The following is a 144,179-nucleotide window of genomic DNA, read 5'->3' on the forward strand; positions in this document are numbered from 1 at the left end:
ACCGGAAAAGAAGGCCTCTGGGAGAATTATGGACATGGATGTTTTTTAATGAAGTTTGCAAGTGAAAGACAAACAAGTTCTTCTTTGTTGTAAAAAAAAAAAAAAAAAAAAGCCAATAGTGACGCCACAGTGAAACAGTTTTTCGAGGATTTCGGTTTGATTTCCCTCCGACGGCTCATTTTCACGGTTTCCCTCCCAGTTCCTCCGACCAGACAACGTTAACTCACTAAAACAGAATGTACTGGAACCCGAAGGACTCCATAACAATCCTTCAGCCAGCAGATTAAAGCCTGTTTTCTTCAAAGTGGGAATGCTACCCCGTTACTGGCCCTCGCCACTCTGCCAGAGTGTTAAAGACACAAACTTTGTTTGCTGTTCGGCTGCAGTGGAGGGAGGAACAGGATGGACCGAGTTCGTAGATTTTCTTCTGCGCAAACACTACAATTGGGTGACACACTGCAGAGCCGACAGTAAACACACACACGTCGTTTGACGGATAGCACCTGACAGTGTTTTCACTAATGTTCAATATACACACAGTGAAATAAGCAGCTCAGGTGTTCTCTTGCTTCTGGAAACATCTAAAGTAGCACACAGCAGCCACTGTGTTTGCATTGACTTTAAAGTCAACTGAATGATTGACTCTTTTTATCATTTCAAGCTAATCCTATTTCTTTGTCGTGCTCTTCTGATGTGGTAACGCAACCAATCGGTCTCAAAAGAGAAAGTAACCCGGGAGGCCAGTCAGAAACCGTCTTTGGAACGCTTGTGAACATTATTTACCAGGAAAATCCCAATCCAACAGCCACGCCAGTGATCTGATTAGTCTTTAGCGACACCCGCGCTGGAATTGTCCCTTCGCCCGGCCAAATTATGTGATTTACAACACTGATAAGCTCGATTTGGCAGAAATGTTCTCACAGCAGATTAAAACTTCCTGTCAAAACAGTTGACAGAAATGTTAGTCGCTGAGGTGGAAGAACTGGAACAATGTACTATGTATACAAATATTCACATAGAATTATACATTTCTGGCCAAAAAAAATGCAATATATTTGAATGGTAGGAATATTCTCAAGAGCAAGAGCCACTAATTATTGGAGATTTGATTGGTCGATTGTTTTACACACCATTTATTGGTTCAGTTTTTATAGTTTATTTTCTAAAGCAGGGGTCCATCCTTCCCTTCCCCCCTGTGTTAGCAGCAGAATGAATCATTAAACTGCTGGACAATTAACCAATAAAAACATTAAAATGTCACTGTTGAGCTGACAGAGTTAATTGGACTAACTAAAGCTATAAATCAGGCGAAAAACTGCCAATAACTCCAACACAAAGGGAATATGTCTTAAATGTACTGGGAGTATTTGACTTTTAGATGACATAATACTTGGAAATGTAAGTTTGGAAGAATAAAGTCAATGTTTATCTTCCTGTCATGTCAGGAAAAAGGCCAAAAAACAATAGCGTATTATTCTGTCTGGGGCTCTCCGTCTGTAAACCCATTGTTCTGGCAAAATGCTGCAAAGTGACTCATGAATGTATTTGCTTCTCCAGAAATAAAAACAAAAAAAACAAAAAAAACCCCAACTCTGCGACTCCCATCAGAATACTGTAGTTCTTAACAAACGTGAGCCTAGCGGGAGTAAACAAGGCATTAGCGCAGGACTGTTTTTCGGCGGTGGATTAAAACACGTTTGGTCTGGCGGCTGTTTGCAGGAGGGATGGAGTCAAAGTGAAGTAGTACTTTTTGTTTGTTCCTGGTAATGAAAGCACAAAGTCCTCCGGTTCAACAGCGTCGCTCTCTGATGTTTTTTTCCCCCCGACGGAAGCACAAAGGCTCGAGCCAAAAGACAGCTGGTGCTCGCCGGATTAATTCAGTGCCACGTTTTGTTCCTCTAATTGAATTTTACAGTCGGACAAAATGGCGTCAACAGTCGTGTCCTTCAAGGGGGAACATCAGCGATGACACACGGATGTTTGTTGGATACATCTGATCTTTGGCTGAACTGCTAAACCTCTTTTTTTTAGGGGGTGGGGGGTTTAAAGGAACTTTGATTAAATTCCATCACAGCGAGGATTTGGACACGATTCAGTGGATTAATTCACTGGCAGACAGTGCAGAATATTAAAAGTATCTATAATTCAGAAATCCTCCAGATCAGCGTTCATGGCAGAATTTAAGTGGATTATCTTTTTAAATTGTGTTTTCTGTAAAACAAAGCGCAACCTTTTCTTTGTCTCCTGTGAAATGACAGGCGAACAACACGAGGATCAACACGTTTTTTTTTTTATCAAGCGGCTTCCTTTCTGGTAACGTGACGGCGACATGCCGGAGCCGGCAGGCCTCTTTGTGCCGTCGGTTATCAGCTGAGCGCTTATTTTGTCTGTGCGTTAATCCCTCATATCGTCATCTATGGGGGAGGATGAAAGACTCCAACCCTGACCCAAATTCACAGAGAGGCCTTGAGACAAAACAATAGCGGCTCTTATCGAGAAGCCCCTAATTATGGTTTTGGTAGGTGTGCAGGTAAGGCCGGTAACCGGGGGAGACGGAGCTCTGAAAACAGTCATTTCACCGGCTTCATCAAAACCAGGACAACACGGATCGTCACGGACTAGAAGATCGACACCGTCACGCCGAGTCGTGAGGAAAAACGATATGAACATTCTTTGCAACTCAAACATGACTGATGTGATGGGTTTTGCAAAAAAAAGTGTGCACCATTTTGAAAACGACGTCCGCTTACAGGAAAACAACAGAAACGCTGAAAACCATGTAGTTAGCATGCCAGGCCACACGTTGGAGCTGTTGTTTGCTTTTGGAATGAAACCACACACACATGCACCAGAGAACAAATCGCTTATAAACACAGACAGCAAGAACACAGACATTGTCGTTGACAGACGGTCAAGTTGGACTGACAAATAATTTTTATACTTAGAAAAGATCAAGTTCACAAGATGGAACCAGCGCTTTATACAAATGTTGTAGCCTTTCACCACACATACTGGTAATGAGTCTCCTCTCACCGACAGTAATCAAGAATCGACAGCAGACTCATAAAAAAGACACGGGGAGATTGGAAGCGTCATTCACAGAATGTGATTTGAGGAAATTAAAAGGGGGAATTTACTCCTTTATGAGTAACATATAAATGATGAAATCTGTTGGAGATAATTAACCTGACCAAAATCAAAAATACCAGTATTTCACAATCATTTCAAAGTTCTCTAAATTGGACAAAGAGATGATTGATTGAACTTATAACACTTTATAATGTGTCATCTGACCCAGACATGGCTTGTCATGGGCATAAAGTGCATCAGTTAAACGAGAAATATGGTCGAAAGGGTTGAAGTACGTGTATTTATGTAGACAATCAACATCAAGCGGATGGAATACTTTTATTTTCACTTCATTATGAACGTTTTTCCACTTGTTTCTCTTTCGTTTCCTTTCAAACAGTTTACTGGGGAGTTCTTTGAACTGGTGAGCTGTAATCTGAATAAATTATATTTTAATTTCTCTGCATGATTCACCGATAACAAAAACGTTAGCCCGTGACACAGGTTACAAGAACAACATCTCCGAAGTGAGAATCGCTGCGTAGCAGCAAACTGGACTGACGCTCAGGTTACATTTATTCTAACAAAGTAACAAGAGGGATTGACTGTAATCATCTCTGCCCAACTTCTTCCACCGAAACAACTGGGGGGGATGAAATCTAGTCTGCGCTCGATTCGCACTCCTCTAAGGTTACATTTGTCCTCTCGCTGGAACTCGCCGTCCTCGACCTTTTTAAATGTTGCAGCGAAGCCGCGAGTGGCGTGTGCAGCGCTGGGGGGGTTGAAGGTGAGTGATCGGCAGGTTTGAAAATGAAAGAACTTTTTTGGCGGAGCTCTGTAATCTTCCCATCATCGCTGCTCGAGGCTATAGCGACGACACACACACACACACACACACACACACACACACACACACACACACACACACACACACACACACACACACACACACACACACACACACACACACACACACACACACACACACACACACACACACACCCTGAACTGGACGTGAACCAAGTCGACATTTCGATTTAACAAAACGAGGGATGCATGGAATCGTAAACAAGCTCTGCAAGAAAAGTCAAACAGCTGACTGTAAAATAAAATGTCAAGAAACTTGCAAATACAGTAAAACAGGACTGTTGTTCTGTAAAAAAAAACAAAACAAAACAAAAAAACCTTCATCCATCTTCACTATCAATCCTCTAATCTGTGAATCCGTCCATCCATCCATCCTCTGCAAATTTAGTGCTGTGGCGATATCAACATGCACTATACACACAAAATAAAAGACGGGTCTGAATTGAAATTAACTGCATTTCTACGCTTGTAGAGTATCAAATAGTAAACACAAAGCTCAACAGAGGTCACACACTCGACAACCAGGAAATAAAAACAAAACTAGCTGCACGAGAGCGTGAGAATCCTTCAATGCCTGCATGTGGCCGTGATGAGGTTCAGGTTAAAATGAGGTTAACATCACGTTAAGGTTTGAACGCACTTTGTCCTGCTGAAGCACGTAATAAAGTGGAGGTGAAGAAGATATTCAAAATGTTAGGACATCGGTCAGAGCTTGGAAAATTGATTTATATTGGGTTTTGGCTTTGAATTAATGGACCTATCATTCCAAATGGTATAAAGATATTTTCAAGGTACATCTAAAGTGCTTTTAAGGTTCATATTTGGATCCACGTACCAATAAAACAACTTCCCCAACATCAGTTTTATATGGTAATTCTCTGGAACTGAACACGTTTCTGAAAGCAGAACTGGACAAAATTGTCATTAAATAAGATGTAATGGTTAAAATCATGGTTCTAAACAAAAAGTACATTTGTTTATTCTTCACACCAACAACATTTTGGTTCACTTACTCCCAGTCACATGGTTTATTAGTATGTGGTCTTAAAATGACAAATTTGACATCAAATGTATTGTGTACATTAAAAACTCCTGCAAGCCATTTTAGACTTTGCTGCAGTCACACGGGATACATGCATGACTTTTTCTCTAGTTTAATATACCTGTGTTGCCTATTTTTGTATATTTTTGAGTTTCTCTGGTGTAAGGAAATCCCAGAAAGTGACCAGTGGCAAACCAACACAACTTAGACTGATGATTTATGTGATGGTCAATGGCAGAGTGGAGCTAAATGAACATAACAGTAAAACAAATAGAGAACATATTCTAGAATTTGTAGATTAACTAAAAGTTTGTGGCAAAAAAAAAAAAAAACCTGACGAGGACCGAGATATTGGGGAAAGAAACGTAAAAATGTGATTTTTATGACAGATATTGCAACTTCACTTGCGATTCTAGTTTTTTTTGTTTCCGAAAAGTTAACTTTTAAAATGTTGTCCAACTTTTCCAGGAAGTTGTAAGTTTGCAGCTGTTAACATCATCTCACATCTCCCAATGCAAAATAAAATGTGACGTGAAATGTTTTTCATTTCTTTTCGATGATTGAGTGTCTGCAGTGGTGGCCCAGATCAAACCTTTGACCTTTGACCTCTATCTTCTCTCTAGGTGTTGCACTGTTCTGAGCTTGTTTAGTTTACAGTTAACAATGGATAGGAGGGGGTAAACGTGGAGAAATGATTTTCCTCAATGAAGTATTCTTTAAAAAAATCAATGCAAATAACAGTGAAAAAACACCAATTCAATCAGTTTAATGGCACCAGAGTTTAACGTCTAACATGTAAATAACACTCAGGATGCTTGAATAAATTCTCACCACAATGTTTTCAAGTGAAAACGGAAAACTTCGGTGACATTTGGGTGTCCGTTTCCATGACAACAGCGCTCGGGGCCACTGAAAACACAACTTTCTGAATACATTTCTGTGACGAAAACGCAAAACCACCTGAGTTAACACCGAGGGGACTGGTCACTAGTTTGTGAAACCATTCGACTAAGAGAGGGTTTGAATTATTTTTCGTGGCCTTTTCCCGTCAGCGAGTCTCCAAACGGCGACGTCGCACGTCACAGTCTGACTTCATATCTGATGAATCGACCAGAACTCGTTCCCACCAGGTCACTGAAGGCCAGGCAAACACATGTGGTAATGTTGCTTAGTAATGGGGCTGGAATGCGTGCTTGCACACACACGTCTTCTCACCTGGCCTCTTCGCAGACGATGGCATGTTATAAAGTGGTAAAAGATGAGTCGGGCCTGTTGCGTGGGTCCTGTCGGTTCGTTAACCTCCACCGTGACATGATCACAGTCTGACTCATCCTGTTTGTTCGCTCGGGAAGCAGTGATACACTTCATGCCCACCTGAAATTTGCGGTTGGTTTTTTTTTTACCCTTCTGATCCCTCGGTGCGCCGCGATTCATTACCGAGGGTTCAGAGTGCTTTTCATTTTATTTTTTTCTGCTGACCGGGTGCTGATCACAGCCTGAGAGAGGAGAACACAGGGCATGTTATTATCCTGCTGACAGTGAGGTCATCCCTTGAACTCCTCTCCCACTCACCCGCTTCAAGCTGAATTTCAACACACTCGGCCCTTCGGCGAACGCCAGTGCGAGGAGCATGTGATCCCATGAGCATGACTGCACATTCGCCGTGGCGAAATTTTAAACGGTCATATGAATGTTGGGGAGCCATATGCAGAACTTCCCCAAATGACTTTACAAAAGGGTGACCATCAGCTGCACTGTTGTGTGTGTGTGTTTTTTCCTGTTTTGTTTTTTTTTTTTTAACACAAAGACGCCCATTCATTTGGTCTCTTTGACTTTTGAAACCTCTGTTGCGTTGGAAGTGATTCTCCATCCAAACAAAAGGTGAGGAATGGCGGCAGGTGGGAGGGGGGGGGGCTGTAACTGACACTGACCATTTGACCCACCTGAGAGTTTCTCCAGACAAAACAACATCACACCTTGGAGCACTCAGGTCAGACAAGTCCGGGCCTGCAGCAGCTTGACCCTGAAAATGCCACGAGTCAACGTAAAGAGACGCCACGCAGTAAAAGTCACGGAGTTACTGCAAACACGGCGCAGGGGGGGGGGGGGGGGGGGTGACCTACTTCTCAGATGTTTGCCACCTAGTTCCATGCTTCCCTGACATCTGTGTCATCAACACAATAAAACGCAATTTTTTTTTTTTTAAATATACGCCCTGTGATGCATGTTTTGAAGCTAAACACATTGGTGGGAATCGAAACCAAACCAATAGGAAATTGGATGTAGCGGTTGGGGTTCACTCTGTGGCTGATGAGTGTCGCAATGCAGCTGATTTGGAGATCACGTTCTGATCAAATCACGTTTTTGTGTGAATCATAAGCACAACAAGCTTGGTGCGACAAAACACCAGTTTCCAGTTTCAATCAGGACGGTAAAACCCACAACCAGAAGCTTAATTCTGTTCATTTTGTCATTCTTAAAACATATATTATAGATTCTTTTGTATCGACAGAGTCTTTGACACTGGAGGCGATGTGACATCCTATCGGTATTCTGTGACAAAAAAAAATAAAGATCCGACTGTTCGAGAAGAAAACATTCAAACTCCCCGAAAGTCTAAGACCATTTTTACATTTCAAGTGAAAATGCATCGTTTTTGTGTTTTCATCTTGGAAAAATTTCACGTTTAATGGCAACGTTTTGAAAAATGATGCCCACTTACATTGAAATGGCAGAAATGCTGAAAACAATGTAGTTTTCATGTTTGGCCACTGGTGGGTGCTGTTGTGTGTTTTTATGATGAAACCACTCACAACGCAAACATTAACAGTGGGAGAACACGGACATTCCAGTGGACAGACGACCAAATTGGATTATCATTATGGTGACTGTCAAAATAAAACTACCAAGTCCAGGGAGAATCAACCCCACTGGCCCCGAAAAACATCTACAAGGAATCATTCATCCCCGCTGCATTAACTGATCCAAACAACACTAAATAGGCTGCACCGTTTTTATCTGTTGTGTATGAATGTGTTTGTGTGTTTCTTTCATTGTTTAATCTGTGATAAACCGTGTCAACGACAACATTTCAGTTTTTACCAAATAAAGGCTAATAGATAAATAATAAATAATAAGTACAGCTCATTTGTGGTTCCCAGACACAGAAACAGGTAAATCCCCCATTTGCATATACAGGTCTCCTGTTGAGAACACCAATAAAAAATGGGGTTACTGTTTACTTAAATGTGTATTTGTACACAGAGTTGGAAGACAAGTGCTCACCAAGCCTAAAGGTGTACTTTTAGTGCTGTGCACATGTTCTCAAACACAAATATAATCTAATTTCCTCAGGAGATGAATGTTTTGTCCCCTTTAAAGTCACAGAAAAGAAGAAATCTTAGAAATCTGAAGAGGTTTTAATGGAGTAATAACAACGTCTCGAGTGAGGAGGGGCACGATGCTCCGACGGGAGCGTTTATTCTTAGACTTGACGTCCGGTAAACTTCCTTCCTGTTGCAAACAAGCCGGGAATTCCTCTCCCTGAGAACATCCCGTCCTGTCCTCGCAGAGAATGACCGCTTTGTTGCTAAAATGCTCCCTCCGCTGTCAATAAAACAAAACGTGGAAAGCCTGCAGTGACCTAATACGGGGTCGGCGACTTGCCGCAGTCTGGGAACACGGTGTACCGAGACGGAGCGCCTGCCGCAGCCAACAACTCAGCCGTCGCACGGCAACCTGATTGCCCTGATAGGAGCAGCGCTGGAACATCCTGATATATATATTTAATATTTCACAGCTGACATCACGCCGGGAGGAGGAAAAACACAGACGCACGCTGAATTTTCAGTGCAGCAGATGTCTTTCGCCCTATTTTTAGAAGTGTGAAAATTGGATTTCTTTGAATAAAAAGCACCTGTTTCCTTAGAAATAAAGAAGAAATGTGGCATCAAATGCTGTTGTTTGTACATTTACTGGGACAAGGTGCCAGGGCTGTTACAAAGTACACCTCAATAACTGCATCAACAAGATATTTATTGACGTTTTTAAGCAACAACCTTCATGCTGATTTCAATGTTTCAACTTTGTTTGAAACTCCGATGGAAACATTTCACTCTTCAAAGGCTAAAAAACATCTTTTCAACGGCCATGTTTCATTTTACTTGCTTTGTCAAAAGATATACAAAATACTGATGCATACAAAAAGAAACAGATCTATTCCTGCGAATCCAATATATTAAAAGAAATAGTTATATATAGTGATGAAGACGAAATAATCTAATATATATATTATATAGTTTTACATTCACACCCTCATTGTTTTAGTTCTTGACTGAGTTTATTCCACACCCAATTAAAGTCTCTCACACACGCACACGCACACACACACACACACACACACACACACACACACACACACACACACACACACACACACACACACACACACACACACACACACACACACACACACACACACACACAGTTACGCAGCACAAAGTTTCCAGATCAAATATACAAACACACATAATATTTGTTATCTAAACTGGGACAGAAACATGAGCGGCACAGGAACATCTTGAACGTGAACTTGTATAAACAGTATTATCCTATTATTTGCATGTGTTTATATGCTGGAACTTGACTGAATTAATTCATTACACCAATAATAGAGGGTGATATTTGCATATGGAGGAAACAAAAGATTCAAAGGAAATTAATATGGTACATTTTATACCAGTAGAATAAGCAGGTGGTGTTTGAACAAACATTTGTACTCACATGCAAAACTTAATGTTAAAACTATATTGAACATTAGGCAAATCTGCAGGAGTGCTTTGTGCGTCTTGCCAAAAGGGAGTTAGCACATTAAAATAGCTTCAAATAGGTTTTTGAAACAGGAAGAAAATCTCCTCTTATAGTTTGCGGTTTTGCTTTTTTGATTTAAAATCAGCAATCCATGAAATTGGACTCATTTTAAGACATGAATGTGTCTTTTAGTATACGAATACTGAGGTGAATGACTTATACTGAGACGGCAAATCGCTGTTTTATTGAGTTTGGTGTTAATTTACAGTCGAGGATACAGTAAGATATCAAAGATATCAAATTGTGAAAACTTTCATTGTGCTTTGTCCACTGGTTCACATGAAAACGGTGCTCGCAGTCACTGCAACTGCAACTTTTTGAAAACTGCTCAGAAGGTACAACGTTTAAAAAAAATGCTATGACAGTCTCCGTGGAAACGGAGGAAAGTTACTGAACAACTCCCGAGGTGTAATTTTTTTGTAAAAACGATCTGACTCCATGAGAACAAAAGAAAACCCAAATTCTGAAAATGTCCCATCTCCATGGAAATTGGGGGGCTAGAAACGCAGCATTTGTTAACGTTTCATTACAAAAACTACTAGTGGCCCGGTACGCTAACTACCATGTTTGCAGCGTTTCTTCCATCGGACGTCGTTTTCAAAATGTTGCTGCATGAACTCAAAGATTCTTTTGAAACAAAAATGCTAAAACTACACGTTTTTACTTGAACCGTCGTAGAAACAGGGTCGAAGTGAGAAACCCAAAAGAAGGCATCACGAAAATGGTTTGTTTTTTTTTAAGACAAAAGTGTTACGCAGAACAGAAAAGCACCCGTTTACATTGTATATCGCCAACTAGAGGCCTGGCATGCAAACTGCAGTACTGTGGAAATGCTGCTAAAACAGAGAACTGATGCCGCTTCCAGCTGATTGTTCTGGAGTAAACAGCCTCTCAGCAAGACATAAGCTGTGATGACAACACTGTTCCCGGCAGTGAGGGACGGTCACAGCCTGTCAGATCATCACAACTCCCCCACAAGGATAAGCAGCCTATTAATACTCCGCTATGGTCATCGGTCAGAGAATAAAGTTTCAAAAGACGGGATGACTCCGCTCAAAAAAGAACACAACATGCCACATCACCCAGAGGATCGGATTTGACCCGCGATGAGTATCGACTCTGAAGAAAAAGGAAAAAAAAAAAAAAAAAACAGAGTTCAGACGAAGTCCCTCATGAATGGCAGCCATTTAACCTCCGATCTCGTGTTCAAAAGGTGTTTTTGTGCTCAGAGTTCAGTAACAATACCAGACATTGTTCACCAACTGTGAGCTCATGAAAGTTGGAGAGAATGCACGACGCTGTGGTACGCCATTGTGTTAACAGTCTCCAACAAAGGAGGCACAGAATCCCCCAGAGTCGGCGCGAAATAATTGCCGGGGTTTAAGTGGTACTGAGAAATGGCGATATTTTATTACCATCTGTCAAGGGTTTTGGAAAGAAAAACCCAACAACATTTGATTAGCTTTCAACCAACCGCCAAGCGAGCTAATCCAGCCGCCGCTTGTGTGAATGTTTGATTTTGTCATGACCTCGAGACGCGGAGGTTTGTACCAAGTACTCCGTGTGACGCCTGTCGCCAGGTGCTCATTTCACGTGAGTGCATGTGATCGACTCGTCTCTGTGTGTTTGCCTTAGTTGTTATTTTGTCGTAATGTATATTAACACTGCTACGCTTTTGTTTAGTTTTTGTGTTGCGAGTCCTCAACTGGTTTGGTGCAAATATGCATAAGAGTTCTCTGTACCCAAGGACGAGCAACGGGTCCACGTCGACAAGAGCGCCGAGGAAGAGGCGCCGAGACGTCCGTCCAGTCCGCGAGACGTTTTTTGTTTTGTTTTTTTAAATCCAACTTTCCACTCAATTACATTTTACAGCTATAAAAGTGAAGAAAACGCAGCTCATAGACTTTTAAATATATTTTTATACACAAACAAAAACAATGATAACGTTTCAGAACTAACTACTCATATTTAGGAGAATGCTACCTTACCTATTTTAGCAATCTCAGCTGGGTTTATTGTTTTTGTTTGGGAATTTTTAGTCCTTTTTTTTTAAATCAAATTATGTGTAGTTTTCCGAGATTCTATAGCCGTCATCGGCCTCGTTTACACGTTTACAGGTGAAAACGGAAAACTTTTGTTGTCCGTGTACGTGTCAGTGTTGGTCGGAGCCAATGAAATGGCAACTTTTTGACGACGGCTCTGAAGGTGGAACTTTCTGAAAAAAACTCTGGCATAGTCTCCATGGTAACGGGAACAATACAACTTACTGAAAATGACTCTGCACCTGCCAATGGCCCTGAATGAAAACATCATTTTCAGTGTCTCTGCAGTTTCCGTGTAAACAGACATGGCTTTTCAAAACGTTATCGTGAAAACGTGACGCATTTCTGAAAATGTTTTCACTTGAAACGTTGCATAAACTGGGCCTCAGTTGGTTTTCTTTAACCTTTTCTTATGATTTCTGGCTATTATAGCCATTTTGCTTTCTGTTTTGCCAGCAGATCAGGGTGTTTCTTAAACGATAGTCTGGTGTTCAAATTAAACATAACTGATAATGACAATGTTTACTTGCGTCAAGTTTTCTGAAAGCTTCAGGAAGCTGCTATGGAGGAGATAAAGTCCTGCAAGTTGCAAGAAGATCCAACCGTTTCCATAACAGGTCACAAATTTGTAGTTTCGCGTGATTTCTTGTGAGAAATAAAACGAGTTACAATGAAAAAGTTATTTGAAGCAGTTTAATGCTGAATCGTCATCGTGATGACCGTGGGGGGAAAATGCTGGAATTGTGAAGGACGACACCAATCTGACAGTATTTTGAAGCCCTTGTGGAACTTTGTGGAATAATTGCAATTACAACATTGTAATTTTGTGATCACGTGTATGAAAGGTCAGAATAGCTACGAGCATTAAAACATTTTAAGATGACCTTGTTTTAATATGTAATTTGTCTTTTTTTTTTTGGACACAGGCTTGGTCCAGGCCTGGATGTTTTTCACTATAATCAACGATTTTTGTTCACTTGTGTGCCATTTAATGTTATGTAGCAGATGCATTACTCCACCTTCCTATTCTATCATCAAATACATTTCCCTTTTAGGGATAAAGTACATTTAATGGAATCTTTGTACCAATCATTGTTTCTTTGATTGCATTACTGCGACAGGTTTTGCTGATTATTGCCATTTTGCAGGAGTCTTTTGGATAAAAGCTTGATGAGTTAACGTACATCCTTGTGCCGTCATCAGTTGACATGTGCAAACATCAATGTTTAATCTGGCAGTGCGTTTGTAAATGTTAAATATACCTCATTTGCATTTAATGCATCATTTGGATGTGTGCGACCAGAACAGTCTGCTTCGCTTTCCAGAGAAGAAGGAAAGAGTATCTAAATAAAGTGGCCATAACAAGGAACGAGACGTTTTCTTTTTTTAATCAATGTTGAAGTATTTTCTGCTTTTTGGATGAATCATTGAAGCCGTCTGGCTTCCAACAGGTACTTCCAGGGGGAAAAACACTGCAGACGGTCCTCAGCTGCTCAGACTAAATAATAAAAGGAGGAAAAAAACCAACAGTTTAGGCTACGAAGTGACAGTTATTATAGTTTTACTCACACTCTGGAGGGTAAAAGCTTAATTACACCAAAGATATTGGCTTCTTTGGCTCCTCCTGACTGATGAGTGACTTGCGAAGACACCCTCAGGGCCACGCAGCTTTTTAAATAAAAAGCAGCATGTTTGCATACTTGTGCAGACCAAAAGGCTTCTCGTGTAATTAAAGACTTCCTCTGCAGCTCAGAGTGGCACAGCAGGCCTGTAATTCTGCACCAGGCACAAACTTCTGCTCCCTGCATCAAACGCGCACACACACACTTTCAGCACTTGTGCAAACTTCGGGGCTTCTTCTCGGCAAGGTGATGCTGCAAAATGCGCGAGCTCTCACTATCTCTGCACCTCAGCGTCTCAATTCCGAGTATCTGCCGCTTCTAGCGAGGAACTGCGACAAGAGTATTACCCCTGTTACAGATTAACCTTTGCGTCAGCTGACTTCCCAGAAACTGTTGCTTTTTTTAAAACAAGGGGGCGGGCTGTTGCTACGGGGAAGTGGAGAGGCTCGCGGCCAATAACCCGCACTGTGGCTGTTCCTCAAAGCTCAAGTTACCGAACTGCAAAGGGCCAGTTTAGGTGACTGACACACACACAGTTTATTTAGTCCTGAAACCTTTTTTTTTTTCTCCCCTTAATCGTTTGTTACAGCTGACTTTTTTTTTTTTTTTTTTTTTACAGGAGCCATCAGAGAACAACTACTATTTGGAAAGTTGAGTTTCATTTATTCCCCTCCCCTTTGTATATAAAATCTTCCCGTGTGTGAAACTGCAAAAGTACTTGAGTCATCAAAAATTCCAGTTTTTTTCCAGGTTGGGCAGTTCCCTGGGTGGTTATCTATTCTTGACATAATCAATGGCAACTCATAAGTGACTGAATGTTCAGTATGCTTTCGTCGAGCCACTCCTTAGAACTAACCCACGAAAGGTATTCAGGTGAGCTGCTGCAGTGGAGGAGTCACACTGCAAGAATCACTTTATTCACAACAGGTAAATTTACACTTTGGAAATCAAATCGCAGCAGCTAGAAAAACAAAATACAAATGAGAAGTAGTTTAAGATATAAACTACTGTTGTCATACTCTTGAAAGAGTTGGTGGTTCAGATGGTGTCGAAGCTGCAAAAACAACTTTTGAGGAAGCAAGATCTAATCTGCCAGGCCCAGTCCGGTCCCCAAATATACATTTTAATCAACCTCAATTTGTTTTAATGGCCTTTTGTCTATTTTATCAGGATACATGAGAGATTTCTGCATACGTTCAGCTATTACACCACGTTTACACACTGGCTGTTTGCAGGAGACATGAAAACAATGTTGACTGGTGAAGAAATGAACATCTTCCTCCAGACCCCCCCCCCCCGCAACACGCACATAAATTATGTATCCCTCTAATAACCTGCTTATCAATGTCGGGGTTGTTCAAAGACTGTGCTCTCTGCAGATTCAGCCCCGAGACACGGTGCAGCTGCGTGGTTGCTGCTCCACCAATCCACTTGTGGATGGTGCAAACGGCTGTGTGAGATTGCCTCAGCCTCAATTCCCTGTTGTCTTAAGTCTGTTCTTCACAATGAACCGTACGGCTGGGGGGGGGGGGGGGGGGGGGGTAACCAGGCTGGAGGCTAGCATCGTTAGCCGTGGGAGAGCATGGCTGTGGGGAGGTCTGCTGTGGACCGTCGCCATGGAGAGGCACGACTCCATTTCCTCCTAAGACCTGGATGAGTGTTGTTTGTTCTGTAACCCGAGACGACAGGAGGGATCCTAACAAACAAGGGCGCAGCATCACCAAGGATTCCCCTGTTCTGGGTTTGATATTGTCAACATGGAGATCTGGGGTTTTTAGACGACACAATGGACTGGGTGTTAATTAGAAACCTCAAAAGTGAAATCCATATGGACAGGACACAGAATGATTCAAAGTTTGCATGACTGAAGAGCAAACGTGAAACACAGATGACCGCTTTCAAAAACATGAGACCACCAGCCGCTTCAAAGCAGCTAATAGTTGTAAAAACCAGGAAGTTAGCATCATTATGCAATGTGAAAACTGTTTTTGCCCTACTTTCAGTCTGGTTGCATTCAGCTGCTGTGCACCGCGTTTCTGCACATATCAGCTCTTGCAATTTGCAAAACTGCGGAAGCAGCTGAGGGCTCGGCGAGAGAGGAGCGCTTTAATTTAACTTCTAGGAAACTGCAGCGATAACTCGGTCTTTGGGTTGTGGTGAGAATAAACATCAAAGGGCAACGAGTGCAGAGGCGTCAGAGCGCCGCTGCAGCTCAACACAACTGTATGGGTGGAGATAGATGGTATCTCCGGCTTCTGCAAAGCTCCACAAGCAGAAAACAAAAAGTATCAGAAGGCCAGACGCTGTAAATCAATTCTCACTTTGTTTATTCTTCTATACAGATGAGTTTAGCTTACAACTGGATCTGTACTAACGATCATTGTCCGTTTTTTCTTCCACTCTTGTGAGGCCTACTTTCCATTCCCAGTGACTGTGAGCCTTGGTGGAGTCATTTAGTCCAGCCAGCTTTTGTTTTTCAACTCAGTCCTCGTGACTTTTTGTCCCCCCCAAACAGACTCTGAGCCATCCAGGATCTTGTGCAGTCAACAGTCCAGCGTGTGGTCGGCCTCGTTTCCTAACGCAGATCCAACTCTCTTTGCAAACAAGGAAGTACAGCTACGCTCATGCAAATCCACCCCCTCTGCTCCTCGCTTGAAGGAGAAGTCCAGAAAGAGGATCTGAGGGCGATTAAAGGGCTTCATGGCTGCACAACAAGGATGAATGCAGCTCGCTCTTCCTGCTTTGGCCTGGGACTCACTTACAAACCTTTACCACTACAACTGTGATAGAAATTTCAATGTAAAGTCAATATAATTAAGCAAAAAATATAGCAAAGATCAGATCAACTGACTCCCAATAACCATTTCAATTCGTATAGAACACAATTTACACTTCTTACAAAAATAAATTTATTTGTAAATTAAATAAAGCCTAATTAAGGGGTTGAATGGTGGAAGCAACATCTGTTTTTCTCCATCTTTGACCAAAAAAACTGGACAGTTGATGCAGGTGTGGCTGTGGAGTTGGGGGCCAGAAGAAAACGAAAGGAGCTACTAAGCATCACATTAGTAGCCAATGCTTTCATTTCCATCTTCTTAAGTCCAACATGAAGCAGTGGAGCTGCTCGAATGAAGAGTCCAAAACAAAAAGTTCTGAGTGTCCAAATTCACCTGATCAGCAAGGCCAGAGTTGCCCCGATGCCTGCAAATCCTGCAAAAGCCATGAGCGTGTTCCTGACTGTAGACTCGGGGTCTGCTACTCGGAAGAACTCTACGAAGCCATCCTGGAGACAATAAAAAACAAAAACACATCAGATTGCAATCTGGGGGTGAAACGGGTGCAAAGGCTGGACATGTTGCACAATGGAGGCAGTTATGCAACCACCTCCATCCTGTCCTTCAACCATCGCTCACAACTTACCCAGGAGTTGTTCTTGATCAGCCAGTCCCTCTGTTCACTCAGCAGATATGTGGAAATCTCATGTCCCACCAGCTCCACACAGTTCGTCCTGCCTTGCTCCTTCATGTGCTGACACACAACCGCCCCGAAGGCCACCAGGCTGGCAATGCGACCCCAGTTGGTTGTCCCGTCTGCAAAGAGGTTCTGGGCTACAGAGTGGATGAAGCTCACATCTCCCCCCATCTCCTCCATGGAGAGTCTGTTGATCATACCTGTTGGTAAAACAAATGTGTAAGAACAGGCTTGCAGCTTCATGTTACAGCTTACTTCCTCAAACTGGAGCCATAAGCTGCTGAGATAACTTTGGCATCAGTATTGTTTCCTTGTTGAGAGAGGAAACGCTCATAATGTGTAAAAACCCGCACATCCAGAGGCTGATGGAGGATTTAGCCTCGAGAAGGCCGTTGCTAACCCTGCGTTTCGGATTAAGTGGTAACCCACTAACTTTAACGTCTCCTATTGCTACGAGTAACAGCAAATCTTAAAAACAAAATAAAACCCCAGAAAGCTGAATCTGTCCCGTTTAACCGCATTCAAAATAACGTTCATAAATGCCATATTTTGCGAGTAACGTCTGCTTTTACCAGCAAACGAAAGCTAAAGGAAGTCGGTCACCAGTTAACAGGGAAACCAGATAATCCGAAACACCGGGCAGCCTTTGTGTGAAGTCCCCACACTACGGAGGCTACGTACCATTGTATGCGTATCTGTGCTTCGCCAGGATGTCCTCCACGACCCTCCTCATTGTGGATAAGGGTTTACTTTCGCCCCTCTGAGTCTTTGAAAGTCCAGTAAATTCCGACAAGAAGCGGCCGAGGAGCTGCCTCGTGTCGCTCTCCAGCACTTCGCTCCCCGCCGCGCAGTACGACACGTCGGCTTCACTGTCCGACTGCAGCTCCGGGGTGCACGGCAGAGAGCCGCCGTCCACGTCCTGGCTGTCGTCCCGGAGGCTTTTCGACGCGTACCCGTTCACCGCAGCCACGCCGAGGTTCTTCGGCCGCTTCGGGGTCTCGACGTGGCCGTGAAGAGAGTCTAAACTGGCGCCCATGGCGAGCTGGTGGGTGGGATCCTCTGATCCGTAGTGCCCGACTCCATTTTGAGGAAAAATGAGGCAGCTCATTAACCCGGCCCTCTTCGTGTTCTTCGAAATAATATTCATTTTGGATTAGTTAGCTTAGAAAGTTACGTTTTTGTTTTAGAAGAAAAGCAGTTGCGTAAAAGACTGAATTAACTAAAAGAAAAAATCTAGGATTGGCCCTGACATCTGCTCTTCTACATGGTAGAGACGCAGAGGAACGGAAGTCCCGCGACGTGCCTTGCTGCTTATATGAACTCCTGACGCGAGCGGACGTGGCGTGCGTCAATGTGACGTCACCGCGTCGTTCGCTCGCTTTTGTTTGTTTCCAGTGGAAGTTTTTACAAAAATGTATTATTAAAATAAACACACGGGAACTCGGATATATTGATGATTCTGAATCTAAATATATATATGAAAAAAAATACAAGTGTGGATTTAATTTCTTGTAATTTTCCACTGGACATGAATCACAAAAAACATGAATGGGATGAATTTATAGACAATGACACACGTAAATGGTATCCGAAAACAATAATAACAATAACAATAGATTTTATGTTTTTATTCCCACAATATACTTCACTATACTCAATTTGTTCATAAAGTTTTGATAAAAGAATACAATCAGGTCACTCCTGTGACTGCCTGAGTGGAAACGCACAAAGATTGAGACTACTATCCAAGGTGGCCGTTTAATTGTATCATTATTATTATCATTATAGAGTATTAGAGTAACTCGTCCCGCACTGTTGGGGGCACTGGACACAAAAAGCACATCAAAACGTGCGAAGGGTTCATGAATACGTTGCTACAACCTTTGTTCAGGATTCGGTTTCCCATGTCCAACAATACAAAGCGGATAGGAGAGGCACCTTGTGGCGGAGATGAAAAGGGATCAAATGAGACCCTGAAATGGCAGGAATTTTTCGGGAGAATTGTCTAGTTATACCTGCTGCTGTTAATCTGTTCACAAGCAGAACGTGAACATGTGTAAACACCGACGTCCTGGCACTGCTGAACGCTGAATAAAGTAAATATTGTGACTATCACTGCGACTGTGTCTATTTTCCCCCCATCTGGGTCTCCTGTACTTTCATGTGTGCATATGTATACATATATTTATCTTATTTACTGATGTATACATAAGTCTATTCTCTTGTGTCCGACTATTCTATCTTTAATTGTGCAATGTGGAGCTGCTGTGATGAAGTAATTCCCCCATGTGGGAGTAATAGTCTGATCTAATCTAATCAAATCTTATAAGTGGAATAAAGTGTGTAACACGGCTGTAAATCCTCACAAAAGCAACCGTTTCCACCAAATAAGCAAGCAAATATCTGTAGGATGGCTAAGAAAGGAAAAGCAGTCTTTTTACTCCATCTCTTTTTAACTTTATTAAATATGTATAAAAATAATTAGCGTTTTCTGTAACATGAACGTCCTCGTTGCTATGTATGACAATAATACATGACGAGGCTGCCCCCTGGTGGTGAAATGGAGTTTGTGCTCCCCTCAAAGCAAATTCCAGCTTTTACCTGAGGTTTCTGGGTTTTTCCATGGTCTATAAAAACCACCAAACTATTCTAATTGGTGTTTTCATATAAACGGAAAGTTTTCAGGCATTTCCCACATTTTCATTGTGGTGACCTACTCAACACATCTCATAATATATTTACCAACCACAGTAGACCTGGAAGTCTTTCAAAAAAAAAAAAAAAAAAAGACATGAGTCTTATTAATGTAAAAGTTTATTTCAAATACTGACAAAAATCTTCTCACCTACACCCACACAACTGAAACATTCCAAGTACCCTTGTACTTTCTGAAGTCTTAAAATCATTCCTGTGTTTTCCAGTCATTCTTTTATCATATGTAAACCCTTTTTAATTCATTTATTTATTTTGGAAGCAAGGGTGCCTCTGATTTCCCTGCAGTTATCTCGGGCCAGGATGACGATAGTAATTATACAACAAGAGAACACAAGAAAAAAAAAAAAAGAAAAAGAAGAAGAAATATTTACTTGCAAAACAAGAAAACAGGTCAGATAAAAGCAGCACAAGAAGTACTCGAGAGCACACAGCCTGTCGTTTGTTTTATACATTCTGGCACGTGTTTAGAAGAGCCGAGCGAGAGACACCCTGTGCGTCGGGGCCGACACGTTGACCCCCCCCCCCCCCCCCCCCCCCCCCCCCCGACACTTCCTCTCGTCCAAATTCCCCGTGCAAAAGCCAAAGTAGCATCCGAGAACTCCTGTTCCATCGTTTCGCCAGACATCAAGCATATTCACACGTTTCTTTTTGCAGGAAAACGATGGCTTGTACACACAATACAATGCTGAATCGACATTTTTTTTTTAATGGTTTTTTTGCTTTTTTTTTCCTCAACCGAGTCGACGTAAAGCTCGCGATTTTCGTCGGACTGGACGCCGGGCGCGAACTTGTGGAATCTCCAGCAAAGCACTTTGAGATCTGCAGTCAAAAACCGAGCTGCAAAAAGAAGCCAGAGGACTCGGGAGATGGGAAAACAGGTTGTTGTTTCTTTACAGGGCATCATCTCTTTTAAGATTTGTCTTGGAATCAGCAGCATTTACGCATATTTTCATATGATACAGATTCACATAGCCTCTGCGAGAAGATGCGGCAGAAGTAGTGTTGAAACTGAAAGGAGAGAGAGGAACCGTGAAATCAGAAAAGAGGGGGGAAAAAATAATTTCCTGTCGAGGTCTATTTACAAAAGTTGGAACGGACAGAAAGCGGCGCATTCATCCGACACCATCACAGGCACGTACGTCCACATCGAGGTCTTTCGCTCACTTGAAATTTGACACATTTTTAAAGTCTCAACGAGAGAGAGAGAGACAGAGAGAGAGACAGAGAGAGAGAGAGAGAGAGAGAGAGAGAGAGAGAGAGAGAGAGAGAGAGAGAGACAGAGAGACAGAGAGACAGAGAGACAGAGAGACAGAGAGAGAAAGGAAAAGACCGGTGAGGTTAAGGATGTGATGGTGCATGCACCCTGTCGGTGAGCCTACGAGGCGGGGAGTGTGTGTGTGTGTGTGTGTGTGTGTGTGTGTGTGTGTGTGTGTGTGTGTGTGTGTGTGTGTGTGTGTGTGTGTGTGTGTGTGTGTGTGTGTTGGTGAAGGTTCCCTGAAGCTGCTTCTCAGTTCAGAGTCTGGAGACGAGGCGACCTGCTCCAGAGAGTGGGATACGAGTGCAGAGCTTGTCGTGGAGTTCTCACATCTCTCCGGCGTCCCACTTATCGGGTTGCCTGCCGTTTAACCTTCGACAAACCCCGAAGATCAAAGATCGGTGCGCGTTGCGTGTCGGTTTACAAAAACAAACTACTTGTCTCTCTATGCTGGTAGCAGACGGAGGATTTAGTAGAATTAGTGTTTTATGATGCAAACTGTCATGGAGGTAAAAGGGCCCCGGCGCTCTGACTGAAAACCATCTTGGTTATGAACTCGCGAACTCTGAAGGCTCAATAGCACTTCTATGGTTCCACGTCGGGATGTTAGAGCCCCGTGTGGATCCGGGGGGGGGGGGGGGGGGGTGTCAGATATGTGGACGGTCACATCACTCCTCCATTCTGCGTCATGACATGGCGATGCAGGGCCGGCGATTACACGGCAACCGTCACACCGAAAGGCCGAGCGGATCCACACACTCCGACTGAGGAGTTTGGCTCCGACGTAAAAGTGGAGAAATCCCGGAATGTAATCCCGAAGAGAGGAGGCGTGGCCAGGCAAGGCCGTCGGTACGGTCTGACGTGTGACGAGCGTCATGGGTTATTATTTACAGGAGCAGTTTGGACACGGGGCGCTTCCATTTAACCACACATCTTGAGATTGAGCTCGCACACCGACAAAGCTCTGAGCTTAACCAAAATACAACTGCAGACTCTGCTGAGCGTGTGTGTGTGTGTGTGTGTGTGTGTGTGTGTGTGTGTGTTTGTCTGTGTGGATTGTCAGGACAGCAATAAGCAAAAGCAAGGAGGGGGGGCGGGGAAGCATTTCGGGGCTTCTTATGGACGAGCAAATGTTTTTAAAGTTTGATTTCTCCGTAGTGTCACGTTGGTGTTCTCGCCATGCGGCACGTCGAGAGCAAGCGGGAGCAAGTGGGAGCTCGAAAGCCGACGGAGGAGAAAGCTCGCTTCACGTCGCCGGCGGGCTGCTGATGCTCAAGTTATATTTAATGAGGAGTGACCGGAGCGCGACGCGAAAACCCTCCGTTGGTTTGCTCGAAGCGGGGGTGTCGAATGCACGCTAAACTAAGCAAGCGGCCCTCACAGATTTGGTATGCAAGCAACTATTCACACAACTTCGTCCAACTTCACTGAAGCCAGCCACTAACACGGGAGGGGGAAGGACAGAAAGATCAGATCAGATGTTACGGTTCCCGACTCCCTCGCACACATCATTTGGTGTCATTCAGGATGCAAAAAAAAAAGAAAAAAAAAAAAAGATGAAAACATACTATACAGAATACAAAGTGCAATTTCTCACCATCCAACCCGCTGCCCAGTGACGCACAACCTACTGTGATGCATCTTGGAACACTGAAAACCCAAGATATAAGGGAGGCGGCAGAGCGGCGTGCGCAGGGGAGGCAGAGCTGTGCGCGGTGGGAAGGACGGCAGAACCGGAAGGCAGCGAGATGCCTGGACCGCCACCCCGCCACCCCCTCCCCCGCCCAACAAGCAAAATGGGAGTTTAAACCTTACAACTCTGCCCGATATGTTAAAGCCAGCGGTGCCTGGGGATGAAGAGGGACGAGCGGGAGGGGGGGGGGGGGGGGGAGTAGACGTACTGGGGACACGGGCGAGGTGTTGACGGGGGGGACGAGTCCCGGTGTTGCCGTGGTGACGGAGGCTAGCCCACTAGCTTGCTGGTCACCAAGGAGGACTTCCTCTGGGGCAGGTCCTGCGGCGTGGGGATGTGGTCTCCCGTCACCAGGTTCTTGTCGGGTCCCGCCGTGGGAAGCTGCTTGTTCTTCATCTTGGCCTTGGCCATGTTGTAGTCGCCTGAGTCGAAGTACTTTTGCTGCAGAGACAAGGAGGCGTTTTAGATTTGACTCATTCCGACGTGGCCGTGTCTTTATGATGGTTCTGAGGTTGTCCATGTAGACTTTCTACCCACTCATATGACAATCAATCGATTATAAAGAGATTTTTATGTGCCAGAATTGAAGAAAAATAATAGCCCACACACACAAACGTAATGCAAACTATAGTAAGTACCATGATCAACAAAAATGGGTCATAAGCTGAGAAAGATTAAAAAAAATGGAAACAAAATCAATAAATAGCAAAAAAAAGTTCCCCAAAGTTCTACTAAAATAAAATAATCAATCATAAAATTACTAAAAGTCAAAGCAAACGTATATAATTCAATTCAGTCAAAACAAGATATTCTACAAAAATAAAAACCCACTGAAAACATGAAACACGAACAAAAAAAACCCCCATTAAATACTATTAACATTAATAAATGTAATAAAAGTCAGAAACAAGAAAATGTACTTCATAAAAACCCCACAAAGAGTTAAAAAATATTAAAGGTGTACAGGAGGATGTTATACTTCCGGGTGGATCATCAAGACTATTGGTCCTCCCAATTGTCAATCATTCTGGTGATATATTACGTAAGGCCGTCGTACGTGCTCGTCCCCAGGTAGCGTGGATCTATTAGTTTTCACTTTCTGCGCATGCGCGCTTTCAGGTGTCTATGGTGAGCTACGCCTTCAGCTAGCTCGCAGTTCTCCCCGGGTACTTTGAGAATGGCAGAGGGTCGCAAGAGACAAAGTGTCTTGGAAGTGTATGAGAAGAAGAGAAAGGCTTGGGAAGAGAGAAACAAGACCAGAGTGCTTTTGGGAGATTGTTTCACACGATGGCGCTGAAAGCCCAGGTTGGGCTTCCCACTGACGCTTCAGTCGCAAAGTTTCTACTCCACAGGTAAAGTTTGGCTTCTATTTGGAGAAATCCATTTCAAATCACTTCCAGTAAAAGTTATCTACGTCTATATTGTAACTTTCCAGGGTTGATTAGTTTGTTTTGTAGTTTGCATCGTCAGTAGTTATTACGGCTTGTGTGAGCGATGCCGACTTGTGACTTGTAACCAGAGCGTGCACGAGGAGAACTGGGCTCGTGCATGTCTCTCGCACACGTTTTAGTCGGCGTTCCGTCTCGGGAGCAGGTACAGCGTTGCGCATGCGCATTTTTTCAAAAGGTGGAGAGGGCGGTTCTTTCCTCAAATTCTGGAAAATCCTCCTGTACACCTTTAAATTAAAATCTAAGAAAACATCAAATCCGATTCAGTAAAAAAATGAACCACCAAACACACAAAATAGAAAAGACTCAATTAAAAATACATTAAAAAAATACATTATAGAAAATTTAACACAAACTGACAAAATAAATCCATAAAATTCCATTAAAATCCAAATACATAATACCAAAATGTTGAAAGAAATTCCGCTGTAAAAAAATTTAAATTCCAAAAATAAAAGAAAAAAATGTTACATCTGAGAAAACCTACAAAAAACAAACCAGAAAAAAATGTGTAAAATAACGTATGTATAAAGAAAAATGTAAAAAAAAATGTAAAATAACAATAATAAAGAAATAATAAAACGCGAATTTCTACAAAAACGGATGCCAAAACTTAAAATGATTAAAAGCAAAAACAAGAAAAGCCTTTTTAAAGCATTAAAAGTATAAACACAGTTCAGCTCGCGGGTTTCGATACGGACGTCGGCTAACTGTTGGTTTTCTTTGGCCTTTTGGTGAAATTAAAAGTCCATTATTCAAAGACATGAAGGTTCAAACTGCGATCGATCTGATGACTAGAGGAAAGACATGAAAACAAATGTGAAATGAACAAACTCAAGATCATTATTGCAGGTTTGAGTTGAGTTCAGTCTCACTTTTAGCACTTCTTGACAGACCTGGTGATTATGTGGGGACATGGAGTGAACCTGAGAAGATCCTGCTGCTCTCAGCTGTTTTCTTTGCCCACTTCGGTTTCAACATGGAGAAGAAAAAAAGAAAAGACTCGCTGCTCCAACCTTCAGCTCGCCTCCTACAAATACGTAATAATTAGCGTGGCCCCAGCTGGAACATCAGTGGAGGAGAAGGTGAGTGGGAAGAGAGCGGGACCGGAGCGGCTCCGCTATTTATCTTTAGCTCTTTACCGTAAGAACAGCAAAAAAAAAAAAACGAGCAGAAAGAACAATTGTACTGTTTCGTATAAAGATATATTGGAAGGGAACCTGAGGAAATCAATGGTTCAGCGCTTTTTAACCTGTTAATGAAATATTTACTGATTCACTCAAAATCAGAGGCGTAAACTGCTCTCTGCAGACCCTCCAGCCGTCCCCGCATCATAAGTCTCTGACGATCATGTTCATTAACTTAAGATGAAGTGCTGCAATTTCCTTTTTTTTTGGCTTCCCCGCCCTCGGTCTGCCTCGGCAGAGATTTCCCACGATGACTTTAAACAACCTCCAGAGGTGGAAATCCTCCATCGCACGAGTAGGTGGGGAGGGCGGCTGCTTTCGTTTCGCCTTTAGGTCTCTGCCGTGCTGCTCACAACACAATGAAGCTCAGGGGATATTTCGTACTGACAGCTTGTTTACGTGGCAACGATTACAAGTGAAAATGGAGAACTTTCATTGCATTTTGTGTGTCTATTTACAAGACAATTACAACGATCGGGAGAGGGGGGGGGGGGGGGTACAGAACACTCCTGGATTTCTCTGTACACTAAACAGAGATTAACTGGCTCGTCTAAAAAAAGGAAGTGCTCATAATTTTTAGCAGCAGTGATTCGTTGCCACCTGGGCTTCAAGGTTTGGTTGAACTCTCACACGGCCTCAGGGAGTGGCACTGCTGTCTAAATACCGACAGTTAACTAACTGACTGTCAGTTAACTAACCAGCCGGGGCACACGTCCAGAGAACACAAACTTTGAGAGCCTGACATGCCGGCTGCAGCTGCTTCGTGGTGTTTTTCAGTCGCACTGATGCTCACATTCTCTGTAGGCATCAAATCAGTGAAGAGACAAACAATTCCGACGGCGTGGGGTCACCTACCCCTCTCGTTAATCTCTTCATCAGGAGGTCGGAGCCTCCGGGCTTCTGGCCCAGGCCGGGGTACTTGGCCTTCAGCTTGGCCTCCTCTGCTTTCACCGGGTTTGCATTCTTCTCCTGAGAGTCCTGTGCACACAAGAAGGAAATCAATTCAACACTTTTGTTTGGAAGAAAACGTCGAGCCCTCAAAGTGTCGGCTGACACAGTTTCGGTAGCGGCGGTCCCACGTTTCCCAAACCTTGACTGCTTCTACAAAAATACCAATAATGGTGCAGCAGAGGAGCCACTTCAACCAAATGTGTGACACTAAGTTTATTTGAACTCTCCTCACAGTGGAAAGTGAGAAGGCTAAAGGACACTGGTTGTATGACAAAGGCCACGCGTGCTTCCTGAAAACCCAAGACCAATGATACCTAAAAGCATATACTTAAAGCTTTGATTGGAAATGAACACAAACATCATGCATGAATCATGGAACTCGTCTTTCGAGAAATATCTGACAAGCCCCAACGTGTTGTTTCAGCAAATGTCAAGTTAAGACATGAAGGATACCACTTTAGAGAACTTCAAGCATTTTGAAACTTTCCTGTTTTCTACTTCGGCGAATACACTATGTGCCGCTTTTAGTAAAATCTGGGAAACACGTTTCAACACTAAACTGACTGACAGCGCTTGCCAAACACTTACAACAGTCGGCGCCCATGACAAAAGATTGAGGTGGTAGTTACTGTAGACAATACAAATATTTGTGCCGTTGCCTCTGAAACCTGGCCGAACTGGTCCGACACCTGTCATAAAGCTGTCCTGTCAGTTAGCGATTGAGGAAACTTAATTGGGTCACCGCCTTGTGTACATAGTGTGAACGAGGTGCTTTTACAGCACGTTCAATCCATCTGGCTTCACAAGTGTTGTGAAACACACCTGAGAGCGGAAAGGGCAAACTCCAAAGCCCATGGCTACACCCCCTGCACACACACCTGGATGGAGCTTCCTCTATTCTGACATGTAAGGGCTCTCGCTGTGTGTGGGGACAAAATGTGACTGTGGACACGGATTCCCTCAGGAGGGGGAACGAGCGGCACACAGTGTGCCGATTCACTTGTGGCCACGAGGAGAAATTTATGAGCGACTATATTTGCCCCAATGCAGGGAAACTGCGGAGTCTCAACAACACAATCCGAGTGCCGCTTGGATAAAACTTGCAAACCGAATGTTTGCAACTGCAGATGTGAAGCAATGATTTCAGAAAGCTCCAACTATTTCTGACTGAAGCAAGAGTTTGTACAGAGTTAGAGCAATACTGAAACATCTAATGTTTGTTAAGCTAAAATGTGAACCATTACGTGCATCATTTTACTAAGCCTTGAACGTTCTGCTTGACGGTTTGGTAGAAACGTCACACTTTTTGCTAAATCAACTCAAGTTGATCGTACCCATCCTATTTCTAAGATGTGGAGGGTTTCAACATTAAAGCGTTTTGAGGAGCTGACAGCGTCAAAGGCCTTGCTTAGTGACCTGTTCGCTGAGGACCTGCAAACTCCTGATTCCAAGTCTGCTTCTCCAGCCTTCCCATACAACTAACACCCAGTGGAGTTTTGAATTTCAAGAATCAGAAATTCCCTCAAAAACATGTAACGCATTTTGTTTTACTGGAATAATATGACTGAATGAGGTACCTTTTAAGGGGTACCTTTTAAGGTGTCCAATTCCATATGTAACATACACAATATTAGCTTTTATTAGTTTGGTTATGAATGTGACATAAGATCCATATGAATGTACCATAAACCTGATCTTTGTCTGACCAATGGACACAATTTCTAGTCAGTTTTTCCTAATTTGTGACGAAAAGGTGCATGCAGATGGAATTTATGGTTTCAAGTTAGTTTGTTACTGCTTGTAAACAACTGTATGTCTAGTTTATGTACCATGATCTCCAAAGCATGACATATTACGATATCTATAACACCAAGGATCCATTTATTTATATAAATAATATCTCAAACCTTCCTTATTTGCTTTCATCTCACGCCCTGTTGACATGTAAACAAACTGGGTACATGCATGCTGCCAACGGTCAAATCTGACATTAATGTGTTAATCTGAGATCAGATCTGTGTTAATATGAAAAAGTGGTTTAATCCAAGTGTTTAACTTTCACATGATTGAGGCATATTAGGAAAAAAACATGAAGCATACTGCAGTTACATGTTATTGTCGGGACAACACGTGAATCACACAGTATTAACGGTAAAGTGCATTTGTCTCTTGATGGTTTAAGAGCAGGTTAAAGGTAAAATTGCAGGTTTTATCGGAGGCTGCAGGCCCTCCGTGACACGCTTTAAGACACTCCGTGCAAACCAATGAGGCCCGAGCTGCGGTGGAGCAGACAGCCAATGACACACGACAGGGGACAAAAGAAAGTGGAGGTCTGGATGCAGTGACAGCTGCAGGGGGAAAACTGATATATTTCTTTTTACCGCACAGGGCAGCTTGTTGTCGCACTGTCCGTCCTCCTCCTTCAGCCTCATTACAAACACTTCACCTGAGCTAGCTGCTGTTAGCCACCTCGCGCTAACAGCGTTCCAGACCCACCTGCTTTTCGTCCTCGTAGTCCACCTGAGTGTCGGAGTCCAGGTTTTCTGTCGACATGGTGTCCCGTTAAGCCAGACAACTCAAAGAGTTGAATGTACCGTGTAGTGTTGTGAACCTGGTCCCGCTTTTCCCAACACGACTGCTGCCCAACAAAAATGGCGTAACGAGATGTGACATCACCATTGGGAGGAGGGAGGGACCGACATGCGATTGACATATACAGTAGCCAATAGAGGCACGATTCCGCTCTTATGTGAGCCAATAGGATGCTGCATACTGCTCAGATCGATTTGATTGACAAGGCAACTTGCCAATAGAATCACAGAATGAAAAGTGGGGGCGATGCGGGGGTCGCAGTGCATCAACACAGATCTCCGGGTTATTAGAAGAGATACTCGATGGTTATTCATTTAATATTATACATTTTAGAAACAATCACACGAAGACGAGATTATCTGGAGTCGTTAAACTAATGATTTGACGCCTTTCAGTACACTTTGGAGGGGTCTATTCTGATCTGAGTCTATTGGTTGGACCACCTGTCAATCAAACAAATAGCGCGCTTTTCGGCTAACTGGAGAGAAAGGTTAGCGTTTAAATATTTATTTGTTTAAAAAAAAAAACACACCGAAATCTGTCATCTAATATACATCTGTAGCTATTCTGTAAGTATAGATGATCGTCGACATTGAAGCCTGGACACAGCTTAGTCTTACTGTTGGGGAAAAAACTCATAATTAAGCTTGCAGGTAGCATTTTAAAGCTAACCTCTTAAAGTAGCCTATGTAAACAACATGAAGGCTTAAATTTGACAAAAACGTAATTTTATGGTGTCCATTATCTTTTTGGATTTATATCTGGTGTTTTTTTCTCTCCACAGAAATGACGACTGCACAACAAAAGAGGACCTCACAGGTAAAATTAGGTTGGATTGTACAATAGATGCAATAAATGCTATTTTATTAACAAACATTTTTATTGCATTTTTAGTTCAATAAAAAAATCTGAGAGACATTAAAGGTATCCAGTATGGTTATATATAGATGGATGGATTGATTTCTCAGGCATGTTGGTATCTAGAAGCAGGGTAGTTTCAACAAATGCAGTATAGTTCTGCTTAAGTTTAACACATATTCTCGAGTAACAAACCTAAATATCGCCACATTCATGATAGCATATCCGTACTAATAAAATATGTTGAGGTGCACCTTGGGGGGCAGTTGATTAGTTAACCTTAGAATAAACATATGCTGCTTTAAAGCACTCATTGGGGTCCCAAAAAAACATCCGGAAAAGTATAGTAAACCCATAATTAAGCATATTTTTACTGTGTCTCTGCATTGAGATTTAAGCTCTTGCTGTCTGTGGGCCTGTGCAGGACACTCAGCTGGCTCCGGCCCAGGTGGTCACAGAGCAGCAGTCCTTGGTCGTCATCAAGAAGCTTCTGGCCATCGCCGTGTCCGGCATCACATACCTGCGAGGTATTTTCCCAGGAAAGGCTTACGGGAAGAAATATGTCGAAGGTTAGATTACCTCTCACTCTGCTCATGACATCGACTGTCAGGTTAGCGGTGTTTACAGCGATGGATTCCTACCTCGCTTTCATTTTCTTCCACCAGATCAAAAAGTGATGATCCTCCGAGAGGAGCACAGCTGCCCCGGTGCCATTCAGATCCTTCAGTGGTGAGGGGGAGTGACTGGTGCCCATTTGTGGGTGAAACGTGGGAGAAGTTGATTCTCGTTTGCACGTTTTATTCCTGTGAAAACGCTAAACTTACTTTGGGTTTTGGTTTTCTGACAGCGGTGCTCCAAGCCACCTGTAAAGTTCCACTTTAAAAAACCAAAACTACACCATTTTCACAATTTCTGCCATTTGTTTGCAAAGGGACATTATTTTCAAGATGTTTCTTTGTAAACACAAAACTTTTCTGGAAAGAAAACTATGCGTTTTCACTTGAAACATCCTGTCAATGGGGCCTATCAGTCATACATGTTCATCTGATTTTGATTCCAGGCTGACCAAAACTGTGCAATCAGGGTGGAAACATATATGATATTTTGTGTATTACATTTTTAATAAGCTTTTATTCCTCTTCCCAGGATGCAGGGCTGCTTCGAGGCCATCCAGAAGAAATATGTGAGCGTTCAATCTTTTTTATTCTCCAAAACATTTGTAATATCTACATATTCTGATATTTAAAAACAAGGACATTTGGAATCTACTACAAGCAGTATAACACAATGCACTTTTATGTCATTTTGTGACATCACACGTACAATTAAACAGGTAAATCTCAGCTATAAGAATAGGGTAGCATTTTTTTATTACACCAACTCAAATCCTCGAGCCACATTTCAGACAAAAGCTTACAGAATCAGCTCAGTTTTAAAAGATTAAGGGTGTTGTGAACAAATAATGTACATCTTTAGTTACATTTTCTTTTTTGTCTTCATGTGTGACTATTTCCTTCTTTAAAGCTGCGGAAAGTCGTCATGTCTGTGAGTATTTACTTATGTTTTATGGCCTTTCATTTCAAATATTCAACACAAATGCAGATATTTTACAAAATGTATGTTTCTCTCTGCTGTTCTCAGTATTTCACAAACATTCATCATGCTAATATTTGTCATTGTGGAAATTCTTTTCAGATTTCTACTGACCCCGATAATCCCCAGGTAATCCTCACTTTGTCTTTGTCAGCGCTGAGATGTTGAACAAACACACACAGGCATTCTGCTTACACCTCTTGTCTTTGCTTCTATTTCAGAAAGTGACTGAGATTTACCAATTCAAGATCCAATATTTAGCTGGAGTGGCACTCATGGACTTTGAAAGGTGGCTAATTGTTATTATTATTATTATTATTGTTATTATTATTATTATTATTATTATATATTTGTCAGTCAAAGCTTGAGCTAACTTGACAAAATAGTTTGATTTCTTTATTTTTCAAATTGCAAATGTTTCAAATGTACCATATTTTGATATTTTAAACCTCTGGCATCTTTAAATAATCTCAACATAATGCATGCTGTTGATAACAGTTTGTCAAATAATGCACACCTCAACATGAACAATCTGCATTTTCTTGCTGTATTTCTTCTTCTTCTTCTTCTTCTTCTTCTTCTTCTTCTTCTTCTTCTTCTTCTTCTTCTTCTTCTTCTTCTTCTTCTTCTTCTTCTTCTTCTTCTTCGTTAATACCAGTAACAGCAACAGCAAAGTGTCGATGTCCAGCGGAAACACAAAGAAAGCCAGCATCCTGCTGGTCAGAAAACTCTACACACTGATGCAGAATCTGGGTCCGCTGCCAGACAGTGTCTGTCTCAACATGAAGCTGGCTTACTACGATGATGGTGAGGAACACACACACACACACACACACACACACACACGTTTTTTTTCTCCTCCTTTAGCTTCTTGTCAACTCTCTGTTTTTAATTTCTCCCCCATCCCAAACTACCTGATAAAAATCAATTATTATTACGAGACCTGGCGTCACAGGGATCGCAATGTGAATAATCAATAGCTGCATTCGTTTGGCCACATTAGAGGTGAGCGGAGAAAAAAAGAAAAGAGGAACCTAGAAATGATGAGAATATTGGTAGAAATTAACACTGGTGTGAACTCTCCATATTGACGCGCACAGCGTGAGGGAGGGAGGTGTTATCCTGCGCGTAACTGGGTAAATATGGATGATCTGTCTCATCTGGTCTGTTATGCAACATTAAAAAAATAACGATTTGAAATGATGCAAAATGAGCTTTTATGGTCTTTTTTTTGTTGTTTTTCCCCGACTTCAAAATGCTTTAAATGAACACAAATCAGCACGTATGTGCATGAATAAACACGTTGTCCATCTGCAGTCGTCATAAAGCAGGAAGGGAGAGCAGTGACCTGGCTTCAGGTCACTGCTTTATCCACCTAAGGATTGTTTTTAGTTCATCTACCTTGACGAATACTGTTCAAAATGTCAAGCTTTCAAAACAAGCCACTTTGTGTTATTGAGGTCTGTTTACCGACACGTTCACAATGAGCTTCAGTGTTTCCATCCACTGCTGTACGCAGAGATACCAGCCACAAAAACAAACTCTTATACACACTTTTTTTTTTTTTTTTTTTTTGTAAGACGTGAAATTGATGGGAGGGAGATTAACTGGCTCGTCTATGCTCGTTGCTCGCAAACACCCATAATGCAACAGCTAAAGAAGTTATTGATACATATTGTATTTTCCACCAGAAAGTTTCATTGTAATTCGCTTTGTTTTTTTTAAAGATTGTACAAATTTTCAGTCGTAATTGTTTGGTTTTGTGAAAATATAGACATTTTCATCACATATACTCTGCAGCACAACCAAGAAACACTTTAGTTTAGCTCTAAAGGTTGTTATGACACTATTCCACCAGTCCAGGTCACTCAAGAGGTGAAATTAGGCTGAATGTGTCCCCTGGATTAAAAGTCTGGTCCATTTCGGCCTTTTTTTTTTGTGTGTGTCTATTTTCAGTGACTCCTTGGGACTACCAGCCGCCGGGCTTTAAGGAAGCTGATAGTGGGACTATGGCGTTTGAGGTGGAGCCCCTCAGAATGGCCATGGGCGAGGTGTTGACTCCGTTCCACTCCCTGAAGCTGGACATGACCACCGAGAGACACAGACTGGACCAGGTGAACGTGGCGGCGGCTCCATTCTCCCGCACTCTGTAATCCTCCACGAGCCAGAAAGCTTGACTCTCTCGATGTTTGCAGGTGAACAACAGCGCCAGTCCGACGGGCCAGTGGGTGATGGAGGTGGGCGAGGAAGAAGAGGAAGACTCCACGCAGGTCGCTGCACAAACAGCTCACACAGAAAACAGCTTTTTTCTTCTCCTCGGCAGCGTGATCATGAGGTCACTCATGCAGCACGCACTCCCCGCTCGCGGAACATCGCAATTTCACACGAGGAATTTCTCGAAACTTGATGAAACGCTGTCAGACGGGGATTTTCTTTCTATTTACAATCAAAACACGTCAAAATAGCAAAGGCCCACGGAGAGATACATATACAATCCTATTGATTACATATGGAATTTGACACCAGCTTTACAGGATAAAAGAAGAGTGTGGTGGGAAAAATACATAAATAAAGAACAAAAATGACAAAGACCAGAAGATAAATGAACAGCAGGAGAATAGATTTAAGTTCAAATAGGCTTGAAATGGACTGAATAGTTTCTGAACGTGAGGATTGGGTTCAGGCTCCAGTCCTGTGTCATGTTCACTTCATCAGCAGCGTCCAATGAAACGTCCTGCGAATGCCGACGCGGCTGCAGGTCACGTGTCCCGAGTCATTGTGTGTTATCAGCGGCAGTTTGCTGTTGTGTGTCGACATCTTCCAATCCTGTTGTCCAGATAAGATGTTTGAACCTTTTTTTAGAGTCATGCGCCTGAAGCTGTGGAGGAGGCCGATAACGCCAAGGCTGACCTCGATAACACCGGCAAGTATTCCCTTGTAACTTCTTCAAAGTCCACTCCGGCTTCAGCGTTTGCGTCGCAGTGTTTGTGGTTCGGGGGGGGGGGGGTCTCCAGGTCGCCGGTCCATCGCAGTGCAAACACACAGAGACACTTATGTTTACTCTGATTACCCTGCAGCCACCTCTGAGCTTCTTCTTCTTCTTCTTTTTTTTTAACTTTCCCACCCACATTTACCAAGTCACAATTGAAAACGCCTGCATGCACGGGGAGAAGATGTGAACTGCACGCCGACAGGTTTGAGCGCTGACTGAATTCAATGTGTGTTTTCCTTTTCTTAGAAATTCAAGAAGTCCAGATGAAAAGCAAAACACAGATGAAATACGCAGAGGTAAGTGCGACTCGGGCCCCGTTTCCATGACGATGTCTCAAGTGAAAAACACGCCGTTGTTGCATTTTCATTTTGGAAAAGTTTCACGTTTACGCGGCAACGCTTTGAAGACAATGTCTGTTTCCGTGGAAACAAAGAGAAATGCTTTTTAATTGAAGCCAAACACATGCAGCTGACAATAATCTGCGATAAACATTAACTAGAGCTACGCTCGGTAGAGCGAGATCTTCGCCAACGCCACATTTGTCTGCAGAACCCAGTTAGCATCGCCAGCACGATGGCCGTTAGCCATGAAGAGCCTCTCCCATCCGATTTGTATGGCACATTGGTTCGCAGTTTTTGGGGATTTCTTCGGAAGACGGAAGGACAAGAGACTTAAATTTCGTTATTATTGCATTGATGGTTTGCCTGGTTTTGAATGACTAGTTTCTAGTTTGTAGTCTACCGTCGACTTTGTGTCCACATGACGCTCAAACCACTTCGAGAGTGTTTTAGTGATTCCCGGCGTTACCGACCATCTGTCCCCCCTCAGATGAAGGCGGCGGTGACGACGACCTCCGACGTGGAGCGGGACGTGAAGAGGACCAGGAGTGGACGCATCATCAAGTCCACGGTGGTCAGTCACACACCTCACAACCCAGAGCGCTCATCTTTTTATCACTCCTGCTTCTGAGAGCCGACGGGATGTTAAACACCGAGAGTTCATAACCATGCTGTTTGTGTGTGTGTGTGTGTGTGCGTGCGTGCATGCGTGTGTGTGCGTGTACATAACAACATGTGGCCTGTCCATCCGAATGTCTGTGTATTATTTATTTATTTATTGAACAAGATAACCCCTCGCTATGTCGCATCTCGTTTGCAAGGGTGTCCTAATTGAAGCATCTCAAAACAAAATAACAATTAAAAAAATAAGCAAAATGGCAAAACATTGATTGAAGGACGTAATACATCATGTTGAGCATTGTTGATGTTTACAGTAGGGATGTACGATAAACATCGGTGTCACACTGTTTAGTCTGATAATATAATTTTTTTAATATAACCCTAACATGATCCAATAATAAATTTCCATCATTGCCTTGATTTTGCTCATTTCCAGTTTGTTTGCTTGCTCAGTGACGGGGGGTGGGGGGGGGGGATTATCGTGCATCTATAGTTTATAGTGTATCTTACTCCAGACACTTCTGTGTGGCTTCATTATTAATGAAACAAAGCAACAGCACTAACTAGTGGCCAGGCAGGCTCACTACATCTTTTCTCAAGTCAAGTAAACAGCTTTTCTGTTAAAAAAAAAAACCTCTGCATTTTCACTTACAACTATAATGTCAAAATAGTGTTTGTGTGACTAAATTATGTAGCAGCTTTAAATTCAGCCTGAAAAAAAAAAGACAGCTGATGAAGAGACAGATGTTTGTGTTGCTGACAGATTGAGCAGATTTCTGAGATTAACATGCGTAGGAGCAGATGAGTCAGCGCTGATCGTTGCGGTTTGCCAGAGTGGGACGAGGCTCTTAAAAATATCATGCCTCGCTCTCATTTCCATCCTTCCATCCCTTCAGGTTTCTGGATTTAACGTTCCCAACAGCCAGGAGACGAACAACACCGCGTCCAAGAAACGCAAACTGAGCGAGCCCAAAAAACGTCACGTGTAGCGGGCAAACGCGACGTCACATCAGATATCTCTGCTCACGATTTACGTTCCTCACTGAGTTTTAAGCTGCTTTTTGTTTCCGACATGCGGTTGTATAAGAGTGTCGTTACGGTTCAGTGTTTTTTTTTTTTACTGTGGTATATGAAGAAAACTGTGTTTTGTTTTTGAGTCTGAGTTCATTTTAAGATTGACTTGATTAAACGTGATTTCAAACGTGAATAAAACATGAAGGTTCGTCCAACGAGTGTGTGTGTGTGTCATCTGTTAAAGTCACGATCGGAGCAGCGGGTGGAGGATAAAGATCGTCAACAGTAGAGTGGAGGCGTTGTTGAGGCAAACACCGAGGACGATATGCTGCTGCTAAAATAAAATTGTTGCACTTGCATTATTTGAAATATTTAGTGTTAAAGTCAATTTACCTCGGTGCAGTTTGATCCCAAGTGTTAAATAATAGCATTATAATATTAAAAACACACCTGGCAAGCTAAACGCATGTCTCTGTGTTCGTAATAACAATCCAATTTGATCGTCTGTCCGTTGCCCGTCCGTGTTCTCCTGCTGTTAGTTTGTAGTGTGATTTAATTCCAAAAAAAACCCCAGTGACAACCGGACATTTTTGGTGTTTCTTTTCTTCTTCTAAACATATTTAATGGGGGTTTTTGTTTGTAATTTGCAGCAAAGCAAACACTAAGATATTGTTGCATGCAGGAAAACGGCCACCCAGCCCCCCTTTACTTTCCCCATTTAAACATTTTTTTAGAACAATATAAATGAGATCAACAAAACAAGTAAAATCACAATTGTTTTTTTGTTTTTTTTAAACTACATATGTCTTCAAACGCATAAAACATTTGGCCTCATATAGCTGGAACTCAAAAATACAGTCATATCACGATCTGGTCATCTGAATTGATTCAAATACTGACTAAAATGCGCCCCCCAGTGGTCAAATATGTTGCACTTACTGTCATAATTTCACACACATTTCGGGCCGGGTTGGTCTCCGGCAGGTCGGCTCCTTTCTTTTCGCTCGACACCCCAGAAGTAAAGCAATGCTCCATTTCTACAAGCTGAATCCTCGTCTGCTTGATTTTCAATATTAAACTATTCCGCTTCCAATCCGTAGCGATGGTTTCAGGACGAAGATAGAAAAAAAAAAACAAACAACCTTCTCCGTCGTCTTTGAATAGACCCCGAAATGCCACTATTTGCATGCGAGGTGCCTTAAATGAAGCTGTTAAGTGAAAGTGGATTATATCTGTACACAGTGACCTTTGGGCCCAGATAAAGGCCCATCAGCAGCCTCCCGCCCGGCAAGCTGTGTGTTTTTAATCTCCCATTGTTTTTCCCAGAGAGAGGGACATTTGCTGATAGACTGCCTTAACCCACTGCCGATCAATACTGCAGGAAGCCTTTGTGATGCATATCCAAGCAGCCCCCCCCCCCCCCCTGCCTCCCCGCGTCTGCAGCAGGCCAGAGGGAGGCAGAGACAGAGAGACTCCATCAAATCAGACGCCCGCTTCCTTAACGCCGCCATTGTCTTGTCTCGGTCGTCACGTTTATTTCATAGTCTCTTGTGTTTTTATGGACATTTCTGAAAACGGAGACGCGTAAAAGCGGAGTGGACGGGGGAAAATCCATGGCGGACAATACCCACTCACCGATGTGCTGCCGCTCTTTATGAGCTGTGAAATGAATCAGGGTTTACCTAACCCTCGGCGCCTGGCTCCACCGGCATTTTACAACACTTTCCTTTTTTTTTCTTCTTCATTTTAGTAGCAGGGGGTTCTCTAGATATTGATGTGATCAAATTTAGTGACGGCAAAGACTCCTTCGCAGGTGTATTCATGCTGTGGAGAGAACCAGACGCTATATGGACGCTACAGCTGTGCCTTATCGCAACAGTGAAATGATAAAGTGTGCCCAAAGGACAAAAAAAATGTGCCCATTGGTTTGGAAAATAAAAATAAGTGTACATTGAAAAACGCACGCATTGAGGCATTGTCTTGTGTGGCACCTGGAGGAGTTAATCTCTGGAGATTAAGATGAGACTGTAGAGCGTTGTAGTAGAAAATGAAAAGGGAAAAAGCAGTTTGAAGTGTACTGGTGTGGTATGATCCCAAAAATCTAAAGATATAGGGGGAGAGAGAGCGAGATAGAGGGAGAGAGAGAGAGGGGGAAAAAAAAGAAAATCTAAATCGCAATTATACTTGGCCTCGGTCGTCAATCCTTCACTCGGATCCCGGGACTCTACATCATTTCTGTACACACACGTCTCCCCAGAAATGAATTCTGAAATTAAATTCAGGGACACACGTCCAGCGGCCGGTGTTAACAGATCAATCAGCTGGTCAAACAGCGGGAGGGGCCCACCGGACGCCTCTGCAGGCCAATCACAGACCCCGGGTCCGGTCTCCCCGAGTCGATAGCCGAGGTCCGAGACCGCCGGCGTGCACGGTCAAGGCAAGACACACCGACAGGCTGATGGACGGACAGCCGCAGTCCATCCCAGCGCCCGGCGTAGATTAAAGAGAGCTTCTGTGAGCCTGTAGTCGCGCTGCGGTGATTGTGCCTGCAGGGCCTGTAGGCCCCAGAGGGGGGCTGGGCTTTGCAGCGGGGGGAGGGGGCGAGGGATGGACTGGACATACAGCCCAGGGACCGTGACCCCGCTGACCTTGCCAGAAGGGCAGCAAATGCTTCCGAGCTGATTAGCGCTTCCCCAGCAGTGGAGCCCGCTCAGCGTTAGCCCTCTAGGAATCTATAAAACGCCCCGTCTGAAAATGTTTTGGGGTCAGAAACAATGAAAAAAAAAAAAAAGAGAGAATACAATCAAGGTGAAACGAGCATAAAATCAATCAGAGAACATTTTCATGCTGTTTAACAGATAAAACGTCAACGCCGTGTTGTGCCGCGAGGTCAAACGCAGCATGTACACTCATTTTATTTCATCCTCACACACGTTTAATGTACTTTTTCATTGTTTAATTTGTTGTTAAGTCTGTTTCCATGTGGTTTGTGAACCACCCTCAGTAACGAAATTCTTCATTCCATCAAATATTTAGCACATATGACACAGCATTTGAAAAAATATAATACTTTCTAACTGTAATTTGCACTTGCAAAGTAGATTTTCCGAAGGTCAAGCAGCATTTTACACTTTTTCTTAATATGATTTTGTAACATATAAAAATTCAAGAGCATTTCATAATAAATGAATGAAGGTCAGGGCTTGTGCGCTACTCGTGCATTACCATGTCTACATACATTTTATTAAAAAAATTTTCGCAGTATGGAGTAACTTAGCAGGGACCGAATATACTAAATGGCCACAAGAGGGCGATAAGCAGCCGTGCTTTTGTCTGCCGGTGCGAGGCCTCCATAAATAACTCCCGGCACCTCGTGTCATGACAGGAAGGCATCTTCCTTCTCATGCACGCCTTAATCAGCTCGTACAGTTGGCCTCCGCTCGGCGCACAATTTAAAAAGCATGCGATCCTCCTGAACAGCCAACACAAGGCTATTCAACTTGTCTTTTGAGAGATACCGCAGTGGAGTCAACGGTATTGATCCGAACGGGGGGGAGTGATAAAAGGAGGGGAGGCCGAGAGCAGGTGGTGGTGGGATTTAGTCGCACACCGTGCGTGTATGGTCAGCGCTGGCGAGCGGCGAGGGGACCAACACCTACTTCCAAGCAGATGCTCAAAGCAATGGGATGTACCCCCATTGTGATCAGAGTGGACAGCTGAATTGTTTACCACCAAAGGGCCCTTTTCTTCGGTGGCAGGCCCGCGCACAATGGGGCCCCCGCCGCACTGACACACTGAGGGTTTCTGCAAGGGGTGGGGGTGTGTGGAGGAAGGGGGGGGGGGGGGGGGGGGGGTCAGTGCGTGTGCGGCGTGTACTAGGGGGTTTGTAGTGTGAGTCTTGTGTCCGGACTCGGGTTTTTTTTTCTTCTCTTTTTTCTTTTTCTGTGCTCATATGGACCTTACTGCACCCCTCCTCCTCCCCCCTCTCCACAAAGCCCCCCTAAAGCTACCGCAGGGCAGGGGTTTAAATGTCACGCTTGGCCATCAGAGCGCCCAGCCCCCGGCTCGTGTCTCCAGGGGGAAAGCACGCCAAGAGACAGGGTGAGGGAGAGAGGAGAGCTGAGGGGAGGGAGACACTTGCCCTTGCCCCATTGTCCATTACGATAGGCATGAGCTGCTAACTGACTCCAAATCAAGTGTATCCTCTCACCACGCGCCCGAGCCTTGTCCTGCTCCTGCTCAAACACAAAGGCCCCTCTGTGTTTTTAGCTTCTTCTTTTTTTTTCCAGCCATCCGTAGGTGAATAGCGGCTTTGGTCATGGTATGTTTGACAGAGCGGCTTAAATTCAGCTGGCCACCGGGCCCAATGATAAACACGGTTTGTCATCCCGAGACGCCCGGGACCCGTCCGCATCGCACTCCGGCGAGCTCTTACGTGACCAAAATCAATGCTAACTTTTTTTTTTGCGTGGGGTCACATAGGAGGGACTGTTTAGCCCTGAGAGCGAGCGGAGGGGGAAGACGCAGGGTGACAGGGCGTCGGGCTTGAAATACAAGTACAGGACGGAATATACGAGCGGCCGGCCAACTTTATCCCAGCCCAAGGTCTCCGCCCATACTTTACACACACACACACACACACAAAGATTGAGTGTTTTATGTATCTATTTGTTCAAAATAGTGGCACACTTGACCTTGAGGCAAGATGTGTGTGCTTTGCCGCTCGGCCCGGGAATCATCCCTCCTGTCAGGGACGGGAGGGAGTGACCTTGAACCGCCGAGGCGCAGGCGTAGCTGAGTGCACAAACTCATTTAACTCTGGGGTTTGTTATCGACATGCTGTAATCGTTAACATTATGGATGATGAATAACTACTGACGGCCTTATACCTGTGCAATACGTCGCCGTGCCAGCGTCCGGCTCGGGGTCCGGCGGTGGCAGAGCTGACGGTCAGGTGACTGGAAGGCCACATTACTTAAGACTTGTTTTTCCACCCAGTCACAGCGACAACTCATCAAGAGCGCCGGCAAAGCACAGCGAGGTGCTTAAGGACATAGATCACTTCTGTGCTTTATGCCTTTCTTTCCTTTCCACCTCCCCCCCCCCCCCCCTTTTTTTTTAAGCACTCATACCTCTATGTGTACTCAGGAACACTTAACCTCTAGCATCAGCTGTTCAGGCATCTACACTGGTTTTTTTGTTGTTGTTGGTTTTTTTTTTTTAACTCTTGACTTTGTATTGATTGTTCTTAAATGGTTGAGTTTACTGTAGTTTCTGAAAAACACAGAAAATAGACAAAGCAAAGCCGATGGACAAACGCTGCCTGAGCTGGAGGCGTGAATTTAGGATTTGGGCTTTTCAAGGAGGAAACAAGAGAATTAGGCGACCAGAATGAAGTGATATTCTTGTAACCTGACAGTGAATTGAAAGTTTTCTTACATTTATCTTCATGGTGATATCATTTCCAGTTGCTAAATTAAAAAACACAAAACAAAACACATTCATTTTATATATGTCTGATTGTAGCCCAGATGAATAGTATTTTAATCTGATTGAAATGTTGTATACTTTCATAATATCATTAAATCTCAAACTTTGTGGGCTGATAGCACCTAAAGACTCGTATTTCTATAAATAAAAATATATCTGTTGTTTCTATTTTCCACAAATCGATTATTCATTTTTTGTCTATTTCAGTCAGCTGGAACTTTTTTAATGTCTGAATTTATTATTCACATAAATGCAAGTACGAGTCAAATTGTTTCCAAATGGAACTTACTATATTTATTTATAGAGCGTTTCACACAGCCATGGCTGAAAACAAAGTGTTGTACACAAGGAGAGAGAATTAAAACATATAGGATTAAAAAAATAAAATAAAATAGGAGATAAAACTATAAAATGCAGCTGAAACAGGAATAAAAAGACTAAAAGAGAATTCCAAAAACCATATAAGCAATAAAACAATTAAAATTACATCACTTTCTGGGTAGAAATTCGGTGAGTAAAAGTATGTTTTAAAAGTGGACAGAATAAGAGGAACTAACTATTAATTGTTCACAAGTAAATACAATTTACTTCCAAATAGTTTCAATCGATCAAAATCCTGCATCAACTTTTTAAAAGGTTTTTACAGAAAATCTAATTACCTTCATGCTTCTGTAACTTTTTTAGAGGGTAAATGTTGAAGACACATTCAATATAAAGCAGTTGATGGGTGTAGTTTTATTAGAACTCTTATATTATCTGGTGTCTTTTGCAGCTTTGGAAATTTGCTTGAAAACTTAAGTTTTATAAATAAAAAAAAAATTACTTTATTAAAAGTATTAGTGCAGGTTAACAGTGTGGATTTATTTTATATTTTATGGTTGGAGAGAGAGAGAGAGACAGAGAGAGAGAGAGAGAGAGAGAGAGAGAGCTTCAATATAACAGTTTTTTTTTTTTTTTAATAGTTATAATATTAAAAGTACTATAAAGCTCCGATAACAAACGCGTGACACGCTGGTTCATAACATGTGCAAAGCAGAAAGCTCTAATTCACTGCTTTCATGTAGTGTTTTATTTATTTATTTATTTATTTACTTTCTAGATATCATAAATGGTTATGAGGAGTATACATGCCAGATCCTGTCAGTTCTGTCAGGATGGGAATATACGGCCCGGGTTAATGAGGCTGTGTCTTACATTACTCATGTCGCTTTATATAAGTACACATTATTATTTATTAAGTCTCACTTGACTAAACAGTGAAGGTGAAAAGCTTTTTTTTTTTTTTTAAACACGCTGCAATCCATTAGGAGGATGTTAGATTGCTGCATTTGCTAATGATTGTCTTGTGATTCCACCTCTGAAAGCTTGTTTTTGGAACTGATGCTGAATTAACAAAGTACTTCATGGTGCAACGCTGCAGGCAGATAAACAAAACTATGGAGAAAATTCTCAGGCAATGTATCCGTCAAACTTGAAGTACAGTAAAAAAAAAACAAACAAAAAAAAAACAAACCCAAAACAAAACAACAACAAAACTGAATGCAAAACCAGGTCACTGCTGTCTGGCAACATTTCACAAGTTGCCCAGAAGTTTTCCATGGCACTGAATGTACATTTCGTATACAATAATTCAGTTTTCACACATCAGGTCCACAGTTTGACCACATACACAATGTGCCGGAGGGGAAAAGTAAAAAGTTTGGTAGTTTTTCCCTCCCATTCTCTTTCTCTCTCTCTCTCCCTCTCTCTCTCTCTCCCTCTCTCTCTCTCTCTCTCCCTCCGACAGCCTCGGGACTTTGACTTCTGCCCTGCCAGTGTTTTCCTCCTCTCCAGGCTTTGAGGGCTTTTCATCTCGCCAAGGTGCAAGGGCAGCCACTTCTCTCCTCTCCCAGCCATTTTCCTCCCGTCCGCCATGCACATACTCATGTGGATTTCCAATTCAGCTATAGCGTGAGATTAGCAGTCCCCCCCCCCACCACCCCTCGCCCCCCCAAGGCTGGCTTAAGACGGCAGGGCAGGCATGCAGCAGTGTTGGTGGGATGCATGCGGGGGAGATTCTCCCCCAAGACTTATTTGAGGCCACTGCGGATTCTGTGGAAACACACATGTGCTTGTTTTTGGATGAGCCGCGTTGTGAAGTGTCAATTTGCCAGTCGGCTTGATGGCCACACATATAGATCGCTGTGCGCCTCGTGAGAAGGATGGGAATTCAAAAACAGCTCGTTTGTTGACACGCCACAGCTTCATTTCTAATCAGCTGAGAGAATGAAGTGAAACAGTAAGGCTCTGTCATCTTCTTCGCCGATGATGAAGTTTGACCTGCTGAACCTGAGTTTACCTGAAGATCTTTTCTTTACGCACTCAATGCAGGGTTGGGATTTAACAGCAATAATGAAATGTACATTCGTTCTAAAACGAAAACCAACTGTTTTGATTAATGTATTTTAGTTTAAATTTTAAATATTGTTTCTAACATTTCACTTAACTCATTAGAAAAACACATTTTAGTTTGGGGGCCACATGCAGCCCAAATTAATCATGAGTGGGCTGGACCAGTAAACTAGAGCCATAATAACCTTTAAAGTTAAACTTTAAAGGTTTTCTTTGTTGTGGTGTAGAGTATACGTGATGAAAATGTCAATGTTTTCACAAAACCAAATAGTTACGACCAAATATGATTACAATCTCAACATAAAGTCAATTTTAATGAAACCTTCTGGTGCAAAATACAGTTGAAAGTCCCAAAAACTGTTGCATTATTACTGTTACATTAGTTAGTTATGCATCACTGATATCTCAGCTCGGGTCGAAAGTTGAAATATTGTTTTTTTTTTTTTTAGAAAATGAATGTCTTCGTTTCAATCTTTACAATTTGCTTGGTGGTTTGTCTGAATCTGAGCCTCTTGTGGGCCAGTTTTGATTTTGACCTACGGGCTTTATGTTAGACATCCCTGATTTAGACATATTGGATTTGTGGTTCTGGAAACTGAAAACATACAAAAAACACCTTATGTAAGGTCAGAGTCCTCATCCAGTGAACAGTTTCACTAATTTCAGGACCAATGCAGAATTATTTTCCCCCAAATACAATAAATGCATATGATTATCTATAGTACAATGGACAATAGAAGGTTTTTACAACACTCCCATTCCAAATTGCAGCGGAACGTCGCAGGAACGAAAACCTTAGACATCAGCAACAGACATACGGGTTGGAAAACGTTGCTCTCGTCTAACGTATACGTCGTAATCTACGGCGACACATTATTCAGCAAAGCTCAACAGGCTTTCGCGTGGCTCCACATTTGTCAGGCTACAACGGAAGGACATTCAAGCCATTTGGCCACAAACCACCAACAAGCCCATCAGACAGTAGCGCCCGTTACAACTGACCCGTAACATGTGGCCCGAGTACAACTAAATTGTGGCTGAATTATTGATACAGTGGCGTCGGCCGCTTTGCAAGTGGGGGCATGAAAGGGAGCCAACTTGGGAATGGTCTGCTAATTTTATATGGGCGCCTCAGGGCACATTCCTCCCAGTGAAGACCAAACATATTGACATATGTGTGTAGGGGGAGAGACTGTATATAATGTAGGCCTGTGCTGAAGGAGAAAAATGGACAATGCAACTCTCCTTATAGACTTGCCCTCAGTCTACATGTGTTCTGTCATTCATTTTTCTGTAAATATGGCGATAAAACCCCAGAAATCTGAGCGGCCAAGTGATGCATGCACGGAGAACTTGGCAGCTCTGAGTAAAAATGTATGCAATATCCTCTCGTGTTTTTTTTTTTTTTCTTCTCCCCTCTCCTTCAGATTGCTCCTCTGAAATCATTACAGCTAAACCGTCTGTTTCACATTCATTTGTCAGTGTAATATCAATACTGTACGGAGAAACGGTGAGATGAATTGTGATGTACGAGATCAAGTCGTTTAGAAGAGGGTATACCGGGGGTGGGGGGGTGTAGCTAAGCCAAGGTTGTTGACCGTCAGCGAGCCGCCCGGCTAATTTCTCCAGAAGTGTCCAAAAGCCTTTGTGTCCTCAGTGCACTTTTATTTCCACCTCTCTTGGAATTGTGATGACCGTGCCTCGGGGCGACAGAGACACCTTGAGGAGTGCCCACCTTTAAATCCGCTGCTCCATGACTTCAACCATGACCCCTCGCTGGAGGGATCCCTCAGGCGAGATTTAAACGAGCTCCCCCAGGTCCGCTGCGGCTCCTCTATTCATCGTCACGTTTTTAAAGACATGAATCGGCCCTCTCTGATGGTTAATTGTAAATGGTACTTGAATTAGGAAAAAAATAATAATAATAAAAGAGAGATTTAAAGTATCTGATATCAGGGAAAGACTTGGGCAAATCTGAAACGACATGTGCATGAACGACAGGAGGAAAAGGAACATATTGAAGTGATTGTGACAGAAAGATGAAGGAATGCTGGTGGCCATGTTTATTTCTCTCCCTCCATTTATTTATGAGAGCTAAAAACAAAACGAGCATTTTTGCTGCATTTACATGTCATCCGACGAGACGTTTTTCCCCCCGTTCTTATTTTGTCTTTTTCTGTAAATACTATCACTTCCATTTTTACAATACCTCTCTCTCTCTCTTTCTCTCTCTCTCTCTCTCTCTTTTGCTATTATGGAGGACGAATGGCGAGAAAAGCATACAATATACAGGCTATTGATCCACGCCCGTCACTGCAGAAAAAAAGTCGGTACAGGGGGCGGGGGGGTTGGGGTGGGTGGGTGTGGGGGGGGGACGGAGGGGGACTGGACACAGCGATCGATAACCTACTCTATCAGCCGTTTCCATGGCAACCGGTCGAGCAAGGACAGAGGGCTGCCATGCATTTTGCACCTGTCTATTTCATATACCTATCGTGATAATGAAAGTGTCAGGGAAATGAATGCAAAGGTGACGTTAGGCTCCAACCCAGTGTCGACTCCCACAATTAAAGAAATTACATAGAGGTTAATAGCTCGCTGGGAAGAAGGGGTGAAAAATGGGAGGCCGGGCAGCGGACTGGCGTCGGACTTTGGTGACCTCCTTCGCTTTGCTGGTTGAAGGACGGTCAGAAAACTAGGCTGCATATCCTCGTGTCTGGCTTGTTTTGGGTTTTTTCTTTTTTTTTTTTTTTTGGTGGGGGGCTTTTTTTTGGCAGGGATGACAGTTGAATTCAGTAGTTTTCTGACATGGGAGTCAGGGCCTCTTTTGTGGTTGACCCCAATTTGGAGGTCGAGCAAACATGATCAATGTGCTCGCCATTAGCTCGCCATGAGGCACAAGAGTGGTGAAATATCGCCGCGTAGATCCAGAAAGAGAAGAGACGGAGGCAGACAAGGAGAGTGGGAGTGGTGCTGTGGTCTGGGCTTTTTCTTCTGCTCAAAGCCCAACAGGCTGAGCCAGACAGACTGTCAGGGGAACTTGACACCCAGACGATCGCCGGCTCTCCGTCTGTCTGACTGTGGTGGGCATTGAACTTCCAACCCCCTTTTGAACGGGAGGCTTGTTGGCTCCAGAGCCGCGGAGCTGAGACGGGTCGGCCCTAAGTGAGGAGGATGGATATCATGATCTGGGCCCCCGTGTTGATCATGTGCCGTATTGATCTCCAATCGAAACTACTGCTGAAAACGCAGGATTGAGAGTGAGAGAGAGCAGCAGAAGAGAGTGGGAGGGAAGGCAATCAGCTGTGGCTTCTCGCCACGGTCAGCGCCCCGGTATCGGGCTGTTGTGGTTTGCGACGTTGCCGCAGAGGAGGAAGCGGCGGTTTTTTTTTTCTCATGTCGCCAAATGCAGCAAAAGCAAAACACTGAGTGTTGCGTGCATTTCTACGTTCCTCTCGGGCTATTTTCATTGAAGCGACAGTCATGAATGACAAATTCGCAAACCGCTGTGGATTTGCTTGAGTGGCGGCAGAGAGAAATCCAAGCATGGACACAGCGTGTCGGCGTGTGCAGGCCGCAACCGCTGTGGACACAGCAGTTGTCCTCCAGCACCAGAGGCATTCTGTGTTTTGTGAGCTGTGACAGTGAGCTATTGACAGGCACGTGGCTCTACAATGTTGTTCAGGGGCCACTGGCCACTGCGCTGACCTTTGACACCCCATCTATATACTGGCCTCCATTGTTAAGGGAGGAGCAGGAAGAAATGAGAGCAGGAGGATCAGGGAGGAGAAGGGGGAATAGATGACCCCTGGGCTCCTTGCGTTTGGATTCTCCCTCCCCCATATCCTCACCCCTCCCATCCCAACACAACCCATCCCCCCCCCCCCCCCCCCCCCCCCCACACACACACACACACACACACACACACCCACCCACCCACACACACACACACTCCACCTTATGCCGATCAATGACAGTTTCATGTGGCTTCTCTGGGCCTGCAGTGACGTGTGTCCTATTGATTTATCGACATTACTCCAGGCGAGCAAACCCAGAAGCCCCTTCTCTCAGTAGGCAGCCGGGCTCCAGCTCAGCAGAGGTGTACCCCCACCCCCACCCCCCCCACCATCCACCCCAACCCCCCTGTGCCGGGTGGGCCCATGCCAAGTCATCCAACTGTACCAGTCTGTGGAGGCAGCTGCACAGAGTTGAACTGTATTTGTGTGGATGCATGTGCGCTTATGTCACTGAAAATGCTTTTAGGCATCAGCCCCTCCCTCCTCACCCCCTCCCCCCACCCCCACGCTTCCCTCATGCACTCCATGAGACATGTAATGGGGACAATGAATGGGGCACCCTGGCACTCACAAACACATTTGCTGTCGCCTCTGATTTCCAGAGGCGACTGTACCACTTTTATGGTTAAAAGGTTCTTTTCTTTGGTTCGTGTCAATGTCATGCCTGTGTGGCCATGGCCCGTCCTCGTGGCTGTTGCCCTTGTCTGCCCCTCTTCCTCTCGTTTGCTCGGTGTGTGTGTGTGTGTGTGGGGGGGGGGGGGGGGGGGGTCAGACTCAGACCGAGCCACACTTTGAGGCTCAGCTCCCACCCCTGCAGGGTCTCCTGTGTCCAGTGAAAGGCCAGTGGCTGCAGAGGGGTGGGGGGCAGCTGGACACTCCCCATGGCCTGGCTCGCTGATGATATGGGGTTGTGGAGAGAGGTGTGTGTGGGGGGGGGGGGGGATCCAACACCATTAAGATTGGACTGTGGTGATGGCAGCTGGCCCTAAAAAGGAGAAGCAGGAGGGGGGAGTGGGGGGGGGGGGGGGTCAAGGGAGGCTCAGAGATCATTGACCTGGCCACAGCGTCCAGCTGGGGGGTCATTTCACAGCCCACCTCCAGCCACGTGCTGATGACCATCTGGGGATCTGGCAAACCCCACAACAGAAGATGAGTCATCCCCTTAGTTGCCGAGATGAACAACAACAAAAGTCAAGAAATCTGTCAGCCTAATCTGGAGTGAGGTGGGGTGAGGGAGTGAAGGGGAGGGGGGGGGTGGCTTGGCAGCTGCCTTTTGTTTGGTTGTGCGTATCAACTGTTTAATGCATACAGTGCAGCGTTCCTATCTGATAATGTGTTTTTGAGTAAAATCGAGTGTTAACCCCACCAACATTCTCTCTATCGCAGATTGTATTATTCAGTGAAAAAAAACAACACACAAAAGTCCCAGCAGCCTTCGAAGATGTTTTACTCTGATATAAAATGAAGAGAAATGCCCAACCTATATGTTATGAAGTGATATAAGAGCATGTTTTGGTGTCGTTCATGAAGACATACTCAAAACAAGTTTGGGTATTCTTCCGACTGTACAACAGAATCGATATCTTCAGGATGATTTTAGATGGAGTTTCTCCTCTAAAGTGCCGAAGATCACAGCAGGGTCACTCCGCAGTCCAGATGGACCACCAGATTCTCTTTTAGCTGAGCCGTTCATTTTGATGACTCTGATCGCAGGACAGATTAGCACTGGTTTGTTCGGTTCAAACCTCACCCCTCCTCTTTCCCCACCCCTTTTTCCTTTTTTTTTTTCCTTCTTCCTCCTCCACCCGCTGTCCTCCCCCAATTCTTTCATCATCCCCTCGTTCTCCCGGAGCCTTCTGTCTTAAACTGTTTAAGGTGATCGAATTCTGCCCATCCTCCCAATGTGGTCGGAGGGGATCAAAGGTTGCTGACCCCGGCCGATTGTAAAGGTCCACGTGAGGAACCTCCGTAATAAAAAGAGGTCCCGCTAAACGGATCTGACCTTCGAGATGCTTTATGAGCTTTAAAGAATTGCATCTCTTTTTTGGAGGTTCCTCTAATCCCTTTAACATTTATCATAGTTCTGCTAATGAAAGTGATCTTTGCGTTCGTGTCTGATAGATTTCTAATTAGATTCGCATAGACCCTTGTGGAAATGATCCAAGAGATGAGCTAAGGGAGGATTGGAGTGGTGAAGTTATTGCTCTCAGAAACACCAGTGTGCTCCAATGTGCTGAAAGAAATTCATAAAAGTGGCGGAGGGGGGGAGGGGGGTTGCGGGGTTGCAATTGTGCACCAGTGTAATCTTTGGTCAGCACTTCTTCATGGCCGATGCTGTGATGGGAAAGAAATCCTCTTCTGAAATTTGATTAATTGCCGTCTCTCCGCCTCTCAATCCAAACATTGGTGGAAATTGAGGCCGGTTGACAGGACAGATACATCAGCCCCGAGAGCCGCGAGCCCCTGGCAAGCAGAGGCATTTCTTATCCTGTAACAGGATATCCACATACAGCGAGGTGTGGAAAAGTGAGAACTGCATCGTCTTCATTTGGCCATAACAAGGGAGGGAGGGGGGGTGTTGGAGGGGCGAAGAGGAGTGGGGGAGTCAGCCAGCCAGCCAGGCAGCTCTCTAGGTTGGGCTGAGGCGTATCGATTGATTTCCCAATAGCCTCTGGTCCATGAGCGGCGAACCCTGGCCCCGGTTGCTAGGTGACCACACCATCCAAGATGGAGAGCGGGGTGATGAAGGGTGACAGCAGCTCTGAGGGTCACCGGGGCCACTGGTCATTCTGCAGCCCCTCTGGGACGCTCCGGACATGCAGATAATGCAATGAAACTGGACCTCGGCTCACAGAGAGGCAGAAATATAGAAAGGCAATATCGGGGTGGAGAGCGCCGGCCGCCATGTTCGTTCCGCTCGGCAGTGATCGGTGCAGTCGGCGTGGCTATGTGTCTGTTTACCACTTACATCACGGCAGAATAAAATTGCAAAGCAGTTGTTTGATCAGTTTTTATGTGGGCTTTCAGGTCTTCACGTCACAGAATCTTTCGCACAAGAAAGATTCCCTGAAAATTATTTATGGCACCCGAGAGACTTGGAAAGGCCCGTTGAACATATATGAAGATATTGATTGGACAAACAAAGAGCCATTCGAATAGTCATTGTGCAAAACATATTGCCTAAATTTGGAGATGGAGGCTATTGTCTTTTCACAATTACTGTAAAAACGCATCGTCGGGCAAACCAATTTACTCAAATGCGCAATTTACTAGATCGCAGCGAAAGCCGAGAAATTTATTGTCACAGTTCTGACAACATAAATATGTGATGCAGAGGTCGTCAGGTCACTGCAAAGAGGGAAATCTTGCTCTTCATGCAGTCACACTGTAAATAAAGTCTTCCTGCTAACTGATCGCAGGCCTTCGTGTTGAATATTTTCCAGCTTTATCTTTGGGTTTGACTTCTGACAAGGCATTTATAAAAATATATAAATATATATATGTGTGTATTACTCATGCAGGGTTTTGTTTTAAATAATCAATCACTGAGGCCCTTCAATCCGAAAGAAGAATATATCCTCGGTAAATGTGGGCTCCGCACAAAACAGCAGCCGGCACAAAAGAAAAATACTGTAAACATGAAGTGGCCATAATCTATATCACATATTCTGCAATGATACATGATACCATCGCGCTTTTCTACATATCGATTGTTCCAGTGTGCAAGTGAAAAATGATACGGAGGGCAAAAGAGAAGAAGAAGAAGAAGAAGAAGCAGGATGAGGAGGAGGAGGAGGAATAGAGGAAGAAGGAGGGAGGGTGGATATAAACTGGGAGACAAATGTAAAAAGATCTACATCACACTGTTAAGCTCTGCACGGAGAGAGAAGTTACCAGGAGGCAGAAAAGCTGTGTGCGTGTGTGTGTGTGTGCGTGTGTGTGTGTGTGTGCGTGTGTGTGTGTGTGTGTGTGTGTGTGTGTGTGTGTGTGTGTGTGTGTGTGTGTGTGTGTGTGTGTGTGTGTGTGTGTGTGTGTGTGTGTGTGTGTGTGTGTGTGTGTGTGTGTGTGTGTGTGTCGGGGTGAGGGTCATGGGGAGAAACCCGTTCAGTCGGCCCTGAAAGGCCACCTTGCATTCCGGCTGCTGCCTGTGTTGTTCCTGTATGAAGGATTTCCCTTCATCCTGTGCCATGCCTCTCATGTCCTCCTCAGAAGGAGCTCGAGCGTTTTCATGTCTGTTGGAGTTCCATATCCTGAGGAGGGAGGACTTTCGTGTCTCAGTGTGTGCGCCTGTGTATTTTCCTCCCTCCTATCTATTAATAATATTGGGGAGAGAGAGAGAGAGACGGGGAGATAGAAGTGGATGTTTGCTTTGGTACAAGGCGAGATGTTTCTCTGTTTGCAGCCCTAAGCTGTGCGAGTATTCAGCTCTTAAATATTCCCTTCCCTTGTGATTTCAAACTATCTTATGCCCTAAAGGGCTCCATGGACCTCCCTGGCCAAATATCCACATACCTTTAACTGCAACTGGCAACTGAAAATGTTAAATGGAAGGATTTAGGGCCTGGGTGGCTGGAGAAGGAGTGGAAGAGGAGAGAAAGGGGAAGAGTTGCAGACCGAATCCAGCGCCAATGGTCATTTGTTACCACCGATAGTTATCTCCCACCCTCAAGACTCAAAATTGCCGTAACTGAAGGTGCTGACAAGTTGGCCGAGTATTTTGAAAGCTCGGCCAAATCTCTCGGTGCCATTTTTGATACCGAGCCGATCAGTTTTGCAGTCCGATCCAGTTAACGGAGGAACGTTGGCTTCCTGCAGTGTAATCGAGTTTCTAATTCCTTGTCATCTTGTTCGGATTTCGCACATTTGTAATAATAATCGTAGCTCATGCTCGCTGGCCTTTTGAGGTATTTTGGGCAAACGCCGCAAAGCCGTCTTTCAAAGTCTTCTTCCAAAAAATGTTAAAAATAACCAGATCCTTCTCAATTATGACAAAATATACGTTTTGCTTTTAACCCCAAAATGACCCACGTGTATCTGTCTCCCACTGGAGGAACAGCATCCGCTGAAAATGATTCATACGCCTGACTCCCTCTGTTCGCTAAACACAGGATTCTCACTGAAACGGCGCACATCCAGAACCGGGGAGTCGAGGCTCCGACCCCACCACTCCCTGCAGGATTTAATTTGCGCAGAGATATTGGAGAGTGATGAGTAAATATCTGACCTCTTGCTGTGTTTGAGGCTGTAACCGGGCAGACAGCCGCACGGCGGCGGAGAGGGGGGAAAAAAAACCGAGAGCTTCCTCTCAAACCAACCGACGCATTGTTACAATGCATTTGGTGGTTGACTTGCAGAGAGGAAAAAAAGAGAAAAAAACAATTGTGTGTGAATTCTGAATGTATAGCAGAGCAGCTGGAAATCAATGCCTGAACTACCGTGGTCGTCAACAAATAACAAATACAGGCAAAGTATTCCTGTAATGGTTCAAAGACACTACTTATGTAGGAAAGTATACAGCGTAAACAACCACTTCTTGCTTCCAGCTGGCCTGGATTTCTTCCTCCGATCAACATTCGAGTAAAACGACCAGATTACCAACGGGCGGGCCTTGTCTGCTCAGCATCTTTTTAGGAATTTATACTGACACATTTATACTGACTCGTTGTTTATCGTCGCTGCAAAGAAACAGAAATATAGAGCTTTCTGTCATGGATGAACCCCTGGAAAAGGCTTCGCTTTTAATACTGCGAATATCTACATCAACAAGAAAAAAAGAAAAATCCAACTTCAATATCATTTGATCGGTTATATTACATAGTTTGCGAACTTGAATCACGTTCACAGATTCAAATTCGGCCCGGCTGCACGAGAGAAGCACATCGATTCACCAGATTCTCATTTTAACTTTTGTTTTTTTTTCAAGCTCGCTTTGTAAATGAAGGAACATTGCAAAGGGCTTTTGCATCCACAACCGTGTGTGTGTGTGTGTGTGTGTGTGTGTGTGTGTGTGTGTGTGTGAGTGTGTGTGTAGCAAGGGGGAGGTGGATGGAGATCGTATCAATCGCCAAGCCAGGCCATTGAATGTATTGATTAGTTACCTTTCTTATTAACATGCTGATTAAAGAGAGAAGGCAGAGTGAGAGAGAGAGAGAGAGAGAGAGGGAGAGGGAGTGAAAGAGAGGGCTGCACACACTCGCCTCGCCTCGGACGGACGGAGAGGAAGCAGCAGCAGCCGCCATCGAGGAAGGATGCAGAGTGGATTTAACAGCCGAGCAGGCGAAGGAAAATCAGGGAAGAAGGAGGAGAGAGGGAAGCCGAGAGCGGATGCAAAGAGAGGAGAAGAGGAAGAGGAAGAGGAGGCGGTGAGGGTGGCGAGGGGGGTGGTGGTGAAGGCAAAGGGGTGGGTGAGGGAGGGAGGGGATGGATGGAGGGAGGGAGGGAAGGAGGGAGGGAGGGAGGGAGAGGGGGAGAGAGGGAGGGAGGGAGGGCAACCCGACTGGAAAACCATAGATGGAAAAAGAGAGAAGCCCTGCTGCCTTTGATCCCCCACCGAGTTACACTGACTGGAGAGACTGACACACACTTTTCAGCTGTGAGACACACACACACACACACACACACACACACACACACACACACACACACACACACACACACACACACACACACACACACACACACCTGCTGAGACTGACAGGCCCGGGCGAGAGCGTGCATTATCGTGGCAGAAAATAGCTGCGAGTGTTTGCGTGATCAATATGTAGATGCTTTTTAAAGAGGGTATTTTTATCAGTGAGTGACCATGTTAAGCAGCGTGCGGTGTGGGATTTCTCAAGATGAACGCCAAGGTTTTCTCAGAAAGGCTTTGCTTTATTCCGAGAGGGACCAGAAGGTGTGGAGGGCAAGATGGAGGGAGGGGAGTGGATGGGGAGGGAAACGGAAGATGCAGACTTGTTTATTTGTATGTTTGTGTTGAAGCGATTGAGTGGGAGTGTCGGCACGTTTGTCAGTGGGTTGGCTGTTTTTTTTTTTTTCTGTTGGTTTCTTTTCTTCTTTTTTTTTCCTTCTTCTTTGAGCTGGAATGAGCGTGCATGCACAATTACGTTGGGGCACAATGTGTGTGTCATCTCAATATTTGCCTGTCATTTTGCTGCGGCTGTGTTAAACATGGAGGGTGACGCTGCCCACTGCAATAATGCCGCAGGCCTGCGGATGCATGTGTGTGGCGTAGGCCTCATGTTGTGCCTGTCCTTCATTATCTGTGATCTGTGGGTTCAACTCCACTGCTTTTTGTTTTTGTTTTTGTTTGTTTTTTTAAAGACAGAGGACAGGAACTAAAAATGACTGCAGTTTCTAATGCATACATATAAAGAAAATCTGGATTTAATTTAATTAACATTTACCTATTTGTATTCATTAATGAAACATACAATAATAAAATGTCAATATTAAGTAGTGCTATATTGGAAATAATCAACAATCCAAGAAAAAAAATAAATGGAATGTTTTGTAATAAATGTATTAATAACAATAATCTGACTGAACCTGCAGGGAAGAAGAAATTTCACATTGTGCAGCCAAGAACAATTCGAATAAAACCTTAAATGCTCTGTGATTCCTAATGAGCATCACTAATTGTTTAACTTTCAAAAACTTGTAATGAGCCCTGACTCAGACACAGAGAGAGAAAGACAGAGGGAAAGAAATAAACTCAGACAACTTCCAATTTATCGACCTTTACGCCCCCTTGAGCTCCATTTTGCATAAATTAAACACTTTTCTGTTCTCCCAGCTCGACTCGGGTCACCACATAATTTCATTTGCATAAAGAATGCGAAGCCAATTACTGAGGGACGCATTTGCATTTTATATGAAAAATAGTTGTAGGGCAAATGGGAGGCTGTTTAAAAATGCGCGGATCGATACATGGCTGATGCGCGCTCCTGCCCGGAGCGCGCGCACACACTCAGGAACCCACAGCCGCCTTTAATGTGTTTTATTTAACAATAGTTTTCTTTAAATTCAAAAGACTTATTTTCTAAGAAGCGTTTGTTATAAGTTTAGAATAAAACCACCTCGTTGTGCCAAAACGCGCAACAGCTCCGAAAAGCGCCCTGCAATACTTAAAACAACTTTCTCTCATTTATTGTCTGATTTTTATAACTTGAACTCGTCCCAGTGTGTGTTCTCTCTCTCTCTCTCTCTCTCTCTCTCTCTCTCTCTCTCTCTCTCTCTCTCTCTCTCTCTCTCTCTCTCTCTCTCTCTCTCTCTCTCTCTCTCTGCTGCGCGCAAGGAGCTGAAAGAAAGCAGTGAATTAAAGGAGTGAATTTGCATTAATCCAGATATGATCGATAATAACATTATTCACGCTGCGAAGTCAAGTTCCACATCACGGAGTACACGATCATTACTGCAAGCAAAACCTGCAAATAATGGCAGAAAATAATGTGATTATCATTCACACTAAGTTTCCAGCAGCAGCTCCATTATTTCACATTTTCGAGCTGATGAAGGCAGGTGGAGTCTGTGGAGAGCCAGAAAAGCTCATTTACACTCCATTTCTCAGACTTTTATCAAAGAAGTGACTCATAATTAATCTTCTGTGTGGTTCTCCGGCTTGTCAACTTCGCAAAATACTGAGAGGTGAACACAAATTGAATATAGTTTCCTGTTAGAATGTGAAACTCAAAGAAGTGATCAGTTTTTAATTAGGATGGTGTGAAGTGAGTCAGTAATCTGAAAAATAATCATATGAAATGCTTAACATAGACTTTACTATTGGATATTCTAAAATATTATTTATATTAAGCTTTTTCTATTTCTTTTTAAAAGAAATGATCTCTTTTGAAATTGGGTTGAATTGAATCTTTCTGGGATAAAGTGGCTGATTATAGATTTTAAAATAATATAGTTTAAATATATAATATTGTCTGTTTTTATTCAGGTTTATTTCCTTTTATCAAAGGAAGAATCAAATATCAAATAATTATTGTTATTGAATATGAAATCTGGAATATTGTGATACTAAAATGGCTTAAATTACACTTTACTGTTATATAATGTGTGTGTGTGTGTGTGTGTGTGTGTGTGTGTGTGTGTGTGTGTGTGTGTGTGTGTGTGTGTGTGTGAGTGTGTGTGTGTGTGGGGGCCTGCAGTTACACGTTTGTTGATTTGTGTTCAATTACAGCATATTGAAGAAAGAAAGAAAAACCTTATTAAATGCAAATTTTGCATCATATTAATGGTTATATTTTTAATATTCGATAACTGATCATTTGAAACTGATCAAAGTCCGTTTAAAGCCTCCTAATCATCCATATTTAGAATTTCACACACAGTGCGTCACTCAGGTTACCTCACGCTGTGTGCGTCATTGTGGAGAGTTCACATATCAGTGATGATTTCTACCATTATTATAATCATTTCTCAGCTCTATTTTTTGTCCTCTTCACATCTAATCTGGCCAAATTAATGCAACTATTGATTATTCACGTTTGTGATCTGTGTAACGCCAAGTCTCGTGATAATAATCGATTTTATCGATTCGTTTTGGAATGGGAGAGGCATTTAAAAAAAGGAGTTGACAACAAGAAAAAGGAGGAGAAACACAGAAAGGAAAATTACCATATGATGCTGTGAATGGAGGTTTTAATCTGAGATTACAGGATGAGGTATATAAACTCCTCAGACACTTACATTTCTACAAATATAATTTAATAATGTCAAATCCCATTGCACCTACTTATATTAATTTGTTAGTATCATTACAGCTTTTTGTGCTCATTTTTATTATAATTTTCTTCAGTCTAAATCAATTTAAGCAAATTTGCGTCTCGAAGTAGCCAAAGAGAAAATCTTGTTTTGTGTTTTTTTTTTTTTTATGTATAATAATAATAAGAATTGTGATATTGTAGATAAATAAAACGTGGGATTTCAAGTAATATATAATTTACAATTTTGCAGAAAATAGAAACGAAATTAAAGTTATATGTGTAATAGTTTGGATTATTTTGTTTTCTGGGTGTCATAAAGACGTTGCACACAATGTTTCGCACTCATGCTGCACAAAACGCGTATTTTTAATTGAATTTAAAGACTTTGTCGAATCAGAAATTGTTTTAGTTGACTTTGAACTCCCAACTGTTACACAAGCTATAATATTACATGTAGTAAATAATTCAATCTTTAATAAATGGGAGGCTTTATGCACCAGGTGAAGAAAGTTAACGGCATATCTGCTAGTTTGGGAAGCAGATTTTATTTCTTAGATTATATTCATTAATTCTTTAAAAGCTGGATAAAACAAAATCGTTATTTACAACAGATCACATTTTTTTTAAACTGTTGCTTTAATAGAGTGTTTATCGTCATAAATCTCATTATTCTTTCATATAACATTCCTGTTCTTCTGTTTAAATCTAATTTAATTTGCATCACGTATATTGGACGTGCAGTGGTGCGTAATGAAGAAATATAATGAATATAATGAAGAAATGAGAGAAAAAAAGACTAATGTCAACTGGAAATCAATAGTTTTCTTTATAACTGTGAAAAGTTTATCTTTTACATTATTCTCAAGTTGATCCTGTTCAACTTACTATGCTGTTTACTATTTGTTATCGAGGTGGGTTTTTTTAATACACAAACTTTTGAAAATATTTTCGAAGCATAATGTGTTTGTTTGATAACACGTGACAATAAACAACTTGGAAAATCAACTTGTGTTTTTGTACTCGTGTGTTGATGCAGATGTGTGATTTAGTCATTTAAAGTCTAAAAAGCCAAGTACTGTACTTTTTATGGATATACACACACACACACACACACATATATATATATATATATACATATATATATACATATATATATATATATATATATATATATGTGTGCGTGTGTGTGAATCAAGCCTCTCAATAACATTCACATTCATCCTGTATATTTAAATATTATCTGTCATAATCTTATTAAACATTGTAACCTTCCTATTTATTTATTATTTTATAAATGTATTATTTATTTATTTATTTATTCATCCTTAATCTACAGAATCCGAAATATTCTCTTTTGGCTCTTTTAATTCGTCTTTGCTGCGTAAAAATCTTCATTTAATGTTTTTTTTCTTTCTTTCTCCCCTCTTTCTCGTTTCCCTGCAAACAGAGTCGATATCTCATTCAGAACTGCGCCCTGCGCGTGCGCTCCATCCATTATCATTTACCAATAAGTGATCACGTTTACCCGGTGATTAAACGGAGGATTTGGGGGGCGAGTGTAAAGTACAGCATGAAAAATGTCGCCGTGTTTTCCTCCTGTTGCTGCGTGGAGCGTTTGCAGGCCTTCGGGTCCCGCATTCGCAGCACGTCCGCACTGTTTTCTCCTCCAATAAAATATGAATTTATGAATCTTAACAAGGCTCCTTTTTCATTTCTCCCATTTCCCAGATCAGTGCAACACCTGGAAGGAAATATAGTGTGTGTCCAAACATATGCATGGTCATCTTAAGGTCACAGCGATTGCCCCCCTCCCCCCCACCCCCACCCCCCCACCCACCCTGCTTGTAATATTGGATGTGCTGTGAACGCATCAGCTGAATGCTTCGATTCTAAACACGCTGCTGGTTTCAGATTAAAAGCTGGAGTCACTTTGGATAAGAGCTGCCGCTAAATGGGCAGATTCCTCACTATATTTATTGGTAATGGAGGAATTGAAGCCTCCACTGTTTCTCCCACAGCAGGTCCCAGGGAGAGCATCAGCTAAATGGCTGAAATGTAAATGCTTTGGCTGTAATGTTGCTGATCCTGCTGCTGCTGCTGCTGCTGCTGCTGTGAGGAGAGCGACTCCGAGGGCATCATCTAAATGCTCGAAATGGAAATCGCCTTATTACTGGTGATCAAAAGATTTCAAATCTGAAACTCATCAGCTAAGCAGATGAGATGCGCAGTGTTTTCATCTTTATGCATGTGCAGTATTAAATGGTGGCGGCTCCATGCGGCCGCGCGCCCTGATTACTCATCCACCTATCCATCCCTCCATCCATCGCTCCCTCCCACCGGGTGTGGGTTTCTCTCCCGGCCCGCAGTGCTCGGGGTTGGGGCGCCGTGCAGCTCGGGTGTCGGCCTGCCTTCTCGGGTTTTCCTGCCACAGAAGGTGAACTTTCACCCCCGACCTTCGAGAGGACCTTTTATTTTCGCTCTGAGGCCGTTGACCAGTTTTACCTCCAGCTACTCGCCATCCATGCACGCATCCCTCAGTCCTGGCTGCATGCGCGCGGGGCGGATCGATAGGGCAGCATCTGCTCCGGGAAGCCGGCGGTCCCACACCGCGCACCGCTTCGCTGTTTCCAAACGCCAGAACTGCTCATCTCTGAAAATTAAACTGACAGACAGATATGATTAGTATGCGCTCTGCCTCCCTGCTTCTGTCTGCCTCTGTGTTTCTCTGAGGCCGACGCGCGCGCAAACACGCACGCACAACAACACCCCCCCCACCCTCCCCTCCCCCGTGCACCATGCAGAAGAGATGGCACGCTCATACGCATGTAGGCGGAAATACGGCCCTTGTATACAGGCGTGCACGCGCTTTACGCAGAAATGCACAACGAAAACACGGCGTCGTGTGCACGCAGGTAATACTTGTAAACATAGTATTAGCCTTGCGTAATTGTTAAATTCTCAAGCGGAATTGGGTGGGCACTTTTGGGCACTCACGCACGCGCACTCTTGCCGCAGCAGCAGGTCGAGGGTGTTCTCTGGTTAAAAAAACAGAAAAAAGAGAAGAAAGGGGGGGTCACATTGATCCTGCTGTGGGACTTTCCAGACTGAAGTGTTAGTGAGTGCGGATTAAGAGGACATAAAGGCCACTTGACTGCATTTATATCCTGAAAGGTGCAATTTAACATTAGTTTTAATCCAACATGACGCGTAAAACTGAAAAAGCGCACATCTGGATTGTTATTGTTTTTTTTAAGAGGTTAGATGGTGCACCGCAGTTAAAAAAAAAAAATTTCTGCGGTCAATGACTTAGTGAGGCGATTCCTATAATTACATATTCACACCTAATTCTGTCTTTAAATCATCATGTAAGGAAAAAAAAAAAAGCAGTCAAATCCAGCATATGACGAAAATCAAAATCAAAAGTATACAATTAATATGCGATGCTCCTGTACAATATCCCTTTTCCATCTTCGTGATGTGTGTGGTGTTTTCACAGCAGTGACCGCGTCACTTGTTACATAAAAAGGACAAAATAACATTAAAGGCCATTGATCAGGCGCGCGCAGCGGGATGTGCGCGCATCATTCAGAAGTTGTGCATGCAATCAGCTGAAGGAGGCTTAACCTGTGGGGCTGTGAGAAGAAGAAAATAAATAAATAAGACGAGCCTCTCCACCTCCACACCTCACCCGCCCCGTCACCCTCCATCCCGCCCCACCCTCCCCCCGGAGAGAAAGGGTTAATTGGAGTAGGAATTTCATCGCACATCTGTCAGATTTTTAAGGCCGTGACGCACTGAAAGCAGAGAGTCAATGTGAGCAAAGGGGGAGGAGGAGGAGGAGGAAGAGCAGGAGGAGGAGGAGGAGGAGGAGGAGGAGGAGAAGGAGAAAGAGTTGGTGGTGAGATCGATGAAGTGGCAGGCAGAGGGAAGAGGAGGAGGAGGAGGAAAATCTCACGAGATAATGAAAGAAAAAGAGGAGAGCTGCTAGTGTAGAAGCAAAAAAAAAAAGAGGCTAGACCTGGAGATTTTTTGGAGTGGGAAAACAAAGAAGGGGAGAAAAAAAAGGGGGAACGAAGAGCGAGGGAGACGTTTTGGTTTGTAACCGCAGATGTTTTTTTTTTTTTTTTTTTTTTTTTCCCCTCGCTCGCTGGTTTTGGTTGAATGTAGCACCCCAGGGCGCAGCGGACCAATTGTGTGAATCTGCAGCGCTGCTCGGCGACACAATCGGAGAGATGCACAGGACGGACAACAGCCGCGGAGGCGCTCTGAGAAGTGGATAATAAAAGGTAGGACTTTGGATTTCCTCCATGAATCCACGCACGTTGGCTTCTTTTTTTTTTTCTCTCCCTATTCTCCTCTTTTTTTTTTTTTTTTATCGGCGAATCGCCATCGTACTTCGTCAGCGCATCGTGCGCGCGGGGTAAATATGCAAACGCACCGGTAATTTGCACCCGATTCACATGCGCGTTCCTTCTCTATTTTCTAACTTTGCATGGAAAGGATGATCTCGTTTCTCGACGTGTGATTAAATCGGAGTGATCTCGACACTGATATCGTTGTGTTTTCGCGTGCGTCCAGCAGGACGTGTGATGCTCCAAATACACTCCATCTGCTTCCGACGCTGTTATTGTTTGGGATGCTGGTGGAGTAGATTGGCGATAAAGATTAGATTCTCGGGTGTGTTCTTTTTTTTTTTTTTTTTTTTCAGTTTCTCTGTGTCGATGAAAGTTGAAATACAAGTAGAATAACAGCGCATGTCTTGTCTCACGCAGGCACAAAAGCGAGGAACACAGCTGAAGCACCAAAGACCCAAGCTGAGTGCTGATGCACAAGTGAGAATAAAAAAATCTCAGCTAAAACCTTCCCCATGCGTTCGCAAACTCGTTTTCTGGGAGTTTGAGGGAGTTTGAAGACAGTACTTAACGTTATCAGATAATTAATTAGACACCCCATAAGCCCGGAAATCAATTAATTCACAAATCAATAAATCCATAGTCTGGTGTAACAAGAGACCTTCCAGACTGTTGGCCTGGCTGTTGAACAACAATAACAAGAGCAGAGCAACAACGCAGCGGAAGAAGAGATCGAGGTTCATTTGGCGAGATTGAAGATGGATGGGGGTCTCGGGGAGATGTCCCTCCACAGCCACTCGGAGCTGGCTCACAGCCAGGACGGCCGGGCCATGCTGCACTCGCGGGACCTTTCAGCTGCTTTCCCCCGGCCTCCCCTCGGGGGCTCGTCCATGTCCCTGGAGCCGGAGCCCCGTCCGCCGGGCTTCGACCACTCCATGTCGGCGCTGGGCTACAGCGGCGACTCCCCGTCCAGCTCAGGCAGCACCTACACCACCCTGACCCCCCTGCAGCCCTTCGACGACAAGTTCCACCACCACCACCACCACCACCACCCCTGCCTCCCCGTCAGCAATGTCATCGGCAGCTTCACCCTCATGCGCGAGGACCGGGGCCTCGGCACCAACTTCTACAACCCGTATGGGAAGGAGCTGGCCATGTCTCAAAGTCTGACGCCCCCCACCACCAGCTCGGGCCTCGGTTCCTCCATGCACGGCTACGGCAGCCTGGGCAACAGCCCCAACGGCAACGGCGGCCAGATGCTCCACGGCGGCTACGACGTCCACGGAGGGAGCATCTTCTGCCGGGCGTCGGATTTCGGCCGGGAGATGTCGCCGCCGGGCCTCGGAGCGGGCGAAGTGTCGGTGGGGCACCAGCTGAATAAGATGGAGGCTCACCAGCACGCCCCCAGCCACCACCCACACATCTACAGCCAGCACTACCAGACCCACCACCACCCGGGCCAGCAGGCCGCCAAGATGGGCGAGCACCTGCACTCCTCGTCGTCCGCCTCGTCCTCGCCCGGCGAGGGCATGCTGCCGGGCTCGCAGGGCAGCGGAGGCGGCTCCGGAGAGGAGATCAACACCAGGGACGTGGCCCAGAGGATCATCACCGAGCTGAAGAGGTACAGCATCCCCCAGGCCATCTTCGCCGAGAGGGTTCTGTGTAGGTCACAGGGCACGCTGTCTGACCTCCTGAGGAACCCCAAGCCCTGGGGCAAGCTCAAGTCCGGCCGCGAGACCTTTAAGAGGATGTCCCGCTGGCTCCAGGAACCCGAGTTTCAAAGAATGGCTTCTCTCCGGCTGGAGGGTAAGATCTGGCTTTACTCTCTATTTGCCTCACGCACACACACACACACACACACACACACACACACACAGAGAAAACCACAACAGACACGCTCTCTCTCTCTCTCTCTCTCTCTCTCTCCCTCCTTGTTTTCCCCAAACACCTTCTTTCTCCATGTCTTCCAAAAAAAATCCTCCTCTCCAGCAATCAGTATGCTGCTCAGGTTGAAACATGAGGAAAAGCAAAAGCATCACAGTGATGCTTCTCTTCTCCACGCCAGTGTGAGTGCACCACTGGTCCACCTATTGTTCCATCAGCCAGTATGATAAGAACTTAGCAGCACATTGTGGACAGTTTGAGCCAGAAAAGAGGCCATATGTGCCGTTCCTTTGTTTACCTAGCTCCCAAACAGCTCCTATTGATTTGTACAGTAGCTACACTAAAAAAAAAAAAAAAAAAGCCACAGACATTTGCCCTCCTCTTAAATGAACCATGAAGATCAGCGTGAGCAGCGGCTGGCAATCTAATCGCTTTTTTGAGCCACACAAAATAATTTGTGCAGATATGCCATTCTGGGAGCGATTGATTAATGTGGGCAGTGATTTATATCTGCTCAGCGCCTGACTGAAGTCGAGCTGGCAAAAGGGAGCTGATGCAAATGAGACTTGAGCGTTTGCCAGACGTCTTTTATCAACGTCGTCACCGAGGCAATTACTGCGAGGCTAAATACAAATGTTGCTCTGGCTCGGAGGCGAGCACCTTCGCAGGTTTCTGGGCTTGTCCACATGTGAGGACACATGAATAGAAGGTTGATCCTGGATGGATTAGTCAACTAGAAATTGAACCTATTTGGGAATTGTGAAGATTTTTCTGTTCTTGTGTTTGTTAGTTGTTGTTTTTTTTAATTTTCCATCCCCCCTCACTCAGTTTGTAGTCAGACAACACAAGTATTGTGGATATTTCCTTGAAAGTCAACCCCTCAAAAATCAAATTGTTGTAGGCCTTCATGCATTCATGGGTGAAAGATCTTTTTCCTTCATTTTTTTTTTTTTTTCTCCCTGAAAGGCACATTGTAATCTGCCACTTGACATTTAATATTCTTTGGGGATGAGGCTTGAAGACGCGACAGCACGCCGTACAGTGCCGTGTTACAGTGTTGTCCCTCCACAGGGACCGAGGGCCCATCTGATACAGAAAGAGATCCAAGTGAACACAGTAATATGAGACGAGCACAGGCGACGTGGAGTGTGTGTGTGTGTGTGTGTGTGTGTGTGTGTGTGTGTGTGTGTGTGTGTGTGTGTGTGTGTGTGCACGAGTGGCCTGCCCGCTCACTGCGGGGGTCTGCGAGCTGTACGTGTGTGTGAGCCTGCACAGTTGATCACTGCTCCTTCGCTCTCTGTCAGCAACTCGACTGATTAAGCCCAACAACACAATAGGGTTCATAGGTAATGATTGTGCACTCTTGCAATCCCTTCACAATTATTGATCTTTGATTGTTCAACTCTGAGAGCACATGTGTACATCCTCCATTCAGCAAAACGTTACAGCAATCACCACCAAAAAAAAAAAAAAAAAACCCTCCTTATCTAAAGACGAGCTATCTCCAAGGCTTGTTTGTTTTTCTTCCCCGTTGATTGTAGGGGTTAATCTCATCCCGAGGATGTGCGAGTGTTTTAAACACGCCGACACCTTTTTTCGCCCTTTCCTCACACGAGCCAAAAATCTCCGCGATTAAAGTGCCCTTTGTTCTGGTTTGAGCCGATTCCCGCTCATTAATTATTCCCTCTTTCTTCCGCGGCATCTTTGTTTATTCATCTTTACTAACACAAACATTATTTTTAACGAGTCAAGTCTGCCAAGTCCGAGCAGCCGATCAATCAGACTCATAAAAAATTAAAGTCCCTACACAGAGAAGTGTGCTAATGTTTGACAATGCTCTTCTCGCTCTGCTCCCACACACTCTGAAATTGCATATTTAGTTCTTGGCAAAGCCGCAATTTGGACAGCTCGGCACTTTTCTACATAACCTACTTTCCGAAGGGGGTTGTTGTGCGTGTGTGTGTGTGTGTGTGTGTGTGTGTGTGTGTGTGTGTGTGTGTGTGTGTGTGTGTGTGTGTGTGTGTGTGTGTGTGTGTGTGTTGTTCCCCCCCTGGCCAACCCCCTTTTGTTTAATTACAAGCCTCTATTGATTTCCATGGGAAAGAGCAGCACGCTTTGCCCACACACACCTCGGCCGCATCGGCAAATCGAGACTGGAATTAGAATGCGGGGTGCCCTGTGCTCCCCAGTCTGAAGATAGCTCAAGTGCTCTCTGCTTCACGCCTCAAGTTTTAAGATGATCCTCCTTAATGCAGCACTCCCTTAAATACCTTAAATACATTAGGCCCTTTAGTGTCGTTGAAAAGTGCCGTGGTGTTTCCATAACTGTGTCTCCTCCACACTGTAATTATGAAACGAGCTGCTGCCATTTTGTCTTTTCAAGTAACTGTCTTTCTGCAGAGACATTTTGCTAAACATGGAGGAGGTGATCCCTCGGATTTATCTGCAGTATCTGGCTTGTGTGTGTGTGTGTGTGTGTGTGTGTGTATGCTCTATGGATTACTGCACTGTATATGAGATGCATCTCGAGCCCAACCTCGGGCTGTGGAGGAGGCAATCAGGATTTATCCGGAGAAGAAGGCGGGATAAAGACCACACAGCCGCGCTCCGACACTTAAAGTCGAGGAGGAGGAGGGTGGGGGGTGGGGGGGGGGGTATAAGAGACTATAACTTTAAAGATGATGGCCGAAGCCCTTGACTAAAGGTCTAAATGAATAAGAAAGGTCAATGCGGTTTACGTGTCGGCTCCAGTGCCTGCACCACCCCCACAGTAATGAAAGCCACAAAGCCTCGTCCACCTCTCGCCGCGGCGTACAGTCCACAATCGGCCAGCCGAGGCGCAAAAGGTCACCGCTGATTCCATTTGCATGTCGGGAGTTGCGGGCAGAGGCCGGCGTCGCCATATCAAACAAACGGGGCGATGGAGGAGGGGGCGGGGGGGGCATTGTTTTTGTTGTTGTTGGTTTTTCTTTCTTTTTCTTTTTTTTTATCTGACTCCTGCAGCTCCCCCCACTCTGGCGCTGAAGGGGTTAACCAGCCTCTGTGGGTCGAGGAGTCTGAGCTGCACAGATTTAATCAATAATTTCTATCAGCCCCTGGCCCAAGAAATCAGCAGGGGGTGGGCTGGGGCTGGGGTGGTGGTGGTGGAGGAGGGGGAGGACACAGAGGGAGGGGAAGGGTGGGTGTCGGCGGGGTGGGGTGGGGTGAGGATCTGGCTGGGAGGGGGGGTGTAGGTTGAGACGCCGGGGGGTAGGGAAAGGGCTTTCGATCACGTTTCAGCAACACGAGACAGGGGCATACATCATGATTAGGGGCTGTTCCCACGATCATAAGAAGCCTATAGGGGAATATTTATGTCTCGGGGAGTCGCCCCGCTGCCGCGGATTTATAGCATGGTAATTGTGAGCCTTTTACACATGATTACAGCATAAGGAAGCATTTACTTAATGGCGGGCGTTATGATCGTCACAGTGAGGGGAGAGAGCCGAGGACGAGGAGGCGAGCGGCAGGACACCGCGACTCCTTCTCCAAACGGCCATAAATCCACGCTACAAGCAAAGCTAGCCGGCACTATCATGTCATTTCTTTCATTACCACACGAGCTGAGAGTGCACCACTGTATACACCGTCTGTAGCTTCACCCCCCCCCCCACCCAGAAATATTGATGGTTGGGATGGTGTAACACGCGTGAAAAATGAAGCATTTGGGAGAGGAGAAGGAGAGAGAGAGAAAAAATTTTTTTTTCACTTGTGGTGATATTGACACGGCGCTGACATCTCGGCCTGTTCAGATTTTAATGAGACGTCGTTCGATAACTCTCAGAAATGCAAACGAGATCTGGATGCCTAAAAGCTAACAGGCCCTTGTAATCTCTAGTTGACAAGAGTGCATCCCCGAGTCAAAACATTTCCTCTCAGATAATGAGTTCGGAGGAGAGCGATTTATTCACGTCTAGTCTTGAGTACTTGAGTTTTGAGGAACTCGGCCCGGATGTCACGGCGGGGAATCGTCGGGGCCCGGGTCCGAGAGCCGCTCGGCTACTCGGAACCGGGCGATTCCCCGCCGCGTGGAAGACACGGCTGTAAGGTCGGCGTTATTTCTCAGCTAATGAGAGAGGTTTGAAGAGTGGAGAGCCGGTCATACAGTAAACATCAACGGCAGCGCTCGCCGTGTGAGAGGTTTCTCAATGGGAATCTGTAAGCCAATCAATTGAATGTGTCAGCGCTGTTGTGAGAGCAAAAGGCAGCCTCTGCGGTTTATATAATGTATGTTTGGAGCGTGTGTGAGATGGATTGTGTCTTTGTCTGCGTGTTAGGCTCTGAAATATGGGATTTCAAGGTTATTGTGAGCTGATAGCTCCATTTAATCAAGTCATTTTTGTCAATAACAAGAGCTCCACACACTGTTTTTTTTTTTTTCCTGCTTTCTTAACACAAGTGGAAAGAATCTGTCAGAGCAGAAAGGTAATTTCATCCAGTTTACAATTGAAACTAATATTTATCTTTTTATTCAGAAATGGTCTTTAAGAAGTTGGATTCAAGTTCAGAGCAATGTAGACTTTTTTTTTCTTTTAATAGGAAAATTTGTTGTGCGAAAAAATAAAAAGTCATGTTACTTTACAGTAAATTAGGTTTGAAATGGATGTACCTTGGTTCGGTTGGTAAAGTGTTCGCCTCCCGGTCACAAAGTTGCAGGTTCGAATTCCCATCTCTCCTTGTCTACATGTTAAAAGTGTCTTTGAGCAAGACTGAGAACCTGAAACTGCTTCCATTGACTGGATTGGGCATCGTGAATCGTGTGTGTGAATGGGTGAATGTGATTAATAGTATTATTCACTTTGGGGAAAGCTACACAGTGGAAAAGCACTATAAAAGTGAAATCCATTCACCATTTGAAAACAACTTGAACTCATATTTATCTTTTCTTTCAGAAATAGTCTGGGGGAAAAAGTTGGATTAAAGTTGAAAGAAATTCTTGCAATTTGGACTGAGAATGTGTTATGTACCATAAAAAGTATGTTAATTTACAGTAAATGGTGTTTTAATTGTCAAAAGAAACTTGATTATAGCTTTAAATGGTGGAAAAAAACTGAAACTGAAACTGAATGTCTAATATAATTTCAAGACCGTAATGATCAAATGTTTAGTTTGAACAACCATTTCTGATGACATAAGAGCAAAAAAGAAAAGAAAGAAAAGTCGAAAAAATGTCCAGTTTGAGCTTCAATTCCCCGGCTTCACCTCAGTGCTGGTGTGTGTGTGCCTGTCTGTGTGTGTGGCGTTGTGTGCACAGTGCTTACACTTAGAAAGGCATTTGATACCATCAGCAAAACAGTCGCCCAACAACCGCGCGGCGCTGATTGAAACCTCTTAAAAGTGTGCATTTAGGTAATTGCAACGACTCCCCTCCCCAAATATGTTTTAGTCCACTTAAGGCTTCTAAACACCCGGGGCAATGCCGACTCTGCTTGTTTCACTCACCCCTGACGTAACCCGCCTTTAATAGAAAATAAATTAGTTCCCCCTAAAGTGATTATTACTCACTCACTGCCGCCACATGTAAATGACTTTTATGAGAAACTAATGATGTTGAAGTGTCCACTAAGGGAAAGAGAAGAGAGGATGTGGAGGGAGATGGATGGGGGGGGGGGGGGGGGTGCTGTGTTGGTGGAGGGGAGTTGGCTCGGTACACAAAGGCAGAGGTTGGTGTTGTGTTTCCTGTAAATACAGAATTACAGCGTGTTGGAGGTGAAGGGTTCAGCGATGGATATGCAGAGGAAACATGCGGCCTGCATTCAAAACGCTCGTCTGATTCTCAAAATGGATCTGAGCTCAGCCCACACACATCAGCCCATTTCTCCTCCTCACGCAGCACCGCTCGCCTTTTTTTCTTATATATTTGCAGGGTAATTTTTAAATTTGAGACCTTTTTTCACGAGCAAATATTGATTATGTAATTGGGCGGGCTGCCACAGCTGCACTGGTGTTTAACCCAGACCCCGAGATTTCAAAATATCTGCTATTTTGTGGTTGGTGTACTAAAGACTGACGTATGCAAGAAGAAGAAAATAGGACAAATTACCTAATAGCCTGTGAAACAGCTTAGACAGTTAAATAAACGGTTGACAACTAAGAAATTGATCAATATAATTAACCTTTTGCTATAGAATGTTGATGAAATGTGGATTACAGTTGGACGAACTAAACCCTGAAAGGACTCTCTAAAGTATCTACAAGCTGAGGACTCTAAAGTATTATAGGAGGGCAGTTCCAGGCTTTAAAGTCAGTGTAAATATTCACCACTACATACATGGCAATTACACAATCACATCTCTTGCAAAGTAAAAAAAATATATCATTACTTATTCATACATTATTGAGTTGTACTGTCCTGCAATTGCTATGTGTTGTTTACAAAGAAAGCACATTAAATATGACTTACTCTGGTTGTTTTTGAACCTGGAGTTGACTCTTGTAGTCGTGTTTCTGTGTTCAAGCAGTTTTCTTTTCACAGTTTTAAGATAAATCAGATGCACTAACTAGGAACATGAGACGCCAAACGAGACTGTAAAAAAAAATTAAAAACCTTAAAATAATTCCTCATCCATTTCATTACATTTACCATTAATAGTTTATAAGAAAGCAAAAAAGAGACACGAGATGCTCTTTAAGATCACTTGGCCAATAAAGGGTTACGTGAAGAAATGGTCAAATGCAGGTTTGATGAAATATTTGATTGTTATTCTTGAAAAATAACTTTGCCCCGTGTCTGTTTTCATGTTTGACTGTAATGAAAGACTCGTCCATCATCGGTGGTTGACGACCACAGACATTAACAGACCCGTGAACAAACTTGTTTCCCAAAAAGTAATTAAGTACACTAATGAAAACCGCCACGGAAACCGTTCTCTGGGATGCTGCTGTGCATTCCCCCCCCCCCCCCCCCCCCCACCGCCACAGCCGCCTGCAGCAGCTCACTGGCAACAGGATGTGATAGGTTGAACGTCTTGATTCCTTTACTGCACAATGAGGCAAGCTGCTGATTCATCTCTTTTAACTAATCAAAGTTGCTTAGCTAATCTGTTTTCTTTCAACAAATCCACTTTCGCTCCGCTTAATCCATTTGTCCTAGTTAGCCAGCCAGTCTGTTAGCTAACCTGTTTCTTCTTCCCCTTTTTAAAAAAATAAATAAATCTATCTGTCGCCCGTTTGCCCGCAGCCTGCAAGCGCAAGGAGCAGGAGCAGAGCAAGCTGGAGCGCAACCAGGGCCCGAAGCGCACCCGGCTGGTGTTCACGGACCTGCAGCGCCGCACCCTCCTGGCCATCTTCAGGGAGAACCACCGCCCCACCAAGGAGCTGCAGGTCACCATCTCCCAGCAGCTGGGCCTGGAGCTGTCCACCGTCAGCAACTTCTTCATGAACGCCCGCCGGCGCAACCTCAACAAGTGGGCGGACGAGGGCCGCCCGTCCTCCACGGGCTCCTCGGGCTCCAGCGTGTCCTCCTCCGCGGTGTCCTGCAGCACGGCGTGATGACGCGGCGGGAGAGAGGGGCGCCGAGGGAGGCAAGGGGGGCACATAAGACTGGTCTAGGCAGAGATCGGCCGTCATAAATGTCCTCCTCGTTATCAGAAGGAGCGACGGAGCCAGCTGTTGTAGATGATTTTATGAAGATGAAGCATTTTCCCAAACCAAAGTCGATCGCTCCCTTGAAATGGAAGGGGAGCGATGCCTCGAGTGATACGACCGCGGGATGCGAGGTTCCCGCTTGTATAGTCAAGGGCGCAGAAATTTTTTCGACTCGACGGAAGAGTCGCGCCCTCGCATAGACGCCATCTCATTGCATTATTTTGATTATGTAGATTAGAGATAATGAGGGTATTGCAAATCAGGAGGAAGCATATTATTTTTTTGGTGTACCTTCAGATCTATTCCCATCTCTCCAAACGTGAAGAATCAAGAGTTGCCGTTGGCCCACCGCTGGAGAGCTCCATCGTGTTACTTCTTAATCAAACGTGGTCACCATTCATCCAAAGACGTTAAGACCTCCCCCCAATCTTCCCCTTGTGCTGTCTCTTCCTCGAGAATCAAGGCGAAAGAGGAAGAACAGGCTTTTTTTTTTCTTTTTTCTGAAGAACCTAATTACTCCCTTTCTTAGCATGGTTTCCAGGACAGTACGGCATCGTTCCAAGGTTCGGAGCCTGGAATTATCAGGAGAGTTCTGTTGAGTCCGTGATCCTCAGCTGTCAATCATTTACCATCAACCGGAGCCTTTTACTACGTCTCGTCAAGGGTCTCGCCTCGAATGAATCAGAGTTTTCAAGGGGGAACCGCATTGCATCTCACCGTATGCCAGGACTGAATCAATAAACACAAGTAGGACGCGGAAAACAGACTTGTTTGGTGCAGCCGTCTCACTTTACGACTCTCACCGAGCTTCCAAACGAAAGCTCCGCAGCCATTTTTGACGCAAAATCAAGCCAAAAAAATAGATCGAAGAACCAAAAAAAAAAAAAAACGGCTCCACGGAGGAGAGGTACACCCGACACAATGTATAGTGACATTGTAGTATTTTTTTTCATTTCCAAATAACTGTACACACCTCTGCTCCATTATGAAATCTTTTTTTACAGATGTCTAGAGAAATGGAGGAATGTGATTTGTTCCGCCCCTTTTTGTACAGATTTCAAGCACATCGCTCTATTTATAGAAACACGTTGGAAGTGTGGGGCGGTTTGTTTCAGCCCTGCTGACGTACAAGGTCATTTTTTTGGTCCACAAAGGAATGGCTTTAACATGCCTCCTTATAGCCAATAGTTCAAATCAAACCAAGAACGTTTCAAATGCAATTATCTGATCTGATCAACGTATTTATTACTGCATTTGTGTATTTATTGTTTTTTCCTTTTCCTTTCATCTCTATTTATTTGGTTATTTATTTATGCTATCTATATACTGTAAGTATTTATTTAACAATGCTCTGTATGTCTGTGTGGAACTGAAGACTTTTTTCTGATGGGCACTTTTAGCTGTAGAATCCCATCGTAATACCAAAGATTACCATTGCCTCCCTGAATGTACGGCCTGAATCCCTACACCCAGAACCCAATCCCGTCCCAATCCCACCCAGTGATGTTATGTATCTCTCTATCTTCAAGGCCTGGCCTGTTTTTGTTTCTTTTAGTTTTTTTGTTGGTTTCTTTGTTGTTGTTTTTTTGTAGGACAATGGGGAATTCTTTACTCTTGCAAATGTCTCTGCTGTCAGCTCTTAATGCCAAGGCCAAAGCTTGTTTGAATGTTGTGATAATATTTATAATTAATGATACTATGAATAATAAGAAGAACAAAGATGATGTGGCATCCCATAGGTTCACAAGTTGCTTGTAAAAGTTGTGTTCAGTCCAATGCCATCTGGTGGAGTGTGTCAAGTGTCTGGGGACCCACGCGAGTCCGTCAGGGGTCACATGTCGTACAGTGCATCTGCCTGGGGGAAGTCCATCTCTGTGTAACCCCCCTCCCCCTCTGTACCTCACCCTGTCCCGTGTTCCTCACCGCAACACCTCACCCCGTCCCCAGTGCAGTGCAGACACTCTTGTCTATGTCCAACTCTGTGTGATCTCACCGTCCTCCACATGCCCAGCCCTTCTGCCAGTTGTCTCAGTTCCAAGAGGGTACCGTACTCTTCTGTGGTTCCTCAAATCTTTCCCTCCTCTTCTGAGATCCTTGGGGGTTTTGTTCTCTGGAGGTCTTGGAATTTACGGGTGTTCCATCATCTTTTCTTGCGCCTTGGGGATTGGTCCTGATAGTTTGGGATTTTAGAGGTCTCTCCAGGGCTTAGTTAGCTGTAATTTGTTCTCAAGACCTTAGAAGTTTGTATTGTTTTGGGGTTTTCTTTCCGGGTTGGTCAGGTTTATACCTGGCCCTACAAGAGCTTTAGGAACAATTTCTGGTTCTTGGTGTTTCCTCAAGATCCTTGAGGGTTCCCCTGTGAACCTTGCACAGCACAAGCGGTTTGATTTTCCAGCGTACTGTGCGATAGCTGCCTAAATCAGGAGAAAATCAACCAAAGATCTCATTCCCTGACCTCCTGTGTAAATGCTGCCAAAGAGTGGCAAGGCCAGCTTGGCTGTTTTCCACACTCTCTCTCTTGCTGTCTCATTTTCTCTCTCTTTCTCTGTCTTTAACGTTGGAAGGGGCGGATTGCCGGGGCCCCCTTCACAGCGTGCACTTGAAAGACGGGCGGTCATGAAAGAAGCCATCGACTTTTTCGCAGACTTCAAAGGCCGGGCTTTTTTCATCCCGTCTCCTCTCTGGGTATCTGGTCTGGGGTCCGCTCTTGGCCAGACCTGTGGGCTTTAGGGGCATTCAGAGGGGGCGGGAGGAGATCAGAGGGGAGGCTGAATCATCCAGAATGAGCACGGCAGTAGTGGTGTGTGCGTGTGGTGTGTGTGTGTGTGTGTGTGTGTGTGTGGGGGGGGGGGGGGGTTGTTTGAGGAACAGGAGGTGTTGGAGTAGTGGGGCATGGAGCTGAATTAAACTTTAATGAGCAACAATTGTAAGCATGCTGAGAGCGAAGGGAGGGAGGTGGTGGAGATGTGCAGTGGAGTCTGTGCCGGGGCGGAAAATATAAAAAATAGAAGAGCTGGAAGGCGCTCGTGCCGACCCCTGCTTTCTGCTGTCATGGTATCAAAGCGGAGGTGACACCTTTCAGCTTCCTCTTTGTCTCGCCGACTGGGAGCCTAAAATGGAGACTTTTTTTGCATGGAGCCACCTTGTGCTCTGTGTCAAGCGGGGGAAGCTCCTCTCCATCAGGCTGCTGCAGGTGATCCGTGTTGCCATTTTAGCCTGCGGCACCCCCTAGTGACTTTTCTAGAAACCTGACCCTGAGAGAGAGAGAGAGAGAGAGAGAGAGACGAGCCCGGCACAGCCGAGGCCGCTGCAACTCTGAGGAAAGTAATGAAATAGCAGAACTGAAAGCTATTGTACACTTTCAGAAGTAAAAAAAGAAGAAAAAAAAAAGAAAATTAAAAGACAAAAAAATATGTTTTTTTGATGTGTAAACCAAAAAAAAAAAAAAAAAAAAACAACAACAAAATTCAACCAAAGATTGATGGGTAACTGCTGAATCATGATGTATCGTAGGTAGTTTTAGCAGTTCCCTGTCAGAACCACCGTAGCACTCAGAGGATTCAAAAGAGCACTAGTGCTGATTATTTATGTTGCATAAAACAGTATTATGTTGAGCTGGAACTGAGAAACTGACACGAGGCAGTGTCTTCAGATGGAAGTCTTTTGACTCTGTGACCCCTCCCTTCCTCCCCTCCCAGTGTCTCCCTGTCTACCCCCCCCCCCCCCCATGTGTACATGAAGACTTTACCCATCTACCTCAACTGTGTGAAATGTTGTGTGGCAAAGATATTCCTTAACCAAAGAATCCATCCTGTCAGGGTGTCTGTCCTATCTATCTATCAATCTATTTTGTCTGTCCGTCCATCCATCCGTCTCTTCTTCATGCCTTTTACTCAAAACCAAATGTGCTGGAATCAATCCCGAACAGGAGCCCTCGCCGGGGGCCCCCGTCCAGCCAAAGCTGACGTCCAGTATGCTAGAGAGTCCCATTGATCCATGTTCTGTATATAGAAATAAAATCATTCTCAAGACCAAAAAAAAGAAAGAAGAAGGAGGTGACAATCCAAGCAAGGAGGATCTTGCTGTAATCAACGTTGCCTGTTCCTTGTTTTCCAAATACTAGAATTATGAGACTTGCTGTTATAGAGAAAGCCCCCCAAAAAATAATAATCGAGCACTCATCCCAAAATAATAATTAAAAAAAAAAAAGGTCAAAGGAGACAGAAGCTATTTTTCCACATTTGTAAGCCACCCCCTCCCACCCCTGGTTTTCTTTTTTCTTTTCTTTTCTTTTCTTTTTTTTGCCAAAATGTTTAGTGTAGTTGAAATACTGTTTGATCCCACTGTTGTAAGTAGGAATTAATGAAATCCATACAAAAAGCTTTAAACGGGGACGAGCCGGGGGAGATATTTGACTTGAGTCTGGGTTTCCTCGGCTCGGACTCGACCCCCACCATGCTTTATCGTGCCATTCTTGTCCATGTGTTAGACTTACTAATGAATGTGGCTAACCAACCAAAGGCTTTAAAAGATACACAACACTTTAAACGTCAATCATGGTGGGACATTTTGTATCAACAACTAAAGAAAAAAATCCCTTTGAATACCTCATGTGAAAATTGTTTGTTGTGATGTTGCACTAAAAAAAAAATAAAAACGACTCATTTGTAACCCAACGCTGTTCTCCGTCCACTTTATTCTGACCTTGTTGAAGGAGTTAGTGCTGAATCTCTCCAGGATTTTAAAGGCTAACCCGGACATTTTTTTTTTTTTTGCTTGCGGTTATCCAAGACTTGCAGACAGTTCTCACATCTTTACTTGATTTCTCTCACAGAGCCATTCCTCTCCTTTGAAGGTTTTTACATAGAAATATATATAAAAACGCCTCGATTTCAGTTCTACCACGGCCACGTTCACTTTCATCTCCTCATTAAATGTAAATAATTTTTCACTCATGGAAACTTTACGAACATTTCTGAGATTAGATTCAAAACGAGAGTTATAATATCCATTTTAAAAAATCTCACATTGGTTTAAAAAACTGATTTAGCCACCTGTGCTAGTTATTTATGCTAGTTTTTGTGGGGAGTAAAAGCTTTAAAGTCAACAGATAAACTTGAGAATTAACTTAATCTTACATATTTAATGTAGATTCTTTTCCCCATTTAGAGCAATGTGCCAAATTATTCTAAACAAAGAAACAACTATTGACATCTTAACCAGAGTTTTTGTTCCCTGACTTAGCATTAGCTTTAGCCACTATTAACACTTTTACATCTAGTTGTCTAGTTTTCCCACAGTTTTTACATGCACAGATTTTTACACCTAAAAACCATTTGCTGGATTATTTATTCTGATATGAACTGGTATGTTTAAATAATTTCATATTTAACATAATCTGTGTGGAATTAGCATGTGAAAGTTAGCCTACCTGTTTTCCATGTGGTTGTAGCTCCAGGAAGCAGAGTTTGTTTTGTTTTTTCCAATTGTTTTCTTGCAGCTTTTTAAATAATTGTTGTGCCAGTAAATCTAACCATGGGTGAATTTTCTCTTAATAGTTTATAACCTGACCTAAATTTTTACTAAATGGCAAACAACTGAACATTGACTTATTATTTTAATTGACTGATTTTAATTTATTTGAAAACCCCTGATGTTTTATGAGTTGAAAAAGCTTTTTTCCTGACCGTGTTACACACACGCCAGCGTGGCTTCACATCAGCATGTTCACAGGATATTTACCAGAGACACAGGTATTGATTTTTAGCCTCACTTCTGTCCTAACATGTAGAAGCTAAATTGACCAACAAGCCAATTTCCCAAAGAGTCAATGGGATCCTTTCAGACAGTTTTTATGGTGAGTTTAACATCCAAACCTGAAACCAGCGGTCCCATTGTACTTAGATACTGACATTACATTGATTTTAGCCGGGCTCTCTTCCTGCTTAGGAATAACAACTCACTTTCCCCCCCTCATCTAGTGCTTTAAGTGCTTAATGTTAAGATAAATAAATGTTGATACCAGTGTTTATTTAGTTTTTGCAACATGTAAAAGACTGACAAGGATTCATTTTAACCATTAAAATGTAGACACAATTGTATGTTTATGCAGAGAAATATACAATGTTCCATTAATGAATCACTTATTATTTGGTGTACCATCTCTTAAATTTATGCCCCCCAAAAATTAAACATTAATCAATTTTTGGGGAATTAAAAACTACTTCATATGACCCCATCTTGAGGATATGGACAAGAATTTTTTTGGTTGTCAGTATAAAATACACTGCATTGAGTGCTTAATATTAACATAATGAAGGTTAATATTGTGTATTTTTTCTCATTTTTGCAATATTCAAATGGATTTTCATTTTAACCTTTTAAAATGTATTTAAATTGTATGTGTATACGTAATACACAATTGTTCTCTGCCTGCTTGATTAATGAATCAGTTATTCAGTGCAGCATGAGTAAAATCGAATAAGAGAATAAAAGGAAACTACTAAATTTGAGAATATGGAGATTTTATTCCTTTTTTTCCAGTAAGAAAAATGAGTGACTAATATCTTCAGACAGCCATTCATTGAGTGTTGGCATGCTTACTACATGGTTTTCAGTGTTTCTGTGTAAACAGACATAGTTTTGAAAACAATTCCATGTACACACCAAACATTTCTGAAACGAAGAGGTAAAAATGCTGCATTTTCACTTTGTGTAAATTTGCTCAGAGGTTACAGATCAACTTTCTGGTCTCCTCTCACTTCCAAACTCCTTCCAAACAGTTGCTCATTTTCCTTTAATCCCTCAGGCTCCCGATTGGCCAACCAGCAGCTCTGATTATGTTCACAGGTGAAATCAATCTCCCTTCAAATGGAGCTGAGGAAGACTCCTGCTGTCGGCATTGGTGCGTCCATAATATTGAGTCTTGAAATACATAACTATATTTAGGGTATGACATAATTTTGATATAAAAATAACTTTTTTCTTCTAACTATATGTCTCAAAACAATAAATATGGAAGTCTTAGAAAATGTCATATCAGTAGAAATATAATAATTCTGGAAAATATCTTGTATTAAGAGATAAATACAACACATATTGATTTTAGCCAAAATCTAAAAGAATTGATTGAGACTTTTCGGGGCTGTTTTATTTCTTTATTTAAATATTTATATATTGAGACCGAGAGTAAATCTTCCTCTTTATTACAGAATCAGAAACACACGAACAGTAAAGCAAACGCCACCATGAGAGCATCAAATGTAGGGAGAAACCTTGAACTTGCTCGAGCTACGTTTATTTAGAAAAATAAAAATCACTGAAATGCAGGTTTTTAGTATTTCCAGACTAGAATTTCCAGACTTGGCACCAAAGCGACTCCTCGTCACGTCGTATGTGTTTCAGCAGGTTGAGGTTCATCTAAACGGGGTAGACGCAGTACTGGGCGATGCCACACTGGTCGCCTTTGTTTCGAGCCATTAGGACGTAGCCCTCCTCCCCGAAACCCGTCCCCCAACTGCATGACGAGGAAAAATAAAAACATGAATAAAAAACAGCGATGAGATGATGTATTATCAGTAAAAAGAAAAAAAAAAAAAAAGAAAAAAACCCAGAGTAAATAGGAAAATCCATACATGTAATGGGATTTCTGCCTTCCTCAGATTAATGAGTCACTTGCTATTATTCAGTACGGTGAGGATTAGTATGTGTTAAAGATCAGATTTTTCGCTACAAATATGACTATTTTAAAGATTTCTTTTTAAAGGAAAATGTAAGCAGATAATGTGTAACATTTGTTTTAGGCAGACACCTTGAATGGAAATGTTGATTTATTAAGTTACAATTTTTTTTTGTCATTTTCTTTGTTTTTAATGGATAAAAAAAGTTAAAATGTCAATACATTTCTTTATGTGGTTTTTTTTGCTCAGTTCTTTAAATTGAAAATGTTACAAAACAAAACTTCCTCCCAGCATCACTTCTCTGTCTGATTCTTGGAAGTCGAAGCAAACCACAACTTATTTTCATCAGCAAAAAAACAGAAAATAACTAAAGTCTGAACAGAATGTTTTTGTCTTGTGGCTACGGTGTGTTTTCTTTCCCCGTTTCACTTCTTGTTTGTCCTCTAGAGCGCCCACAATGCACAAGGAGCAGGACGAACACACACACAGCCTGGGAGCAGAGCGGTGGAGCGTTAAAGGGGGGGGATCTCACCTGTTCTTTATCAGCCAGTAGTCTTGTCCGCCCAGAGTCCCGTAGCCCACGGCTAACACGCCGTGGTTCACGTTCTGGCTGCAGCCAGGGTCTACGTACACTCCTGAGGAGAGGCGGTGCAACAACACGCCGAATTATTCACACGGTGGTTCGGAATCTGGACTGAGATTTATACTGTCTTTCTCAGCTTGAGCTGGTATCAAATTTTTTTTTTTTTTTTTTTGAACATCCAGATGGAAGCTGCGTTGTTTTTAGGTTCAGTCCGTGCAGAAACACTGTAGTTTGCATGCATAAAAGCACTTAGAAATGACTGTGTTGTATGTTGTGCTATTCAAATAAAGTTGAATTGAAATTCTTATTGGACTGAGCATGTGATCAGTCTGTTTACTACGGCCTCAGCGCGCATGTGCAATAGCTGCATTTCAGAAAAGTTGTATTTTCCCTCAGAGCCATGGAGACAGAGTCAGAACCGTTTTCAAAAAGTTGCATTATCAGTGGCTCTGACCGCTGTTGTCGTCTGAAAACAGAGAAGTTTTCCATTTTCACTTGAAAACGCTGTGTAAACAAAACCGAGAACAGTTAAAACCAAGAGAAAAAATTACAAAGGAAAGCATAGCCAATGGCTTAAAGTGTTAAAATTGCTGAAACTGTGGCCAAAGCAGGTGAAACAACAAAAAATGCAAAAAAAGAAATAAGAAAAGACAAAAAAAAAAACCCGGCTGGAATTGCTCAACAGCAAAAAAAAGAAAAAATGTCAAGAAAGGATTTAAAAAAAATAACAAAATGGCGAAAGCCATTAAAAAAAAAAACAGAAAACGTATCAAAATTGCTACAATTGTTAGAAATAGCTGAAAATGGCAATAATATTGAAACAAAAAACAAAAACCCACTAACACCCAAAATAGCAAAAATTTGATAAAAAATGGCCAAAAAGGTCAAATCGCTTCACCACCTACAATAACTTAAAATGGAACGTAAGTAAGTTTGTAAGCATCCACCCGTGTCGCAGTTTCTTTATGAGATGACATAAAATTTCGAGAAGGACTGAAACGTGTTGTCCGTTTTGTACGGGGAAATAAAACTACACCTGCACGGACGCCTGACGTGTACCTGGACTGTGACTCACCGCTCTTGTAGAGCTGGAACTGCGTCCGCGAGGCGTCGATGGCGACCGAGATGGGCCCGACTGTGGCCAGCGCCGCCTGCAGAGCCGCTTCGTTGCCTTCAGGGAGAGCCACGTATCGGGAGCAGTTACCGGTGCTGTAGGTCGGGTCGTAGTGGCACTGCTGCTCCTGGAGGTCAGAGCCGGCAGGGGTCAAAGGTCAAAGGTCAAAGGATGTGGATCAGAGGCGTCACGCTCGTCTCAGCGGGAGTAGAGATACGACAACTAACTAATTAAGCTTTGACTGAGCATGAAGCGGATGACAAATCTCCCATTTACCACAAATACTGAAAATGTATCTTTACATGTGCGTGTGTGTGTGTGTGTGTGTGTGTGTGTGTGTGCGTGTGTGTGTGTGTGTGTGTTGTTCAACCAGCAGGCACGGAGGTTATTCAGAGAATCTTCCACTTCATTACAGTTGGAATTCATTTGTTTTCTTTTGGGCTGATCTTTATTGTTTTTGGTGGAATTAAAAGCGCGACACCTCCGCAGTCTGTGAGACGGCTCAGAGGTGCCCTCCTCTTCCTCATCCTCTTCCTCCTCCTCCACAACCAGCAGCGGCGAACCGCACGAAGCCCGCAGGACAAAACACGTTGTCCGCTCACATTAATTTATTGTTGCTCCAAAGAGACGTTAACAGCTGACCACAGACAAGATACGAGTGTTTGTGTCTGCCGCCCGGAGCGCCGGACTGAACTTCTCGCTGCTGCTCGTACACCCACAGCGGCGTGCGTTCACTGTAAACCTGTGTTTAGGCGAGATTACTGCCTCCGCGCTCTCGAAAGGAGCCACGGGTCTGATCTACTGAAGGTTTGCACGTGCAAAGAAAACGTGTGGAAGCGGCAAAGTCGCGCGTGCATGTGTGGCAGCGAGAGAATCCCCGGGTTGTAATCCGCTCGGGTTTTAGAGGCCCGACTGTGGAGGCTACATGTTCAAGTGTGAGGCCATTTCCATGACGTTTCAAGTGGGGGGGGGTAAAAAAAAGCATTGTTTTTGTATTTTTGCCCTTTAGAAAAGGTGCTCGTTTTGAAAACTACGTCTGTCTCCATGGAAACGGAGGAAATTCTTTAAACGAAAGTGGGCACCGTTAGTTTTTTCTTTAATGACAGCACACACACACACACACACACACACACACACACACACACACACACACACACACACACACACACACACACACACACACACACACACACACACACACACACACAAAGCAGAGAACATTATGCTGTGAGCATTAACATTGGGAGAACGCGGTCATTCTAGTGGACAGACGGCCAATTGCACAAAATCCTGAATCTGTCTGTGTGTTATTGTTGCTTTTATACTTCCACACCAGTTTGTAACAGTATTTCTGTGATCTCGCGCCTGAGGTCACTCACCTCCCCCACATAGGGGTAAGAAGCGTCCGAGTCGATGCCCCGGTTGTCGATCACGTACTGGAAGGCCTTCGTCATGAAGCCCCCGTTGCAGCCGCGGTTGCCGTACCTTCCGGAACAGTCCACCAGGTTCTGGGGACTGAGGTCCACCAGCTTCCCCGTCGTCTTGGCCAGCAGGCCCTCCAGGGCCCCCGCGGCACTGAAGGCCCAGCAGGAGCCGCAGGAACCCTGGATCACAAACACGCCACGTAAACAAGGCTTCTCTCACTTCATTTAGTCAAATTCACTCATTCATGTACAAACCTCAAGTGCTTGATGATCTTTTTGTTTATTTATTCCACTTTGTAATTCTATTTCATTTCGCTGAGTGACATGACTGGTGACATGAGCACAAAATTGTGAGCGACATGTATAGTCTGTGTTTTTTCATTTTGTATTTATTTATTCGAAATAAAGTGTTCAATAAAAAAATTACTTTAAAGTACAAAGACTGTTTATTTATGTATTTATTCATTCATTCATTTCCCCATAAAACCAAAACAATTACAACCAAGAATGACTACAATCTCAACATAAAGCCAATTTTAATGAAAACCTTCTGGCGCAAAAATATGGTGAAATGTCCAAAACTCTTCTCCTTTAGCTGTTAAAAGTTTAAAGTTTTTGCCGGTCCAGATGAAATATTTGCCCCCTGAATGAAAAAGTAAGAAACTTGACAGAAACTTGGAACCTGAAGACACTGACAGGTGGCGATGAAGATGGGTTTGTTATTAAAGGTCTCCGCCTCCCTATAGAGTTCTGACTTCACCCTCTCTCTCTCTCTCTCTCTCTCTCTCTCTCTCTCTCTCTCTCTCTGTCTCTCTCTCTCCACTACTTGAATGGCTCAGAGAAGAAATCTTACAAATGCTGCACCAACCCATATTACGTTGCATTGATGCTATAAATTCCCTGTGAACTGAAACGCGTCTGTATCCGCTGCAGCGGCAGGGCATCAAATGGAAACGGTCTAATTGTCTCGCGCATCATGTCATACACATTTCCATGTTTGGCAGCGCAACATGAGCGCGTGAAGTCGGAGCCAGCGGAGGGTCCAGGAGAGTTTAAGAGGTTAAAGAACTCCACCGACTCTTTAAGGAAATGTTTTGTTTGTCAATTACATCTCACATGTTGCTGTGAATAGAAGGACTGCCAAAATCAATACGGCTGTCTCTAGTTGAATGATGCTCTCATGCACGGAACAAGTTTATAATGTGTTTGGCCTTAAAAATTCCTTCTTTTTTGAAAAAATATTCCTCTCGCTTCATCATCAATCTACACAAGATATGTTTTCTCTCTACTTCTGCGTGACACGGTGCAACTTTAACACATGCTTCAAGTGTGTTAAAGTTGTCTTCAAGACACGATCGACTGCTCGTCAGAAATTCTTGAAGTTTCAAGAGGGTGAAAAGATGGATAAACAAGTTATTTGACTTAAATTAACCAGGAAGGGCTCGACTGTAACGTGAGGTGCCGTTTACACAACGACGCTTTCCGCGCGGAGCTGATGAAAACGCAACCTCCGTGACAACGTTGCCCAAGGTGGAAGTTTCAGAACAAGCAGAACCCCGTCTCCGTGGAAACGGGGAGAAAAGACATGCTCTGACTCCTTCTACATGTAGATGGACAAAAATGCTACTTTCTGAAAACATCTGGGCTCTGTCTCCAAGGAGACGGAGAAAAGAGCCCCTTTTTGAAAAACATGTCGAAAGAGGAAAACGCAACTTTTTGAAAATGCTCTGACTATGTCCACATGTAGACAGAGAAAACAAAACATTTTGAAAATGCTGACTCTGTCGACATGTAGATAGAGGAAAACACAACTTTCTGAAAACACTCTATTCATTCTATTTCCATGTAGATGGAGGAAGGCACAACTTTAGGAAAGATTGACTCCATGTCCATGAAAACGGGGGGAAAAAAACATAGCTTTCGTAAAATGTTTGGGCTCCGTCTCCATGTAGATTAAAAAAATACCTCTAGAAATGTGGGAAAACGCAACTTACCAACAACTTACAATTTGCAAGTCCGTGTTAATGTTTGTATCGTATTGTTCTCTCGTGTTTGGTTTCATTACAAGAACAACCAACAGCACATACTAGTGGCCAAAATGCGAACTACATAATTTTACTGTTTCTGTGGACACGGACATCGTCTTCAAGACTTTGTGGAATAAACGCCAGACTTTCCAAAAACGAAACCGTAAAAACTAGGAGCTGTAATATTCAACAATCTGTGATTCTCAACATGACACACGCTTGAGGTCGCGTGCGAAGCGGCGGCGGCTTTTCCCCTCGACTGCGTGATGAACGAAGAGGATGTGGCTTGAAAACCCAAACCAGTCGAGGTGGTGGAAACAAACATGAAGCGATTTACAGGGCGAGGAAGAAAATGAATGAGGGAAGTGAGACTCAGAACGATGACACCGTGTGTTTCTGTGTGTGTGTGTGTGTGTGTGGGGGTGTGTGTGTGTGTGTGTACCTGCATCTTCACACTGGTGACCAGGCCCTTCTCCCTCCAGTCGACAGTGTCTGGGAGATCTGCGATCCCCTGGAAGGATGCTGGCGCCCTCTGGAGGTCAGTGGGAGGAGTTAGCAGACCAAAAGACTGCCTGAACTCCTCTGGAGTCTATAATGGGGAAAAGACAGAAAAAATAATACTGATATGTTGCCAAAAATACAGATACTTAAAAAGATGTTGGTAAAAGTACATTTCCAAATAATTGACTCTATTGTACTCAAGTGTAAAGTAAAAATACACTAGAATTCAAGCATTTCTCAGCTCAATGTTAAATGTGTTTAATGTTCTGGAAGAAGCTTTAACCCTGTTCTCATTTCATGTGATTGTATCTTTACATATGTGTATTCATTAGTCTAGTTTGACTTCTCAATTTCATTTATTTTGCTGCATGTTAGAGTTCATCGTCTATTTCTTTTTAAAGTTAACATTTTGTTTAATTACAAGTCACTGTAAAGTGCCATCCAAATAAATGTTTGATTCATTGAGACCCTGTTTACACGACAATGTTTTTAAGTAAAAACTGAAAAGATTTGCTGTATTTCGGGCGTCTATTAACCTGACAAATGCAACTTTTCTGAAATGCTGCTACTGTCTATGTGGAGTAAATAGTTGTTCTGCACATGCTCAGTAGCTGGCCAATCAGAACAATGTTTTCTTCCGTCATGTCATGACTTCCAGCACACGCTCTCCTGGGACTTGGTACTTTACAATCCAACTTGGTCGTCTTTCCACTAGAATGTCGGGGTACTTTAACTCTTAACAACAGCACCCACTAGTGGCCTGGCATGCAAACTACATCGTTATCAGGGTTATGTCATTTCCATGAGAGCGGATATCGGATATGGAGCGGAAACGAACCCCTTTCCGAAAATGAAAACAGAGAAATGATGTGCATTCCATTGACGTATTGTCACATAAACGGGGCCTAATTTTGAATTTGCAGAGAATGAATGGAAACATTAATCACTTTCTAAACACACAAATGTGTATAAGCTGCCTGTCGTGATGGCAAACCGCCAAAGAAAATCTTCCTCATTCCTCTCATCTGAACGCCGCTGTAGCGTCGTTCGCTCACGTTCTTCTTCATTCCATCTTGTGCTTCAGCTCCGCCGCTCTCACCGGGGGAACGTTGCGAGCTGATTGGACGCAACGCATATTGAGACGACATTCATCAGCTGGCTGCAAACACAATCCGCAGCCTGAGTTCACTTCCATCCGCTACAGTAGCTCGTTTTTATCTGCAAGTGTTTGCTGACACGCTCACTGCAAGAACTTTAAAAGCCCCCAAGTGGCCCTAAGAAATACATTTGAATAAATTAATGAGCGGTTGAATGCGATGTTAGCGTAGTTTTTTTTTTCTCTCTCTCTCAGCGCGTCAGGGTAATGATGAGTCTGCTCATGATATTCCTCCTCTGGACATCAGCAGCCTTTGTGATGCTAACAGGGGGCGTTCAGGTCTTTATTGTTGATTCTATCACCGCCTTTTATGAGCACAATTCTTTTTCGCCCCAGATAAAATCCCGCCGAGTGAAAGCGCATAAAGTGGAGCGGATGAACAGGTTTCACCCGACACTTTGCATACAGTGTCACCTCTGAGCTCCCCTCGCTTCCTACTTCAGCTTCCAGGAATCCGCCGCGCTTCTCGTGGTCGATAAATCAGCCGAGCGGATTGGAAAATGTGACTGAAATCACTCGCTGACACGGATTGAGGAGGAGGTGAGGCAGGTTAAGGAGCACAGACCAGCCTCACTCACTCTCTCACTCATTAAGATGGGCTCTGAATGAACTGCAGGCACTGTGAGTGTGTGTGTTTGTGTGTGTGTGTGTGTGTGTGTGTTCCTGGTGAGTTTGATCGGTGGTCAAGCTGAGCGCAGAAGAAATTTCATTACCACAAGAGCCGAGAAACGGCGGCTTCTTCTGGAAAAGTAAAGTTTGAGCAGCCGAAGGGTGAAGCGAGCAGCGGCAGCTCATTTCCATCCAGGTCAGAGAAAAGTCTGTGTAATTCGTTCTCTCATCATGTCTCATGTATGTTTCTCTTGTCAAATGAAAGCCTCGCATCATAATCCAACAGCCTTTCACAGGAAACACACGGTTGTCATAATATTTTTTATTTATTTATCTTTTTTTAAATAAAAATGCTTTCAAAGTCTGAGGAAAAGATTTAAACTTACATAATTCATATTTTCACCATTTTGCCCGAGGTTTGGCTTTAATCATTGTATTTTGGACATTTTCCCGTCAGGAGTTTCTAAGGATGCACCGATACCGACACCAGTAATGGGTTTGATACTGCACAGAGTACTCGTACTACAAAAGAAAAACTCGGGGGGGGGGGGTCACCGCAGATGGGCACGAGCAACCTCCAACGTTAAAGATTCCTTAATATGAACTGACTGTAAATTATATTCTTTCTTTACGTTGTCACTGCTTTAGATGGTCGACATGGAAACCTGACACCCTGAAACCAAACTTCCACTTCTCAGCCTGCTTGCTTCTCTTCTCATACGTCACTGTGTCATCGGCAAACACTTAAATCCTCCTGATCTCCTGACCTCATCTGTCAGTCCCTCTGACGCCACTGAAATGCCCAAAGAGCTTCATCCCGAAGCCTCGTTCTGTCACCTAGTTTGGTGTCATTTTATTTAAAGAAAATTCGTCTACTTTTCAATCATTTCTGCCGTCTTTTAACACATTTGCAGCTTTAAACACGGAGCCCTCTGTCGCTGAAGGTAGTGTTACAGCCCGCAGGCAGTATGGCCTCGCCTCCACCTGTGTGTGTTTGAGTGTGTGTGTGTGTGTGTGTGTGTGTGTGCATGCGTGTGTTAAAGTGTGCTGTTTGACACGACTACCCTCACCGACTTCCTCCATTGGAGGATGACGGCTGATTGGCTGAGCTCCGCCCACCAGCTGATGCTATTTAACAGCTCCAGAACCCTCCCCATGGCGGCTGATGTGCCTCGAGAAAACCTGGGTGTGTGTTTGAGCGAGTGTGTGTGATCTTTTGAACTCGGCTCCACTCTGATCTTTGAGTGTTCGAATTAGTCAACTTGTCCCATCGTCAAGCAGTTTGGTGAAGGTACCAGCTGCTTGTTTTGAGTTAGTTAGATGTTTTTGTTGGTTTCAAGTTTGCTACTTGTGTTTAGTAAATTTGTGTTGTTTGAAACTTTAGTTAACAGCCTTCAAGAGAAGAAGCTGCTTTTTTGCTATATTAAATCAATCACTGTACAGTTAGCCGTCAAGTAATTCCCCCCCCCCCCCACCCCCGTTTTCCTTTTTTGTTGGGCAGTACCTGTTTGGCCCTCCTGAGCTGTTTGCATCTTTGGTCTGTACAAATATTGTAAACCAATAAAACCCTCACTTCACCTAAATGCACCAGGTTGTTACTTCCCACACCTTCTCTTCACAGAGCCCAGTCGAAACCATAGATATTCTTTTATAAATCAGTCCAAATCTATTTTAAACAAGCTCATAGCTATGTGTTTTAATTAACTGGAATCAGAATTATGTGTCTATTTGTTAGGAATGTTTGTTAATGATTTCTCTAATGCGTCATTTTAACTTCCATCGGACTAAATTAGCACAAGGCAGTTAACACGGCTCCTATCGGGGCCCCATTAAGATCCTCCGTTTTAAAATGTATCCTGCAGGATTTGACCTCCAAATGTGATGAATCAAGAGAGGCGGTCTCACCAGGTCTCCCATGTGGTTCATTCCCAGGTCGTAGGTGTGAATCCCCATCGAGGCCTCCAGGTTGTGCATGGAAATCAGCTTCAGGTTCTTCTCCCAGAGCTCCCGGCGGCGCACATCCTCCACCTTTAATGCACCACCCCGATTAGATTAATACTGTAAAACACATGAGCCACACGCAGCTCGCATTTCCTGCAGCACATGAGCCAATTTAAAACACTAATGCTTTGGAGGAAAGTCACTTTAACCACGATGGAAGTGGACATGATTCTATCCCCGGGGGTGTCGGGACACATTTCATATCAGGAGGTGGACTGGTGAAATAGTGCCACGTTAACCTTCAAATGAAAAGTTTTTCTTTGCTGTTTAAGTGTTTACACAATGAAAAGGTCTTTATTTTTTCGGACAGCAAACACTTACTACCAAAACTCTCAACAATCTCAGATTAAGTCAGATTTAATGAATATTCCTGGTATAAAATGCAGTGAAATATTTCTCTGTTGCATTATGCATGTTTTCACTAATTCACCTTGACAGCACGGCTCACGCCGATATCTCACAAATTTGTTCAAAAATGTCTTGTTTTCGTGAATTTGCTTGGTGGCTTTGCGGGTCTGATTGGAGAATCTTGCGGGCCTCATGTCCGACACGCCTGCTCTCAAACATTTTTCACGAATTCAGAAGCCAAACCTTCCATTCATCCTCTGAGCACATGTGCTTTTTTCGATCTCCTGATCCATCTAAGTTGTCCTCCGTGCAGTAAAAATCTACACTTGTATGTTGTGACCACAGATAGAATTCAATTTAAAAGAGTTTTTATACCTCAGTTTGATATGTCTTGTTGTGCGTCTTCTTCCACAACTGCCAGTGGAGATCCAGCCCACTGTCAAACATGGCTGCAGCCTCCACACACACACAGATGAGCAGCAGGCTCCCCAACATCAGGCCTACACACACACACACACACACACACACACACACACACACACACACACACACACACACACACACACACACACACACACACACACACACACACACACACACACACACACACACACACACAAGGAGACAGGATGTCATATGACCTTTGATGAGGAGGCTGCTGGTTAATGTGCAGAGGAAACAATCCGCCCGGCAGAGATCGAGGCTCCATCAGACGTTTCTCACTTCGCACACACTCAGGCTATCAGGCACTCCGGGAATCACACAGAAGCAGCAAATCTTTTCAAAAGACGCTTTAAATGTTGCCAGAACACGGAAAACAATGAAGAAAAAAAAACAAAAAAAAACTGAACGTGAGAGTTAAAATACACACAAACATAATAAATGTTGGTCAAAGCCACAAATAAGGGCGAGCGACACCCTGGTCGCCATGAACTTATAATATTCTACATCCATTTACTGGGCACTGTGCATGATATTCTCATTCTTACTGTCATCATTCTTATTATTGTCATTATTATTCCAATTCTTTTTCCCATTCTCATCTCCATCATTCTCATTCTGCATTCTTATTTTCATTATTATGCCTATTCGCAGTCTCATATGTTTATGATAATTTCCCCCTGCCTTTTCATGAAAAGTCTTATTATTCTCACTCAGTTCAGAATGAGAATCAGTTTTATTGGCCAGGTATGTTTAACACACAAGGAATTTGGCTCCAGTAGACTGTGCTCTTTGTACAGAAGTAACATTAAGTAATAACAATAAACAAATATTTGAAGACTAATATGTACAAGACTAAATAAGATAATAGTGCAGTGGTGAACAGTGCAAATAGTTCTAATCCTCATTATTTTTTGTTATTATTATTGCTATTTTCATTAATATTCTCATCATTCTCATTCTCACTTGTCATTTTCTTGTTTTTGTCATCAAAATCTGATTTTCATTCTTATTTTCATCAATAAACAACAAAAATAGGAAACAATGTGTTAATTTATGTCATTTTTTTTAACCATCTCTTTTGAAGAATTTCCAGCTTTTAAAACATGTAACCAGTCCTCATGTTTCAAAAACATTTTTGCACAGTAAGAAATATCAGCTGGCTGTAAATATGCTGAATTTATTGAACGACTTCTGCTGTTTTTCAAAGACCCACAAAGACAAAATCAAAGCAAACTTATTCAAGACCTTGGAAAAACCTGTAATGAGGAAAACAATGTCAGCTGGTGTTGCGTAAACAGGAAGTGATTATGTTTTTTGAAATTGTGCCAGTAAGTTAAGTCAGCATCCATTCAGATTGAAACCCCAAACTTCACTCTGGCTTCCTCTTTCATGTAATGACTTCTTGTTTTTAAATTGATCTTTTCTTTTCGTTATGTCTACAAACTCCTTTGTCAATCAAATATTTGCACACAAGGCCATTTATATTGAAATACCACTAAAATAATATTTGAATTGTACTAAGAAATTTAAAGTTAAGATTATTGTCATTTTTCTGGATTAATTCTGCAACATTTTGCAAAAAAACATGTACTTTTTTCAAAACATACTGAACACCACAATAAAGAAAAAAACGTTTGTTTGCCTTGTGATGAACTGATAAACTGTACAACCTGCTTTCCTTCATAGTCTGCTGTTCTTTTCAAAACAAAGTTGTAAATCATGTACTTTTGAATAATGTTTTAATAATTTTTAGTGTATTTACCACTAAAAAAACATAAATCTCTTGACAAACCATTTGTCTGCAGCATGAAGCACTTTAAAAATAACAAGTAATTCACATTATCAGGTAAACCTGCCATGTATGGAGGACTGTGATTACTGCTTTTTTTCATAGTTTTTATGATTTATGAGCAGAACAGTTTCATGACTTTACTTTCTTTACAGATGTTTGTGCTTCTGACAGCAGATATAAAAGATTTGTGCTCTAAATCAGTGAACACAAGGTGAATTTTATTTCACAAAGCATGATTGCACTGTGCACAAAACCAGAATATATCACAGTTCACTCAGTTCTTTGATACATTTATGTTATGCATGTTAATAACAAGAGGGAAAATAAAGGTAAATGTATTGTCACAAGGTGCTTAACATCACTGAAAACGGAAAAGGTAAAATAAAATAGAATAAAAAATAATAATAAATAAAATGGAGATAAGATCATTAAAGGTAGAGAGTACATAGTTAAAGTAAAACAAAATATCTAATTCTAACTGCAAGGGAAGAGTAATGACACATATACAAGCACAACCTGTCTAGATATGTCAGATTTAATCATTTTAAATCTATATAGTTTTCTATTCCACAATGAATAAATGATAAAGAGCCACGTGATTGTATAATAATCTAGAAATGTATATTTTCTGCAGTTTGCTTTCACGCAGTTGCCACCTGAGCACAAAAGACACCTAAACTACAGAAGTGAAAGTAAAACCAAAATCAGGCTACGGGTTTACTTTATGAAGGCTCTGATTTATTTAAAAACAAAGTAAATGGATAAAAAGACACTAATTGATAGATATAGATTGATAATAGAAACTACTTGCCTGTGTTGGTGGAAGTCATGGTGGATTCTGAGTTGAAGCTCCTCTGAACTGCTCCTTCCTGGTTGCTGATTATAAAGAAAGAGTCACATGGTGTGAAGCAGCTCTTCCTGCTTATCAGCCTCACTTCACCTCAAGCACATGTCAAAACAGGAACTGTGAGAAAGTGAGAGACACACAGTGACGATATTCATCCAATAAAGAGCTTTTTAAACCTTGTTTTTAAAGTTAAATCAACCATATGATCTACATATGAGAATCAAAAGCAACAATTGCTTCATCTTCATTTCTTTAATCTCACTGAGGCAATCCAGGGGAATTCCTGCCATCTTTTCACGGCTGCACCCAGTTTCTAGAGCGGGGATTTAAAACTCACTTTAATTCAGCTTCAGTGTGCCATAATCACTTTTAAATTTACACTTTAAAGTGTTTCTTTCTTGTGGTGCTCATTATACGCATAAAAAAAGTCTAAGATCTTGAACAATTTTGCACCGAAGCCGGCCACAGTTTCAACATAACGATCTAAGACCCTGTTCACACTCGTCGTTTTAGCGTTTTTTTGTTTCAGAGATGTTTCATGTTTCCACAGCAAACTTTCTGAAAACAACATACGTTTCCAGGGACACGGCAGGACCGCAAAAAAAACAACAAAAAACAGCTCAAAATATTTATTTATTCATCATTTGTTTGTTTACTATTTTTATTTTGAGAGCAAATCCAAGAAACAGGTTTCAGTCAAAAACAAGAGGAAGACGAGGGATTAAGACGAGGAGCCGTGTTTGGCCACAGTTACCGCGAAAAAGTACTACGGTTACTGATTACTAGTTACTCTTTTACAAAATTAACTTGGTTACTTTACTGATTACTTGTTGTAACTTGTTTGGTTTCTATCAGCAGCTGCCGACCACACTCGTCACCCGTCAAAATGATAACCGGTTTTGCCAAAAACTCAGTTCCCTTTTTATAATAATGTCAGATCCCTGCCTGGCCTCCTGCATCATGTTTCTATATATTTAACCTTTGACCTTCATTCTTTGTTGGATTTATATCTGACTCATGCTTTTATTACCTGATTTTTACTATTACTGCGATTTATTTACCCAGAGATGTAGTTGTAGTCTGTTGTTGAATTATTTATCTCTCTATTTATATATTTATATATTTGTACTACATGCTCTCTGCGACCTTTAAAATTGACCCCCCCCCCCAAATAAATTCCTTGATTGATTGATTGATTGATTTTTTGGAAAAGTGGGTGGCGCTTCCTGATAAATATACTTTTACTGAAAATTATTTGATGCAATGTTAAGGTTTTGTGATTCCGATTCCTTTGTGTCACCTGAACACACCGTTAGAGCGAGATGGTCTGTGATTGGCTCAGAGTGGAGAAGGGGGCGGGGCAGGTGCAGAGACTGTGTGTGTGTGTGTGTGTGTGTGTGTGTGTGTGTGTGTGTGTGTGTGTGTGTGTGTGTGTGTGTGTGTGTGTGTGTGTGTGTGTGTGTGTGTGTGTGTGTGTGTGTGTGTGTGTGTGTGAGTTTGGAGGAGCAGCCCGGTTTAGTTTAACAATAAAGTGACCAGAAAGTGAAGTAACTCACAGTGACTTTTAAGAAGTAACTTTAATCTGATTACTGGTTTGGGTTAGGGTTAGATTACTCGTTACCGAAAAAAGTCATGTAATGCGTCGCCGGTAAATGGGCCCCCAAAATGCAACAAAAGTCTTCCGGACTTAAATGATACTTTCTTGGACAAAATACACGGTCACAATGTCAAAAAACAACAAAAAACAAACAAACAAACAAAAACTTCTCCGATAACCATTTTGTTTTGGTTTGCAATGTCATTGTGGCTTTTGAAGCTCATTTAGCAGCAACGAGGTAACCAGCTTTCACGGCAGCATCACGATATCTCTGCTCTGGTCTCAGTGTCGTGTTGAGAACAAAAAAAACCTACATTTTATATGAATTTTTTTTTCCAGTTTCCTTGGTGATTTGACCAAATTGGAGCCTCTTGCCGGCCAGTTTTGGCCCATGGACCTTCTGTTTGACATCTAAAGGTTTTCTATCATATTATCAGTGATGTTGATCAACGTTGGAGAACGTCGTCAGTATTTCTGTTATTATTTACAATTCTTTAAAAACTCTAAATTTTCCGAGAGTAATCATGTATTTCACATGTCATCATGTGCAACAGCTTGAGACACTCTGATGCTGAGGCCACTAAATTATCCTGTGAGCTAAAAAATAAAAAAAAATAAAACATGTTTTGAGGCTGCAAACAAAATGCAAATGTGCTCCGTTCCCTCCATCCTCGGGGGTGAAAAGAGAATATTGTGGCGTTCTGCTCGTTACATCTCGATGTTCATCGTGCAGAGATGAACATTTTGGCGCCATGCAATGGAGAGGTCAGGGAGGTTGCCGGGGGGAAAAAAAAGAAATGCTTTGGGATGGATGTCCAATCTGGATAATGTAGTTCTGGACCGAAGAGGAGGTCAAGATGAATATTTGACCTGGCGAGAGCTCTGGAGGAAAGGTCGGGAGGTCACCGAGCTCCCTGCGAATAACAATCCATTCAAATCGTATACGGAGGCCTTAAACAATGTGTAGGGTAGAGTGCTGGAACACACACACACACCCACACACACACACACACACACACACACACACACACACACACACACACACACACACACACACACACACACACACACACACACACACACACACACACACACACACACACACCGGGATTGTGTTGAAATCTACTGTTTGAAGGTCGGGTAACATTTCCTTCCCTTTCTTCAACTTCTGGTTTAACTTTCTCACGGATTAAATTCTATTTTGTTGTTACCATTGATATTTTTAATATATCTAGTATATGTCCATATATATTTAGTGCTTCAGCGCCCCCTAGGATAGCCAAAGCAGCCCCACAGCACCCCCAAGAAATATATATATATATATATATTTATTTATTTTTTAAGTACCATAGTTTATTCAGATTTTTTCTTTTTATGTGTAAAGATTATAATTTGTTGTCTGGTTAATTAATAAATACACCAATAAAACATGCATTTATGTTGTTTTTTTTAAACAACATTTTTTGCAAAAGAATAAGGACAAAATCACTGATGCCTTCGCTCTAAACCACAACAACCCACGTAGTGTTTTATTATGACGTCTCATGGTGAGTGATGATTATTGCCTACTTGGTGTTTGAGATCTGACTGCTGGTTCTCTCTATGCAGTGTTTATTAATCTGTCATTAGAGCCATCGAGCTCCCCGTAGCATCAGCGAAAAATATATTTTTTTAAATCTGGCGCCACCACTGGTCAACAAAAACCAAAAACAAGGCATTCAACTTCAAAAAAGTAACCTTTATTCAATTTCCTACAAAATATTACAGTTTTAATCATTAGAAAAGTGCCGAACAAGAACAACAACAAGATTTCTCGGAGGTGACTGGTGGTCAGGACAGGAGGAGCTCCCATCGCCCAGCAATGCTTCCTGTCACACCAAACGTCATTAAGACGACTCCCCGACCGGCCAGGTGACGTCCTGAGATGCAACTCGCTTCACGCGTCGTTGGGGGTTTCTGCAGGAAACCCTCCAGGAACCACGTCTTTCTCTGTGGATCAGAGGCCTGCTGCTGCCGCCCAGATAAACTGAAGGGAGGTTCAAAGTGCTTCGTTCTGACTCAACTCCTCCATTTCTCTTTAAAAAAAACAACAAAACATTGATCCCTTTGGTCATTTGGCGATTAAAAACCAGTTTGTAGTGGTTGTTGATGTGAAGAAATAAGCTCTGTGAAAGGTTGTGTGCTTTGCGGTCGCGGCTGTAACAACCAGTAATATCAGATTATGAACATTTTCCAATGTAATAAAGCCAATAATGCCAAAACTTTGGCCTTTTTCAGTGTAATAAAGCTCATAATCCCATAATGAAACAGGATAATCAGGCCATTATCTTAAAGTTTTCCCAATAATCTATTTGATTGAAGTCACATTTTTGAAAAAAAATTATCGTAATTGGAATAAAAGGTTTAGAGGATGATATGTTACTTAGATTCATTAATTCAAACATACTTTGAGACATTTTTTTATAATTTTGTGACACTGTGATCAAGGTTTTTATGTTATCGGCCCTGCGACAGTCATTTTGGCCAATAGTTTAATACTTCTGATTATCGGTCGCTGCAAAGTGCCCTTCATCCGTCCACGTCCTCCCCGACAGCCTCCTTCACATGACGGGGTAGCTGGCCAGGTTGGCGATGCCGCAGGCGTTGCCACGGTTGCGCGCCATCAGGATGTAGCCCTTGTTTCCCCAGTCCTCGCTCCAGCTGTCGGAGAAAGACAAAGTGATGGAGAGACGGAGAGAGATGAGTGTGATCTGAGCATCGCCCGCAGTAATAAAAAAAACAACCCATTTCAACTCATCAGCGTGTCACAAGCAGACGGCAGCCCATCACGCCGTCGTTTCATTTCGTGGGCCACCTGATGCCGTCCCACCTGTTCTTGATGATCCAGAACTTCTTCCCCTTGCTGTTCATTCCGTATCCGACCGCCAGCACGGCGTGATTGATGTCGTCTTTGTTGCACTGGGGGTCGTAGTAAATACCTGGCCACACAACACAAACACGGCGAGAGACTCAGTGCGCCACGTGAAGTGAACGGAATCAGAAAAATCTACATTTTTACACCTGGAACTCGGTTTGCAGCAGACATCTGCAGCCCGAGGCTATTAAGAGGCTCTGCAGTGGATCCAGGATGATCTCAGAAGTCTGTTTTGTATTTGTTTACCTGAACTTATTTGGCATAAAGACACAGTTAAAACAACCAAAATGGTTAAAATTGCACAAAAAAGAGCTCAAACAATCAGTATAGCAATAAATATTTAAAATGGCTTTTAGATTTTAAAAAAAGCTGTAAAAAATTTATGAAATTCCTTTAAAGGGTCTAAAAGAAACGAAACAAAATATCAAACTGATAAAAAAATTGCCAAAATTCCTTAAAACTGTTTAAACTAAATATCCAAAACGCTGGGAGTTTTCAACAAAAGAATGATCCAAAAACAGCTAGAATTGCTTAGAAAAAGGCTTAAAAATGCAAACTAAATACCTAACAGGTAGAATTTGCTGAAGTTGCTGAATTTACTTAAATTAGATGTGCAAAACAGTTCTAGTTTTATTAAAAATATCTAAAAACAGTTCAATATCTAAAAGGACTAAACCAACTATAACTGTGAAAGTTGCTTCAAAAAGAGATTAAAAATACAGAGTAAGCATCTGAAAAAACCTATAATGGCTATAATGTGCTAAAAAAAACAAAACTCTTCCAATCTAATTTGGGGAAAAAACTACTAAAATTGCTTCAAAAACCGGCTAAAAATACAAAATAATAATCTAAAAACATCTACAAAAAAAACACAACTACTAAAATGTGCTTAAAAAAAACACAATTTAAAAACAGCTTGAATTAATATCCAAAATGGAAAAAAGACTTACTAGAAAGTAATATTCTAAAAGACCTAAAACGCCTATATTGTGCTAAAAGACATCCGAAACCAGCTCAAATTAACATCTAAAATGGCAACTAAAATCTCCCCATTTTTTTAAAAAGAGCCTAAAAATACAAATAATTATCTAAAACAGCTGAAATAACTACCACGGCTAAAATAAATATCCAAAACAGATCAAATTTAAAAAAGAAAAATGGAAAACCTGCTAAAACGACTAAAATGTCTAAAAATATTTTTTTAAAAGAAGCTAAAAACAGTTGAATACCGAAATCAGCTAAAATTACTTCAAAAACACTGGGAAAAAAACCATCTAAAACAATAAGATGTAAGGAATAATATTACAGAAAAAAGATGAAAAATAAAAAACAACCTCTGCATCAAACGGCTCCAAAAGCTCAAAAAAAAAAAAAAAAAAAAAGAAGTTCCAAAGTGTTTCCTGTTGCATATTGTAGCTGTGAAACATCCAGTGACGTGTTTAGAGACGTGTGGCCATTGTGGATGTTACAACCGACTGGTGCTCTTCAGTCCCTGGCGTGACGCCACAGGGGGCGGAGGAAGCCATTTGGCTCGTGGGCACAAGGGGAAAGAGGAGTGGCACCGACCTTTCTGGTAGAACTGGAAGCTGCTCAGCGCCGCGTCGATGCCCACCGACACCGGGCCCACCTTGTAGAGCGCCACGGCCAGCGCGTGCTCGCTGCCCTCGGGGATCTCCTTGTAGCCTTTGCACTGAGCCGCCATGCCAGACATGTTGTAGCGGCACGGCTGGTTCTGCAGGAGACACGGGGAACGTGTCACATTCAGCTTCAGGTCACACCAGCCACAAAAAGCTTCTTGAGACTTCGACATCACAAGCTCTTCACGTGACACAATCCATTCTTTGATTCAGTTTTTTTTAATAAACACCGCTTCTTCATTTCACAGATCAGTGACTTTGCGTTGTGTTCAAGCTTCTGCTTCTTCTCCCGGAGTCTTTTTTGGGAAGTAAAGCTTCCCTTTTGAGATGCGAATGGTTGAGATCAGAGGGCAAATACAGAACGACGAGACTTTCTTTTCATAAAAAAACAGGATTTCATCAGCCATTAGTTTTCTTTTCTTCATTTTTTTATTTAAACAAACTGCCACTCAGCTGTTCTTTGTTATTTCTATTACACTGTAGAACATCATGTTGCCGGGCGGTTTTGACCCAGTTTAACAAAATCTTCACTACTTTCTACTTTAGATCATTTAAATTCAGGGGCCACTTCATCTCAAGTGGTAAAAAATGGCGTCATAATAATCTTTTAAATGTTTACTTTTTCTTTGCAGTGTTGCAGAGTATACGCCATGAAAATGTTTTCACAAAAATCTAACAGTTACTACAGAACAGGGCTACAATCTCAACATAAAGCCAGTTTTAATGATAAAATATAGTGAATTAAAAAAACCCAAAACAACTTCACCTAAAGCTGTTGTATTATGCATGTTTTTAAACTCACTAATGCTAATTTGCATTTTCCCAACAAGAGCACCGTGTCGACGCCTCTTGCAGGCTGGTTTAAGGCTGATTTTCCTTAAAAAGCGTTTGTTTTTTTTGTTTTTTAAGGAAACCTAGAAAAGCTGGTCTAAATGTTAAAATAGATTTCACTCATATAGAACGTAGATTATGGAGTTATGAGGGTAAATATAAGGGTCAAAGCAGCGACGGCCAAATGAAGCTTCGTGAATCACCTTCTTTATCGGCGGACTCCCACCAGATGGGATGTTGAAAAGCAAATCTTCTATATCGTGATGAGATTATAATCGTCATGGGAACGGCAGCCAGAGAAAGTGCGTTTGTGGTCTAAATGCCCCCCGCACCTCCCCCTCACCTCTCCCACGTAGGGGTAGGCGTCCTCCGAGTCGATGCCGCCGTTGTCCCTCACGTAGCCGAAGGCGTTGGTCATGTAGCCGCCGCCGCAGCCGTCGTTCTCGGTGACGCAGTCCACCAGGTTCTGGGGGCTGAGGTCCATCAGCTGACCCGTCTTCTTGGCCAGCTGGCCCTCCAGGGCCCCGGCGGAGCTGAAGGCCCAGCAGGAGCCGCAGGCGCCCTGAGGAAAACGCCGCGGAAAAACACACAGTCAAGGCGTGGAGCGGGGTCGCCGTGGCGATGACGTGTGTCGCCACTGCACGTTGGCTTTTCTCCAGGAGGCCCTCACGGTTCCATGACATGCATGCGAGGATTAACAGGCGACGTTAGATGGCATGCAGTTTGTCCGAATTCCTTCGCTTCACTTCCCCGCAACCCCAAATTTAGAAAAAGATTCTAGAAGAAGATCGCCTACATGCATTTTCCTTGTTAGTGTGATATAGAGATTTAAAGAACCTTAGAATTTTGACTGCAGATGCCGAGATCAAATAAACATAAAGGTCAATATACTTTAGAAAAATCAAACATTTTTAAAGTTTGCTTCTCATCGTCTTCCACGACATGAACTAATATTTTATAATGTTCACACTAAATAGTCCTGATATGCTGACGGCAGTGGGAGGTCGATTAAAAACACCAACACAAGCCAGGATATTAGCATTAAACTTTTAAGACAAAAAAATGAAATTAAAACGGTGAAACCTTGAAAATGTTAAAAGATATGTACATAAAGGTACAAGTGCATGTTGTCCGTCTCGATTGTTTCACTTTAGAACTGTTGTTTAACAGATAAAGGTTTAACTTTGAGAGTGTGAATAACGACTCGAAGTTAAACCTTTATCTGAACCCAGACATGCACTTCTGCGTGTATTCTCCTCTTTGTCCACTAGATGGCAGAAGTTGACAGCTTCAAAGACGTCAGATTAATGAGACCTGAAGGTGAAATATGTTTCTTTCTATTTCAGTATTAATTTAACTGACAGCCATTGGGATTATGGAATGATAATTGAGAGCAAGGCTGCAGAGTATATGTCTATGTTTTTATCTGTAATGCATTTTTTTTTTTGAGAATTTCACCCAATCCTGAATGTGAACTTGAGGTTTTCTTTCCACGAGGCGAGCGTACTAACCACTACACACTCCCGGCTTAAATCTCCCTCAGTCCCAGAGTAGTAATATTAATTTAGCAATCATTCTGACTACACAGCTATGAGGTGAAACATCTGCTTGACCTCTTCTGCGCGGTGGAAACAGTAAATGTGTATAACGGTCGGATCATCGGGGGAGAAACTGAAGGATCTGCTTCAAACCAAAACAACATGGCTGTGGGAGAAGCAGCAGACTTGTTGGTATGCAGAGGGAGCAGGAGATTCATGAATAATCCATGAAACAGGAAGCAGAGGAGCTCATGAATCCAGTGTGCAGCTGCAGGTTACAAATCTGTCCAGCAGGTGGCGACAGCGTCAAACGCTGAGATGAAAACAGAGTCTGAAATCTGATTTTCTAACAGTTTGCAGAATTTACAGCTTCAAGGCTTTTTAATTAAACTTTTCTTCCACTCATAAATTAAATTAGATAAGTTATGTCATGTATTACGTCATATACAAGCATCGATATTTCTATTTTTGTTTGATCTTAAGGACATTTGTTTGAATTTTCTAAAGATTTCAGCAGTTTTACTTGGTTCAACTTTTGGTCTGTTCAGCCTTTTAGAAAATGTTCTTAATGATTTGTATTGTTTTAGACATTTTGAGTATTTTACATGTTTTTATTAAGCAGGTTTTTGCAATTTATTAATAAATCAAAACAGATAAATCATGCCAAAGCATCTCTATATCATAATTAAGTGAGACAAATTCCACATATTTGTGATTTGTTCCACATAAATAGAGATATTTTTCTTTTTTTTTTGTTGCATTGTTTGTCATTGTTGCTTGTAAGTCATACAATTCAATTTAATGCTACTTTATCTCAAAATGTCATAATAAAACTAAAATAATCATACTCGATTAGTCCCCTTGGAGAAATTTGGAAATCTGAGGAGCTGATGTGGGGTCAAAGGTCATCCTCTGGGACCCACAATGGTGATTTCTCCTCTGTGGGATTTGATCCTTGCAATAACAAATTTTTCATCGTTTGTTTTTGAATGAAAATTTTTTTTTCAAAAACTTGTGTTCTATTAACAAGCAATCTTCCATGTTTTGTATATCAACTGTTTGTATTCAGGGTTTATAGAACTGGTTCAGCAAAGAGAAACATCGAACCGAAACAGATTGAAAACACGAGAATTTCACGGCTGAGCACTTTTCAATCAGCTCCGACGCTGGTTAGATAACATCCCTCCTCCCGGTGACGATCTGCCTCTCAGCGCACAGATGCATGCCATATTTTCCGTCCGCGGACTTCCTGCTCTTGTTTCCACGCACGACGCCAAGCTGTTCAGCACTCGCGAGGACTAATTACATCGGATAATCAAAGCCTTTGCTTTGTCTTCAGAGTCCAGGAGCAGAGAGGACGGGCTCCTCCGGCATGTTCCCACTGTGGGTCTTCTGCTAACATGGACATTTTCCAGGTTTTACACTGGAATTGATGATTAAATCTCACGCAGCCTTACTGAGATGACGTACGAAGACTTTCCACTCATGTAAACAGGAGGTTTTTGAGACATTCTCAAACTACGACACTTGGTTTTGACCTGAGTTGAGAACATATCATCATTAATGTAGATTTCATGAAAGATTCGGCACTGATGTTTCGACATAACTGACTTTACAGTTGATCTCGATCACATTTGATTACGTGTATGAGAAAAAACAGTCCTATCTAGGTGGTGGCACTGCAACGCTTTACAGCCTTACAGATGAGTCTGTAAAAACATGTTTAATCTTAAAAATGAGGAAAACAAAGCTCATGAAGTCGTATTTGTAGTTTTGCTTTAAGTACGGAGAAATATTTGTCCTGCTTGTGGTTCTGTTTACGCAACGTTTCAAGTAAAAACCCATCGTTTTCAAGTTTGTGTTTCAGAAGCTTCTGAAATTGATGTAGTTCACATGTTGGGCCACGAGTTGGCGCTGTTGTTTGTTTTAGTAATGAAACGACTCACACGTGCAGCAAAGAACAATCAGCTATAAACATTATTAATGGGAGAACGTGGACATTCTCGTGGACAGGCAACCAGGTTGGATTGTCGCGTTTCCCACGGTTTCCACGGAGACGGAGTCAGAGCATTTTGTAAAAAGTTTCAAAAGACTCACATTTTCCATTTTCATTTGCTTCTAAGACATTATTTATTTCTTTTCTAATTGCTTCAATGTTTTTTTAATTGAAAAAAATTGCTATTTTTGCTGCTTTTACTCTTCTAGATTTTTTTACTTTGTTTCTATTTTCTTGTGGTTTTAGCCGTTTTATTCATTTTGGCTGAGCTAAGTTGCTTGTTTTTTCTATTTACTTTAATTCTTGTGGTTTTAGCTGTTGTAGCTGTTTCAACCACTTTAGCATTTGACTGATTTTGGCTGTTTTAACAGTTACATAAGAAATCTTTTCTGTATTTTCTGACTCTTTTATCAAATTCTTCCCCCTTTTTTAAAATTTCTAGTGGTTTAATCGATTTAAATTCTCCTTTTTTATCAGTAGTTTTGCTACTTTAGCCATTTAAATATGTATCACCCATTCAGAGACTGTTTAAAAGCATGAAATACGTGAATTTGTCCAACTTTTCATCAAATACAAACAGCATATCAGTCAGTTTAATGTTTCCCTGATTTTAAAAGGAAAAAAAACAAAACAAAGTGAAGTTTTCCACAATAAGCAATTTTCAAGAATTTCAGTAAATCGTTTTCTTGGCTTCAACAGAAAATCTGAATTTGTTTTCTTCCAAGCCTGTGTCAAATATGGAGTTTGCTGAGATTCTGAGGTGAGTGTTCATTTCCCCACCTGGTTCTTGACGGAGGTCACCATGTTCTTCTTGCGGTAGTCGATGGATTTGGGGATGTGGACCAGCTTGTCCTCCGGCTCCACGGTGAAGTTGCGGTTCATCGGGATCAGCAGGCCGGTCATCTTCTCCACCACTTCATCTGAGGTCTGATCAGAAACCAGAGAGAGAGAGATCAGCATTTATCTCGTTTACTCCAAAGTGAAATTACATTTTTCTTCTTTTGCACTTTGAGATGTCAAAAAGCCAGGAAAAGCTGATTTTAAGCAGAAGATGATTGATGGTCTTTTTGTTTCTGTCACGTCAGGTCTGCAGGTTATGTGATATTTAGATACTTAATTAAAAGAAAAAAAACATGTATTTTTTATCAGCTCTTAGCTTCTGTTGATGCTCATTATAAATAGAAAGATCATTAAAGTAAGAATTACAGACCATCTGTTATTTTCTCATTCCACATAAATGCTTCCAGTCAAAATGAAAACGGCGAGCCGTCCTTCATCTCCGACCACCTGCGTCTACATAAACACCAAATTGGCTCCTCATCCACACTTTTTCTGTCACTTATGAAGGAGCGCTCGCCTCCTGCGCCCCGTGACAACCCGCCTCCCTCTGGGGGCTGCTCTCCGCTCCCAGCCGCCATCTTTACGTCAAAACAAGCGTCGGTCACGCTCCGACACGTCCACGACAACAGATCATTTGAAAGACGGCGAACACGTTTAGTTTCACACCGGAAGCACTGGGGGCTGACACCGAGATGACAAGAGAAAACAGCGGCCGGAAGCGGGAGCTGCTGAGGGAAACGGGAGGCGGACTCTTTTCAGATACGACATTAAACGATTTTTAAAAAAACTGGCTTTGATAAAGCCGATGTCATGGGGTTGATACTACTCAACCCCCCCTTTATTTCTTTTTCTTTCTCGTGGTTTCAGCTCGTGGCGGCCAAATGAAGTTTCATGAACCACGGGCTTCATTTCCTGAAGCCACTAGATGGCGCCGTGTGCTCAACAAACGTTTGAAAACGCGCTTCATTAACTTTCAGCCGACATTTTAAAACCAAGAGCGCCATCTGGTGGGAGTCAGAAAATAAATAAAGTGGTTCACGAAACTTCATGACGCTTCATTTGGATTTAGCTGTTATAGCTATTTAAGCCGTTTTAGCATTTATTGATTTCAGCTGTTTTAATCATTTTATTTATTTATTTATTTTTAAATACATAAAGGGTTAGGGTTAGAAAAAATGTGTGTATACATGGTAACGTTTTGAAAACATTTGATCAATTTGATTGTCTGTTTTAGCTGTTTAGTTATTTCATTCTAGTTAGCCAGATTAACTTTAACATATTATTTTCAAAACTTGTTTTTACCCCTTTTAGTGATTATAACTGGTTGATCCATTTGAGCAGTTTTGCCAAATTAAAATGTTTTAAACAGTTTTTTGTTTTTTTTAAAGCTGATGTCAGGAGAATCTGTTTCCTTGTTTGAAGTACGTGAAGCATCAGCCTGCAGGAGCAGAAAAATGCTGACCTGTGAGTCATTCTGTCACCTTTTTTTTTTTGCAAAGAGATTAAAAAAAAGAAAGAAAAAAGAAGAGATGGATGTCTTCCAGTGTCCTGCAGGTACAAGCAACATGTCTGCCGTTGTCACGGTGACACGAGGCCGACTCAGACTCACCATGTCTCCCAGGTGGTTCATGCCCATCTCGTACGAGTGCATTCCCAGAGCCGCCTCCTCGTTGTGAGCCGCGATCATCCGCATGTTCTTCTCCCAGACGGCCCGGCGGATCGCCTCTTCATCCTGCGGAGTCAAGGGGTCAAAGGTCAGCTCAGCTTCACCCATGCCTGCCGTCACACGGCAAGCTGGCGTCGGCCTCAAAGCCAGTCAGGCAGAGCTTGTTAAAACAGAGCAGCGATAGGAGACGTTTTATGGACAATTAACCAGAAGGTTTCAATAGGAAGTAGGAAGTACTCCCTCCTCTTCCCAAGATGGGCATGTGTGGGCGGAGCCAGTGCAGCTCACACAGACACAGCAGATTTTGAATGCAGCTCCTATGATCCAATATTCAAATGGAGGAGAATCAAGGAGAAGAAATGCACTTTGAAAACAAGGTTTTTGGACCGACGAGACCGTGTGAAAGTGTTGACTATCCATTAAAGGTTATTAATTCCCTTTTCTACCAGCCCCGCCCACTCCAGAGGAAAATGGGTCGTTTGCGGCGTCTGAACTAAAATGTGTTTGACACCTTCCATCAGCGCCAACTTACATGCAATTTAATTTCGAACAATCATGAATAGAAATTCTGTCTTCTCAATACAAAACCTGGATCCGGCCCCTCCGTGAGCTCCAGCTAATGAATTCAACTCATTTCACCTGACATGAATGAGCATCATAATGAGGCCATAACGTACAGAAGTGAAAAGAAAAGAAAAAAAGTACCACCTTCAGTTTCATCTTAATGTTTCCTTCTGTTCCTCGCTGCACACAATCACACCTGACAGCTGAAAGAAACCAATCTGGGCAAATTAGCATTATAATTAGCACATTCAATTAATTAATTAATTAGAAAAAAGAAACCTCTGCCTGTTTTATTGTCCCATTTCATTAATTGGGTCAATTAAAGCAGCGAACATTTACGCTGCCAGTCTTTCAAAAGAGACGAGTGTTTTATCAAACGGGCCCACCAGCGTGTCAGAGATCTGCTGTGAGATTCGGACGTCAAGCGGCGAAGCGTCAAAACACAACTCAGGATTGGTGGAATGAGTAAATGTTTAGATGTAGAAAATAAAAAAATAAAAAATCTGCTTAGTATTCGTGGTCTTAACAACTATAATCATCACTTCCATCTTGACATCCACTCCAGTAATGGAAAATGCAAATGCTGCGAGAAGACTTTGATGCTATTACGACGACGCTGGTTCAAGGAGGGTTGAATCAGAGGAAAATCAGAGAGAGAGAGAGAGAGTTTCTGCTGACTGTGCAGGAATGTTAAAACACACGACATATTTAACACACGCATCAACGCAGGGATACAACATGCAAGTTCACACTGAACCCAGTCACATGCAGCACTGCGCGCACACACACACACACACACACACACACACACACACACACACACACACACACACACACACACACACACACACACACACACACACACACACACACACACACACACACACACACACACAGCTGTGGTGTGGCCTCTCGCTGGAGGTGAAGAATGAAAGGATAACAGATGCTCGACCCGCATTCAGGAAATAAACTCGGGGTTTACCAACGACTAAGATCCTGCACGTGCATTTCCTTTACCATGAACCAAGGAGAAAAACAAAATAGAAAAAGAAAAAGACAAGCAATTACAGCAAAGTGGGTGGGATTTCCTCTACAGCTCTTCAAGTAATGAAACAGGATGGACGACGTTTGATTTGAGTTTCGTGCTCCAAATGACGATATCTGCAAGGTTATTTTTAATCAAACTGCCCCACAAACAAAAGACTAAGGCTCTCATCGCGTTTACACGACAACGCTCTGACTCCGTCATCGTTGTAAAGGTAGAAAAAGCGGCTACTGCGCATGCGCACCTCGTCAGCGGATATTTCTTCTGCACATGCCAACAATGTTGGCCTTCATTGTTGTGTCTGCCATCGCCGTGGAAACGGACATCGCTTTCAGAAGGTTGATGTATAAATGCTAAACTTGTCCGAAGCAAAAACACCTAAAAACGATGCGTGTTCATCAAAACAGCACCTCAAACAGCTCAAATTTCACGTCTGCCTGCAAAGCAAAACTATAAATACCATTAGCAGTTAGAATGACATGGAAGATTTCTGAAACAAAAATGAGAAAACGGGGCATCTTCTCGCTCGGCTTCGTTAAGGGTCGACTGATGCACGGTGGGAATTGACTTCAGGAGCCGAGGATACGAAATATGAAGACTCATTGTGCTCGTCCTGCTTTACTTTTGCTTCCTTGTCCTCCATCTGTCTTGTTTCTACTTTGGGCCAAAACAAGGAAGTAGAGCAACCAGTGCTGGCCTCACATTTTTTTCCAGTCCGTACTTACAGTAACCGGCCTCATTATGTGTGTCAGTTTCAAAAAAACATCATGTTTTAAAGGTACAACATGACTCAGAGAAGACTTAGTGGACACTATCGTGTATGAAACAATGATAAGCTGTCTTTTTTACTGTATTAAGAAACAAACACACCAAAAAAAAAAAAAATTTGATAAAATAAGAAAGCTGCTTTTTTTCTGGAGGCAGAGAGACTAATAATACGCTGTAGTACAAAATACAAATCAAATGCATTCCCTTGAAGTTCGCTGTGATGTTTCTGTCTGTCGCCCTGCTGCTCTTGCTTTTGTGGACCTTCATCAAAAGCAGACCATGTATTTTTTTATCTTTCCTCTGTGAATCTGCCGCCCTGCAGTGGGAACGAGGTAACAGGGTTTCCCCGACTTCCTCGGAAGGGGTCAGACTGCCTCACAAACATTCCCGTCCTCGACTCTGATGCAGATTGTGGCACGTTAATAAAGCATGAGGCTTTGCCACTGTAGCACACGGATTTACTTGAGTATGTGGCTTAATAAATCACAACAGTTTGCACTTTTGACAGTCGGGCATAAAGTTATGTAATCACATTTGATCCAGCTGAATAAAACATCCAGAGGACGCCAGAAGCCCGACAGTCGGGGTTTTTAAATCACTTTTATCTCTGTTGAACATCCAATTTGTATAGTGAATTTTGTAAGAGCAGATATTGAGGAGTCGTCTGCATACGGTGGCGTCCACTGACCAGGCCGTTGTATTCTCTCCTGTGGGTCATCTTCCACTGCTCCCAGTGGGAATCCAGGAAGGATTCATCCATGTGAGCCAGAGCCGAGGCCGCCAGCAGCAACAGACACGCACACGACAACATCCTGCAAACAAAGTTAAAGACACACATCTCATGATATAGAAATGGCAGCATACAGTCCACAAATACTTGAGTGCAAGATACCGAAAGTCGAAGATACACGCTTCAAACACACATCGGATTAAAAATAACCTGTTTGTTTCTCGCAGCTATGTTTATTCTACTGAGGCTTCTCAAATACACCCAATGAATTCAAGGTAGCTATGAGTAATCAAAGTACTTCACCAAATATTTTGATCGCTTTTTGCATTCCAAGTCTCGTATAACTTCATTAACAACATAGATCAGCTCTGAAGTGACCTGCTGTGACGCGTCATGTTTAAGCTGAGAACTTCCTTTTTTTTTTTTTTTTTTTACAGCAAAGACACTCTAAATATAACATAACTTGCTTCCCCCCCTGTAGCGCTTCAAGTACTTCTTTCTTTTGTTTAGTTTTTTTAAAGAGAGAGAACTTCAGGAATTGTCACAATAATAAATATGCTGGTGCAAAAACGTAGTCATTACAATAATGTGTTTTATTTATCTTGACTCCATTTCTACATGTTAGTCGAAGGTCACACGATATTTTCTAGGTTTCAGTTATCTGAACGTTGATTTTCACTTCTTTTCCAATACGAGGGCATCAAATGTGAGGCGCATGGACCAAAACCAACAAGAGACAAGACAACACATTTAGTAGTAAACAAAACACAACACTGAGTGATGCTGTCATGAGATTTATAGCGACCTTGCTGCAAAAATACAAATTACTGTTAGGGAGTGTTTTAAAATGTGCAACGGCTTTAGGATACGTTTGTTTTGGGACGTTTCACTGCATTTTGCATCATTAAAAAAGGCTTTATGTTGAGATTCTACTCATTATCAGTAGAAATTGTGTGCTTTTGTGAAATTACAGACAATTTCATCTCATATGCTCTGTGCCACAACAAAGAAACAATTTAAAGCTGAAACTGAAAAAAGTTATTTACTCCACCATGGAGGCTATAATATTGTTTAAAAGCTTTTATTTGTCTGTCCGCTAACAGGCTATCCGAAAAAACCAATGAGCGGATCTTCATAAAAAAAAAAAAAAAGGCATTTAAATTAAAAAAAAAATGTTAATCAAAGAAAAAACCCAACAAATGTTCCAGATCAAAATAATTGTTAAAATAGAAAATTTTCATTTTGCAATATATTGTCTGATCTTGTGTCCTTTCAAATTATGACATCAAATCACATCCTGTGTCTTGACCAAGGTAGAACTGAAGTCAACAAAGACAACAAGCTACACCCAAAGTTCCCTGGTTTTCCCATGTAAAATTCTGATATTTTCAACTGTATTTTTAATTTTTTTTTTACAAATCTTTTCTATAGAATAATGCATATCAGTTAATTCTCTCCCTGCACCTCCTCAGCTTTGTGATTTCCAGCCATCTGCCACTGATCAACATTTTATTACTCTTTGTTCCAAATCTGCTTCCACAAAAGGCCGCTGACCTCCAAGGTTTACTCAGAGAAAAAAACAAAAAAACAACTAAACAAAGCACAATCAAATCTGTCTCCCCTCAGCTATGAGGATGAGCGGCCCGCGCCGCTTTACGTCGTCTGCTTCCCACACACATTGATTGTGCCGCGACACGACTTCACCTTTTGCAGCAAAGTCTCTCGGTTTATGCAAATAATCTACAGTGCGAGCGCAATGTTCTGTCCCTGTGTGAGTCACATGAACTTTCCCGGTCGCCGTCTTTCTGCTTCGCGGGTGAACTTGTGATTTAGATCAGTGATCAGATCCTCGCGAGGCCGCCGAGGTTTCCGACGGTAAACATTTAGGTACAGCCAGAAAAGCCTTGAGCTGGTTCAGATAAAGCCTCGGCATTGTTGTTGATGTTTTGGAGCTCAGTCTAGGCAGCAGAAACCTCTCAGAATCCCTCCATTAGGAAGGAAACACAAAGCTCTCGAATCGCAGTACCTTTAGTGTCGTTGGCCGAGTCTCTCAGTCGTCGGTTTCTATGCTGAACTGTATACTTTGGTGAACAAAAGCTGCATTTGCCTTCGAATGCTAATAAATCTGTTCTTGAAAACTGGATCTGGAACCGGTCCGACCGACAAAAGAGAAAGTAAAAAAACCCTGCAGCTATAAATCAGGGGACAAACAAACTCACCTAAAAGCTGAGGACGGGAAGAGTTTGGTGAATTCCTGGGACTGGGACGCCGGATTCCTCTGCTGTGAAGTAGGTCAGGGGGACGTTTATATTCGCTGGATTTTGAGGAAGTGGGAGCACCAGGTCTGGGGAGGAGTTTTTAGGGTTTTTTTTTCTTCTTCTTCTTTGTTTCCATAGAGGGAAATGACATGTGGTTTCACTCTAACAGCAAAAGATCCCCAAACCAGATGATGTCAGGTGTCAGGTTACACCTTCGCACACTGCTGCAGCCCAGGCCGCTGTTTGAACCGCTGCAGGAATCTTCAATGGAAATGAGTTGAACCTTGGGCGTCTGCTCTTATTCTGATCGGACGTCTGGGGTTTATTATTTATGAGGCTGTTGTAAAATGAAAGCACGTCTTTGTTCTTGTTTATTGTGAGCATGAATCTAATTATCAGGGAAGAGAAGAACTCAACTTTTAACACTCGTCTGATTTCTCTGCAAGATCATTTGAAACGAGGCCGTGTGTGTGTGTGTGTGTGTGTTTGTCTTGAATTCATTATCGGAGTGCCGTCAACCAAGTCTTTGTTACTCAGATACACCTGTCTCCCAATCGGAAGGTTGCTGGTTTGATTCCGATCTCCACATGTCAGAGTGTCCTTGAGCAAGACACTGAACATCCACACTGCTCCCAGTCGATGGACTGAGTGCCTTGCCTTGCATGGTCGCCGCCTGTGAACGGGTGAATGTGATTAACAGTAGTAAAGTCCTTTAGGGACTGCTTTCGGAGTGGAAAAGCGCGATATAAGCAAAATCCATTTACAACAAAGACAATAAGTGAAAAATGCAATAATTTTCACACGTTGTGTGTGTATTTTTACTTGACAATGGAGCATAGAGCCACTGAAAACACAACTTTTCGAAAATGCTCGGCCTCCGTCGCTGTGTGAACCGGTGAAAACAAGTGTTCCTGCACATCACAGCTGATGTAAATAGTTCTCCTGCACACGCTCAGGAGATGGACAACCAGAACAACGTTTCCTCCGTCGTGTCGTGACTCCCAGACCAGATTCTCCTGAGACTTTGGTAGTTTTATAGTTGCCAGTCATTGTAATAACGATCCAACTTGTTGGTCTGTCCACTAGAATGTCCGTGTTCTGCCACTGAGAATGTTTATCGCTCTCTGTATTTGTAGTTGCATTACAAAAAAACCCAACAACAACACCCACTAGTGGCCCAACATTAAAAAACTACATGGCTTTCAGCGTTTCTGCCGTTGTTGTGGAGACGGACATTGTATTCAGAACATTGGCAAGTAAATGTAAAACTTTCCGAAGACAAAAATGTAAGAAATAAACCGTCATGTACTCGGGGCCTCAGTCATAAGTAGCATCCGTGCAAAGCCAAGTTCCCACGACGGCCGAAATAGACCTGGACCATACTTATTCTGGTCGGTAGGTACTTCCTCGTCCTGGCGGTCATGAGTGTCTACATGAACATGCCGTGTGACTCCCGTAGTCATCCAGCAGTCTAGTTCATGGAGTCACTGACCTAAATTTAAGAGCGTGGCGTGTCGCTCGTGTCCGGTGAGACATGGTACATGTGCCGCTGCAGGTTTACTCAGACGCGTCTCCTCTGAACAACAGCAACGGTCTGAATGGAGGACAGCGCGAGGAAAACTGATTATCACATCATCTTTTGACTTTGAGATGCGGTCCATCATAATCGATGCATCAACCTATCCATCTGTGTTAACTTTTTCTACATCGCCTGTCCGAGTCATTTGTTGCTAAGGAATATTTTTCCACACTAATCTTCCCGAGGGGCCGCATGAAATGATGAGCTCTACGATGGAGGGCCGACTCTTCAGCTTTGCTCCATAAGAAAATGATCTGGATGTTGCTGTTGTTGCTCCGTGTCACTTTTCCTTTCCCAGTCTTTGTCTTGTAATCTGGATTCAGTAAACGAGTGAATAGAAACTGTACTCTTTTACAGTGAAACACTAACTTCTTTGGTCTGCCAGAAAAGTTCTGAGACACCAAGCAGTAATTCATCAATGGCCAATAATGTAAAAAAGAAACCATTTAAATGTTAAACAAAACAAAATTACTACATGCATCAAACACAATAACCTTTATGTGACAGTGGCATTCAAATGGCTTTATGACACCCAGGCTAGTTTTAACAAATACATTTTTTATTCACTTTGTGACTTTTCAGAGCTGGGAAAAATGATTTATAATTCATCTATAAAGTCACATCTATTGTTTTCATGCTCAGACAAACTGCACGTTCAGACTAACAGCTGCTCCAGATACAGTTTAAAGTCAAAACCTCCAATATTCTTTCAACAACTTAAATCCATGCAAAAAAAAAAGTTCAATATTTTTTAAATGTAAACTTTGTGCTGCTTTTGTTATAGATTTCATTTTCAGTTGAATGTGTGACTGCCAACTGTCACTGAAAACATTCAAGTTGGCTTTAAAAAGATATTTTAAGATGGTGAATTCTTACATTAACTTAAGTCAATAGTCAATTCAGCACTTTTAATGTAATATTTGTACTTCTACTTTAGACTTTAGTCCAGAGTGTGTGTAGTTTTCCCACCTATGGCTGTAGGAATTATGCTTCAGACTGTAAATCCAGCCAGCTTTGACTATTTCTATTAAAAATCATGAAAAAAAATATAACCAAGCAAATGCTCGATTTATATATACCTTCACACCAAGATTTAAATTAGTCTGCACACTGTATTCAGCTGAAAGCACAAAAGGATATTTCACAACAAAGTTCCCAAATTGTCTGTAAAAAAAAAAAAAAAAAAACCCTCAGTTGAACAGATGTTGAGTAAAGAACTGCATACTCGGCAAAATGACTCACAAACCTCAATATGTTTACAAAAAGACAAAACCTTGTGACTGGTGAATGGATCCGTAGGTTTGCCTTCGTGTGTTTAGGAATAACATTAATTTGAGATTGTTCTTCACAATACAGATTTTAATTAAGAAAGGTTTGATGTGATGGAGACTGATGCTTGTTTTTCTATAACTGAGTGACAATTTAGAGTGAAAACCGAAAACTGCCGTGGAAAGTCTTTATTTTTCCTTTTTTTCATCCAGACATTTATTACACTGATAATAAAACTCACAGTAAAATGCCTCCAAGCAACATTATTTTATGACAATATCATAAAAAAGCAGGTATGTCTGTGGATTCATCTCCTGTTTGCAGCTCCATTGCTTCTCAAGGTCGAGGACGACGCGCTGCGCTCAGACCTCAGGTGTGTTAAGTGGCGTCGGGCTTCGGCTTTCATCACTGGCGGCTCACTACCGAGCTGATCAATGCTTTTTTTTTTTTTTGAAATCTCTCTTTCCTCATGTCTGCTCGAACGAATGTCATCATGCTGGAAAGTGCATCTCTGGGTCTTTAAAGACTCCTTGCCCTGGTTCCTCTTAGGGCCACTTTAGTTAATGAGACTCACGGGCGGTTGGCTTCTCCATTGATCCATCATGCGGCTCCTCGTCCACCGACGCACCATCAGGCTGCGGGTCGCGACCTGTGTGTTAATGCACGTGTATGTGTAGATGGATTTATGATCTAATATTCCTTACAGAGATGCTGAGCAAGCAGCCTGTGCAGCGCCATTCTCCTGAGTATCGAATAAATCCAAACATAATACAGCTGTCTGTGGCTCTTCCTCATTGGGAAATAAGTAAATTGATAAAAATCCAACTTTAATAATTTTGCCCCGCAACAAAGAGTAAAAAAGCAGAAGAAGCTGTTTGAGATCGGCAGAAACGATGTGGCAACTTTTACATTGGTGCAATGCAAATACTCAGATCTGCTGCTCATCCCACAAATGCATTGATCGGACAAATGTTGCAACAACAGCACAAATGAAGCTTTCAAAGGGGCACTATCTGATTAAATAGCAAGACTGAGAGTAGAGTTTTTATTGTTTTGCACCCGTTAAGGCCCAAATATGTTCTAAATACACATATGGATACAGATTCTGTCTAACCTCTGCATTCATTATGGACGAAATCCAATTTCCATACAGCTGCATTGCTAACGGAGTAATACCATTAATGACTTGTAGGGGCAGAGCTTTGCAGTATAGTTCATTTACAATGAGTGTAAAGAACAGATAAGACGACGGAAACGACTGAGTGAGCGTACAAGCAAATCTACAACCTTATCTCACCTGGGCATCAGGTCCCAGGAGCTTCAGGTGAACTTTTTATATTTTCATCGTTTCGAGTGGAGACGTTTATATAAAGCAAAACAAAAAAATTTAGCCAGGCTCATACTACCAGGGACAGAAATACTTATTTTATTAATTTTGAACTTGTCTCATAGAAATTTGGATTAGAAACATTTTCTAACATGAAACCAAGCTAACTAACTAACTAACTAACTAACTAACTGACTGTATTTTATTAATCTCCCTGGTTAAATCACTTTTTTAGCATTTAGGCCACAGGAGGGCTGATTGGGGTCAAGGGTCGTGCTCAGGAGGCCACGGTGGTGACCTGTGGGAATTCAACCTGCAAACTCCTGATCTGTTTCCACGCGCACACACACACGCACACACACACACACACACACACACACACACACACACACACACACACACACACACACACACACACACACACACACACACACACACACACACACACACACACACACCCCACACACTCTTTCAGGTTATTTTGAGGCATCTGGACGGAGGAAGCCGATGCACAACAGGGAGAAAAAACTAAATCAACAGAGAATCAACCCCAACTGGGAGAATTCCTGCTGACCACAAATGGACATGTGACTTGGTCTCAAGCGTTCTCTGTATCTGATAATCAACAGTATGTTTTTTAACTTCAGAGATGATTTATTAACCTCCTTGGGGAGTAAGAACCCATCTCATTCATAGTTAACCTTCTGCTATTCATAGGAGTGTTGAGCTGCTGCAGCTGTCGGGGGTCAAGGGTCATGCTCACTTAGCCACAGTCTTAACCTGTCAGCATCTTCTTTTTTAAAACTCAGTTTACTGATATTTCCATACAAAGGGCCTGATCTGTTGACAGTTTAGCAGAGAAGCTGCTGTGATCCTGGCGAGAGTCATTTCCTCAGCTGGCTCTTCACAAGCTCCATAATAAATGTTATTATTACTAGATGTGTTTGATAACTCCAAACACTTCATGGAGAACGCAAGCGTCGAGCATGAAAATTGCCTCCAGCAGATGGTTGTCATAACTGCCCGCAGAACAAAAGTGATGTGTAATACCAAAGATTTCTGTCCGATGCGGTACCAAGTAAAAGCAGCAAAATATGATGACTGGAGAGACGAACACACAAAATCTCCTCTGGAATTTTCTAGTTTGAATATATACTCTCTCAAGATCAATATCTCAACACCAGAATCGACACTCGACTGCACATCAGGTATCGGAAGTTTCAATACTTTCAGATGGATTTGTGCATCACCATCGAAATATGAACACAGTCTATTTGAAAGCGAAACTTCATGCAGAGTCAATGCTGCACAACTGCAACATAACTTTCTAGGGAATTGAAAGTCTGGCTGCCTTTATTTTACCGTCTACTTCCGTCATAATCTGGCTTTTTTTATTGCGCAAACTGAAAGCTAATCCAACAGCTCACATTCTTCACGTTCTTCTTTTCTCTTGTCTTCCTCCTCCTGCCAGGCCACATCTGTTTCTGAGCCCGTACCATCAAAACCCACAGCAAGACTGGAAATGGCCCAACTCCCAGAATCCTCTGCTCCCATCACATGATCGATGCACTGATTCATAACATCACGGGGTGCCGGCGTCTCTCTCGGCGGCTCTGCAATAGAGAGAAGTGATCTTACATCACGGTGGTGAGGCACTGCAGAGGAACCCGGGTGACATCCCATTGTCTATATGCATCCATAAGAGTCTCTCCGGGGACAGATTACGTAACCCTGATGTTGTTCCCCGCTGAAATTAATTGTGTTTGAGCATTAGAAAGCCCCAGACCTCGTCTGGATCGGCCTCTTCTGCCAATCTGAACCCGGGAGCTTTAAATCCTGGTCTGAACTGTGTGCACTTTTCACTGACCAGTTCAGAGATTAGCGCCAGACACCAAAGAGGTTTTAAAGGCTTGTTTTGATGCCAGCAGATTAGACTGCGTTGTCTTTTTTTTTTTTTCCTCTCCACTCCGACCTCGAATTGTTCGTCAGAGGGGGGGAAAAAAACATTACCACTGCTCACTGTGTTGAAAAACGTCTTTTTCCTCTGGGACATGTTTGTCCTGGTTTTTCGTGTGCGTCTTGACATGAGCTACGTTTTCACAAACTGCTGCGTTTTTGTACCCTGTTGTAAAAATATATGAAGAAACACTTCAGATCAAACTTGAAAATAAAGTTTTTGTTGTTGTTGATGGATTATCTGATTCAATACTGCCCACTGCTGGAGGAAACAACCCCCCCCCCCCCCCCCCCCCCCCAAAAAAAAAAAAAAACAACCCACCTCTTCTTTTAACTGTCAGACCTGTGAACCTGACCCGTGATGACACTCAAGCAGGTGGAAGTAATACTGCAGGGAGGACTTGTACTCATGAACCAAGAAAATAAAACCCATTGAGATCAACATTTCTTTTACAAAGGTGGCCAGGACGTCCACAGCACAGGTCACATAATTAGGTTTAATAGATAGAGAATACCGTGTATTTTTGCCGTCTTCCATATGGCAAACATATTTCCACACCATAACTTAGATATGGAACAATGGAGGAGTTAAATAATAAGATATTAAATAATTAAATAATAATTTTGATCTAATACTGATCGATTTTTCCACATTATGCCAATATTTTTGTTTTGACTTCAGGATATTTATATGCGGCTTCCGACTGAGCTTTTCATCAAAAGTAATTCCTATTAATGTATTTCCATGCACTTGTTCAATTTGTTTCCCATCAAGAGAAACAAATCTATATGACACAATACTAAATATATATGGACGTATACTAGATATATGAAAAAAAAAAAAAAGTCAATTAGAAATAACAATATGTAAAAGCACATTGTACAGGATTGATTTTCTCAGAAAAATTCTAAAATCTCATCCATGGACGAGTTTTCCAGGGTTGCAGTTTTGTAGACAAGCTGTCCTCCAATCAGATGAGACATCCAGCCTGGAGACGAGCCGACACGTCACCGTCTGAACTCGGGAGGTGTTGCTGGCCTTATTTTCCAGCCTTCATAGTCAGACTTCCTGCTGCTTTCCCTGCTTTTCTTGTTCCGTCTCTATGCTAAGACGGTTCCCTGCGGGCTGCGTCTTCACGTTGAATGAGAGCGGTATTGATCTCGTCGTCTTGTGCTCCGTGAGAGAACAAATGAACACGGGCTCCTCAAATTGAGCAATTTCTTTCGGGTTCTCATAAAAGAACAGCTGGAAGGGCTGTCTTTTGAACGGCGCTCGAACCCTCGGTGACGCTCCATCGATTGTGCGGAAAGGCGTGCAAAGATTCATCCTAATCTCGCGCTTTATGTTTATTGAAATCAGGTCAGAGGAGCAGAGAAGAGCTTTCTGATACCAACAATGGAAACTACGAGCAGCACAAAGGCTGTACAGCGAATTCTTTATGTCGTCAATGAGTTTGTTCGCAGTCACATTCACACAGGACATGACATATTGATGGTGGCCAAGCAACCCACTGAATTATAGAAGTCATTTCAGTGGAATCAGAGATCAAGCAGGAGCCCCTGGGGATCATGATGTTTGCAGATGGCATTGCAATAGAAGATAAGATAATCCATCCATATTTATGACTCACTTTAAAACAGCCACTAAAATGTAAATCGAGTACAAAGAATTCAGAAAGACTTGACTCAAAAGGAGATAAAGCAGCTGCCTGCTTGATGTGCAACAACAAGTTGTTCCATATTCTAGGAGCTGAAGATATGATAAGAATTTATTCATCCCACATGGGGCAAGTCGGTCGTCTCAGCAGCTTCACACGATAATAAAATGAGCAAATCAAAGATTTATCAAACAAAATAATATTTTAAATATTACTTAACAAATGGAGATGGTAATAAATGGCTGTAGAAGACAAAGGCTGGTGTTTACAACATGACAGATGAAGAAAATTAGAATCTTCACAAGAAACGATGTGAACATCGGCGCCCACAGGTAACAGGTACAAGTTGGACTGCTGGTGTCACACGTGGAACTGCAGTGTTTCTTCCTGGATGTGGAGGCTGCAGCAGTTTGACACTGAGGGAGCTGCTTCGAGCTCCAGAGGCGTCGTGGAGAAGGTTAGAGATGTGGTGGATTTTCATTCTCTTCCTGTTTCCATGTTTAATCATCTCCGTCACTGCAGGTGTTTTTTTTTGTTTGTTTGTTTTGTTTGTTTTGTTTGCTTTGAGTTGCAGAAACCTTTCAAGTCCCTGCTGCCTGCAAAAGAAGTAAGCATATGAATGAATAGCTTTAAATAGCTACCCATACTCACTCTTTATTTATTTATTTATGTGTTTGTTTGTTTGTATGTTTGTTTGTTTATTTGACGGCCGAGTGACACAAAAAGCACATATAATAACTGATTAGATAATTGGCCTCTGAACTGTGGCCAACTCATTATAAATGCTATTTATTTATATATAAATATAATATAGTGAATGAATGAACAGCATTTATCATTCATTCATTCATTCATTGCCTGGATAATTGCCTTCCACTATCAATATTAAATACTATGTAACATTTTTAAAGTTTGGTGATTGACAGCAGTCATCCCAGTTAACAGAAAACAACCTGTTTCAAGTTTCAGTGTTCACACACTTGTGATGCTACATGCTAAAGAGTTTCAGTGCTCACACACTCGTGATGCTACATGCTAAAGAGATTCAGTGCTCACGCAGCAGTGGTGCTACATGCTAAACATGATTAAAGTCTGACTGATACACTAATTAACAACGGGCCAGAGCATGTGGCTCGACACAGCAAAGCTCCATCCCTCGGTTTACAGTCTACAGTACTCATAGCGCTAGATGCTATATGTACTGTAGACTGTAAGACTTTTGAAGGGGTACGTAGCGCCGACACAGAGGCTGTAGGAGGCAGTTCAAGGAAACCCATAGTCGTTGCATATCATTTGCATATCGAGTATGAACTTAGGCTTCCTGGCATTTCATACTTGTATCGGTACTTGGTATTGGCAAGAAGCTAAAGGTTAGTACTTGTACTTAAAAACCGTGTATCGGGCATCGCTAGTTTGAATCCCACATCTGACAAGTTAAGGCTGTGGTTCCTTGAGCAACACCATCAGTCCTATCAGGTCCCTACTGTGATAGATAGATAGATAGATAGATAGATAGATAGATAGATAGATAGATAGATAGATAGATAGATAGATAGATAGATAGATAGATAGATAGATAGATAGATAGATAGATAGATAGATAGATAGATAGATAGATAGATAGATAGCCGCCCCGCAGACTGACCACAACCCTCCTGGTATCGCCCATCACCTGCTCTGACCGCAGCGCCACCAGGAGGTCCAGCAGCTAACTGCATGGAAGAGCAATGCTGGTAATGATGACACTGAAACCTGCCAAAGAAACTATGACTTTTATTTGGAAATATATGTGTAAATAGTCTGCGGTGTATGTGGCGGGGTTTCTTTCTTTCTTTCTTTATTGATTTATTGTTTTATTGATTTATTGATGTATTTTTTTATTGATTTATTGATGTATTATTTTATTTATTGTCCTGACTTTTCAAGAAGACTTGGAAAAAATCTATACTCCTGTTAAAAAATGTTGGTCCATGCATTTTCATTCAGCTTTTTTCTTTTGTCTTCATGGAAATATTGCAATTTATTTACTCTCGTGGCTCTCCTGTCTTATAGATAGATAGATAGATAGATAGATAGATAGATAGATAGATAGATAGATAGATAGATAGATAGATAGATAGATAGATAGATAGATAGATAGATTGATATAAAGAGAAATACTGAGGCTGGACTGACGACCACTTTAAGAACGTGTTCAGTTCATAAATCTGATTATTTCTGATCCGAACTGTTTGTTCTGTTTCCTGATCTGTTGTTCTTTTTCAGCCCACCAGACATCCAAAGCATTTTAAATTCTTGTACTCATCCGAAAGGATTAGATCACATCTGACCTCGAGCTTCCAGGCTGAGACTGTGCACCAGACAGATCGTTTAATATCTATTCTGTCAGAAAACAAGACCTTTTCCCTGCTGCGGTGCTTCGTTCCTGTTTGTTACGCTGAAAGTCACTCATTTCAGAAAGATGGGAAATGTGACCTGATTTCGGATTTGTAACATTATTAGCGCTTATTTAGGTCAGTTTTTCATCAGATGCAAAAGTTTTTAAAAATAATTTAACACCCTACACATTATAATTGGAACAGCAGTCGCGTACCTACACCAACTGTTCACCATGGATTTGTTGGTTCAGATGCCTGTCGTTCATGCATGTCTTCCCCATAGTGATTATTTCATATATTAAAAAGTGTAAAGTACTGCCATTGTAGCGTGATTTCATTTCACTCACCATTTAGCTTGCATTTTTAACTCTTTTAGAATATTTCTTTGAAGGAACCAATGAAGGTCCTGTAGAATCGAACACATCGTCCACATCTCACAGAACACTTGAGCCTCTTTTTCTTTTTTCCCCAAAGATTTTTGACACTTCTCTCATTAACTACATCCTGCAGCCAGGAAACAAAACTCTAATTAACCAAAAAAGAGGAATTCAATTCCGTGTTTCTGCCTCCAGCCGAGCACGCTAACATGCACTCCATTAGCATGCACGACACTGGTCTCGGCTATACCTTGTTCAATTCAGTCATATTCACTGTTCGTTTCAGAGAATTTCACGAGCTGCACGATGAGGGCGGCCCCTCGCTGCACGTCCAACGCTCGCTGCGCCTCGCGTCGTGCCGGAGGCCTGGTTTTATGAGCAGATGTGGCGCGCTGCGGCGCTCCCAGAACGAGCAGATCGAATGGCCCCGAGCCGTCGCTCACAAAGAATCCAGAGACGTCAGTGTGTGCGTGGGGGAGAGAGGTGGTCCAGTCGTCTACCGGAAGACCAGGCTGCAGAACTGATTGACAACGTGTGAAAATGTGACATTCTTAGATTGGGAGAACATTTTTGGAATTGTGGATTTGCAGATTCTCATGTAGAAAATAGTTTGAACCGTCCTCTGTTCAGACAGATGGTGCAGCCCAGGGGTCTTCAACCTGCGGCGCTGGAGCCACATGTGGCGCTTTAGCTCCTCTGTAGTGGCTCCAGCTCTCAGAAAATGTCATTAAACTAAACTTAAAAAAAAAAAAAAATCTTGTATGTTTTTTTTTTTTTGCATATCGACTTCTATCTTCTGCCTATAAAGAGTTGAAAATGTTTTTTAAATTGGGGTTAAATTATAGCTTATACCTAAAAAGATTAAAAACAGCTAAATACTGCTATACTACGATACCTAAAATCACCAAAAATTCATCACAAGTACTAAAAAGGATTTTTTTAAAAAAACAACAAAAAGACAATATGTGGTTGAAGCGGCCAAATCATTATATTAGCCCTGCGTTGTTGGTGTCCTACCCAGAATGCAACCTGCCTTCACCCACAGTCCCCTGGAATCGTCTCCAGCAACCCTGCAAGTAGAAGATGGATGAAAAAACATGGCTGTGCACTCGGAAACTGAGCTTCAAGCACAAGAAGTGAATCCAGCTCTGACATCTGTGCAGCGCTCGCTTATCGCCCTGAGACCTTCGCCTCACTCCGGGCGATTCCCGTTTTATATTTTTTTTGTCACGCGCCGATGAGAAAATTATCAACGAATCCAGTCAGAAACTGGCAGGAAAACAAAGTCATTCATGATTCCAGGCTTCTAATCTCCTTCTCCGGCCTGGTTGCTCTGCATCTGTGCCTTTAGTTGGTGCACACATGTGCTGCGATGGTTAAGGGATTAGTATTTATTCTAAGCAGCAAGAGAAAACCCCTCCCGTATCACGCAAACCGAAATTAAACCCCCTCTTTTCACAAACACAAGCTGCCGGCGCACATTCATAATTTTTCCAATGGTTGATCTGTCACGTGCTGCTCCATCTCCAAGTTTGCTCTTCAGGGATTAGCAGCCGACGCGAGGTTTTAAAGTGCCGCGGTGCTTCACGCTCCCGTCCTTTCAGGCGTGTTTCCAACGAGGGAGGAAAAAATGCCGACGTGAGGAAATTTAAAGGAGGCTGGTAGCCGTAGTGACGCTTCCTTTATAGGGGTGCCAATATTTTTGACCCTGGAGAATACCGGAGTGAGCACTCTGCGTTAGTCGAACTCTCATTAGAGAAAGCAACAGCTGAGACCTCGACGTGGAATTAAAAGCTAAACGGTCTATTTGTGCTTGTATACTTTGCCCTGTGCAATAGTCATTAGTGTGACCTCTGAAGCTCGTCCACAGTCCGTCACAGCTTACATTCATGAAGATGAAGATTTACATCGAGGGGGGTTTATGGAGGTTTAATTGATAGATGCTTCAGAGGGGAAAAAAAGGATTTTGAATGAAGTTTCAAGGCCATTCAGTAAAAAAGGGGGATTAAAAAGGCGTACAGTATGGGAAATCCATGTGAACGATTCATGTAATTGTTGTTTGTCTGCAGATTATGTGAGCAAATGATAATAGTGCTTCCTTATAGATACCATTCTAAATAAACTATTTAAGGATAAAGAGATGTGCAAATTGTCTGACATGATGTCGTAAAATAATAATAATTAAAAAAACACTTTGCAGAAGCAAAGATAAAAAATAGAGACAGCAACACACATAACTTACTTACTTAATGCTGCTAATAATTCACACGCACATTGGTAAAGTCTAAGCATCTGTTGGTATGACAACATTTCAAGCGAATGCATAATTTTTGTTTTGTCATTGCAGATGTTTTGCGTTCACAGCAGAAAATGATCTTGTTTTCACGTTGGGCCACTAGTGGGTGCTGTTGTTTATTTTTGTAATGAAACTACACACACACATGCAGCAGATAATACGGTACAAACATTAACGATAGGAGAACATAGACATTCTAGTGGACAGACGACCAAGTTGGATTGTTATTACGGTGACTGTGAAAACAAAACTACCAAGTCCGAGGAGAATATGGACTGGGACTTGTTTAATGTTCTTTATAGGAGAATTCAGTTGGTGGACAAAGAGTTTAATCTCCAGTAAACAGTTGTTAAACAAACCAATAACATTGAAGCCAGCATCTCTACCATTATAGCTGTTTGCTGCCTATGACTCTTTCGAGTTCTTCTTACTTGGATCCACAAAAAAAGTTGGAGGTCCTACATGGAAAATGTCAACTCCAACTTGGCAAACAAAGGCTTCTGAGGCACTGCTACCTTCAAACCTGAACAGAGACGATCATACATTTACGATGTGAACGTAACATCTGTGAGACAACGTGTTGATGCAATCTGCACATATCCTCAGTGATGTTCCTGGAATCGCCGTCTCATGCCGATCGCTTCTCAACTCGCCCAGAGTGCAATCTGCTTTAAATCCACGGCTCTCCTTCCTTGAGCATCAGACTTGCTAAGCCCCTTCTTAATACTGCAGATGAAGTTTGGCCAGAGGACGAGTGGCGACGCCCCTGCACCGTCAGCGTCTGGCTCGGAGAGTGTCCAATCAGGCAGGATGTTCGGGTGGGACCGTCAGGTCAAATATAGCTTGTTTGGTCAACTCAGACATGAGAGACATAGTAGCAGACTGTATATGGTGTATCTGTCAACGAAATATGGTGGGAACAAAACAGCCTTTGATCGCTGGTTACTTGCCTGGATGTTTGAAAGATTCCAATGGGTTTCCTGGACACTGAGTTTTGGATGGAAATAAATTAATTAATCAGAAACAACAGTCAGTGTGTGAACAAGGTAATCCTGGCTTAAAGTATCGACTAAGCCTCCAGTTGTGAGGTAGTTGGAGAATTTCCACTGCTGGATACCCGCCAATTTCTGATCGTGTGGCCGTTCGCCAACTCTATGGTCTTATTGGAAGGTTGGTTCTTCTTCTCCCAATCAAATCATGTGCTCTGATCGTCAGGAACTGATTGTGTCTCCACCGGTACCTCCCCCTTTCAGTGGGAAATGCTGCAACCACAACAATAATTGTTCACCAGAATACAGCAAACACTTGGCAAAGGTACCAGCGGGAAATGAGAATGCAAACTGTTTTATAATTGATTCAATCAGCCAAACTTCAAATAACTTCTTATTTCTATCAAAGTCATGATAAGAAATAAGACGCGCGTAACACTCTTATACAGTAGGTTTAACAACAGCTGCGTTTATCATACTGGGTTTAATTCCGACATGATTCCTTTGCCATCACCGATTTGATCCTATGGGATTTGATCTGTTTGTTTTTTCTGCATCACAATAAACATTATCGGATGGACCGGATCTGCAGAAAAGAAATACCCCCCCCCCCCCTTCCCCTGCCTGGGTATCATGGTTAGACGAGCACGGCAGCAGGATGACCAGATGTCACTGGCAGGCGTTACAGAAGGCGCGAGCACTTGAGAAGTCTGGTTTCCACCATCACCGCCTCCTCCCGGCCTGCTGCTGGGCAGGAGCCAGCCTCAATTTGCTGACACAGACGTTCATTTAAATATCACCTCGGCCTGTCGGCAACGTGGGAGAGAGTTTTTCCTACACTTTAATGTGCTCTGGGGTCAGTGGTGAAGCCGGGGGCAATCAGGTGTTATTGGTTCCAGTGGAGAGCTTGAGTGGCCCCCTACTGGTTGTCTGGAAAATTAAACAGCTTTAAAGTTTTATTTGTTCCTTGCACTGTGAACTAGAGATGCACCGATGCCAATTTTTAAAAGGATGACTATCAATATTAACCTTTAGTTATGCACCAATACTGAGTACCAACACAAGTACTTATTAAAGCCATTAAGCTTAATTCAAACTCCATGTGCAAATGCTTCTGACACTAATTCATACAGTTTAACAAGTAGTAGTTCTTCATGCAGTATCGGACCCGATACATCCTTAATGTTAATGGTGGGAGTTAAATTGTCTTTAAATGCAAACTTGAGGAGGGAATCTAAAACGTGTACTTTTTCTCAACGTGTTGAGTTTATGAAGGCAATTGATCTATTGAATAGATTTTTCAAAATCCTCTTACGTTGAATCAAAATGTGTTCATCTTGCTTCCAACCAGTTTGCAACGATAATTTAAACAGTGATTACACACACACACACACACACACACACACACACACACACACACACACACACACACACACACACACACACACACACACACACACACACACACACACACACAGACTGGAGGAAGCAATCAGAGGTAATCAACCCTGCGAATGATTCTCCTCGCATGGAATTGGACACGATGGATGTCAAGCTGTTTGCTTGTGTCTCAGACACCGCCTGCGAGTGTTTTTGGACTCCGGTCACGTTTATGCCTAATGACGCAGAACCACTCTCAACAAATTACACTAATTTACAAGGAGTGGTGAGGAAATCCAATTAGGCTTATAGGTCCGTTTTAATGTCAAGGAGCTGATAAATGAACTCAAGTTAATATTGCTAATATGAAAAAAAGGTGTGATTTATGCAAAGCGCCCAATCACCTGTCTGACTTTGTCAGCGTTTGTTGTTTGCAGGATCTCGCAGGAAGCTCATCTGGAGGGCGGAAGGTGAAGTTTCATGGTTCTTCTCTCCTAATTAGCTCCAGCTCACACTTCCTGTGGGTTGTGATCCAGACCACCACCATCCTGCCAGGACTCAGATTGATGGAGCCTCACCTGAAGACTTCCAGTTTACCTTCGAGCGACAGGGTCTTTTTTTTGTTTTGTGTGGTTATTAATGAGTCCAGGATGCAGTGTGTGAAGAAACTCAAGGAACAGAGCAGCGGCGTCAAAGATATGGCCTCAGGGCCAAACCCAGCCCGTCAAGGGATCCATCATGGTCCATACTATGAATCTGAAAGTAAATGATGTTGGGACCTCACAAGACCACAGAAAGTTTGTTCGTTTCTGGGGAAAGACAATTTTCATGTCATGATACACAGTCATGACATATGAATTCTGCAGGAGGTGCTAACTACAGGAGAAGACACCAGCTTCCAGCTAGGACAACAACCAAACTCCTTCAAGGAAGTGGTAACAACTGGGCATTACCTGAGATTAGTTAAACCTGATGCTATGCATACAACTGTTTAACTTTTATGAAGATGTGTTGATTCTGTTACAGTGATTGTGTTCTTTTGATAATCATATTAAGAGCCGTTATCAACTTGTAAACCACCGTTAGCTCTGCCACAGACACAGGGTCTGCATGCTAATCTTTGCTTTACTAACTTGTTAACTCACAATCCTACACATATCACATCAAAGACAACATCACACCATAACCGAACACCATCTGATGACTCCTGACGTTTTACAAGACAAATCGCAGTCACATAAACTCATTCTAGAAATGGTCCTTTAGCAGAGACACACAGGAAGCAGATGCTAAGGCTAGCTTCTATTGTTCGGCAGCACATGGTGGAGACCCAGGACAGACTTCCTGCTCTCTGATAACCTCCATTTGGAATGTAGTTTCTTGTGATCCGCCATCTTGTTTTGTAGTTCCATCACACGTCTCACACACACACTCCCTCCAACTCTCTCTCTTTCTCTCTCCACACACACACACACCTACACACACCAAGCTGTATATAGGTAGTTAGAATCTTCGTTTTATTTCTTTTCATTGTAAATAAATATAATGTTTGGAATCATACCTGCTGTTTTATTAATGTGCACAAAGGTGAATGAAATGTCGACCTCTTCTGTGTCAAGAAGTCCAAAATCCTTCAAGCTTTACTGTTAATTCTGGTAATTGTAATTAATTTAACTATTAATTCAAATTCCTGATTAACTGTTTAGTATATCTTATGAGACTGATATAACTGAATTGGCTATCATTTCCTGTTACGACAGGTGGTGCTCCAAGGTATCTGATACAGATCAGATTAAATTTCAATAACATTATTAAACACTATCTTCGATCATTATTAATCATTATCGATAGCCAACCAAAACATAAATAGTGATCCTTATGAGGTAAGAAATCCCTACAATGATTAACTTAAAATTTGCCACCCAAATAAAGAAGCCCTGGTCTTGATTCATTCACTAATGAGGCTTTTACACGAGCACCTATTGGCTCACCAGTACTTTTATAGTATGGACTCCACCGTGGTGCCAAGCAAGCGGAGTCGAGCTGGAAATGCGACGTCAGCAGAACGCAGGCAACTGATTGGCCGTGGCATGAGTCGGGAGAGCGATTTGTTGAAAAGCGTTAACGGCAATTTTTGAAACCCAAACAAAACTGAGTCGAGTCGAGCTGAGTAGTGCGAGAACCGTGAAAAAGCGCCGCTCGATCCCGTTGTCACGGACAACGTTTTTCAAAGGATGCCTGTTTACAAGTAAATGTCAGAAATACTAAAAATGTTGTAATTTTCATGTTGGGCTATTAACTACTATTTAAGCACCTTTCATGTGATTGTTTTATTCTTCACATTTCCATCAACAGCAGCATGCCTCTAAAAAAGATACTTCCAAAACCTCAGTCACCATTCCAACGTGTTTACCGTCAATAACAATTTGCACTTTTCCTGAGGAAGAACTGCAGACTTGTCCATCAAAAGCAGCCTCCTGTATGACAGCTCTCCATCGGATCCTGCCAGGGAAAAGAGGATGTGCAATGCTTCCCTGCACTAATCGCAGAACCAGAGGCCGACGAATGAGGATTAATTAAAATGGAGAGTGAGGTTGAGCCCCAGTCCGGCTTCACCTACTGGGAGACAAAATGGAAAACTCAAAGCATCCTGAAAATCTGCTTACAGCCTCAGAAAACAATCTCAGTGTTGCACAGAAAATCCCTGATTGCTTATAAAGGCCACCTGTACAGCAGGAAACCGTTTTTTTTATTGATGTGTTGTTGTCTTGGACAAATCTGCAACAACAAACAAGAAAACTCTGTGTGTTTTTCCCAGTCCAGGACATTTTAACACTTCAACTTGATCATTAAGTCAAGTCCTCTATTTGTCACAAGCAATTATACACAGTATAATGTGCAGTGAAATGTTTTTAGTACTTGTTCCTGATCGTAACAACAACTTTAATTATAGACTAACAATAGCAATCTAAAGCCCATCTAAATTTGAGCCTGATTAAAGACATTTTGATTATGTAACTTGGCAACTGAACCAAAAACCAGCTGGTATTTTGGTCTCTTTCTTTGTAAAAGTAAAGCACCAGTATGCCATGGATTAATGTAGTAATAATAGGACAAAACTCGAATCTTGTCTTTCTCCTTTTGTGAACTGATAAATCATAAATAGAAACTATTGTCTTATAACAGCCTCTGAATGTCTCTAGAATCGATCTGATATATTAGAAAACTGTGTTTACTGGAGCATTTCTGTCATGATACAGGTTTTTTTCCTCTGTTATTTTGAGATTCTGACTCTTGTCTCTGGTTTCAGGCTCTTTGACTTCCCCTCCTTGTGTCTAATTGTTGTTCTGATGTGTTTCACCTGCCGGAGTGTTATGGTACCACTAAACAGTCGATTGTCAGGACTTTTCATGGCTGGATTTATTGCTCAGGTGGCATTATATCACACACACACACACACACACACACACACACACACACACACACACACACACACACACACACACACACACACACACACACACACACACACACACACACACACACACACGAGAGATGTGTATATATATATGTATATAAGTAGTGTGCATGTATATTTTGTGTAAATGTAAAAATATAGAAAGAAAATATAAAAATATATATTTATCATATTGAACATTTTATTAAAAAAAATCTTTTTGTGTATGCATCTGTATTTCAAATGTCATGTCTGCATCAAATTAATTATAACCATAAAATTGATTATGAAGGTGATGATTTGCCATTAAAGTCATTGACTGTCTAATAGTCTGTGTCCCTGTGACACTCTTCTCTTGTTTCTTCTCTGATTTTCCTAAACAGAGTGTAGATTTATCTTCACTTCAACGCCTGCTGAGCGCAAATAGGTCAGACTCATTCGCATGTGAAGCGGCATCAAGATAAACAAATGAGTGGCCTCAGTTTGAAACTAATTGTCTTGGAAAATACTTGCAGCAGTTTTTCAGGCTCGGGCTTGTCGACTTGAGTCAGAAAAAGAAATGAGAGGCTCCGGGGCAAAAACAACAATGACGACAACAACAAACAGGACCCCGCAACCTTCTGAATTCAGATGAAAACACAAGAGAAGGCTACACAATTTCAAATGTTTGGTTCTTAAAAGACACTACAACATGTCACTTTAGGCTGGTTTCCACTGCACAGAATGTGCCGGTATGGTATGGTACTGTACATATGGTACAGTACGTATGGTATGGTACATATGGTACAGTACGTATTGTACTGTGTGTATGGTACAGTACATATGGTACAGTACGTATGGTATGGTACATATGGTACATATGGTACAGTACGTATTGTACTGTGTGTATGGTACAGTACATATGGTACAGTACGTATGGTATGGTGCATGTGGTACATATGGTACAGTACGTATGGTATGGTACACATGGTACAGTACATATTGTACTGTATGTATGGTACAGTACATATGGTACATATGGTACAGTACATATGATACAGTACGGTACAGTTCTGGTTTTCGTGCATTGCCACTGCAAAAGTTGTGGATAGTACCGAAAGAACCCTAACAAAGGACTATGATTTTTCATCACCCTTCCCTTGGGGTACCCAGCACAATGGAAAGGTTCCCATTTTGAGGAACAAAACGCAGCCATCTGCTGATTGGCCAGTGATCTACGTCACTCTCGACAAGCAGCAACATTTAAATATCTCATCGGCCGTATGAATCCTGTTATCTTTTTTTACACACTCACGCTTTTTGCTCGCCGGTTGTTTTGTTCACTCTGTTTATTGAAATGTGGGCGCTATCAGTCATATTTTAATCATGTTTAGCACATAGCCTCGCGACTCTGTGAACCCCGAAGAAAGTCAGTGTGGAGCACGGAAAACGGGGCCAGATTCTTGGATTCCTGGATTCCTGAACGTCTGCCCTCACCTTTTAACGGTGTGCTGCTCATGAATAGAGCTCTGACTGCCAGAAATCCAAAGGGAAGGTCAGTCTGGATGTTTGAGTTTGCGTCTCGGGCTGAAACGCAGTCACTGTAAAATGCTTCAGAATGCATGATTCACCCGGCTGAGTGTTTTTCAGGTGTGCTTATTCTAGTTTGGTGCATCATGTTGAAAACTAACAGCAAACACAGAATCAGTCATGTTTAAAAACACCTCCAAAAGTTGTGGATGGAAAAAAAAAAGTTTATATCTTTTGAACTGTTGCATTCTGCTTCACCTTAATTCTATTTAGACTCTTGCTTGCTTGTACCCAGCGTCAATACAATACACCACAGTTACGTTCAGAACAACTGCAGCCGAAGCTCAAGCTTTCTATTTGTGTCAGAGATGAGTCAGACTTTGCACTTCAGCCTGATTGATGCTTAAAAGCCTCAGACACATAATCATAGTTAAGTTAGAAACATTACAGAGCAGCACTCTCGCTGCAGTTTCTGCCGGAGTTGATGGCGTCTGGATCAAAACTGCTTCTCAGAAATGTGGCCGCGGAGGGTGCAGAGCGTCACCCTGGTTCGATAACCTCTGTCGGCTTCCGTCGCCTTTTCAGGCCAGGACTCCTTTCATTTGAATGAAAAACCTTTGATTGGCTGGTTTGTTTTCTATCTCCAATATCTTCCATGTATTCTTATCCTCTGTGTTACGGTTTTTAACATCAGTGGAAAACAACACATGAATGTTTTGTAAATGGATAGATAGATAGATAGATAATTACTTTATTCATCCCCGAAGGGAAATTGTTTTGTTGCAGCAATCTGGTACTTAGCAATGTTATAAAATACAATAGAATAGAATATAAAAGTAAAAAATAAAAATATAAAAATATCTGGGTAGGACATAATTTTAGTAAAACACAGAACGGAACATGGGCACTTAGAAATAAGCATGAGTAATTATATTGAGGCTCTGACGGAGGTAGACGAGTTACAAAGTCTTATTATGGATATGAGAAGTGGATGGATGGGCTTTGAATTTATTGTGTTTTAGCCTGATGTACGATTACTTTCAGGCAGACGTTTTTTCTTCGATGAGCTGCTGAGAGTAAATTTGTGCGGAATACGATGGTTTTGTCTACCATTAGGGAGACAATGATGGAGAACCGTGATAATCAACAGGCACCTTTGGCAAAATCCATAAACACTGACCAATACTCTGATGTAAGTATAGTAAACTATTGATATGAAGAGACCACATTTCTGTATATAATTCATTGGACAAATGCATTTCTGCTATTCACATTGCTTTAGAAAGAAATAAAAGTACGACATTAAAAACCAGGCATTTAAGAATCTTAATCTTAAGTGATTAAGATTATGAAATACATGACAAAAACTACACTAAAGTGTGTTTTTGACATCCTTGGACTAATGTCTTATGTTTTGGCTTTAATAAGTGAAGGAAATATAAGGGGAAAAATGATGTTTCTGGACTAATAATTGAATCATTGATTGACCTAAAGCAGCAGTACCTCACTCAGTATCGCTATTTTTTGTCAGTCATTTCTTTTGTATTCAACGAAGGTGATGATGAAGATCTGTGCTGATTGATCTGTTCAAAGAGGAGTTGATGCTGTCAGAAAACATTGCAGAGAAAACAGAAAAAGTCCTCACCAGAGGCACATATGTGTTTGTTTGCAATGTGAGCTCCATGTAAAGCGGGTGAACTTTAAGTCGTGCAGTTCGTCTGTTGTTTGGACCGGGCGAGGAAAAGGTCAGTCCACCGAGACGAGAGATGACGAGGGAGTCACTCTGAGCTTGGACTTTCCAGCACCATCACACCGAACGACACCTGCACACCGAGGCCCCGTTTACACTGCAACGTTTCAAGTGAAAACGTTTTTTAAAAAATTTCATTTTAACACTGCAATTGTATATTTTTCATGTTGGGCCACTTGTTGGTGCTGTCGGTTGTTTTTGTAAAGAAGCCACACACACATGCAGCAGAGACCAACACACTATAAACTTTAACAATGGGAGAACACAGATATTCTAGTGGACAGTTGACAAGTTGGATTGTTATTACGGTGACTGTCAAAATAAAACTATCAAGCCCCAGGAGAATACGGACTGGGAGTCATAACACTGGACAAAACATTGTAGTTTCTACTGAGCATGTGCAGAAGAACAGTCGTGGTGCACATGCACAGTTAGCAGTGTTTCAAAAAGTTGCGTCTGCCTCCGTTTTCCACGGAGCCCGAGCATTTTCAGAGAGTTTCACCTTGGGAACCACTTTTAAAAAGCAGTTTTCAGTGGCTGTCACTGTTGAAATGGGCAATATGTCCAATCACAGACAAGACATTACATAACTGTGATCGCTATTGTTTCAAAGACAAATCTCTCACATGACGAGCGAGGTGAAAGTGTGACGCGTTGGCAAATAATCCCATGACTGTTATCAAACTGAATCTTTTTGCATATTTGAATTTCCGATTTGTGGCCACGATGTTTACATTTGTGAACGTGGGTGGGGATGAATGAGGGGGGGTTTCCTCACTTCTACTACAGAGCAGCAGACTCATCCTTATAGTATCCAGCTGTTCAATCCAGAGATTTGCCTGACCCTGCCTATCTGCCCCCCCCACCTTCCTCCAAGCTGTGATAGTAATGTACTGTGGTGGAAACATGCCAGCACTCACTCTGTGGAGCACAAATCCCCTCAGAGCTGACAGCTTGGGGATTTTGCCACCCATATTATTATTATTTGCACTTCTACAGCGGTGGGGGTGTGTTCTAGCACATACTCGCTTGATAGAAACGTGCTTTTATGTGCAGCAACCTGTTGGGAATGCAGCTGTCTCTATTATAATTCTTTTTTTTTTTTTGTCTGCACAGAGAAAGAAGAAGGTTTATTTTATGAGTTAGCTTCCATGCAATAAAAAGTAGTTGGGAAAAAAAAAGAAAAAAAAGTGACAGAATAATGGAGAATACTTTAAGGCAACTTGGTATTTCATTCATTTTTGATGGTCTTGGTGACACTGTTTTTGATGTTTCCTTTCTTTTTCCACCCAACAAGATCAGAAAGCAGAAAGAACAGAGGAACAGAACTAACCTTTCAACTATAGATTCACTGATAACACTTTTTTAAAGGACAAGTACGAGTTCTAACCTTTAGCTACTTTCCGATGGGATACTTGGTCTTGAAGTGCCACATTCACACTCCATATGTAAAAAGCTATACGTTGCTGCGAACCACTTCCGCAGAGCCTCTGTGTGGAAGCGACACTCACCGCCAACAGCCTCACACTCTACAGTACACGTAGTGCAGTGGGTGACGTGTATCTACACACTATATATGATTTATTACTCTTAATATTCATTCAGTCGTGTTGTAAGGGTATTCATATTGTATTTCAGATTTTCTTGTATTTATTTGTAATGTAAATTGCATGTCAATTGTGTGACGTGTTTTCTTTTATAAATGTGTCTAAATCACCGATTGGGGGAGATATACAACCTGGCCTGGGGCGCTACATGGGGTTAGGGCCGCCTCTCTGGACCCCTTGTCCTGAAAGCTAAAATCATAAATCAATGCCTGTCGGCAGTGACGGATCCGTTACTCTCCCCGTTACTTTGGGGGGGATCTAGGGTATTAGGGCCCGACACATGGCGCAGATCCAGCTTTGATTGTGAGGACTTTGGTTCCAGCTGAGTGGAGGGCCGTGGACGCGCGCGGGGCGCAGAGCGCGCAGAGCGCAGCAGCGGCACGCGGTCAGAGCGCAGCAGCATCACCATCATCATCCTCATCATCCTCCTCTTCAGCAGCAGCAGCAGCTTCTCCTCAGCTTCACCACCATCACACACAACAAGGCAGACACGGAGCGAGCCGACCTAAATTATTTTAGGAGCGCAATTATCCCGAAACTCCCCCGAGGTGTTCTGGAACAAGGAAATTAACGAAGAAGGAGGGCGCAGCGAACTGCGGAGTGACAGATGTTGTAAAAGTCTGTCTGGATGTGGAGGGGGAGAGGGAGAGGGGAGAAAGTGTCCCGAACAGAGACGAGCATGTCTTTCTCTTGGAGAATGCTGGTGCGCGCTGAAGCGGCGAACACTTTAATACGGCGAGTTCTTCTCTGAAAAGCCTCAGCGGGTGAGTTTCATTCATTATGGTGCTTTTTAAAACTACTTTTTCAGCAGAATGACGTGGTGCAGAGCTCAAACCCTGCTTTCCGTGATACTGTGGACTGTAATACTTGCCGATCTATTGAAGAAGAACGTTTTTTTTTTTTCAACCTTTGTTGTATCTTTCCACCTTGAACATGTTAGATTTGTAAATATGCAGCTAAATTTAGTTCAGTAGAGAATAAGAGCACATTTCTGAATATTTTTAATGTATATAATTCATATCTAAAGCTTGTTTTGGGTGGACAACCTTTAAGTAATATTTCATTTTCCTTTTTTAACATCTGCTTCAACATAAGCATCAAAAACTCATATGATTAACTTTTTTATGCTTGTCATCTTATTTGGGGACAATCCTGAATGAAAACATTGCTCCATAATGTTAATCCTCATATGTCTTTCTTTCTTTCTTTTTTTTAAAATTCATTCTCTTGAAACCATATTTTACTGACGGTGTCATCGCCATTAGGTTGTTTTTTATATTCAGCCGAGTTGCTTTGTAGCTGGTGTGCATGTGTCTATGGGTTGTTGTTGTTTTTGTGGAGTTACACTCTCTGCAGGAACATTAATCCTCTGGATAGTTTGTTCCATAAACCTAAAAAGGGCCACAGCAGACAGTGTTTTAACTGCAGGATTACTGACAGCACAAACTGCAGCCTCATTTCCCCCTGGGGCGCTGATGCTGTGGATCCCTGTGTGTGTGTGTGTGCATGTGTGTGCGTGTGTGTGTGGATCACACGAAGAGGAACTTTGATCAAACCCGTTTGTCACCACACGCTTTCCTCGTTGCTCCTTGGCCTCACCTGCAGCCTCATTCCAGCTGGCGTCAGCGTTTCAGTGAGGGTGAACTCAGACCGGCGGCACAAAACTCCCCGTCCTCTCCTCCGGTCCTAATGAGGACACACACATCACACACACATCACACACACATCACCCCGGCCGCGGCTCAGGAGGAGCCGATCACCATCAAGGGAAAAACCAAGGATTTGACGCTTGGGATTCTGCCAAATGGGCAATTTAATCAGAGGGCATTTTATGCACGGGAAGTGTGTCAGTCTCCCTGTTGGAGGATGATTTATCTGGACTGGTATATTGGGCAGCCGCTCCAGACCTCGATTGATTTCTGCCTCAAGCGGGGAGGTATACATGACGAGGCCCCGGCCAGCAGCTTGTGGACTGGATGCGTGTATGTTGATTATACAGAGTATGTGCTAACATGCCGGTTTGTCAGTCCGGCCTGACCGCTCCAGGAAACAATGGCACGGGTCTGATTTGTTTAAGCAGCTTAACATGACCCGTAACAGCAATTGTTGTCACCTCCTGTGGCTGCAGTGATTACAAAGGAGGGGAAAGGACAAGGTCAGGTGACGTCGTGGAAACGGAGCAAAAGCACACGTATAAAGAGGAGGTTCAGGGACTTTAAAATTTGAAGTTTGAAGCTGCTGCGCGTGTCTGACGTGAAAACCAATAGGAAAGTTTTCTTTCATTTTAGCAACTGAACATGTTGATGGAACTGATATACAGTTTTTTTTCCATCCATACATTATACATCACTTTATTCGACTCAGGAGAATCGCCTCCAAACCCAAAAAGGACTTCTTGAGGCAAAAGTGTGGATTCAAATAACACTGTGTGGCCTGTTAAAAGAAATTTTAAGCAAACTGATGATAAACAATCGCTAAAACAACACATTTTCTGTTAATCTTGTACGATTATGATGTTCAACTTCTTTACATTTTGGACTGCTCAGTTTGAAACGAATATCTGTTCGAGCTCAGTCAGGAAATGTTTTAGTTTTGTCAAAACTCGACAACTAATTCAAGTCAATTATTTCTGTAGCTGAAACAGTCCTGCTGGCAGACTTCACATAGCAAGTCTTATGTGTGAAAAGTATAGAAACAGATAAAGACAGTGCATCCAAATATGCATTTGTTACGGTTTTGTCACGTGAGGGTTGAGAGAGATGGACTCGAAGATGCCTGAGGCTGCCGCCGCCATGAACGAAACTCAGTTATTTCCCCAAAGACAAAGCAAAAAGTCCAGAAACCAAAAATCTTCCAGACAGGTGAGCGAAGTCTGCGAAGGCGCGGAGAAGCTGCAACACAGGAGAGCAAAGACTCAGAGGTAAAAACAAACACAGAAGAAAACAAACTGTCAACCAGAGGACAAAAGACAAGTGGCTGGTTTACTAAAAGGCACCAGGTGCTGACAATCACAGCCAAGAAGCCTGAAACCAGAGACACACAAAAAAAACCACTGGAACAAACATGAACCCCAACAAATTTACCGAATCAAAATTTTAAATGACACCTTTGTATAGATTTAATCACACTGGAAAGACAAAGATGTGCCATTGATCTTTCTTTTCTAACTCTCAGAAGAATCGGCATAATTAGAATTGATTCCACCTTGGGCATGAAGGAGAGATGACCGAGGGTGTATTCCTGCAGACCCGCCTCCTTCTTGACAACGGAAACGCTGCTAATGGCCACGCACACCACGACCGCAACTAGTTCTTCTGCACATGCTCAGTAGATGAATATTTAGAACAACGTTTCCTCCGTCGTGTCTTGACTCCCAGGGACTTGGTAGTTTTATAGTTGACGACATCGTTTTCAGTGTTTCAGCCTTTCCGTAGAAATGGACGTCGCTGTCAGAACGTTGACGTGTAAATGCGAAACCTTTCGAGAACAAAAATGCCCAAATCACTTGAAACGTTTTCGTTTAAATGGATCCTTCGACTTTACAGTTAAGCAAACAGAGGCCGTACAGATATAAAAATACTCCTCGATGTTCAGAATTCCTCTGTTTCTATCCTGAAGGTGTTTCCTTCAGAAAGCTGCACACATGCAGCACAGTCTGTATAGGACGCCACGGTCCTGCCGGAATCAGAGAGAACACTGGGTGACGGTGACTCTCCTGCTGCAGGACCTTTAAAACCTGGCGAATCCAAAAGTGCATCCATGTGGGAGAAGGTGGCTCCGAACAAGACTTCCTCACGTCCTCTCCTCCGCCGATCCATTTGTCAGTCCTGAGATTAATATCAAAGCTTTGCTCAGTGCTTCCCCTCCTTATTGTAAAAGATAAATCTTTTGGTTTTCACATGAGGGTTGTATCATGTTCAGTAGTCTGTCTCTGTCTTTGTGTTCTTGTTTTTTTACCTTCTCTGGGAAACCTGCTTTTGAAGGGATTTCACATAAAAAACGTCTATCTTATCCGGGGCAGGATCCGTGGTACGCCACAGCACTCGTTGAACCCGACGTGCAGACAAGCAACATTTGGGCCACGCAGTCATTTGATGTCCTTTTGAAGCTGAAGTCGTGAGATCAGATGTTGGCTGCCACCGGAGGAATAAAGAGCTGAATGCCACTGGCCCCAGGGCTCGCCCGGCCTTGTGTCTTCATATCAGACACTTTCTTTCATGCCTCATGTTTTCTTTTTCGTGTTTCCTTCGGCGAGATGTGTGCGTCCTTTCCGGTTTCATTCTGTTTGCTTGTTCATCCGCGAGCCATTACCTCATTTGAAGACTAACTGGGTTGAGCCACACAAATGAGCTGGAGAAGTCTCTTTTCGAGGCGAAGATGCTTCAGGTTGAGCCACTCTGGTCACCTCCCACCTGCAGAAGGGAGCCGAGCTTCTTCCTCAAGCTGTTTTATTTTTCCTGTGTGGCGCCGAGAGACTGCGCGAGGCGAATGGGACGAGAGCACGCGTGTCAACACACTCTGGTTTTCATTCACTCGTACCTATAGATTACCTGTCAGTCACAGAGGTTGCGCGTGATGTCTTCTTTCTTTATCACTGCGTTTAGAGCCGACGATCGATTTCACTTTGGCAGGACCGTCGGAAGCAGCGTTAGTGAAACGCCTCAAACAGGATGAAGAGGTCAAACATAACTACGTTTACAATGACAATAAAAAAGAAAAGCAGCTCAGAAAGCTTAACAGAATCACACAGTGGCGTCGTGATTCGCTCTACGTGGACTACCTGTCTGGGGGTTGATTGGTCCAGACGGATAGCGGATGTCACGCCACTATTAGCCCACAGTGGCTAGGCTAATTAGCTCATGGCTAATGGGGAGCCACAAACACAGGGCTTTACTCACTATTTCTTCCTCTGTACTTCCTCCTCACTACTCACTGCTCACAAGATATTTAGCCAACTTTTTCTTTCTGCGTCTACTTCTCCTGATTCGCGTGACTAGTTTTGTTTGCTCACTACCCAGAATGCATTGCACACTACAAGTCGTCCTCTCACCCCACACGCTGGGAAGATCATTTGCAAATGAAGCAAGAATCACGTTCTCAAGCTGACCAGAGATCGTTTGTTAGATCTGGTTCAAAGTTCTGAGGAGACTTCACCACGTCGCCCAAACAAAATCTTTTTGGGGTTTTTTTTTTCCCAGAAGAGAACTGTGGTCCGGATCAATTCTTAGACTGCTGAGTTGCTTCATATTCATTCTTCCAGTGCAAACATTCAAGACCGATATACAGGTTTTGAACCGTTTCAAGGACAAGCCGTGGTCGACCGTGGCCTCATTTCTACCACTGCAGGAAGAGAGTCGGGGGGGCGCTCTGCCTCCGATCCTTCAGCCCCTCTTTTCAGTGCAGGCATTGTGAATTGGAATAAGCACGTACCAGTTTGTAAATATACGAATTAGTATTTCTCAGGCGTCTTTTCTTCGTCTCGTCTTCCTTGCAGACAGATTGGTCTTGTGGGGAACGTCCAGTCCCGTTCAGCAGAGAGCTTCCATACAGGCGGATGCTTTGAATATCAGACGTAAAAGCAGCCATTATGTGTCCACTCATAATTTCATCTGCTTGAGTCCATTCTCTGCCTCCATTCAGGCAAGGTCATTGAGGCAGGAGGCTTTTCAGTATGCAAAGAAGAAAGAGAGGAAGACCGACTCTCACCGTGCTCTGAACAGGGACACTCTATCAATCTAATGTAAAACAGTGTTTATATTTTTATTTTTCCTGTGTTAGTTTGGATAGATGAGATCAATCGTTCCCTATTATTGAAATGCAGATTGATGAAGTTTTGCTTTGAAATGTTTTCTTTGAAATTTTTAGTTTGCTTGGTGGTTTGGAGGCATTGGAGCCTCTTGCAGGCCAGTTTCAGTCCTCGGGCCTCATGTTTCACACCCCGGATATTAAGCATCTTTAGAGGTTTAAATATCAATTCTATGTGCAGTCATCTGTTGAAAATTAACGTAATTCGCTGTGAAATTCTCTTCTCATGTTTGATTTGAGCAACCTACTTTTCCAGTCTTTCGTTGCCATATTCGGAAACTTTCTTGATCTCAAATGAATAAAAGATGTCTTGTCAAAACATCTTGGTTTGAATTTGACATGTTGTTAATCTATGGGAATAAAATGGATGTTTGAGATTTGCCATTTTTTTTAAGTTTAAAACAGTGACCTAACTTTTCTGAAATTGGCACAATATACCATTCCGTGTTTACACAACAGCGCTTTCAAGTCAAAGCGCAAAACTTTCCTTGCATCTTGGCTGTCTGTTATTGTATTTATTCATAATGTTTGGTGTTGAAAAATAGATTAAAGTGAACTTTAGAGAGCCACAAATGTACTATTGTACTTTTAAACATTGAAATTATGGATATGATACAGACAGAAAGAGAGTCACAAATAACTGAGGCCTTGCTTACACGATAACTTTGGTTGTGTTTTGGGTCCATTTATGTGACAAATATGCTAAGATCCACTGAAAATACAACTTTTTAGAAACAGATTCTTTCGTAGAACATTTCAACAGTGCTCCGTCTCTGTGAAAATGGGGGAAAAACACGGCCTTAGTCTATTTGTCAGTGGCGAAAACGCTGCTACTGCGCATCACAATCATAGTAAATAGTTCTTTGGCATATGTGTGAGTGGATGGACAATAAGAACGATATTTTCCTCCTGAGTGTCATGACTCCTGGTTCATATTCTCCTGGGACTTGGTAGTTTTATTTTGACAGCTGCTGTGATAACAATCCAACTCGATCATATGTCCACTATGTCCATGTTCTCCCATTGTTAGAGGGTATAGTTTATTGTTTTCTGTGCACGTGTGTGGTTTCATTACTCAAACAAGCAACAGCACTCAAAAATGGCCCAACATGAAAACGACATTGTTTTTGCCATTTTCATGTAAACAGACTTCATTTTCTGAATGTCGCCATGTAAATGTGAAACTTTTCTGTCACCAAAACACAAAAAATATGTGTTTTTAGTTGAAACATTGTTTGGAAACGAGGCCTAGACTGGTGGCATTGCGAAATCTTATTTTCTATTGAAAGAGAGATAAAATGTGAGTGTGTTTCACAGTCGACCCTCGGAGGAGGAGACTTGCTGCTTCGCACACTGTGCAGTGATTTAGGACTTGTACCTCGCGACAGACTCTTGTATTATTGAAGATGGCAGGAAACCTCCTCCTGAGTGGCTGCAGACGTCCTCGCGCCACCCTCAAGGTGAAAACTCCTCCACCGAGGGCTAAAACTTACGGCCTTCGACATCTTACCTCCTGAAGTTACTTTTGCGAAAATTGTATGCTTGTATAACATCTTGCCGTTGCATCTGGTAAAGCTGACTGAGGAAAGCACAAATTTTATTTATATATATGTATATAGGGTAAAGCCTTGATTCGAACGCCACCCACACTTGTGCCACATTAGCTCTCTGACGACTCTACACGGCTTACCTACCTCCTTTCTTTCTGATTTAGAAATGTGTGTTTTGTTTGTGCCACTCTTGCTGGCCCATGCCGCTAGAAACCAGGTGGGATTGTGGATTTTTCTGTCAGATTAGCATGCAGTGGCCGTAAGTGTGCCAAAGACGAAAAGCTCCACCTGCACAACAGTGGGCTGCAGATTATGGAGATGATTGCTTTTCTGGGAAAAATAAAAAATAAAAACAAACCTGACAGTGATTTGGAAACATTTGTTTCAAAAAGTGGGAGTTTTGACTATTTTAACAAAGTAATATACAAAATAATATGACTGTAACTTATGAGGTCTGCTAAATATTTGTCTCGTGTATTATTACATTATCGGCTGCAGTCATTAGAAAGCATTTTTTTAAAATAATGATCGTAATAAAAGGTTAAAACTAAAAAATGAATATCCCCAAGTTTATTAGTTATGACTAGTTAGTTATTAATTAGTTAAACTGAGAATTAAGTTAAAACAATTGTACTTTATTTGTAGCATCAGTGCTGTGATAATGGTATGAGTATATATATATATATATATATGTGTGATATTTCAGTGAGATATTTCATTGAGTGCCATTTATAGGTTTGTTAAGGCTACCACATTTATATACTCAAGCATTTTCAATAGTCATTCACCTATAATTCTCCTTATGTGTTGTATTTAACTCCAGTTAAATCTGCTCTCTCCTTTCCTGTCATTTCCTTTGGCAACAAATAAAACTGGAGCTGAGTCACCGACTGGTTTAGAAGCCAAGAAAATAATATGAAAAAAAAAAGACAAAGAGGGCAAAACACTATAAACATTAACAGTGGGAGTGCAGGGACATCCGTAAGGACAGACGAGATCTTTGGATTGTTATCACGGTGACTGTCAAAATAAAACTACCAAGTCTCATTAGAATATGAGACTGGGTCCATTTTCACCCGTTTCCATGGCGACAGGACCCGAGTGTTGTCAAAATATTCCACCTTGGGACCTGTTTTCAAAAAGCTGACTTTTGATCACTGTTGTCATGTCAACGGACCCAAAACACAAGAAAAGTTTTCCCTTTTCATCTGAAATCATTGTCGCCTAAACGGGCCGTAAATATCACATGAATCACCTGGTCGACTTTCATAAGAGTCCTTTCCAGCTGAGTCAGTGTCCCTGAATTAGTTGGCGTCCTCTGGCGTGTTGTCGTTGACCTGTCTGAGGTTCAGGGCCGTCTCTCCCCAGATCAGTCAGACCTTTCAACGCTCGTCACTCCGATGCACGTCGGCGTCTCCAGCGCATCACTCCTCTCGGCTGAGACGACCTAATTTGTCACATCGCATAGGCGCTGCACTGAGCCTAATTCCCGTCTCTCATTTATTTGTGCTATTATTAATATTGCAGACGGTGCACTTTGCATGACGTCTTAACTCCCTCCCCCTTGTCAGAATGAGGAATTACATCGGAGTGCTTCTCCCGACACGCAGTCTGCATCAGGACCTGATGCCACTGGATGTGAGGCTGTGACCCACTTCCAACGCACATCACACGGCTGTAAACACTGAAAACAGGCCGCATACTTAATATGTCTCTCTCTATGTTTATGTCTGGTTTTTCCTTTTATAATCTATGCATTTTACATAGGAATTTAATTGTTTCTGCTCTTTTTTGTTGTTGTACATTAGTCGGCTTGACATGAGGTTTCATATATCTGACACACACACACACACACACACACACACACACACACACACACACACACACACACACACACACACACACACACACGCACACGCACGTACGCGCACAAAGTAGAACGTTTTGAACTATATAAACAGGCTTTACAATGCTATAACATTAAAAAAAACCTGATCCATTGCTACCACAAAGAAATCAATTGTAATGTAATCAATTTACTGTAAATTACACCATTGAACCAAGTATTTCTTTTCTTTTTTCTCCATTTAAAGCATTTCTAATAGCAAAAATGTTACTTTTAATTTTACCTATCAGAAAATGTGGCTTCAGTAGTAATTGTGAAAAGTTTTGCAAAACTTGTACTCGGTGCCTCGACAAAGGAAAAGAAGTTAAAAACTTAAAGGTTATTTATTATGGCACTACTTCACCAGTCCGGCTCACTCAAGATGAAATTGGGCTGCATGATTTAAAATGTGACCTTGCTGAGTAGCAACTTTCAAATATAGTAAAGTCGAGTTCATGGTGTAAATTATAATTAAGTATGAGGAAAATTTAATTTTTTATAGCTTTTTTTTGCAAACATGTAAAGCATTTTGTAATTGAAGTTATTTCTGTCCCTATAAAATAACAACATTTTCCGAAAACACGCAATTCGGGTTACATTCAGGCCCCATTTACACAACAACACAATGAAAGTTGAGCTTTTTCCACACACTGGTTTTAACTCCACTATTGAAAACCAAAGCCATTACCTGGTCTCCTCTGTCTGTCGTCACTGTTGTAGTACATCTCATGTCATCAGGTTTGTCAGAATGTGTGAAGTAACAACTGGTACAAACCAGAGCAGCCAGATGAAATGAATCTATTTTAATGTGTGGGCACAGAGGGAAACTATTAATATAATCCCATTTGTCTCAGGCACGAGCTCGCAGCCACACTGATGCACAGTTCTGTTTATCTCTCTTCCACATGCCAATTTCTGATATGCCACACGCACGCACGCACACACACACACACACACACACACACACACACACACACACACACACACACACACACACACACACACA

The 144,179-nt window shown here is 42.6% G+C and overlaps 6 protein-coding genes across 8 annotated transcripts; 2 read left to right on the forward strand and 4 right to left on the reverse strand.

Moving 5' to 3' along the window:
* Window positions 1-14,385: 14,385 nt before the first annotated feature.
* On the reverse strand, window positions 14,386-18,258 carry mcl1b (MCL1 apoptosis regulator, BCL2 family member b). The gene is made up of 3 exons (XM_080500644.1): window positions 17,664-18,258; window positions 16,932-17,182; window positions 14,386-16,794 (listed from the first exon to the last, which is right to left on the reverse strand). The coding sequence occupies exons 1-3, from the start codon at window positions 18,127-18,129 to the stop codon at window positions 16,678-16,680; spliced, it is 834 nt and encodes a 277-aa protein (XP_080356770.1). The 5' UTR covers window positions 18,130-18,258; the 3' UTR covers window positions 14,386-16,677.
* A 2,445-nt stretch (window positions 18,259-20,703) lies between these two features.
* ensab (endosulfine alpha b) lies at window positions 20,704-28,881 on the reverse strand. The gene is made up of 3 exons (XM_080500459.1): window positions 28,728-28,881; window positions 26,136-26,258; window positions 20,704-23,086 (listed from the first exon to the last, which is right to left on the reverse strand). The coding sequence occupies exons 1-3, from the start codon at window positions 28,782-28,784 to the stop codon at window positions 22,916-22,918; spliced, it is 351 nt and encodes a 116-aa protein (XP_080356585.1). The 5' UTR covers window positions 28,785-28,881; the 3' UTR covers window positions 20,704-22,915.
* Window positions 28,882-29,609: 728 nt separating this feature from the next.
* hormad1 (HORMA domain containing 1) lies at window positions 29,610-36,214 on the forward strand (the record flags this gene model as incomplete). The annotated part of the gene is made up of 13 exons (XM_080501294.1): window positions 29,610-29,642; window positions 30,106-30,250; window positions 30,347-30,410; window positions 30,828-30,864; window positions 31,206-31,226; window positions 31,377-31,403; window positions 31,496-31,563; window positions 31,933-32,081; window positions 33,231-33,388; window positions 33,470-33,544; window positions 34,137-34,211; window positions 35,095-35,178; window positions 36,122-36,214. 13 exons carry the CDS (start codon window positions 29,610-29,612, stop codon window positions 36,212-36,214), a joined length of 1,029 nt encoding a protein of 342 aa, XP_080357420.1.
* A 26,526-nt stretch (window positions 36,215-62,740) lies between these two features.
* Window positions 62,741-71,396, forward strand: onecutl (one cut domain, family member, like; the record flags this gene model as incomplete). The annotated part of the gene is made up of 2 exons (XM_080501540.1): window positions 62,741-63,788; window positions 71,086-71,396. The coding sequence occupies 2 exons, from the start codon at window positions 62,741-62,743 to the stop codon at window positions 71,394-71,396; spliced, it is 1,359 nt and encodes a 452-aa protein (XP_080357666.1).
* A 7,248-nt stretch (window positions 71,397-78,644) lies between these two features.
* On the reverse strand, window positions 78,645-92,043 carry ctss2.1 (cathepsin S, ortholog2, tandem duplicate 1). The gene is made up of 8 exons (XM_080501660.1): window positions 91,982-92,043; window positions 89,310-89,434; window positions 88,491-88,613; window positions 84,762-84,908; window positions 82,248-82,472; window positions 80,830-80,995; window positions 79,704-79,806; window positions 78,645-79,008 (listed from the first exon to the last, which is right to left on the reverse strand). The coding sequence occupies exons 1-8, from the start codon at window positions 91,998-92,000 to the stop codon at window positions 78,912-78,914; spliced, it is 1,005 nt and encodes a 334-aa protein (XP_080357786.1). The 5' UTR covers window positions 92,001-92,043; the 3' UTR covers window positions 78,645-78,911.
* Window positions 92,044-95,331: 3,288 nt separating this feature from the next.
* ctsk (cathepsin K) lies at window positions 95,332-110,518 on the reverse strand. Of its 3 annotated transcripts, XR_013936752.1 has the most exons (9): window positions 110,363-110,518; window positions 108,102-108,225; window positions 104,980-105,102; window positions 103,311-103,457; window positions 99,340-99,558; window positions 98,095-98,260; window positions 96,484-96,592; window positions 96,153-96,314; window positions 95,332-95,689 (listed from the first exon to the last, which is right to left on the reverse strand). XR_013936752.1 is itself a non-coding variant. In XM_080501661.1 (8 exons), exons 2-8 carry the CDS (start codon window positions 108,222-108,224, stop codon window positions 96,215-96,217), a joined length of 987 nt encoding a protein of 328 aa, XP_080357787.1. In that variant the 5' UTR covers window position 108,225; window positions 110,363-110,518; the 3' UTR covers window positions 95,332-96,214. The 3 variants fall into 3 exon arrangements, 2 of the variants coding, with proteins under 2 accessions (XP_080357787.1, XP_080357788.1); XM_080501661.1 differs by having other exon boundaries at window positions 95,332-96,314; XM_080501662.1 differs by lacking the exon at window positions 110,363-110,518 and adding an exon at window positions 110,170-110,285 and having other exon boundaries at window positions 95,332-96,314.
* Window positions 110,519-144,179: the final 33,661 nt, after the last annotated feature.

This window comes from Blennius ocellaris (genome assembly GCF_963422515.1).
Source record: "Blennius ocellaris genome assembly, chromosome: 8".
NCBI lineage: Eukaryota > Metazoa > Chordata > Actinopteri > Blenniiformes > Blenniidae > Blennius > Blennius ocellaris.

Bases quoted from the DNA above. Each gene is read 5' to 3' on its own strand.
- mcl1b (XM_080500644.1), bottom strand. From the start codon at position 18,129: ATGAATATTATTTCGAAGAACACGAAGAGGGCCGGGTTAATGAGCTGC. The intron at 17,183-17,663 runs GTACGTAGCCTC...TTTTACCAACAG, and splicing joins GCACAGATACGCATACAATG to GTATGATCAACAGACTCTCC. The intron at 16,795-16,931 runs GTAAGTTGTGAG...TATTGTCTCCAG, and splicing joins TGATCAAGAACAACTCCTGG to GATGGCTTCGTAGAGTTCTT.
- ensab (XM_080500459.1), bottom strand. From the start codon at position 28,784: ATGTCGACAGAAAACCTGGACTCCGACACTCAGGTGGACTACGAGGAC. The intron at 26,259-28,727 runs GTGGGTCTGGAA...TTGTGTGCACAG, and splicing joins ACTACGAGGACGAAAAGCAG to GACTCTCAGGAGAAGAATGC. The intron at 23,087-26,135 runs GTAGGTGACCCC...TTGTCTCTGCAG, and splicing joins TGAAGAGATTAACGAGAGGG to CAAAAGTACTTCGACTCAGG.
- ctss2.1 (XM_080501660.1), bottom strand. The intron at 84,909-88,490 runs GTGAGACCGCCT...TCCCCATTATAG, and splicing joins TGAACCACATGGGAGACCTG to ACTCCAGAGGAGTTCAGGCA. The intron at 80,996-82,247 runs GTGAGTGACCTC...TCTGACCTCCAG, and splicing joins CTTACCCCTATGTGGGGGAG to GAGCAGCAGTGCCACTACGA.
- ctsk (XM_080501661.1), bottom strand. From the start codon at position 108,224: ATGTTGTCGTGTGCGTGTCTGTTGCTGCTGGCGGCCTCGGCTCTGGCT. The intron at 99,559-103,310 runs GTGGGGAAATGA...CGTTTTCCTCAG, and splicing joins TGACCTCCGTCAAGAACCAG to GGCGCCTGCGGCTCCTGCTG. The intron at 98,261-99,339 runs GTGAGGGGGAGG...TGTCTCCTGCAG, and splicing joins CCTACCCCTACGTGGGAGAG to AACCAGCCGTGCCGCTACAA.